Source organism: Dufourea novaeangliae, unplaced genomic scaffold (assembly GCF_001272555.1).
Source record: "Dufourea novaeangliae isolate 0120121106 unplaced genomic scaffold, ASM127255v1 scaffold299, whole genome shotgun sequence".
Taxonomy (NCBI): Eukaryota; Metazoa; Arthropoda; class Insecta; order Hymenoptera; family Halictidae; genus Dufourea; species Dufourea novaeangliae.
In genome coordinates, this window is record NW_015374192.1 from 1,540,439 (window position 1) to 1,666,011 (window position 125,573).

General features: G+C 43.6%; 5 protein-coding genes and 1 long non-coding RNA gene across 7 annotated transcripts; 2 read left to right on the forward strand and 4 right to left on the reverse strand.

Moving 5' to 3' along the window:
- Positions 1 to 67,496: 67,496 nt before the first annotated feature.
- LOC107192234 (CCAAT/enhancer-binding protein) lies at positions 67,497 to 68,857 on the reverse strand. The gene has a single exon (XM_015581445.1). The coding sequence runs from the start codon at positions 68,570 to 68,572 to the stop codon at positions 67,499 to 67,501; it is 1,074 nt and encodes a 357-aa protein (XP_015436931.1). The 5' UTR covers positions 68,573 to 68,857; the 3' UTR covers positions 67,497 to 67,498.
- A 1,924-nt stretch (positions 68,858 to 70,781) lies between these two features.
- LOC107192224 (longitudinals lacking protein-like) lies at positions 70,782 to 73,219 on the forward strand. 2 transcript variants are annotated; one of them, XM_015581434.1, is made up of 4 exons: positions 70,782 to 70,908; positions 71,462 to 71,694; positions 71,767 to 71,981; positions 72,077 to 73,219. In XM_015581434.1, exons 2-3 carry the CDS (start codon positions 71,506 to 71,508, stop codon positions 71,959 to 71,961), a joined length of 384 nt encoding a protein of 127 aa, XP_015436920.1. In that variant the 5' UTR covers positions 70,782 to 70,908; positions 71,462 to 71,505; the 3' UTR covers positions 71,962 to 71,981; positions 72,077 to 73,219. The 2 variants fall into 2 exon arrangements, with proteins under 2 accessions (XP_015436920.1, XP_015436921.1); XM_015581435.1 differs by lacking the exon at positions 70,782 to 70,908 and adding an exon at positions 71,255 to 71,286.
- Positions 73,220 to 75,386: 2,167 nt separating this feature from the next.
- LOC107192194 (arrestin domain-containing protein 2-like) lies at positions 75,387 to 77,627 on the reverse strand. Its single transcript, XM_015581401.1, has 7 exons — positions 77,510 to 77,627; positions 76,994 to 77,149; positions 76,714 to 76,928; positions 76,450 to 76,638; positions 76,186 to 76,385; positions 75,703 to 75,953; positions 75,387 to 75,550 (listed from the first exon to the last, which is right to left on the reverse strand). The coding sequence occupies exons 1-7, from the start codon at positions 77,625 to 77,627 to the stop codon at positions 75,387 to 75,389; spliced, it is 1,293 nt and encodes a 430-aa protein (XP_015436887.1).
- An 881-nt stretch (positions 77,628 to 78,508) lies between these two features.
- Positions 78,509 to 81,731, reverse strand: LOC107192195 (arrestin domain-containing protein 3-like). The gene is made up of 8 exons (XM_015581402.1): positions 81,611 to 81,731; positions 80,297 to 80,452; positions 79,953 to 80,167; positions 79,690 to 79,878; positions 79,427 to 79,626; positions 78,901 to 79,151; positions 78,637 to 78,765; positions 78,509 to 78,556 (listed from the first exon to the last, which is right to left on the reverse strand). The coding sequence occupies exons 1-8, from the start codon at positions 81,729 to 81,731 to the stop codon at positions 78,537 to 78,539; spliced, it is 1,281 nt and encodes a 426-aa protein (XP_015436888.1). The 3' UTR covers positions 78,509 to 78,536.
- A 6,092-nt stretch (positions 81,732 to 87,823) lies between these two features.
- Positions 87,824 to 120,272, forward strand: LOC107192219. The gene is made up of 7 exons (XM_015581429.1): positions 87,824 to 88,712; positions 91,561 to 91,704; positions 97,588 to 97,765; positions 114,610 to 114,818; positions 118,573 to 118,664; positions 119,708 to 119,900; positions 119,992 to 120,272. The coding sequence occupies exons 1-7, from the start codon at positions 87,824 to 87,826 to the stop codon at positions 120,270 to 120,272; spliced, it is 1,986 nt and encodes a 661-aa protein (XP_015436915.1).
- Positions 103,313 to 105,186, reverse strand: LOC107192220. The gene is made up of 2 exons (XR_001516291.1): positions 105,057 to 105,186; positions 103,313 to 104,272 (listed from the first exon to the last, which is right to left on the reverse strand). It is a non-coding gene; the product is annotated as an uncharacterized LOC107192220 (long non-coding RNA).
- Positions 120,273 to 125,573: the final 5,301 nt, after the last annotated feature.

Below are 125,573 nucleotides of genomic sequence, written 5' to 3' on the forward strand. Positions count from 1 at the left end.
CGAGCAATACCAGTGTCCCCTGTAACTGTCATTTCAAATATTAACACCAGACCTACCGGACCCTTCAAAAAGGTAGAAATTCGAACGGCAAAGCCGGTCATTTGACCGGTCGTGGTACCTGGGTTTAGGGTTAAAGTTGTTCTTGTATACTTTAACAATGAATTTGGTACAATTGATACAGATGAAATAGTAAAATTACGGCCCTTTCTTTAGGTATGATTTATTAATTTTTAAATACCAGGAAATATTCACTCTTCTTAAAAGGTGATTCGAAAAAACAAAGGGAAAACGATCGGTTTCTTACCTCTTGTTTCTGTAGTTTCATTCATGGTAGTACTTACTTATAATACGCCTTCCATTCACAACGAACGGTGGGACCACATCCCGAGCTTCGATGGATAATCACCGGGAGCGATTGACCTCGCCGATTAAACTAATTACCATCGAATGAACGATAACACGCGTGGCATTTCCTTCCTAGATTCAAACGATTTCTGTGACTGTGTACGAGGCAGAGGGGCGGGGGTAAAGTCCAACGAGAATCGTTGCCCAATCTTAAAAATCGTCGTCTTGGATTCGCAACGGTAGTAATTGATGTCTCTTCTTGTTCTTGCGGCCGATGAAGATTGCGCACGCCGGAGGGTTTGTCAATGATAATTCAGGTGTATCCGTGCGCCCAGTAGTATAATTGGTTTTTTATCTCGGCGAAGATCGGCACGGTTGTTTGAAAAATAAAGAACGGAATTAGTAAATAATAGAGACGTTCGTCGAGACGAAATTGATGGAGCATTCTCGAGGCTTCCAATGGTATTAATTTTGGCGCAATTCCGGGCTAAATATAGTGGGGTCTGCAACAACGAACTATGTAATTGGTTCTAAAATCTTATTCGTTATAGCATTTACATTAGTATTCGTTCGTTGTAGCATATCCCATTGTACTAGAATCGATGAAAAAGGATCACTTTAGAAACGTCGTTCGATGGAATGGAATTTCGAGGCGAGGATTTCAGACACAGCGACACGATTGGACTGTGGCACGAGCGTCATTTTTGAGGACGCTTAACGTTCTTAATTATCTTTTAATGACACCTTCCGCGGAGCAATTTAAGTGTTGAGATAATCGTCCGTCGAGAGTCCGCCTTCTCCTTGTAATTCGCGTTAATTACAATATCTCTGCCGCCTAGCAGTTTCGTTTCACCGCGACGATATTGTTTCCGGTTGTTGCTGGCGCGTTAAATTCCGCGCGACGGTTGATCGTAGGGCGGTTTCTATTAGGTTCGATTATTGTGGAGACTTATTGACCACTTTAAAGCATTCCACGGTGTAAGAAATCCATGTGTTTAGAAATAATCTTTCTTCAGGAAAGTTTAGATTATATGCCCTACAAAAAAGGGGTTGGATTTTATTTTAAACCAGAATACGCAAAGATTGAAAAAATGTTCAGGTGGTTTTATAGGTACGCCATGTAGTGTATTGTTCACAACATACCTTGAGGATTCATCAGGCAACATTTTGATGCCTCTAACAGAGAAGTTTTTCATTAAAAAGTCGTCATGTCGATGCAATAAAACGTTACAGGACATTAAATGGTTACTGATTGCTGAATAACAATTGCAAAATCCTGAAGATGCACACCGTTTTAATTTCTACGATAGGAGGGAAAGGTTCGACCAAAAGGGTCAATTACACTCGATGGAATCAATCTCAAAGAGGTAACAATCTCTAGTTTCGCCAGCGGCGAGGTATATTCAAGCGGCCGTAAAAATATAGGCTAAGTGCGCGCGCTTGTACACACGCGTATATATAAGTATGTTGCTATGAAGGAACGAGAGTGAATGAGCGTAAGCGAAGCGCTCCTTTGGCCTCGTAATGAAAGTGAAATCGAGGGCGCCAGAGTGCTTGCTCGGCTGCTCGGCTCTTCGCTTCACCGCTGCCGCGCCGCGGTACCCCACCAGCTCGCGCAGCTTCGGCAATGAGTTACTTTCGATTAGGGCTGTTACGAATAATCGAATATTCGAATAATTCGACACTCGAATATTCGAATAGCAGTGGAATTCGAATGTGATATTCGAATAATTCGACACTCGAATATTCGAATAGCAGTGGAATTCGAATGTGATATTCGAATATTTCGAAATATTCGGATTATTCGGAGTATTCGAATATTCGAGTTCTTCGAATAAATTATTGGTATTTGAAATAATTCGAGTTATTCGAATAATGCGAATGTCCGAATACTTACAGCTCTACTTTCGATGTTCGTTGATTCGGTTCTACCGCCGGAATAAAATCCGAACGCCATTCGAACGGAGGAAAAAGAATGATTGATCGTCGACCACGGAACTTTGAGCTCATCCCTGACCAAATTCCATCATCGAATTCAAATTCCACGGATTTTAAATCACGCGGTGAACAGAGTCGACCTCCGGGAATCGATCGAGAAACATCTCCAGGAACGCGGAGAACGTTCGACGGCAAAGGTTTCGGACTTCGAGACGAGTGGACAGGGATGGACGGTCAGAGGTGGTGCGGAGTTGGGGGAGGGGGATAAAAAGATTGAAGAAGGGCTGGAATCGCGGTGCGGAAGGGTACACAAGGTGTTGGCTATCTCGTAGCGTTGGCGCGAACTTTCACTTTTTTCGTCTCTTCGCCCCCCTTCCCTTTGGCACGGGTTCGTAAAAAACACCATGGCGCGGTACCACGTAGCCATTGGTCGATTTTGGTTGGATCTCTTCGTTCATTGGGCTTCCCCTCCTTCGGCGCACGACTCACAATCTTTCTCTTTCTGTGCTTCTCCACCGTTACTCTTCGCCTCTGTCTTTGTCTTTCTCCCTCTTTCTTTCCCTGGTCTGTCCTCTTCTTTCCCTTTCACTCTCCACAAATCCTCTCTCTCTCTCTTCGTTCCTCTGGCTCCTCGACGCCACCCTTCCTCCCTCCACTATCGACGGATATCTCACCATGATCCCCCCTCCCTCACTCCAAAAACCCTCGACACTTCTGGGCACGGCAGGAGTCCTTATGTAACTGACACCATTCCGCTAGAGTAACCGGGACAAAATGCTTCTGATATGGCCCGGTAGCTGGAAAACCAACAAAAGCACCACTGGTGAAACATTGTATAAAAGCCCCGTCGAATTTCGTATATAGGGGGAACCTGTCGATTTTTAATTAATTCTTCCGATAGTTCGGTGGAGGCGGTAGCGTCGTGAAGCTCAACCTTTCTTAAAGTATAGAAACACGAAAATCTTTAACCTTTTTTCAATATTAATGACGACTATAGTCGTCCAGCGTTCAACGTTCGCTGTGTACTAATAACGACTATAGTCGTCCGGGTCATTCCACGCCAAGCGTATCACTTTTGTACACGATGTCTGAGAGTTTGATCAAATTGAAATATGTTATACTTCGTGTGGAAAATATGGGGCGGTTAAGTCATCATTTTGTTGGTTTCGAAATTGTCCCGTACAGTGTCAGCGTATTCATGATTCGACTGTTCGTACGATGGAAGGATAATGACGAAACATAAAGCCGTATCAAAGGGGTTAATTTTGTTTACTTTTAAAATTGCAATACGATAGATATCTACTATGAGTATATAGATTTCGTGTAGTTACGCGAAAGGGCAAAAGAGCCAAAATGGGGGTAGGCCAATTGTAATGCAACGAGACAGAGACGACCGCGGATCGGCTCGTCCCGGCGAATCTGGAGCGGATTCGACGGCCGTTCCGTTCCATTGTAGTCGCCCCGTAAGAATTCCGCTTTTGCAATCTTCCCAGGCCTCGGTTCTCTAGTTGCGTCGCGCCGCGGCGATCGACGCTTCAGAAGGGACGCCCCGACAAATGTTCGCGAAAACAATGAACGACGTTGCGAATCCGGTACAACAAAGATCCCTTGCGAAATGGTTCCAGCATATTTCTTATAATCATATTCTAACGGAGCACCGTGGGACACGAGCCCGGCTTCCCTACGTTATTATAATTAATGTTCCTTTTTGCGTTTGGGACCGCGAAGAGTTGGAAACTGTAATGATATCTATCGATATAGATTCTTGAAACAGTTACGAGGAACCTTTATACCGAATAACTCTTACGGAGAACCTAGATTTTAGACTATATGAGTTTCAGTTACGGTTTCTATGTTAGCTCCCATATCAGTTCTATAACCCTTATCTCTTAGGTTCTATAGAAATTCCAAAACGGTTATAGAACCGATTCTGGTAACGATTTTACAGAATTCTAAAGAAAATTACAAGTTTCAATCAGAACCTTTATATGTAGTACAGTTTGAAACAGTTATTTTCAGAACCGATTCAGGTCCTGGACACCAAAATGGTTGGCTGGATCGACAAAAGATTCATTTTACACGCGACAACCGATGATGGTGAAAAAACCGATTGATCCACGCGAATGATCGCGATCGACGACGACTCACCGTCGGCTTAACTCGGGGGACGAATCTTCATTATCGTTTCGTGTTATCAATTGGACTGCGTCGGACATCGGTGTTATCGTGCCGATTCTACGCCGCGCGAAAATATGCGGGCACGCTTACTTCTATTTAATCCCCCGTGGCTCTATCGTCTGCACTCGCGCGACCACGATCGCCGGTTGTTCCCATTGTGCCCCGATAATGCGCGATGAATATTTACACGGAAAAAGGTTAATCGTATTACTATTAATTGCGCATCGCGAATCTTCGTTGGCGGCGATTGAATTGAAATGACGGCATTGCCCCGCTGGCTATCGTCACCCTGATGCGTATATTATTCTATGATTAACGAAATTTTTTTCTTTCCTTCTGTAAGCAAGTACAAGTATTAACCCTTTTGTTCTCTACCCGGGTCTATGACTCAAAATGGTATTTCAATAGGTATTATGTTTTTAAATACTTGCTTTCAGTATACAACGTGTATTTAAATTTTACGTCTACTTTTCCTGTATTTCCCATTTCTTAAGAACAAATTATTTCAAAGTTTGAAAAAATAATGTAAAGTTCGATGGACAACGTTTATATTACTGTAGAGTAATAATAGTGGCCTGAAATATATCATTTTTATGAAACATCAGATTTTCTTCGTACCAGACAAGGTGTCCTAATGTTTACGAGCGGTTAGCGTAGAGTTGTGCGCAATTTCGAGTCACTGAACGATCCGCACGCGTCTCGCAATCGTCGGTCAGATAAATCCTCGGATAAATTTCGCAAAAACGAACGTCGGGAAATCGCAGTATCGTCAATCCCTCCTCTTGCAAACGTCGCGCATTCAGCGATTTTGTAATTAATCGATATCGAAAAAATATATATGTATATAAATAAAACATTTACGCATAATCGGGCGAGTGTGACGATGACGATGACGACGACCGCGAACGACGGGACTTAGCGAGAAAATCCGGTGGGGGTACAAAGTGAAAGTGAGCCAAGTATTGTTTAGGAAGCCTCGCCGTTTCAGTGATTCTCAGCGGCGAGATTTTCGTCGGTTGCACGCCCGGAAAGCCACGCCGAAAACACCGTGAAAAAAGCGGTCGAAAACCTCGTAAATATATCCGTCGTGTGCCACCTGCTCTTTCATCCCTTTGTTCCGACGCTTTCTCGTTGGATAATTTCCTTGTCCATAATCCGTAACACGTGACACTCTTCCTGCCTCTAAGAAAACACTTTTAAGAAACTTCTCCCAAATGCATAGGTAATTAACCGTTTCTATCAAATAATCATTTTGGTCCCCGATTTAAGTCTCAGCAATACAGTAAATCATCGATGAGTGTTCGAAGGTTCCACGAGGCACTGAACATGAAATATTTCATAAACTAATGGTCATATGCGGTTGAAACAAATATCATGTAGTAAACGAGAGTAAAAAATTTCAGACAGTTTTATTTCAAACCTACTAGAACCCTTAACAGGGTGAATAAAGTTTTCGTAGCGTGGAGTTTCGCGAAATTAATCCATAAAATTTTTAATTTGCATAAACACCCGCAGTCCTACTAATTAGGCTAACATACGTACCTACGCTTGGACCGAAGCGTATCTGTCGATAATAATTTTCCAGAACCGAAGTATAGCATACGGCGGATCTAGGTTCTGGCATTTGAATGGTGTGTGTTCGGTCCGTGTTACCGGTATATCTAGCCGCGAATGAGTCGCTTACATAACTTACGATGCACTCCCAGGTTCACAATGAGATTCGCTTTTGGCGATACAACTTTCCTTTCGATGGATCGGTTCGCACGACGGCGACGCGTGCTGCTCACCTCGAACGTGCTTCATCGACATCGTGTTGGTGTTCTCGCGGCTTGGCCACCGCCCAGTTAGAACACATTGTTCGTGGATGCATGAAAGAATATTCACGTTAGACCCTCTGTACACTGTCTGACAATAATTTCTGCCGTTACTGGTGGAGATTTGTAAGTAGGTACATATCAGGTGTACCGATAAAGTAAATTGATTATTGTTCCGATATCGTGGCGATGTATTTTAGATTTGGAATATCATTTCAATTTTCTCTTTAGTCTAAACGAGAATGCTGGGAACGAATAATGAATATTGATAAAATAAGATTGCTATTTCAATTATTTCGGAAGGAATAACACATAAAAGTGGTCCCCTATTTTTTGTGAAACTCTGTATTCCATTCGAAATATTTGAAATACCTGTTCTATTTTAACAATATTTATTATTATTCGTACATCATTGACAAATTTCAATATAAATTACGATAGTTTGTTACGGTAATAATGTATGTAATCTGAATTCTCTTTTCGGATAACATCACAGTTACAGTCGCGAATCGGTCGCGTCAGTACTAATAATCGCCAAATAATTGCCTTCCACTACACAAATTTCAATATAAATTACGATAGTTTGTTGCGGTAATAATGTATGTAATCTGAATTCTGTTTTCCGATAAATTTCACAGTTACAGTCGCGAATCGGTCGCGTCAGTACTAATAATCGCCAAATAATTGCCTTCCACTTCCGATCGGTAAAAATACGAGGACACCACAGTTCGCGATGAATAACTTACGTTCGATACGCTACACAATGTCCCCTCCGATGAATCCATAATCATGAGAACATCGGTTAATTGATGCAAATGGTGTTCGACAGGAACTGCTATTCTCCTAATCTAATTGTCCCTTGGATCGATTAACGTTACGATATTTCACACGATCACACCGTGCCACGTTATAATTCCGGTTACAGGAAATAAAAATTTTTTAAATTATTCCTTTTGAATGATAAATGTTAAAACCCATGTGTACATATGCATAGGAACAGCCCTGTTAATAAAATAAGGATTTTTTATTCTAAAAGTATCGATACCTTGACGGTATCGTTTTATCCCTACATAGTTACGAGATATAGTTACAGGCGACGCATCTCGATCAAAAGACTCGATCCCACTCGTGTATAACTGCTCGTCCAAGGAACTATGTTCTCAGTGAGTTGCTCGAGTGATCCGATCGAGTGACTTCGCACAATATGAAATTCAAAATAATAACTCCCCCCTCGGTTACGTGCGCCTCCCGATAACTTTCTTGCGCACGTGGGATTTCCTTCGAGCGTAACTCGCTCGTGACCTTCGCCGGGGTCCATTGTCATTAATTATGCAACGGTGTTCGCGTGACATCAGCAAGGATTCACCGGGGGATTCCTGTTAATTTTCCTCAAGAATTTCCATGAACGATTCCCATCCCAGGTTCGTGTTGCTCTGTCGGCCTCTCGATAAGCTACACACAGCGTATTTTTCTCCTCGTCTCTGTCCCTCCCCGAGACCGTGTGCATCATAGTTTGATGACGTACCGACGACCGGTTTCTACCGCTCGACGTGAAAAAGAAAAACGAAACGACTGGGGACCGGATGCTCGACGAGGACTTTTTTCCGTTTTAGGCAGCCGTTTGGGGTGTGTTTCGCGATGGACACTCGTCAAAGTCCGCAGTTTCTCGAGACATAGAGGCGATTTCGAAGGGAAGTGTCGGCCATCTTTGACCGTTGGTGTTACCACGTTTTAGGGTACGATTTCTCTTTCTTTTGTAGACTTCTGTGTGAAGTAGAAGTCTAGATTTTCCGATGAGTATTCGATAAGATAAATCGTTACACTAGGTTTCCGATGTGTGCGTGTGAATAAAACTTGAGACATTTGATTAGGAAGTGAAATGTGTGGCCGTCAGTCCTCGTTAGTCTTCTGTATTCGTAACACATCAAAAAATTTCGTTGTTCATCCTACTACATTGTAGATCGCATCGTTTAACCCGTAGTAAAGATCTGCTAAGTAAGCAACGAATTTACTCGAACGACGGGGGACAATACTACATAAAACCGAACAAAATAGAACGCGTGTACATACAAAGCATCTACAAACACGAGGAAAATATTGAAGCAATATGTGTACACAGATGTACCACCAACACTGTAGATACGAAAAACCTGTCGTTCAAACATTTCCGTTACCCACCGTACATAGCTTAAACGTGTGTGTGCGCGTGTTCAAAGAGTCTTTGAAACTTTTTCGTGTCTCATTGTCACGAAACAGGTCTACAGACTGTATAGAGGAATCCACAATAAGAATCCATTATTACTTTTACTCCAAAACGATGTAACGTTAGATTAACTCTGCTTTCACAGAATTTACGAACGACGAGTGTGAACGAAGTTCCAAACGAAAAAGGGTATATACATTCCGTCCCGTAATGTCTTATTCGTACAGTACCAATGCATCTGCGAGCAAAGAATGGGAAAAACTCGTTGTTGAAGTACTTTGGCAGAACGAGCGTACTCGACAATCGATATCGAAGCGCCAAAAGGCAGTTCGAAAGCGTTGAAGCTCGATTATACCTGGACGTTACCTGGCCGGACGATATCTCGTTTCTTCTGGCATATAGCGCACGGGGGGATCGAGTACCTCGCGTGTTCCTCCACGATAGGGGTCAACGACCGGGCTCGGCTAGCTAGGAATTTGGTGCAGGTGAGGCCCAATGAGGAACGCCTCTTCTCGCTCTGTCGGCGGGACCTGCAGGGGGATCATGTCTGCTTGTTTGCTTGTCTTGCTGTATGCTCTTGCAGGCCAACGACCCGTCACACACGCCACCGTGGCGGCGGCGGCGGACCTTCCACTAAAATAGTTGCTGCTTCCGTGATTTTAATCGCTCGGGCTATTCACACCGATTATTTTTCCACTGAAATCGTCTTTGATGACTTTAGCTCTTCTTGCTGTTCCGGGGGCAATAGTCGCGGGACGATCACGTTTAAGTATATTTATAAGTGAATTATAGCAGATGGACAACGTTTGGCTCGTAACTCCACCCGAGGCCAAAACGTAACATTTGTTTCGCGAGAAATTATAAAAAAACAGATATTAAGAGACCACCCGTGTGATTTCCAAATTATTTTATATACCTATACCGATTCCGTAAATTTTACTATATCGTTACAAAATAAGCAGTTACAGTTTCATCGCCCATGAACTCTGGTCCTATACTTCTTCCGGAGAGCCGCCGAACACTCATCGTTGATTTACTGTATTCAATTTCAATTCAACAAGCATCGCGTCGATAAACGTTTTAACCGCGGAATTAAAGTTGAAAAAACTTCCGCGAACTAACGCCACAGACGGCTTATAACAGCCCGATAAACAATTTAATACCAGGATTATCGGAATCGTATTTTCTCCCGCTTTAAAGGCTAACAATCGAATTAACCTTATCCACCGTGAAGAATCCAGGCACGGTTCGGCGGTGTGCTCGTGCACACGTGCTCGGTGGGAGTAGGAAGAAGAATCTAACCGGAGTGATCTTCACGAACCCTTTTTTTTTTTCATTCCGTAAATCCTTTGTTTGAGGCGGTCGTCAAACACGCGCGCCGCTCCGGAGGTCTCCGTTGCGGAGCGTGTGTGTGGAAGGTCGACGGCCCGGTCGTGTCCAGGTCTTCGAGGCTCGCGCTTCGGAATCGCCTTCAAAAACACGGGGGGCCCTAGAGCTGTCTTCTGGCCAGGTTTCCTGGAAAATAGGAAAGGAGTCTGGCAGCGTTTCGTTCCCCATTCGAGCGGAATAACAGGCCAGGAGGAGAAGGTGGCTCGTCGTACCTCTAATCACCGACAGAAACGGCTGCCAGCTAGAGTTTTTCGTACACATCTATCCGTGGGCTTGGCCACCGGCCAGCTTGCCTGTGCGCATAAATAAACGGGGCCGTGCGCTGGTAAACATTCGTGTATTCTCTCGGCGCGCGGGAGTTTCGATTTTCCGCCCGTGTACTGGGCCGACAGGTATGATCGATGTGTTTCGTGTCTTCTATGAGCTGTTGAAAGAGGATTTGGTACTTGGAAGGTGGACAGAATCGCTGAGTTTTTGGAAAAATGTGTAGAAGCATCAACTTTATCTGGAGTCGGTCAATCATTGTGCTCTTTACGTTCGTATTGCTCGATTTCTGAACTAAAAATTCGCAAGGCTGTGTTTCGATACTTTGAGAAGTTCGTCTTCCTAGTGTATTTTATACCACTAGAATGGAGATTTTATGCATTTATTTTTCATAGATTTTCCAGACACTGAATACTATTTAGAGTTTCTTCTACAATGAACAAAATGAATATTAAATCGTTGATTTTATAAGTTAAGTAACTTTCGAACTCTAACCCTTTTTATTCTCTGTTTAGTAGCTTAGGCGACTTAAGGACGGATATGTATGTTGATCTGACAATTTTTCCATAATCGATAAGCATCTGGGTATAATAATTACAGATGAATAGCAATGATCTGGTGCAGTTCGATCTCCAATTATCGTAGACACGACGCAATATCTACTAGATCCATTAAAAATACCATCATAAATAAATTACAAGTCTCCAGTTAAATAACCGAAAAATCATCGAATGCAGACCAATACAACCATAGAATTAGTATATCTTTCTCGTTCAACGGGTTAATTAACCAATTTTTCACTCGAATTATCGAACATCTGCCACGATCGATCGCGCTTCGTTTCGCTGAACGCGTGTCGAACAAGGATAGAAGCGAGCGTTAGACGTGGACAGACGCGATTTCTTCCGCGATTGATAGCCGGATCACGCAAAAGCTGACGTTTCTGCCAGTCGCGGTCACGTTTTCGTACATGTGCGTTCGCTCGTTTACGAGGAACACCGTTCGGCTTCGCTCGATGTACTCGTCTGCGATTCGTCGAGCAATGCGCTTACGCTTGGCTCAGATATTTTTCCGCGTAGCCGTAGTTTCGTTTTTCTTCCGAGTTGTCGAAGCGGCGTTTTGGGTCGGAGAACTCGTGGACATTGCGCCGATAATGATACAGGTGTGAATCGGTACATATAACGTCGGAAAAAATACCTCACGCAATTGTTGATTTGTTGATCTATATTCGGTTGATATATAAAAATTTTGTCTGGTTGGAAATATGAAATAACGATGGTACTGCAATCCATGAAAGTTGGCCACCTCGAAAAGAATTGCTCTATTGGTTGCCATAAAAAGAAAGAAAAAAGATTTGGGTTGACATGATACAAATGTTAAGAATGGCTACAAGATGAAAATTAAGTGTCGATTTTTTCGACTGTTTTTCGTCTTTATTGTGCTGCAAAATTAAAAAAAAAAATATATTTTGGCTTGATTCTGGTAGGGACGTGACAACCGTCATTCCAAACCACGGTTTTGAGAAAAATGTATTTAAAGTTTGCCTGCGGTATGGGCGCGCAGAATGCGCGCCGTCCTTTATTCTCCTATAGGTTTGATAATTTTATGAATTTCGCCATAATGCTTCAGGAACACATTTCCAGGACCCCAAGCTATAAGAAAATGCAATAAAAAGATAATCGAATTTTGTTGACCGGTTACAGTAGAATATTCCCTTGATCGACGATTAATAGTCCGTTCCTGTGAGAACTGTCCTTGTCGACGATCGAAATACGAATCGAACAAATGTCTCCACGCTGGACGAGATCCTGTTTCGCGCGTTGTATCCGTCGTCAGTTATTTTTACTCGGTTTCCCGACCTACGATAACGCCTGCGAGCGTTCCCCGTTTCGTTGCGAAAAAGGAGGAAACAAAAGCGCTGGAGTCTGTACTGGGCGCACGGTTTTTTTCTCTCTTTCGATCAAGCATATACTTGATTCTGTACAGAGACGGACAATTTCTTAATTTCATCCGCGTAATGATTGAAAGATAAACTGTACGCGCCACTTTTGATCGCACGAACTTGAAAACTTTTATTTCGTCACTTAAGTATGGGTGATCTGTATATTGTAAGGAGGTTCGATTATTTATATACGGTTACAAATTTTTTGCGTAAAGTTAATATTACGGTATAATTTAAACCAAGACCAACAGCCTCCGTTGACTACATATATAGATTTCTGGCGACTTATGACTTCAAAAGCGAAGTAAAGTATGTCTGGCTACGTACGGCCTTTTTCACTGTGGCAGTCAATGTGTTAATCGAATGGATATTTTGAATGACAGGATTGCACTCTTGGTTATTGTTTCTTATCTCTCTGTATTATTCAGATGATATTATGCCCAAATCTGGTGATTCTGAGAATGTTCACTAAATTTTCCAAGTTCTCTCTCCAAATTAAATTCGTGTACCTCTTTTTTTAATCTTCCCTACAATGTGTATCGAATGTTCGCAGCCCATTCAGTCTCGTCCGTGTATCGGAGGCCGCCGGGGATAATTTTAGCTAAAAATGCGAGCATAACTCACGGGGGCCCCGTGACGCAATTGTGCGGATTCAAAGAGCATCGACACCGCCGTTATTGTAAGAGGAAACGGTGCTCGAGGCACGAGAGCAAACGGAGGCATTGTTTCGGCCCGTAGGACGTAACCGTAAGTCCGTAGGTCAGTAACGCCGATTGCGAAAATCCGTTAGCTCGCCCAACCGCCACGCTGACTGACTGACTGACTGACTGACTGACTGACTAACTGGCTGGTTGATTAGCCGTGGCTGACTGGCCTCTCCGTTTGGCGTAGGCCGCCACATATACATGTATATACGTTACAGCGGCGCGAGCCAAAGCAAGGTCAGGGTTTCGCGAAACAGCTGTTAGGCCTAACCCAACCCACATCCAAGCGCGAAATGTTGCGTTACGTACTTTCAGCCCGCAAATATATGTATATATACAGTGAGAATCAAAATTGAAGTGTACACCTTACAAAGCTGAGACACCTGACAAATTTGGATGTTTGAAATATTTTAAAATCAAATTCAGCTGCAAATACATTTATGGGTCTTTTAGTGAGATCGTGATCCAAAGGTGGTTAAAAATGATTTGTTGGGAAACACTTTTAATCAGTCAAGTCGTCTTTTATAGTCACCAGATCTCAATATAGTAGAGCATCTATGCGAAATTCTAAATCGAAAGAAATAAATATGAATGAGTCCCATACTTTGAAAGTGTACACTCACTTTTGACTCTCACTGTACATAATATACCCCCGCCTCGTTCCACACCCAGGTGCTTCGTGTCCGTCGGGTCAATCTTTGCGCTGTGTTTTACATCACTCTCGGATCGCCGCGAACCGTTTGCTCGCAATATCCTTTCGCCTGGGATGTGCCGAGCAGAAACCGCCGCTCATGGAACACGCCGTCATTTCGCCTTTCGTTTTCACTGGGATCGATCGTCCCCGATTCGGAATTCGCTTACGAGGGAAGAACCCCAACTCTCCGACTTCGATTGTTAACGGGGTTTTGTAAGATGATAGTATAGAGGTTCCTAATGATACATGTGAAATATTCTTTGGGATTTGGAGACGTTTATAGTGCTTTGTAGTTTGATTTTTTTGGGGGGATCTCAAGCGTTGATAATTTGAGTCCTTTGTGATTGATTGAGGTTTTCTTCATTCTTCAAGGTATGGGAGGATTCATTCGAGAGGGAGGGAGATGCGGAAGGATTCTTCGTGATTGACGTTTTCTTCAAGATATGGAAGGGTTCATAATTCGGGATCACTTTGGAATATGGAAACGGTTAGAATTCTTTCTACCGTCTCGAATTCAGGATTGAACACAGTTGAGCCTTCACTCTAAATTTGGAAACACTTCGGTGCACAAGGAAAGGAAAGGGAAAAGTCGATCATTGGAGGCTCTCCTTGCGTCACGAGGAAATTCCATTATTGTGGGAATCAAGATATAATAGCTGTCCCAATGTTGCTTTAATACTACCCAAATTTGTATTCTATGTGCCATCAAGATTCCACTCTAATCAAATTTCAAGGAGACCCAAAGATGATCGACTATTCTCTAGACGTTGACTAATGAAATCACCTCAATTTCCACCTACAATATAAAGCTGTCATACCCAAATTTTCTCTCACATTTGCCGTCAAGATTCCACAATATGTAATCGAGTTTCCGTGTGACGCACGTAGATCCAAGGATGATCGACTTTCCTCTCGACGCGGTCACCGGCGAATCGGATCGTCGATGGAATCGCTTCGTGACCCGGAGATCTTTTCGTATAGGTCACGTACGGTTCTTTCCTCCTACAAGATCTCGACACACGCTGCGACGGCGGCGGCCTTGGTGACTCGGGGGAGAAAAAGCGCGCTTGATCGTGACCTTTGGCGCGCGAGCCGCTACCGTTCAAACGAGCGAGCGAGCGCAAGCGTGCACACGCGTGCTGCGTGCGCTCGGCTTGCTACACGAGCCCAAAGCGGTTGCGTGTGTCCCACGGAGAGCGAATTCGATTGCGTAATCGCCGCAGCGCGGGTTACGTAGCGGTAAACGCGGGACGGTTACGCGGTGGACGTGTGTAACAACCTGCCTCGCTGGGTTTCACGCAGGTACAAAGAGGCGCAGAGCAACATCATCAGCATCCCCGACTGGCTATATCGTCGCGGAAATTTACGGGAAGATCGTGACGATCGGCACACCGCTCCACTGATACGGATCCCCGACGAATGTATTCCGAACGAATCGAGCAGCAACAGAGAGGGAGGGGAAGAGAGCAACGCTGTTATCAGTCTATCCGCTCTGGAATTGTAAATTGCCCATTTCCGACGTTGAATTCGTGAAAACTCGATGCTTTCACGGTCGATCGTTCGGGAAAAGCTAGAGCCGGACACGACAATAAGTACCAGGTTGTTCTTTGTACAAGATGTCTAGTCATATACAGGGTGTTCGTGTGAACAGTATGCAGTCCGTAGTTTCGGATACTATTTGAAATACGTGGAAACTGTTTACATAAAATTGAACGGCATGAGGGGGCTAATTAACGAGCTATTACGAATTTTTTTTACAGTATTATTTTAAGAGATATGAAAGACAAGTTTGGGTTTTTATATCGAGTAAGATATTTTATGGTCCAACGACTATTGAGTTTGTGTTCAAACCGAATATGGTTTCTAATGCATTTTCATCGAAGCGAGAAGTTTTTTAAGAAACACCTTGTATAACGGTTGAAGACGGTCTACTTTGCTTCCCTGTCGAATTCACACAGCTGGAATCGGGCCAAACTTCGGATCCAAAGTCTGTTCCACTTAAGAGGGGTGGTGAGGGGAAGGTACCATCGAAGGGTCTACAGGTTTGGGGTCACCATCCCCCTGCGGTGCGAATTTCTCAGGTGTAATTTCGTGTCGGGTCACGTTCTCTGGTATTAGGAAGTGGAGTATACTTAACAAAAAATAGCAGGCCTCGGTCCTGTCGGGTAGGCGTGAGGTGTTCTCGGTAGGAAACAGGAGATAAAAGCAGTCTCGAACCTAGAATTATTGGGAGTAGCTTCGATATAAACATAGCCGAAAGTACACGTGGTCGAGTGTTACATAATGTTGTTAAAAAAACGGTACGCGGACCGTCTTGTTTGTATTCTTTTCCGTAGCTCTTTTTCGTTTCGATCCACAACGAATCGATAGCCATGGACTTTCTCCGTCATCGCACGGATCGGATGATCCGTACGATCACGAATGATCCAAGGACATTTCGAATTCCGTCGTACTGTCGGTAGGACGCGTCGTAGGATCGAGTGGAGATTAGCAATAGGAATAACATAAGGGAGAGGTGTCAGGTGTTCTCATGAATAAAAGTCTACATTATTTAAATCCGGAGAATCTGCAGGTTGGAATCGAGCCTCGTCTACCGATCCGTTCGGTCATCGCGAATGTACATTCTGTCAAGATCTCCAATCTACCTTCGCTCGAGTCCAGCACCCAGATACCTTGAGTATCTTCGCAAATAATTACGGTTTCCTGAATAATTGGCCACAGAACATTGACGGTAGAATCATTTCTTCGAGTGTTTTAAGATCTTGTCCACTGAATAAACCCAATATCTAACGTTTTATTCCCGAGCTCTCCTAATCCAATATTGAACATTATTTACATATACAACTATCTTACAGTCGGTCTGGGTTAGGTCGTCCAGCCGGGGACCAGCCAGATGGGAGATCTGTCTGCCGCGCGAAAAATGTCTGAAGGGTGCTACGTCAAGTGTCATGTGATTCGAATGTCTCGAGTTATTCGCGATCGCCTCGGATCGCCTCGGAATTGCAGATCTTCGCCTCGAAGCCGGGAATCGTTTGAATGCCCGATTCTTCACGCCGCGTGACTTCCGATGAAACCAATCTTTCCATGCCGTGGGAAGGACGCACGGGAAATGCCACGGGGACCGATCGTAAGGTATTTTAAGAACGGAATATTCAGCCGAATTTCCATACGAACTTTCCCTGTGTTACCAGGCGTAGGCGATGATTCGTCGTGTGCGTAAAGTCATCGCCGGAATGGAATTCGCGTTAGACTAATCTCGATGTATATCCGGTGGTGATGTTCTCGAGACATTAGGCGAGTTCCGAGAACGTGTGTGTCCGTTCGATTTTACACTACCTCGTAAAATCGAGATTATTACTACACTGGGGATTTTCTGCATTTATAGGGTTCTGTGAAATACAATAAAAAATTAAACTTTCATCGGATATCCAACGAGATCTCTGTTTTATTGTGAACCCAATAAGAAAGACAGAAATTTCCTGATAGAACGTTATTCTGATCGTGATATCTTAATCAGCCGTCGGTATTTTATTTATTTATTTATTCAATGTAAATAAACAGGCACTCCCTTTTGTGCAAAAAAGTTATAATAAGATGAAGATGAGCAGGGAACTTTTTCGCGATTATATGACATGAGGGAGATGGAATGAAGTATACTTACGCTATGGTCGGTAAATATATACATATATTATGTATTTTCCGTTTGCGATGATTGCGAGACCTGATCCACACATTGGACCAGTAATATACACTGTAGTTAATAAGTATCCGCTTTATTAAAAATTCTGCCGACACTTTTAAGAGAATCCCAGTTCTCCCCCTGTGACAGGGCCACGAAAGAAGCAAAGCTCATGAATCGTTTACCGAATCTTTCCGAAGTTCAATTTGAAATTAAACAAATATATTATTCGATGGAGGAATAATACTAGCAAGTAGAATCTATGTAGAGAACGCACGCTGATCTACCCCGTCGATAAATTCTAGATCGGATATGATCATTCGGTTCGAGACAATTTTTCCGGATGCATAAAACCAGCGTCTCCGTGATTGGATCGAGGTCGCGAAAAGGCGTATCGACCGCTTAAATCGCGGCCGGTCTTTGTCATATCGATGGAAAGGGAAAAATGCGTAGGAAACCGAGGCGTGGTACACACAATCGTATGGTAAATTCTCACGCCGAATGACCGCCTCGTAGCGCTCGAGAGCGCGAGCGCGCACACGTATGGTGCCAGATACGTTGGAAGGAGCTCGATGTAGGCGTTGTTAGGTGTGGAACGGGGGCGGGAAGAAGGTCTGCGCCGTTAGATCGTGTCTCGAAAGTAAAATTGAATCTTTTCATTCCTGGTACCCGCTATCGTTCCCAATCGATCGGATGACCATCCCGTGCGGTGGGTACTTTTTCATTCGAGATAACCATTGGGAGATTCAGGTCGAAATTTATTAACTGGGGTTACTTATTTGGATTGATTACCGTTCAAATTATTCTAAATTATGTTTCGTTGTAGAAGACTTCAGTATCTACGTGCAACAATTTCTTCTATTAGCTAGGAAAGGACTTTGATTTCAGAGCCAATTTTTGATCTGACAAGACACCATGAGAATTGCATTTTTTAATTTCGTCCGATTAGAAAAATCGTGGCGCAGACTGTGTGCGCAGTTAGGCTAGATTGCGACATCGTCTAGCGGTCCAGCCTCGTCCAAACTAGCTGGAACCGAGAGAAAGGTGGTATACAGCGGAGATAGGATTAACCGAACGTTACGGCCGGTAGAATGACATCCGACGCTGTGACTCCTGGGTTGGTCGTACGGTTCTGCGGCTGGGCACCGCGGTTTTCTTGCTTTGTAAGCCGATACAAAAGGCAAGTTACGTTTGTCCGGCTGGACGGTCGCTCGTTAATATCCTCGGTACGATCTGTTATTCGTAATTGAATTTCAATGGGAACTTTCGGGTAACGTAACCAGGTAACGACCATCCTGTGTGTGTGTCGAGTAACTTTCGCGAATTCGAACGGCCATAAGTGAACACACAGGAGCAGAGCCGTCTAATCTTGCGTTCCGCGCTCGTCGTCACACCATCGTCACCGTCGTCGATCGTCGTCTAAGCGGCCGGCCTTGATCCTTGGCGCTGGAGTCGCCCGAAGTCGGCCGAGCTCGCTGCTGCTCGCTACTTTCACTAAGTACTCTATCCTGCCTTGTCCTGTCCTGGTCCTATCCCCCCAAGCCCCCAGGTCCGCTCGTGTACGTACCTCCGTGCATTATGCTCGCCTAGCTAGACCAAGCTTAGGAAACGGGTTCTCAACTGGTTCACTCGAACTCTTCCATTTCTTTCTTCCTTTTTCACCTGATGTCACCGTTATCGAGCTAGATCTGGCTAGATAACCAAGCGACGAATTTACCTTTCTATCTTACCTTTTTTATTCGGTACTTTCTTTTATGTGCTCTGGTTTTCCTCTTCGTGAGCTGACCCAGCCCCCTCCGGCTTCATCGTGAAACTACTTTGGGATTTCGTTCGAGAGTACACAGAACCTGTCTGCCTTTATTATTACCTTCCAGGAAAGGAACTGTATTCTTCGTAGGAAAAAAAGTATACTCGTTGTTATTAGGAAGAAAGACTATGTGGTCGTTAAATCGAAATTATTAAGGGGACAGCGAGACACGCAAGTGAAATAGGTCGCCTTCTTCCACGCAGGGGAATAGTTACGTTCCGGTCAGACGGTTTGCGAAGTTACAGTAAATCATCGAGGAATGTTCGAATGCACTGAACATTAAACATTTCATAAATTAACGTGGCTGAGACAAATATCATTAGCTTCAGAATTCCATGCTCTGTCACTGCTAAACCTCATTAAGAAGTCTGCATTACACCTGGGAACATCTTGCCAGGAGCCTTCGGACACTCATCGACGATTTACTGTACTTCCTCGATGGTAATTCGTAATCATCACCTCTTCCCAACTCAACAAGCTTCAGGAAACACGTTTCGTTGACAGGGAAAACTCGGTTTCGATTCGACCCACAATAGATCCAGATAACACGAGTCGATTAAATCGGTCCGGGCCAATTCGTTCGTAGATGTACGGGCGCCCGCAGAGTTGAGCACCGCTTGGTCGTTTCTAGGTTACACGCGCAGCGAGCCGAGTTTCACTTTTTCAGCGTTCGACGCCACGCTCCGCGATCATCGGGAGGTTGATCGGCGGCTCGTCTAGCGTCGTCCCCGAGCTGCTCGTACGCGCGCGCGCGTACACACACGCGAGAGTGGTATAACCCGCTCGCCTCGGAATGTATTCCGGTAGGATAATACAGAGGGAATCGTTCCCAGATTTTGGCTCCTCCCCCGTCCAATTATCTCTCCGTCGAGCCTCCATCCGCGATGGAGGAGAACATTAGGCTGTGTGGCCGATACACGATCCCCGTCCAAGAATCCTTTTCAACTATGAATTCCTCCTGGTCTACCTTTTTTATTTTTCAGCGTTCTCAATTTAAAATGATCGAGTCTTTCGGGTAGTTCTGTATTTCGATGAATGGTTACGAACTACAGTAAATCATCTATGAGTGTTCAAAGGCTCCATGGTACTGAAAATTTAATATTTCATAAACTAATGACCATTCACGACTGAAACAGATATTATTGGCTTCCGAATGTCAAGCTCTATCACTGTGTTAAATCTCATTGAAAAGTCAGCGTTATATCTGGGGACCTTTCTTTGTCTGTGCCGGGGAGCCTTCGAACAATCATCGAGGATTTACTGTATAGTTGTTTCGGATATTTACTCTCCGATTCTTGATGAAATTGCTTAATTATTCAATGCATACTATATACTGCCGGTGTTAAGTACCGATTCAACGAGTTTTTCGACGACCACTTCCACTTCCTTCACGACCGCCCGATTCGCGCTCGTCGTAATGTCAAACGCTTATCCTTTCTCTCCTTCTCCCCTCTCTCTCCGTGCGATTCTTTTCTCTCTCGTTCTCTCTCCTTCCTTGTTCCACGACTACGTGACTTTTGGATTCTCTTCGTGGATGCCCGCTAAACGCACGCGCGTACCGCACGCATACAGAGCGGAATACGTTCGGTGAAACTCTCGCGCGCGGTGCGACACGAGCTTGGAATACGGGAAGAGGCGGGACTTTCGTTTTTTTGAAAGAGTTCGGTTCTGCTGCTCGCTCTGGAGCTCGCCGCGGCCTCGAACGCTCTTTTAAATGCCTGCGGTCTCTGGACAGTCGAATTTTCACGTGTCAAAGGGTTAATCGTGACAGTTCGCGACCACGAACCCAAAATTATTGTTCCATGATTACCTGACGAGGCCAAACAAGATGGATTTTGCTTATCGCAGCGTTCCGTCACGCCGTGAAATTTATAATCGCGAGAAAACACCCGGTCGTTCTTGTCGTAAATCATTATTGTAATTCACGTCGTGTTATGTAATCCCCGTAGATACGTATACACATAGTTGCAGCTTTCAGCATGTCTCGTGGGATCGCGAAAAGGCTCACGGCGCGTTCGATCCTGGATTACAAGCGTCTTAATACCTTTCCTTTTTGTAACTTAGTTTCTGTGGCCCCGGCCGCCTTATCCGTCGTATCGTCGCCCGCGTTCTTAACTGTTATGACTCCATTATTCAAAAAAATTTAAATCCTCAATCTACGTGCGTCTCATTGGTCTGGGTTAGGTTGTTTCTCTAATTCTTCCACCGTGCTAGCACGAAATCGTGTTATTCAAGGGCTAAACTAATCTGAACCATATTTCCGCATACAGATTGCATCTGAAAGTAATTTCTCGAAATAAATACATGAATCTCTGAGCGTTCTATCAGGAGTTCCGGCGCGACTCCGCAATTCGAACCACCTGTTGCTCGCGCTCGATAGTCCCGCGGAAAGCGTCGCGGAGAGTCACATGGCGGTTTCTGTCCCAGGCATGGTACTTCTTGGGCCCTTTTCACCCATTCAGACGCTTCGACAGCACACGTGTCCCTCCTGCCCAAGAGCGTTCCCTTGTCCGTGGTGATCCACCGCGGAACGCCATTACCGTGTGTCCGTGGCATTCGTGCTCGCGAGCCCTCGAAATTTTGGGGAACTTTCTCCGCGTAGCACGACACAGCTCTGGCCTTTCTGTTGGCCACACGATCGACGGTACGAAAATAACCGGGCGGAAGCAAGCCAACGAGAAGGAAAGTGAAACTTCGTTTCGTGCAGGTACATACATACATACGAATTCACCGCTAATTGCACACGCGGCTCATTAGGTATGGATCCGGCCACGACGTTTTATTTTTCGGCTTCCGTTCTCAGTTACTTTTGTCTTCCCCAGTTTAGTTTTGTTCTATTTCCCGGTGGTCACGAGCGTGAAGTACGCCTCGCGAATGCTTTGAATAATATTGGACGGGGGCGTGTTGATGAATGAATCATTGCTGATGGAGGACAGAATTAATTCCTACTGTTAAAAGAAATCAACATTAGGGATACATTGATGTCCTTCGTAAAAGGATCTTTACTTTTGTTGAAGAGGTCAGAATACCTTTTAAAGCTTTCCTGCGATGTCTTTGGACAGGGATACGTTTGGAACTATCTTCCTTCATGTCTACCCGATCTCTGGTGTATTCAATTCCCAATTATGTACTGTATAACCAACTGACCTATGAACCGACAGATCCTTAGATATTTCGAATGGTTATCTATGGTCCCTTCTCGATCTTCCTTGGATTCAATTCCCAGTTATTTTCAGTATAACCAACTGACCTATTAACTGATAGATCCTGAAATACTTCCGTCCTGAGACACTTTCGTTTTATCCCCCTCCCCTTCCCCGTTTTTTTGTTCTTTTTCCCGGTGCCCACGAGCGTGAAGTAATCCAGCTCGAGCATGGGAATAATTGCCAGCTTGTTTCTCATCCGCGGAATCCCGACTCCGTGACGGAAGCGAATCTTCTCTCGCTGATGTAACGCTGCTAAGCACGAGGGAGAAAGAAAGAGAAAGAAAGAGAAAAAGAGAGACCCACTGACACGCATTCGAGGAGATTTCTTCTCGCGAAGAGACCAGACGAACTTTCGATTTCAGCTCCGGAAAGGAACCGGGGGAATTCCTCGTCCCCCGGCCGCCGCTCACCCGTTGCACGACATTTTCGACCGATGATTCTGTTCCTTCGTTCTTTTTTTCCATTTCTTTCGTCTTTTTTTTAAAGGTCAGTGATGGCGGAGCGCTGATAACGACCCGGTGTTTGAATAAAGCATTAGCGACTATCCTTCTACTCGACGATCTCTGGACTTGTGCTCTGGAAAGTGTGTGCCTGTTCTCTTACTTTGAATAATTCCCCCTTTATTTTGGATCTCGTTTCCCCTACCTTGTAAAAGTTCTTCCGATTTGTGAATTCGACACTTTCAGCCGTGGGTACTGGAAGTTCCAACGTGCATCAACGAATATAATTATGTAGAACTATTAAGTTCAGTTTATCTAACTGGAAACTTTATACCTGAGGTGGGCGAAATTCACTTGTCTACATAAGGAGCTTCGAATAACGAATAAAAGATAAAAAAATTATTTCGTCATTTTTAATTGTTCAAACGTGGAAATTTCACTTTTTATAATAAAATAATACTTCTTTATGAATAGATCGACATTTGTCCAACAATTATTTCATCTCATGAACTGTTTAAACCTCAGAACGACACCCTTGGATACTATTGCTTTTTACGGTGTATTATTCGAATAAAATTCTGCCCAACTCTGCTTTCCGTCGATCGTTACTCTGGAACACATACCCCAGGGATCGTCATCTGGGCGTCATGTCCGCGGCCGGGGCGCATCATCGTTGTCCACGTAACCGCGGTTACGATCGGCTGGACACGATGCTGTCACTTTCCCCGCCAGCAACACGCTTCCCGGAGAACGCGCGCGGTTACAAAGTGTGTCACCGGGTCTCCGCGAGCGCGAATAAAATGCGATCGTGTCGGTGCACCGACCGACTCTCGTCATTCCCCGTTGCTCGTCCGCAATGTCTTTTGCTCTCGTCGCGGCGACCACGACGTTTTTATTGCGTAACGTCGATTCTACGCTCGCGGAGCAAGAATTTTCGGGTAAGTAGGTCGTGTCGAGGCGACTCCCGAATCCGCGAAAAGACCTCAGGGATCGAGGATCATTTGTTCTTTTTCTAATTTTTTTGTGCCTCGAATTGAAATCGTCGATCCGTTCCCGGACCGGATAGACGGCTGGAGAAAATTTGATCCCGTCGACTTTGCGTAACGGCCACCGGTACGTCATGCACCGGTGTGCACACCGATCTTTCGTGAGATCGATGAAAAACTTGGGTGGATCGAACGCAATTTTCCCTGCGGGTAAACTGGCCACAAAGAAATCCGTTCCTCGATGCTTCGAGGTGTTCTTTTTTTTTTCTGCCGATTTTACGGTGGATATAAAGAAACGATCTCGCGTGTCTCTTGGGAAATCTTGCTTCGCGAACGCTTTGAATAATCGACGGGGGCATGTAGATGAATGAATCATTGCCGATCTCTATCACAGAATTAATTCAAACTGTTTAAAGAAATCGATACTAAGAATACTGGTTCGTGTCGCTTTTCCCCCGCGGATCACGAAACTGAGGATCGCCGTGGAATAATCGTCGTTAGGTAATCCACCGGGTAGGGGAAGGGTGGGGAAGGGAGCCTATCGATAAGCCCGATCGTGGCGGAATCGTAAATGATGGATGTTTACGTGGCGTGCGAGCGGCAACGATTCGCTGCACACCCGGGATCTTTGGCAATAACATTTATTTCAGGGATCTGGGGGCTCGCGAAAGAAATTAGCAAGTGAAGTAATCGTCTGTCTACCCGCGTGGAAACGAACGAAATCCTGCGTCGGTTTCGAGGGAGAGAAAAAACACTGGACGCGCGTCGACGCACACCCTGAACGGTACAGACGTGGAAAAATGCTTCTTCTTGGACGTAGGAAATCGATTCGTTCGCACGTTGATGTGGCTAGCTTGAGAAAAATAGGAGAAACGTGAATTTTTATTACTTTATTATTAGCCTTTAGAGGACTAGCAAGTTTTCGTATATCTTTTTATATTTTTAAGATAGAACTTTTATATATTCGTTAAAAGTGTTATACTACGAAAGATAAGCGAGCCCTCTGCGGTCTAAAAAGAGGCTTCAAATCGAGGCTCTCTGTCCAAACTTTCTTTCTTCCAAGTGTCTAATCGACCCGCGATCCCATCAGCGCGAGAGCCACGATCAACCGGAAAGCAGGACGGGCTGGGAGGGTATGGCGGGTTCATTTGAACGCGGGCCACGGACCACCGGTAGTAAAGCGTTCTCAGGTCGCCCCAGCGGCGTGGCAAGTTAATGGGTCTGGCTTTCAGGTGAAAACTTAGCCCCTTTCCACCAAGTAAAGGGGGAAAGGGTCCGGTGTGTGCACGTGTCAACCGGGTCGTATCCGAGAGAGATTCCCCCTGTTCTCCATGAACGCGAAGTCAGGCCCCCAGCCCCCCCCCTTGAAGTGTCTGCGGTCTCTCTCTCTTGCGCCTCGGTGAAGGCAATCACTGTGACTGGCTTGGCAGCGTTCACGATCCGTGACGCTCCGTGACTCGGGATCTAGGCCGATTGTATAATGCCGCGAACGTTTCACTAAAATCGTTAAATAACAGCCTACTTTAGTCGGATCGCCTCGGCTCTCTGCTCGCTTGCCTTGCTTCGCCTTGCCTTGCCTAGTCGGCAACTCTCTCGCTCGTTCACTCTCTCACTCTCTCTTTTCCTCTTGTCTTATTTCTCTTTCCCCCGAGTGTACGACAAGGTATACCGTACGTTCGCCGTGGCGCTTAGTCATCGTCCATCGGGGCCCCGCTCTCTCGTCCTCGCGACGTTGGGCTACGTCGAATAAATCGATTTTCGCTTACGGTATGCACGGCCCGTCACGTTCTTAGTCGGTGGGCCTGTTATGGGGTGGGAGGAGGAGGAACGGTGTGCGCCCGTCGTGAGTTTCGCGTCGTCGTCCACGATACCCCACCCCTTCACCCTGGGGACGAACGATTTTCAACTGTTTGAAGACCTCTTGGTACCTCTGTCGCGCAGCGGTCACGTTATTTCCTTCCAAAAACCGAACCGTATAACGGGGCGACTTTATGCATGCGCATAACTCCGCGTCTAAAAAAAGCCGGTCGGCCTTCCTAAAATAGCGACGACCGCAGAGCAAAAAAAAAAGAGAAAGAAGGTGTTTTAAGCGCATCGCGGGGATATTATGTAATGTACCGTGAATTTCGAGACGATCGCGGACACGAGAGACGAGAGTCTCGTTCGGATTTATCGTTGCAGTTGGACCAGGGGCATTCACCGGCTGCTCTGCGCGCGATTCGACCGCGAGCCTGACGATGTACGCGTTACTGGAACTGTAACTTCCTTCGAGTTTCCTTCACATGGAATTGTAAACGATCTAAAAGAAGTATAACATAAATTGAAAGCACACTCCAAATAATCGAAGACAGATCGTTTAATGGAAACATTACAGAGAAGTGGTATGTCCGAGTTGTCGTCCTTCGGGAACCACCGACCGAGCTAAAAACGGCGCCAGCAGAGCGCGCAGTGGGGGGGGGGGGCGAGCGAAACGAAAATCCAAATCTTTTTCATTGCGAAATAATCAGCACGATGTAGCGATACCGCGAGGAGAAAACACCGTGTTCGAGTCGCACGAAACGCCCAGGGTTGCGGTGTGGGGTAAAATTCTAGTAGCCTAGCGGCATGCCGGATTGAGCAATTCCGGCAATTACGTTTATTGCCGATCCGCGTAAGCGCGTACGTACATACGTACGTGCCGCGTCCCTTTCCACCGATCGACGATCCTGGCCGATATTCACGTTAATTATGGCCGGACTCCACTCAATTAAACATTATATATACCTTCTGGTAGCCTGTAATTATATCGGGTGCGCGCGAGCGAGCGGTTATGATATCCGTCGCGCGGACGTCGATCGAGGTGAACCGTCGGCGATTCGAAATATCGATCGACGATATATACATATATACAGTTAGGGAGGAGAATGATCTCTTGTACGCGAGAACGGCATCGGCTCCGATCCCTCGTCCTTGCGCGAAGGATACCAGCAGGATCCGTAACACAAAACGATGAATTATTCCATCGGGTAAACGGCACACGGAGTGTGTGTATACGCCTCTTGCGAAACAAGTTTCCGCGGAATGAAAAAAATTCTGATCGTTGGAGAAAAGGGAAAAAAAATTCTCGCCGACCGGATTACCCGACCGAGTTTGCCCGTATAAACTTCCCGTGCGCAACGATTCAACCGATATACCACAGCGGACGTAACGCGGCGGGTAAATAAAAAATTTCATTATTAACGGGGCACGCCACCCTTCATGGGACTTGCATAAAGCTTAAATTCGAAAAACTTTTTACATGATACTACTTTTCGGAATCGATTCATTTTTTTACGATTATATTATTTAAACATGTTGATTCTGAAAAGTATTGACTAAACATCTTGATTATGAAAAGTAGTTTCCTGTAAAATGTTTTCCGAATGTAGGCTTTATTTAAATCCTATCAAGGCGGTCTGCCCCCGTACGGCTCTCTATCGATGGATAAACACCGTTGTTAGATCAGCTCGAGGCGTTTTGCGGTTACACATGATCAGTTACTCCGAATTCACGCACGTATACCGTCTCCGCAGGAAGTGACGAGTTCGCGAGAGGATACGGTGGCGAGAGACTTCCCGTAAACAGAGAAGTTCCTCCCTCCGCCTGGCTCGTAAATCCGCATGAGTCAATTACACATCGTGACACCCACACGTAGGTTCGCCCGTCGATTTCTCGGGGAATTTCTGCGAATTCCCCTACGATAGGCGGAGGATATGACGAACTGTTTGTTAATTGTATTCAGCAAACCGTGATGCATCCTGTCGAGCAGTTTCAATTCGCCCTGATCAACATACGAAGGTGTATACACGATCGATGACTCTGAGAAACTCACGTCACAAATAATTGCACGAACGAATGTAATCGTGACGAGATACGAAATCATACCCAGATAACGAAAGCATATAGAGTGATAAGAAATGGCTCGTAGAGCTTTTGTTGATACACTAGAAATCGAGTACTATAATTCTTTCTTCGTAGATACCCAGTCGAAGAAAAGGACTCGAGATCTTTTTGTTCGTTGGAAGATCCTATCCAAAGAGATTAGATCGGAGGAGGATTAGAGTCACTTGTGCAGAAGATGGTATGGAATTTCAAAAATCTATTCATATGGTTTCATTGGAAGATTCGTTATCCTTTAGCACTTTGACTGCTATCTCATTATCATTATAAGTTTTTAATTGTTGTTAGTATTTGGAGATACAACCATTAGGAAAAGAAATTTCAAAGTTTCGAAGTTAGGAGTTAAAAGAACATTTGTTGTTTTCTAGGTTGAATTTGTATTCTTTAGTCCAATAAGACGCACGTAGATCAACTAATTTTTTTGTAAAAATAAAGTTACAACAGTTAAGAACTCGGGCGACGATGTATTTCCGACGATCAATGACTTTAAAAACGAAATAAAGCGTGTCTGGCTACGTACGACCTTTTTCACTGTGGGATAGAAAACGTGTTAAATGGAATGATTCGAAACTTTGCAAGTAGATAGCGGTCGTCGTCAGAGGCTCGTGCACCAAAGATCTATTTTTCCCAGGTTTTAGTAGTTCCACAATGTCTGTCGGGGTCGCAAAGGGTTAAACGGCGAACGGGCATCGAAACCGTCGTTATATAGCCTGGCGTTACTTCCGGCAACTTCGGCAAAAGGTTCGAGAGCGAAAAGGGGGAGCAAAAAAAAAAAAGAACGCGAGAGGCCCCTTGCGCAAGAAGCCTCTCGACTGCGGTTAGCGTTGCTTCGTGGAGAGCCGCGGCGGCGCGGTGGTCTCTTCTAAGCTTCGTAAGCCGCTGCCTGCACGCCTAGTTCGAGGCGCGAGGTTCGAAAGTAAGTGCCCCCATCGAGACAATGCCTCGTGAAAATGGGGCAGAGTAATTAAGCCGTTATATAACCGGTTGAAACGGAGTTCATAGGCCGTGGTGTCTCGACACGGCGCCGCTTGCCACGACGCTTGCCTGCTAGCTACGAAATGAACGGGGTGTGTGATCGTGGCCACCACCCTTCCTCCCCCTTGCGCGGATTCGCTCGAATCGTACTATCATATAATTACGTAGAAGTATCGTGGACATAAAGAGGATGATTCCTATATATTTATCACCAGAATAATATATTTAACAGTTCACGAACCTATACGAATTGGTCTCTGTCAAATTCATCTGTCCGCGTACTGTTCCCGACGTGTTCGAAGTATCTACTTATCCAAAATATTTGGTGGTTACAAAAACTTCACGAACCTCTTACAAGCATTATTTGCGACAAGTGTTCACTAACTGTTTACCTAGTGGGCAAGCATATTTATAGACTTTACAATCTTCCTTCGCCCCGAGGGCTTCCGTTTTTCCTTCCGATCGTATTAATTAAAAGGACAATCTGGACACGGTAATCAATGAGACGTCCTTCGCGTAAAACACAATCGACCTTTACCACTCGACGCAAAACTCGGTTCGTTTATAATTGTTGCGGCACAACCGCTATCGCAACCGGTTCCACGGTAACCGTCGATGGAACGATTATGTTAAGCGCGCAGCTTCTAACATAACATACCGCCGTCTATTACAGATAAGCATCTTATTGATAGATAATAAATATCGGTATATTGCCGACCTCGCAGACGGTCGGGATTATCGATGCTCCGTTTCGCTGTTCCCCTCCGGTGAAACGACCAGCGTCCGACCTGTTCAGGCATTCCAGAACGGTTAGTAATCCTTCCTGGTAACGATTTGTCGCGGATCTTCCCCGATGTAGTGATCCCTGCCTTGTCGATTCTTTCGTAGGATGGGTTCGTGTTTCAGGATCGAAAGCAACACTGACGGCGAACCACAGTCCCTAACCATATTAATGTGAACACTTGAAAATTTCATAGAAAAACAAACTTTTCTTTTTCAGTGTTACCAGAGCAAAAGAAACTATTGCCTTTACTTTCTCAAAACACGTTGCCATAATAGGAAACCATTTTGGCATCAAAGAATAACAATTATGTGCTTCAGAAATCTGGTGTTAGTTAGATATTTGTTTAATGTAGACAAGTGGTCAAATAAATATGTCCAGGGACTGTAGATGTCCGACACGGTTCTCCTGGGATCGGTATAATGCATATCTAATCGTGTGATCGCCCTTTCCCTTTTTCTTGCGTTCTCGCGACAAAACAAGCGAATTCCTTTCGCTCTCGCGAGTACGCTCGGCGCGGTAGGTAGCGGCTAGGTGTGCGTCTATCTCGATGGCCGATCGAGCCGCGGACAGAGAGAGACAGTGAAGGACCGGCTGAGAGAAACACATTACGCCACTGTCTGTTTACACTGGAGGTTGACTATATGGTCGCGACCACGAAACGTTTTTCTGCCTCGAGCGGGAATGCAAAGACGTGTTTGTTGTTGCACATTGCACTCCGCTGCGCTGGTCCACTTTACGCGTCCAGGCAGCTTCCACTCGATCCTTGCGAGACGATCGTGGATAGGTAAGGATGGGGCCTCGAGACGTACCTATAGTAAATCATCGATGAATGTTGGAAGACTTCCCGGCACTGACAAGGACAGATCCCCGGGCCAAAATAGGTCTGATAACTAAAGAAAGAGGAAAATATTATTCTACAAACAGTTAACGAAGGGTAACGTGTTGAAACTGATGGGAAGTCAATTTGTAGATGTACCGATTCCGTAGCTTTTATTTTATCGTAACAGAATAATAAGTTACTTTTGCATTGAACTGTGGTCCCATACTTTTGGTAGTTAATGTATATGTGTTATACATGACAGTGACATGTTACCCAAGGGAATCGATCTTTTGACGAATCGAATTGGAAGTCGAACATCCCTAATTCTAGGGTTCACTTGTAGAAGATCTACTTCACGGACTCATTTGTATCGTTTCCACTGATTGCAACAAACAAATCGGGAATTTCTATGAGAGAATAGAGGGCCTGGTGATTTACGTTTTCTGTGGTGTCGTTGTTGCAGGATAGTTCACGTGTCTCTGACTCGTACGAATTTTGTTGGTATAAAGTCTCCGGGGATTCCTAGGCGGATTGATCCTAGCGGTAATATACGTATCGTTAAGAGATACCGTTCAAGTACACCCAACATTAAGAATCTCTGTATTTGTACATAGTTCCAATAATAGTACTGTTGGACGTAAGTTCACTTAATCAGAGAGATTAAAAATAATCGGTATCGTAATTATAAGGAATTTATAGTCGAGCTAGATTAAAGAGTTCACTTTCGTTTCCGGAAGGCATCTAGAGCAAGAGGCGAGAAAGATAACGAAGTAATAGACAGTTTAGAGGAACAAACGGTTCTACGGTTTATCGGGATCTACGTGGGCGATAATGACTCCGTCGCCCGATTGATACTTTCACGGCCTCGTTGGAGGATAACACGTCGATCGGCCGGAGAGGTGGAGGGGAAAAAAGTCTTCATTGTGTCCAATGATAAACAATAGACACGACGATAGTAACTAGTATCGTGTTCGCTCCTCGGCTGGTAGCGAACAGGCGACGACGCTTTGTTTTTGCTCCTCCGGTAATCCACCGAGAACCTGATTTTCCCGTTCTTCTAAGCGTTCTCCTTTCGGATTTACCTGCGAGGAACGAACCACCGCGGGTGAAAAAAAAAAGAACGTTCGCCTTCGACGGATCCGTATTAGGCGATCGCGTTCCCAGAGGATTTTCTGGGGGGGGCACAGAGAATTGACTGACGGTAAAAATAATACAAGACGTCTATCGTGGATCGTTTTCCATACCATCTATATGCGTATAGATAATTGCACTAACAATATTATATTTGTTGAAAAAATTCAAGTGGGCTGGTACATTACTCGATGATTGACGGGACGCTCGAAGGCGTGAAGGTACAACCGTTAGGGATTTGACGTAATTTAATAATGTCTTTATCACACCCAACAAGAATAATAATAATAGGTAGGTTCCGTTGCTATTAAATCTACCTTATTTATAGTACACGGCAAACAATAAATAAAGTTTAATATATTGCCAGTAGATACTGCAGGGAATATCTTCAGAGATGCATCGGCGAGAAATAGGATAGGGAATTATGATTGATCGGAGGTGGATAGACGGTGGAATATTCTTCGTGAACGTCGCGTAACGAGTGGTATAAGGTTTCGACTGGTAGATAGAGGAAGATTTCATCGATAATCCCGTTGAAATTAAACGATTCAGTTTCAACTATGTTAACAGTTCTAACGCGGACGTAATCGCGGGAAACAGCTAATGATGAATAATTTCAATCGACGTGAACGAATGGAAGTCAGCAAAAAATAGACTCCACGGTGAACGTGTCAACGATACGGTCGTTTCCGAGGTTCACACGAACGTAAAAGCGAGTAAATCGCCGACGACTTAGTCGCATCGAATAGCTGAAGTATCTAGAACAATTGTAAAATATTAGTTGTATCCACAAATATAATTGCTTCTTGTTGCTTGAAATAAACATACTTATATTATTACAATACAAATTTGTAGGGTCTACTTCACGTAATATTTTTACCTACATTGATGCCCTGTATCTTGGCTAAATCAAAAAAATAAAAATCCTGGTTGCACAGAATTTTTTTTAATATGAAAAAAATGATATGAAAATAAAATATTAGACAGCATGACTATGAGTAACTTCAACTTTTCGAGGTGTGTTAAAATATATCCCACCATGCATAAAAAACTAAGCAAATGGTAGGACAGTTTTTAACCCGCCTAACCCTAAAGAGTTAATAAGGGCGGGGAACTACAAAACGCACACAAGATTTTTCATTTACCGATGTAATAGTAGAAACCGTTCCCTTGTCAGTGGAACAGGATCGGTATCTGGTCGGATGGGTGCCTATGGTAGGTTTAGCAGGCAGCAGAGGCGGACGGTGGATGGTGGTTGTTCGCGCGAGTCGACGCCGATGCCGATGTCAGTCCTCTCTCGGTGTGCGCGAGCGCGCGGCTCGGTGCTTGTGCCACTTTCACTTGGTTACATAACCCGTGTACGTTGGTGCGCGCGCGAGCACGAGGGGAACTGGGTAAATGGGAGAACCACAATCTGCGCCTGCACCACCGGCGTGACGGCTTAGAGCCGTTGTTGTGTCCGTGTGTCCTATGCGCTGTGTCTCTCCTTTTCTCTCTCTCTATCTCTCTTTTTCCTCGAGCTGAAACTAGCTAGGCTCCTACCGAGAGCACGCAGAGGTAGGCTCACGAATTCGTAAAAGGTTCGCCAGCCACGAGCCGTTCTTCGCCTCTCTGTACGTTGTCGTCGTCTCGACGATGCTTCTTGCCGGTTCGCGTATACGTGACTAAAAATCACAGCGATCCACGATTTTCGACGGGTCTCGTTTCCTCTCTTCTGACTTACCTGAAACTCAACCTAATCCAGACCACCTCTTCTGGAACATCCATAGCGGAACGATAGAGATCTATCGGTTCCACGGAATCTTGCATAGCGGAGAGTCGGTTAAAACTTGTGGAAACTATCCTTAATTGCTGAATATGATCTGAGTATTATCCTAACGATTCCGTTTTTTCTAGATCCTAGAGTCTAGAGTGTTCCAGCAGTAGTCAGCGTGACTGCTGCTCTGTCAGTATGTCTGCTTCGAAACGTGTCGCGTACAGAGCACTCACACTTGAACACGACGTTTCCTCACGAAGGTCGGACAATTACTGAAACGTTTACCCTCACATCGCCGTAGAGGAAGGGTCAGGCTACTCGAATTCACCGGAATTTCGTATAATAGCGACATCCAGGTAAAAATATTCCCGCACTTACTAGACAGACTGTACCCGACAGTAGAAACGCCAGCCCGGAAATGACGGGCGATCGGTTAAAGGTTAAGTAGAAAGGAAGAACAGTTTTGGTGTAGACTCTCGAGAGGATCGTAAACCAACGAAGGACGGAGGAGGTATAGGTAAAGACGACGTAGGTGGTAAACGGACCAGCTAACAACAACATAGCCGGTCGTCCCTTTCCAACCCCCTCGAGTGCCATAGCGAGTCGAGGGGAGGTGAGGAGCCGTTAAAGTGGATGCGATGACCCAAATACGAGGTAGTGAAAGTGGCACACTGGTCAGGCACGGCCTGCCTGCCGCCACCGTCGTTCACCCACACGCACAGAGTCACGCGGCTACGCATGTGTGTGTACGTGCGTGTATTATACGTCTGTCTGTTTGTGTTCGTGCATGCCTACGTGACGCGTGTGCGCGGGTTTGTACGCGGCGCGTTAACGCGCGCTGCGTATCCAAGCGAATAGTTCTCCTCCGCCCCGTGGCCAGAGGAGAGTTGGCGGCGACGGTGATGAGGTGAAGGCAATATAGGCGCAGCCACCGACTGATTACTAATTGGAAATTATGGAGATTCGATTGCGCGCCCGCGCGCAACTGTTCAGTTTATCGCGACCATGCCGTGTCGCACTCGTCTCCCTCAGGCTCTTCTACCCCGTCGATTCACGTTCGCGTCCAATCGACCCTGTCGCGGGTTTCTTTTAATTTTCCAGCAATTCCATCTAAGGGCACGGTGCCGTTTATTTCCGTGTGGACGACGGCTTCATCGTTTTCCCCCGTAGCCCGTCCTACCATCGAAGAACTGGCTTCCGCCCCCACGCCCCCCCCCACCCTTCGACGAAACGTTCTACTAATTGAAAATACTTGAATGGCATCCCTCGATCGGCCGAAATACCTCTAGGTGTTCGCGTGTAAATTTAGCGTCGCCGCGGGGCGGGCATACCCGGATTCCTCCTCGACCCACGGGAACCGACACGACTTCACGCGTCGGATCACGGCTTCCGGGATACGGGTGTTCGTTCTCGTGGACGAAAATTGAAGTGCTACACATAAAATTACGGATTCTTAACCGGCTAAAGAATTTTTTAAATGAATAATTGCACCTGTGCCGCACTGAGCGTCAAAGGGTTACAATAATTACCACCTGTTGCTTCCGTAGAAATAATTATCCGTTTCAGGGGTTAAGGGATTCATGATTAAACCAATCAAGAGGTGCCAAAATGAATAAAAAACTTTTCATTATTTGTGGTATAGACACTTGCACCGAGGCCCTGAATTGGTCACGGTAGGTCGTAGAAACCGGAGGAAATGGAATTTCCATGGGTGCGTCAATCATCTCTCGCGCGCTGCCTCGAAAAGGTACCTCAGCCCGTGACCCAACTGGGTCGTACGTATATGTATACGTAGGTATCGTCGAGTGATCTCCGAATCCACGACCCACTTTGGTTCCTCGTCCAAGTCCGTGGGGCCCTCACGAAATCCGCGTTCACCGGCAGCCGGAACTGAAACGTCTTTTGTGCCTTCCCGGGACGCGATCAAGGACGGGAAAGTGAATTATACGCTCGTTCCTTCTCGCGCCTGTATCCGCCTAACCCGAAAAACAGTCGCAGTTGGCTCTCCTGCGTTTTCCTGCGACGCACTTTGCTTCCAAAATGACACGATTTCTGAACGCGTTTCCGTTCGTTCGAAATGAATTTCTCCAGTCGTTCACGGTATAGTGACTTAGGTGTGACTAGGTTTGGTTCAAGATACAAACTACTAAACGTGTCCTTCGCTACTTCTTCAGGGTGCTACTTATTTGGTCCAATTTACTTTCTTTTACCACACATCTGACATAGTTTTTGCTCCCTGAAATATTTTTTCCTTTATAGTATGTAAAACTATTTAAGAAGATAAAACTTGCCACCGAAACACTTAAAGACGTGAAGGATTCAAACATTTGCTGTTTTTACGAAGTCACTATAGATTCAAAAGGCACAATAGGTGATCTTACAGCCAGTTTAGGTAATTTTGTTGATCGATTCGGTAAATTTTGCCGAGTCGATAATGAAGGAGCGTTCCTAGATTGCCGTATCTTTTCTGAAAATCCATCTCCAACGCGTATGGTTACTTCGTTACTTTCTTGTGCGTGTGAATGTTGCTTTCTGCTATTTACCGATTCGACTAAATCACCGAATCAGTCGATAAATCTGTATCGTCTCAACTGGCTGGTTTAAGTTTGACACGCGTTCAATTGGAAAGAAGCTGCTCCGCTCGATGGGAATAATAGTCGACGTGTATGCAACGCTCGGAACGAGGCTTCGGATCAAAGTCGCGACACCTTCGAATCTAGTTCTAGTACGACTATGAATAGACGACGAGGCCTCTTGGCCCAAGCGCGCGAAGCTCGTATCCCAATTAAATGGCCGTGCGATCGCCTTACAATTAACTCTAAAAAAGCACACGTAACTCGATGGGAAATCTGTGCTTCGAACAGGGTCCCTGGAGGAGTGGAGGCGTGAGACACTGGATCCCACGGTGTGTGCGTGTATTCGCTGATGTTAGGGCGCGAATACGACCAGCCGAGTGTCCCCTGATCGAAAGTCTCCATTGAAACCAATTCGAAAACTTAAATTACGTTCATGTGGTCGTGAAAATGGAAGAAGAAAAAGTAGACAATTTCAGGATATCTTTCAGGTTATTGACACTTTGACTACCAGGTCATCCAAATATGGGTGACGCGTGTATTGTATGTAAAATTAATATCACAGGATAATTTAAAACAAGACCAGCAGGGTCGGTTAAATGAACGCATATATTTTCGACGATTTATGACTTGAAGCAACGAAATAAACTGTGTCTGACTACGTACGACATTTTTCACTGTGGCAGTCAACCTATCAAATGAATTCATCCGCTGAGGTTGTTATTATTATTTATTTGTTTAACGGGGAATAAGTCCGTTGTATACATGTACAGGACGGTGAATCAGATTATAAAATTATATAATTATAATATGAAGGAGAAAAGGAAACGAGAGTAGTTAACTACAGAGTACTGAAGTAACATTACGCCTGAAGGTGTGGAGAAAACCTAAAGAGTCAAGTTAATCGCTATACAGATTATCATTGGTGATTTATCTATTTATGCAATTACATGTGCATTATTGTGTGCATAACGTGAAATAAGGATGCATTAAATGTAAAATAGTACACGTCTACCCATATACTTAAAATGCCACGTACTAACGTACGTGTGGTAAAATACACATATACATGCGTGTTTTTAATACACATTCAAAATTATGATCTCCAGTACAAACGCCAGGTCCTGCGATTTATCTCGGCTGATGTCGCGTGTTCCCTGAAAAGAAAAGAAAACGGAGCAACCCATTTTTCGTGACATGACGTTTCACGGGGGGGGGGGGGGGGCCCCCGAATGCATCGTAGTAGTCGCGCGCTCGGTTTATCTTATTTTCACCTCGTCTTGCCGTTATCTTATCGTTTGCCCGGATATCTCGCACGAATCAGTATAAATGGTGCAGACGCGACCGACGATTACCGGGTAAGACGGGATTGTACGAAATCATCCCGACGTCACGCCGATCGTAGCGGAAACCGCGTGTCCGTCGAGGATATATCGCTCCACGGGGATCTTTTCCTGACCCTTCATATCACGAAGAAGATGTTCTGAACCCAAAAAGAACGATTCCCAGCGATTGTGAACGACACACGCGAGACGTTTGAATTTTTCTTTTTGGGGCCACGCGTTATCGCGACGGATAGTCGCGTCAGATTGATAAAAAAAAAAAAAAGAAGCAGTAATTCTCTGGCGCCAAAGCGGTGCTGCATCGAAGAACGAAAGACACTCGATCGAGCGGACGAAATATGTATTAAGCGAAACCATCGCCATCATCGGTTTCTCTTCGTCAATAACGGTTCGCATGGCAATGGAAATTTATTTTTACGCTCCCGCGAAACGCCGTAATCTTTTGTTGACACGGTCACGGTGTGCACCGATAACGTACACACACTATCGCCCCGTATCTCGCGTTAATTATCGAATTAAATCACGGTCGAGGCGCGATTTCCTTCAACCGAACCTTCCGGCTCTCACCGTTCCGCGATCGCGACAATTTCTTGTTTTTTTGCTCGTTGTATTCTTTTTTTTCTTTCACGTTCTTATCGGACACCTTCTTTGGGGGTTACTCTCTCCCCATGTGCTGTGCTTTCGTACATGCGCGACGTAGAGAGACCCCAAAATCGAATTCTATCCTCGTGTAACCAGCCGGCGGACGGCATCAAGGGCTAAAAATTTTCTCGACTTCTATTATTAGGGTAGCTGCCCTCAATACCGGCATCTATATTCAGCGTGTGTGTACACGCACATCCGTAAGTGGCGGTGTGTGTGTGTGCATGCGCGTGGTACACACCTATGTATAGGCGTGGGGGGTCTAGGGGCAACGATGCACACGCGAGGAGGACCGGTCAGCCTGGCCTAAGCTGCCGAACAGGAGCATCATCAGGCTTTTTCGTCGTTCCTCTTGAACCAGGGACACGGGAACGGGTCCGAGCTTTCCGTGGTATATTTAGAAAATCGAGGCGGAATCGGAACGACACGGGATCAACCCTGACGGAAGTCGAGAACAGTCTCCTGTCCCCTCGAACGACTTTCGTCTTTCCTCTTTTAGCTGCCCGAGTGGCCCTTCCAGTCGCAGGTGTGGCTTGCCTCGTGCTTGGATGCGACCACTACGGATATATTCCGTGATCCGCAAGAGGATTCTCTGGGTTAGAATAGGTGTATATTATTAACAGTTACTAGGGGACAGATGACCGATGCTTTCTTGCAAGGTTGCCTGCAGGGATTGCTGTCCTAGAATAGGTGTAAGTAAATTCTTGATAATCCATTTGAATTTTCGAGGTCAATTAATTTCACTTTAAAACTCTATCAATGATAATCTAGGTAGCATCGCCTAAAAATTTGTAAAAAGTCAGTAAAATGTCCAGTACCAGAGACCAAACAGATCGACATCCTTCCTACCTATTCGACTGCCAGCCTCTCTTCCAAAAGTAACGATGCATTTCAGGTAAAAATTTCAAGCCATCGGTCGCAATCTATTCCCAGATGAAGTAACTTCGCTCGAGCGTTAATTGTCCGCCTGTAAGGGATCAAAGATCACCGTCGATGGCCTGGCCAGTGGAGGATCGGACGCGTCCCACCGCGCGCTGGCTATGCGGCCACGCCGCTAAGAAATCCGTTCACCGCGGGAATATCGGCTGAACGGATCGGACCAGTCAGGATGAGGTCCGTGTAGAGCAGGGATGCACAGACTTGTTAAGATCAAGGGCCGCATAGATTCACTGTGACTTATGGGAGGGCCGGCAAAAAAAGAAATTTGTTTTGTTTATATTTATCATACATTCTTACAAAAGAAAATAATAAAAAGTACGATTTTTGTAGTAGCCAAACGCAAATTGTGCCAAACGATAAAATGTCGCTGTAAAGTTGAGTAATCAACTAATCTTTTACCAGCTACTTTGTTGTACAAAAGTTGTTAAAATTTAAAATAACACATGGTCTGGCGGGCCGCTAGCAAATCAACGGAGGGTCGCGGTCTCTGCATCCCTGGTGTAGAGTCACCACCGCTGGCGTGTGTATCGAGACAGGACAGGATGGAATAGGATCGAATCCGCGCGGCGGCGACGACGGCGGCCGCTTGGGATAGTCAGGGCACGCCGCGGCAGCAGCGGTAGTGGTCCGGTCGGTCCGGCTTTCTCGAGAAGTGCACCTTGGCACACTTACCGGCGCGCAACCCCACGCCACTCCAACTCCACTCCACTCGACGACGGTCGGCTCTCGTTCCTCGAGTCGAGCTCCACCGGCACTCAACTCCACTCCACTCGACTACGCTCCGTACACGGTTCCGCGCGCTTGGCCCGATCCACACACACACACACACACAAACACAGACACATAAGCCCGACGAACGATTCACCTCCTCGCCCGCCCGCTCGCTCGATCCTCCTCGTCCTCCGCCTCTGAAAAGCTTCACCCCCAGCTTTTACGAAGTCGTCGCGATAGGATAGATTGATCGAGCACAGGGGTAATTAGTTCGACTGTGATGCAACTGCAGGACAATGATAAATGTCAATCGTACCTTCGACAAAGAAGATTTCCTCCCGGACACCTCGAGCCGACATTAAAACACCCAGGCTCCACGTGACCGTCCTCACGCAATGCTGTGTGCCCTCACGCACGCGGCATATACACCATATTGCGCTGCGTAATTCACATAAGTACCAATAACCGTCCTCTTCTCACGGCAATGACTTTCCCTTACGGTCCTCACCTTCTTCTTCGTCGTTCATTCTCACGCGTTCGATTTCGACTCGTAACAGCGAGCTCGCACGCGGAAATCCACGATAACAATCTAATCCACTCACGTCAATGGAAAAATGGGAAAAAAAGCTGTTCCGAACCTGATCGGAATTCCGCAGCAGGCACGATTCACCGTCTGATTTTTTTTTCCTTTCATTTCAATGGTCTCTGGCCTTTTCTTCGGTGAACACGCGTGTGAGTGAGCCAGCGTCCGATGAGCTCCGCGCAAATTGACCTCACTTCTGGCTCCTAGAATCGTTCGGTTACATAACCGCGGAGGCAGAAGTGCCTCCTTCTTCTCTACGGGCTCCTTACTTTTCCTGGCTTCGTTGGTGCGCTTCGATTCACTTTTGCCTCGAGTTCGCTCTTGTCTGGCCTACAGGACGATCCGAATCACGAGAACAGACGATAAACTTTCGATGAATCGAGATCTTCTCGGCTGGCGAAACGGTTTCATTGCAAGTATCGATACCGATAATATCTATATTTTATCCCCGAAATACGTATGTATCAATATTCTGGGTATCATGACGTATCGATACCAAATATCGATATAATTCAAATGTATCCCCATCACTAGTTGGAAAGTTTGACAGCGTTATCGGAATGTCTATAATCCGTTCCGGTGAATTATCGTGGCCCTATAAAGGAATAAACAATAATCCCGGGTTATTTATTAATTTGGGATCGGCCATGGACGGGCCCATATTACGGGCGATGATTCATTTTACTTATTCTCGGAAAAATTCGAGTATGTTTACATGTTCGGTGTAACAATAATAAGAAATAGTCTTTATTGCATCCTGTTTGCAAGGATAAATGGGCGAGCAGTCCAGTGTCACTACCGTTCTTAACATAACATCGAGAACACGCGATAAAAGCTAAAATGTTGAAGTGTTACCTTTTTTTTAACCCGCTCACTAGCATCTTTTTCGTACCTCGCAAATAAATATTTTTTTAATAAAATAAAGAACCAACAGACACTCTAGGGCTATTTAAAACATTTTTTTTTATAAATGACGTGTTCACTCACGATAAATAATGAACTAGTAGTCACAGTAACACCGTTCTTCAATTCAGGGGCCGCTACAAATCTATAAACATCAGCAATCTGCTGTTGAAGTAGGCGTTCACTGTAGTGAACAAATGCATTAGAGAGTTAAGATGTCGATGCAGGTGAAGGACCATAAAAATTGTACAAACAATGGGTAACATAGTTAGGTTTCACGAATCTTCGATCGAAATTCTGGTCCAGTTTAACCCTGTATTCGTGACCGAGCTAGACCGATCGATCCGATTATGATCTCGACTTCTTCAAAGTTTTAGTCCTCCACAATCCGTTGACTTTCCTTTCGTATATCTGTCAAGGAAAATTCGTAGTCGCTGCCACGTCGAGACAAAGACCGTTAAAACCGCCGCTTCTAGCCCACCGACGGTCGAGGAACGCGAAGAGAAAGTACGGGGCTCCGTTCGTCGTTAACGATATTTTAATTGCCATCGCTGGCGATACGGGGTATTCTTGCCGCAATATAATCGTTCGCTAACGCGCGAGCCGCAGCGGTCGCGATCGTCATGGTTCCGATCGTGTTCGACGACGATCGGCTCGTCCGTTGTGCCCTAATGACGCAGTGGTGCAAAATCTCCAAAACGCGGCTAAAATTCCAACGATATTTTTGTAGTAGAAATTTTGATTTGTTATATAAAATAAAATATATGAATGGAACAAACTTTAATGGCAGGGAAGGCAGAAATAATTTAAGAAATTACTTTTTTCAATAGATTACATTATTTTATTATTATTTCGTTGATCATCCGTTGATTTATAAGTTACTTTGGAAATTTACTGTTTACACAAAAGCGTTCATCGCCGTCGCAAAGAAGTCCCGGCTCAGACGGTCACGCCACGGTCGAATGAAACGAAGAAACCTGGAGGGAAAAAAATGGGGAACGCACATGCCGATCGTCACGCTCCTCTCGTTCGATCCATTGGCGCGAGCAGGTGGAAAAGGACCACGGCGATCGATCGAGATCATTCCCGTGAATCAAATTCAGTGAAAGTGAGAACATGCGCGCGGTCGTTTTGTCAATTTTGCCTGTTTTTATTTTGTTTTTTTATCATTGACGATCATGGACAATGCGGTGAGAAATTTCGGGCTGAAATCGTTTTTAGGGGATTGCTAGACCGACACGGTTTCACCGAGATTTCACCGGGTGTCTGTTCACGCAGCCTTTTTTTCGGCCCATTCGTCTTATCATTATGCAACCGATTGAGCAACGAATTAAGTGGATCTGGCAATTCTCTTATCCGTGCACGAATCTCGATCTAATTAAGTTCGGTTGTCCGCGGTTTTGGCGTATTGGATCGACGCACCGAACACGAGTATAGTTAGTTTATTCGAGGTTGGTGTTGGCTTGACGCGAATTTAAGAGATTTGTCTTGGATCGTGTAGCATGTATGTACTTTCTGTTAGGGAACTTACCTCGTTAACCGCGATATTGTAATATAAAAATTAATTAGAGTCTTGGTCAACATAATTCCCATTTCATTAGAGAAAACACATTAAGCATTCCAGTGTTTCCCAACTTTTTGTGGATCATGCTCCACCTTACGTCCTCGAAGCCATCCCAGCATAAGAGTAAACCAAGTTCTGAAAAAGTTTAACATTCATAACTGCTATAAATAGAATAAAAAAAGCACACAAGTAAAACTAATCTGCCCTATACAAAATGATACCTAGCAAAGTATTCCCAATAATATTATAACTCCAACTGTTCAAATCTCTTCGTTGTCTATACTCTTCTTCCATGATCTATGATTCCAAATGTTTATATTCTTTCAACATATCTATCATTCGATAATAGAAACAACCAGCGTCGTGAACAAACACAGGCAAACAAAAAATAAACGCAGGCAAGTACGAATTCGGTTGTACCGTTTCATTCTTTCGCGAAAAGAACGCGTCATTAGGAACGGAACACCCTCGCCGCCGTGGAAAGCCTTTGTGTTTTCTCTTAGTCACTGAACACCGTGTCGGGCATGCGCATTGCCATCGACAAACTCAAGCCACGGTGTATCGCACCTCGAATCACTGATAATTGTCTGCGTTCCACTTAAAAATAGCTGCTGCCGATTACGCGCGCATCCTACCCGTACACTGGGCACTCTCTCTCTCTCGCGTTTTCCTGGTCTCTTGCGTTCATTCATGAGTTCACGGCACTTCATGGTAGCGACACGTGCGCGCGACGCATCGGTCCGACCGCGTCCAGCATCGCGACGTATCGGTTCCACTAGGGGAAAAAGTAACGAATTAAGGAAGAGTACTCCTACCACTTGGTATTGGGAATTATTAAAATTTATGCCAAATTATCACTGAATTTAACATTTATCTCAGTATCTGGAATAAATTTACCAAGTGGTAGGAGACTTTTCTTCTACGCCGCATTTTTCCCTAGTGGAAGTCGAATTTGTTCGTGTGGGTACACCCGCGAGCAAACTCGGCTTCCACTAGAGGAAAAACTGACGTAGGAGAAGGAACTCCTACCACTTAGTAAATTTACAGTTCTGACTTCAAAAATGACGCTCGTATAATAAATACGACTTGATAATGGGCCACCATTAGCACGCGCGCACGTGCGGGTAAAACCGGGACGGCTGGAAGTCGGTTACAAGGCGCGATAACGAATTTTCCTCAATCCGAGCGGAGAAGCCGCGGAAAGTCGGGAATTGCGTATACACGGGAATTTTCCTTAGACGCACAGTGGTCAGATTCGCTGAAATTCTAATTTTGAAAGTAACCGTTTGATTTAATATCGAACTAAACTATTTTTTTCAATGTGTTAACTATCTAACATGCTGTAAATTAATATACATGTATTCTGGTTTAATGGTTTTATGTCACTTTTTAGAGTTGTTATGAAGGAGAATACAAGACCTATATATTTTATCTCCTCTCTTAAGAAAGTTCCTGAAGGAAGGTCCCCTGAATTTTTCTGCGATAATTCACGACATTTCGAGTTATTGTCATTCGTTTATCGCTCGCACCATTTATGTCATAGAATCGGAATATTTATTCCTACAATTTACCTCCGATTTAAAAATTGACCAGGATTTCGATGAAACCGGCTACTCTGAGGGACGCTTCGACAAATCGACAGTTCGTTATCGACTCCCTCCCCTCTCCTACATTTATCCACGATCGTCATCGATCTCTGAACCAACAATAAACACCGAAAACAATTCGTCTAAGTGTGTCAGAGTCACCTGCTCGGGACAGTCGCGGACGATAAGCGGGAAATCGTATCGCACCACGGTGTACCTACGCCTTCGCGTTTATCGGCCGGTGGTGTACAGAGAGGAACAGCACACCGAAACGCCGACGCTTGTGACGCAATCGCGTCAAATATGAAACGCCTCGTTAGCTGGTTGTACCAATATTTGCGATTGCAAATAGATCGCGGCGTCAGGAATGCACTGTAATTAAGCTTGGCTGCCGGTAAATCGGAGCACGTGGTCGCGGATAAACACAATGCTCGGTGTGTCCTTGATCTTTAGGCATCAAAATGGAGTTACTTTCTGATCGTATTCGAGCAACCGTCGTGTCGTGGACAGCTATTAGCTGGCACCAATAGGCAGCCATTATGCTTTTAATTTTGTCTTCTCGATTCTTCGTTAAGGAAAAATGCTGTGTAGGATGCTGGAAAATCGTTAGGAATACCAATAAAATAGTATGGTAATATATAACATCTTAAAATGTTCAATCCTTAGATATTGTGAGTAAAATAAAAACGAACCATTTTTTTGTAGGGAATGTAATCTATGCTTTTCTGGAGAAACGTTATTTCTCAACACGATTTCAGACATGGCATACTTGGTTCGTTTTCATTTTAACCACAATATATAAGAATTGCAAAATTTTAGGGTGGTTTTATGGTTATGCCACGCAGTGTATTTTGGGTGTTACTGCAGGTATTGCCTTTGTCAGCCTAATTAAAGCTTGACCCAAGAGCTCTTTCGTACGACTATCTAGTGATTCACTGTCTAATGACTCATCCTCGGATAATGTTTATAGATTTTTCATCCTTTGTGTATTAATTGTCGATACTACCATCGGAAAATAGGTGACCACAGTCTGGAAATGAATCACCGAATACTCGACTATCGTAATGTCAAGGCGAAAGATGATCCAAGCTTTACCCCCCCCCCCCCTAATCGTCGAACACGGGCAACTTTCTTTAACAATCTCTTATTGGTCAGCGAATGTTCCACTTTCGATCTCGTCGGATGCGATCGTTCGCGGACGGTACGGAAAAGATTATCGAAGCTGTCGAAAGCACGCCGTGAGTGTTGACAGGTGAATTCTTGGAACAGGATGAGTCGTCGTCCGGCTCCCCGTAATCTCTTGGAACGGGTTTAGGTTATACCCCCTGTGCAACGGTTGTTCGGCCGTTATGTGCAACTACATATCGGTGCATCGTGTCTCGGGAATGCAACGGAGAGTGTCACACACATACACCGTGCCACTCGTCGTCTCGTCGATAAAAATAATCCCACATCTGCGTTTTTCTCTTTCGATTGATGGTCGAATGTCGCGCAACACGGGGTAGAATCCCGAGGATGGCGACAGATAGAGAAAGAGAGAAAAAAAGAGAGAGATAGCGGGAGTTTGACGACCTCATTTATGATATCATCGAACGATTGTGATTTTCGCTGCTTGAGAGTGCACGTCAGGTAATTAGCGTTGGATGGGACGGCTGAATTAAAAGCACGAATGGGAAAGATGCACGTGGGCCAGGTACGTGGGTCGAACGTGGTTCCACCCACGCGATCTCCTCTGTCGATTAATTTATCCACGGTGGATTCCCGTGCGATGTTGTCCGCTGGAAACGTTCCTGGTTCCGCGACGACGATGAAAAGAAAAAGATTAAAAAAAGGGATTGATACCAGAGCTACAAGTATTCGGGTATTCTAACTATTTGAATAATTCTACTAATTTCAAATACGAATAATTCGACTGGAACGAAGTATTCAAATATTTTAATATTCGTATAGTTTGAAGTATTCGATCATTTCGAATACTTTGAACACTTCGAATATTTCGAATTATTCGAATACCAAATTCGAATTCTACTGCTATTCGAATATTCGAATTATTCGTATCAGCCCTAATTGATACCCTGATCGACGTGACTCGCGGCGACTTTCTTTCTTATCGTATAGTTCCCAGCAAGACGTGTCCTCGCGCGTGTTTCTCAATCCGATTGATCGTTTTATCTATCCTTTCTCTTTTACCCGGTGTTGTCGATCTGCGTATCAATTTTTCAATGGGATTCGATCGGATGGAATATATGTATATAGTTGGAAAAAGCGTTTATCGCGAAATGGTACGTTATACGTATCCGAGCGGTCAATTAACAACGAGCCAACGGTCTCGATGCTGTTACCTTTCGACGAATAGAAATTATATCGTTATCATTTTTATAAGCATTGCTAATCGAGTTGAAAATATTCTAAATTGTGGGCTCCTTGTGTTCATAATTTGTTAGACTACCCACGTTTTGTTTGGACGGGGTTGGCTTAACGATCCGTGTTGCCGATCGCTTTGATCTGTACCCCACGCGACGTGTCGGCCTACGAAACAATGGCATCTACCTAGCCGCGTATCTGGTTTTCCGATCTGTGCCTCTCGCGAAAGGTCTTCTCCCATTAGCGAAATGATTAATTTGCAGGAATTATCAGCTAGGTACCGAGAGTTGCTCTCACCTCATTCGTACATGTGGGGAATAATATTAATGACGTGTTTACGATTCGCTGAATTCCCTCAATACTGCATTAATACAATGTTTGGATGCATTTCACATTTAGGACCTAGTCACTGTACTTGAATATGTCTTCTTCACTACAGATGGAAAATTCGTAACATGGAATAGTGTTTGTAGATAGAAACAAAGTATACATAATATCTTCATCTTTTTGCTCCGAATAAATTTATGTTTCCCAAAAACAGAGTTTCCTCTTTCCCCACTAGTATTAGGGATAACAATCGTTCGAACGTCCAAGTACTCCGATCGCGACTCTATAGGTTATGGTTCTATAACCGCAGTCGCAGCAATCACCTGTTCATTACCGCAACAAGTCCGCTCGTACGACACGGTGGGTGTATATCAGCGACCACCGGGAGCAAGTTCCCTTCAATGAAATACCGTAGTGTCCCGTCGTCGACGGTGACGTTTCGACTCGTCTCCACCGACGCCTCCGTTCTAACAACTATAAATACCACGGCCCCGTAACCACGACATAACCGAGGGTCACTTTGCGTCATCTTGACGGGGCCGTTCACGCCTCCCGGCCACGGACCGCATCGAAGTTCTATATATCGCGGAAGATGTCGGCCGAAGAGGGAAAAGAAAACGGGGAAAGGAGCGGAAAGAAAGGGAACTGGCCGAGTCCCCGATTCTGTAACGCGAGATGTGTATGTATACGAGCTTTTACGTACACTAACCGTCTATAAGTGACCAGACACACAGTACATTCTACTGGGGTCATTGTAATTCAGTGAATAGCAACAGAAATGATATTTTCGCAGGTTTATTTATTAAAAAATAATGATATTTTCTTTGGTCATTTTTACAATAGTACCAAAATTCGATATCGTTATTTTTTTATTTCGGATAGGAATTCGAAGTCTCTTGCATTGTTAAACATTGAAATTACAGTAATGTCTCGATGAGTGTGACGTACTTGTTGCTCGTGTCACATTCATCGAGGAATCACTGCAATTCTAATCCATCGTCTGCATCGTCTTACTTACATGTCCTTTATTTTACATAACTCATATTCGTCTGAACGCATGAAAGTGCCACAGAAGTTAGAAAAATGCAGCTAAAACTTGTTATCTCTGTATACTATTGTATATTATTTCTACAACCATTAAAAATGCAAAGAAATATTTCGTATAAAAGTTGTCTGATTTTATGGAGCAAACTTAACAAATTCTTGTATAAATTACAGTCTCAATTGAATAATAAAATCTTTCCTACACAATTCTTTCCACGTACCATGTTTTTATTAAGTAAAACAAATGAAGTGGCAGTAATTGGGACATTTACCCTATTTATAAACATTCGTAGAATGTTTCACTGAGTCGCATCAGCATACTAGTGTACGGATACCTCTGGACGGTAGTGTGTACGTGTACGTAATGCTCACCAAGATGCAGTCTTGCACGATGCACACATTCCATCGACCTTGCACACGCGCGCGCGCGAATAACGGCCTCAGAAAGAGCGCGGGGGTGCGTCCTAGTGAGAGCGCATGTGCGTGCGTGCGTGCGTGCGTTCTCCGCGCCTCCTCGTTCCTTCCTCTCTCGGGGAATCCGGCAAGAATTACTCCCGCCGCGGCATAATTAGATCTCGTAACACATTGGCCCTGGCCGCCTCGTTCGCAATTTATGTATTCGCTTGCGCCGAGCCGATCGAGCCGAGTTTTCGAGTGCAACGTTCGTCGCTTGCCACGCGGGAATCGGTGAAAGGATCGGACCGTGATTCGATGGTTCGAGGGCCTCTCCGCAGAGATTGTCGAGGAATTGTTGTGAATGCTTTGGTATTTAAGACATATTTTTATATTTAAACCATTATAAAAAATTTGTCAAAAGTTTCGGAGTTAGAACTTGAAAGAATTGATGCTTTCTAGGTAGAATTTTCTTTATATTCTGGTGAATTTGTATTATTTGGAGCAACTAGGCGCACATAGATTGATTAATTAAATTTTGTTGAAAAATGGACTTAGAACAGTTAAGAACACTGGCGACGATATACTGTACCTTAAACTCCATATTCGTTCAAGGCCAGTTTCGAAATAATAATTATCCTCGATATCTTCAATGGCATATCGTTCTGACTTGTAATATATATAACATCGGATACTTTGTATGTTATTTAGTCGGATAAACGCGATAGTTTGCCATGAACGAATTTGTGAGTCATTGTAAAACGTAGCCGTCCATTCTATACTGAAAGGATAGAAGTCGAGACAACGTGCATCGAGAGAGAACATACACACACCACTGCTCGGTGAGCTCGTCGATACACACCCATAGATGTTGAAGTGTTAAACAGTAGCGGTATTACATAACGTTGCTCTAGCCGGTGACAGAGCGTGCATTATTTTCGTCTCTAATATCTTCTGGTAGCCGTTCCTCGCGATCGATCGGCCGTATTTTACGCCCCGTATCAAAGGGACCCACGGATTCTTCGCTATCGGGCCCGCGGAAAAGTGTTTCGAGCAATTTGCGATCGATCAGACATGTACACCGTGTCTCCGGTTATTGTATAAACATGAATCATCGCGGCCAACGGGTGACACGAAAAATGACAGAAACTTAACGATTAGGCCCTTGATCAATCGAAGGTTATATCTACACGCGTTCGATAAGATCACAAAAAAAATGATATTCCACCCGTTGATGATACTCCGAAAATGACGACGTTAAACGAATCTGGTAATTAAGCCGTGATAGCCGTAGAGTGCGAAGAACCCTCTCGGGATCTTGGAGTTTAGGAAGTTGGCCTATGTTAATGAAATGGCATATTAAAATAATGTAAATAACTGTAACTGATACCATTGAGTCGCAACAAAATTAGCCTAGGTGCATTGTTTATTACAAAAAAAATGTAGCATAAAGTTGGCATTATTAAAAGTATTATTTGCTTTTTTCTCAAAACAACATTTCTGTAGATACGTCGATTAGCCTTAGGAGGACAGTATAGGCTATCAATACATAACATCCGCAGTCTAGGATATGGACGTCTCATCGTAAACCCAGTAATCATCGATACGCGTCTTACGGGAAGAACCACGGAAAGAAATACGCCATAGCCGGTGGAACGGTAATGATCGGTAAATACGTTTATCTGGCCCGTGGGGAAAACAGACATCGCCACGGTGTGTAAATAAACGCTCGTCGCGGCAGACTGCACGTTCGTCTCGCTATCTCTGCTAAATCAATCGGAATTATCGATTTGTCAAAGGCGCTTTCGATACATCGTTTCCGGATCTACAAAATAACGCGCGTCACCGACGAGTGTCTCGCCATGAATCGTTGCGTCGGTGCCCACGATATATGTGACGTTTTATGGCACCTACAGTGAGCGTAAAAAGTGAGGATACACTTTAAAAGTATAGGATTCGTTCATATTTATTTCTCTCAATTTAAAATCTAATATTTCGCATAGATGTTCGGTGGAGGAGGACTAAACCGATTGAAAGTGTTTTCCAGCAAACAATTTTTAACAACCTTTGTGTACACTTTGGATCACGATCTCACTAAAACACCCATAAATGCACTTGCAGCTGAATTCGATTTTAAAATATTTAAACATCCAAATTTGTCCATGGTACTATTAATAAAAACCTACTGTCCTACACCAAAGGTGCCATGCTACTCCAAACCATAATAGTACATTCGCCATATTTAACGATATTTACGCAATTTTGTGGTTATAGCTTCGAATTTATTCGGCTGCCTATTCATCTCGAAAATAATAATAAAATCATATTCAACCATGATCTTACAGGCAATAATACAGTTGGATATGATTTTCTTAAATCAAGATGCTACAGAAGTATTACACGAACGTCACCTTCGTAAGGTGTAGAGTTAATTTTGACTGTTACTGTATATACTCGGAGTGTATCAAATATGTACCACGCTTTTTACGTCGTTGTAAACTCTAAACGGAGGGGAGGGGCAAGAATAAGCGTCCTGATAACAACGCTCACGTCGCGCGACAGACCAACATTCTCTGACCCCGGTCAGACACGTGAATCTTTCGAGGACGGAACGGAATCGATTCGCCATCTGAACGCTTTACCAGTGGAATTATTTCGTCGAAAGGCGCGTAAATAGCTCACGGATAGACCAGAAATAGTACACGGGTCATGGTGATCCGCCGACCGTTTCCCTCCGATAAAGAGGAGCCACGCGAGTTCTTATCATTTTTATTTCTCCCACTCGTTATCACTATCGTTGCTTCTTTTACTCACCTATCTATGGCTCTCATTTTTTTCCTGTTTTTCGTTTCTTCTCCCCCATCGTCTAATCGCTCCGATCCATCAACATTTACGCAGTTCTGAAATTCATGCCCGCGGATATATGACGAAATGGTGTGTCTCTCTGGTCTTCATGATTCGCGTGTCTAGTTATCGAGATTAAAGCAGTCTAGGAACGTGTCCACTGAAGGGAAACAAATTCTTTGAAGTGTACGACAATAACTCCCAAAGGACATGGTTCTCTAAAAAGGTGCTCGTGACTTTATGGTTACAATCAATCAATTAACAGTCCTGCACCATCCCTACGCTAGGGTGGGTTTAATAAGAAGCTGTAAATACGAATGTCAAGAGGAAGGACCAAGACCAATATCTAAACCACTTATATATATTCAACTACTTTAAACAATGTAACGAATCCGTACGAAATGATACGTACCATGTAACCTATATAATGTATATTAAATGTACAGCAGAAATAAGCTTCGTTAGAAGCTTGAAATGCTTTAAATAATAATAAAAAAGAAGTAATTGAGGCGCGAGTGTACAGTGGAATCAGTACGGATAGAACAGCGGGAAAAGTATCCGAAGAATGCGGCATCGTCGTGCATATTTCCATCGTGATCTCATTCCTCGTACCTTTTTACCTGATCGGTAGTTCTTCACCAGGAAGAAAGTTAATTCGCAACTGTTGATACAGGATATTTCGACGAAAACTCACGCGACAATTCCAGCAACAAATCTGGGTTCCAATTTATTTCTTCCCCCTCCATCAAAGAGATCGCCTTGATCTACCTATAGAATATGTAGTCCGATGAACATATAAAATATGTAGTCCCATTTAAAAAACCAGCGATGACCTAGAAAATTAAAAAAATATGACCTTCAGAAAAATGTTTTGATTATCACAGTATTTGCCACTTCAAATTGCCATTGTCCCCTAACATTTTTTTGTATCTTCAATAACAAGATATATTCACATTCTTTTTTTTTCTTTCTTTTTTCTTCTGTTTAGTTTTAATCTTAATTATGATTAAATTTGATTCTATTATAATATGTTCTCTCTGTTATTTGAATGTATATTGGGTGAATTTACGTCCCTCGCACTAAATTAATATAATTATTACTTCTAATTATACACGTGTATCCACACTCCGGGTATCTAAATACGTATCGATACCAAATATCGATAAAATTTAAATGTAACGCCATCGCTACCTTGGTCTCTCGACCGCTGCACACCTGTTGCCTCCTCCTGAAAGGTTTACTATATACCGTGGAACGTGCACCGGTATCGTCCTATCCGGATGAAGTCGTTATACAGGGGGAGAACGAACGGGATGCTCGAGGAATGGTTATAAACTCTCGAAAGTTTCCCCCGGTTTTGTTCACCGACGTTCCTCTCCTACGCTTCTTCGTCGTATCTCTGGCTGACCCACTTCCCGAGGAGCTACGTACAAGAGACCACGCGGTGCTAGGGAAAGGATCGAGCGCGACGTTTACCTCCACGGAATTATACACGTTGGTGTAGTTCCCTACCTGGGCCACCGTCGACATTTTTCAGGAAGACGTACGGTTGTACCGCGCGGCGATCCGTGTGATTTATGCATTCCTCCTGTAAGCTCGATCACATCATCGTCGTGGCTCCGTTTCCCTCCTACGTCGTGTTCTCCCGCGGCAAACGGAATTGTTTGCCGATTAAACAAGACGGAATAACCTAAATAAGCCAGCGCGATGCGGATCGGAGGCCCAAGGCCGTGCCTCGTGTGTTTTTTAAATCGCGATCGTTATTTTTTAATGCAACACCGCTAGGCACCGTGTCGGATTCCGCTGATCCTCGCAAGAATTCTCCGTCGATCGGGATCGTTAACGATTGCCCCCTCCTCCCCACTCCCCTTGCTCCTCGCCTTCCCCTCCTTTCAAGCGAAAGTCATTAGTCACTGCGCACGGATTATGAGTTACAGTTACCGGTGCTTGTTGTTCCTTTCCGATGACTCGCGATAATTCCACGGGACGACGTCCTCCCGCTCTTAAGACTCCCAACTTTCCGCGCGCACAAACTCTTCGGATGATTGTTGCATACAGTGTGCTGTCGTAAATTAATTAACCCTTTTGGTACTGACGATGCGAGTTTAGAAAATCGCACCCGTTGGACGCACGTGTTGTATGTGTTGCTTTTGTTTCACCTTTTTTTTCAACGTGTCCTTGTTCATATTTATACTATCTTTCTATCAAAGGATTCTTCCCGTTAAAATAAATATTATAATTATTAATATACCACAGATGGAAACGTCTGCTCCATCTGAAGAATAACAGAGGTAGGAAGTATGTACAGAGGAGCCCGTTGGGACAGATTTGGAGGCCTACTTTCCGAGAGAAAACCTTTTTGTCCAAACGATTTTTCATTGTATCGACGTGACCGGAAGCTGTCGGTTTCGGGAGCCACTGCTAGAACGGCCGCAGTTTGCATTAGTATTCACCACGGAGCCACAACCAGCATAAAAGGTTTACATATACACCGACACCAGACACGTACGAGCCACGCAGGGCTACGTATATGTAGCTCCATGGACACGTGGGCCGGACAAGCGCGAAGTGGATGCACGAAGTGTGGATTCACGATGTCACACGATCCTCTCGAGATCCATTCGATAGGTGCAGGCTTCCTCGCGTACACGTGGAAACAGCCACCTGCGGCTGCTGACCGGTACGCGCAGTTTTCACGATCTCGTGGAAACCGTACGATGGCTCCTCGAGCCTTCGAGGTTTTACGATCCTTCGGGGTCTTCGTCGGGGCGAAGGTATTTCTCAGGGATTCAGATATTAAGCATTAGCGTTACGGGAGTTGGCTGTCAGTATACTGCCATTGCATGGAACATCTGTTCCGACAGCTTTATGGTCGACTTTAGGATATATGAAGCGCTCAACGGTAGGTGACTGCAGTTAGAATTAGTAACGAAAGGGTTAACTGGACGAAAGATCCAGAAGGATATTCGCTTTCAGGAAACCTCCTAGTTCAGTCGAAATTGTCGATTAAACGATAAATTCTCTATTACCCCCGATCTGTTACATAATTCAGCAACAGGAGAGTCAGTTGCGAGCGGTGAAACGATAGCGATCGTCGAGCCAAGAGAAGCAGATAGGATGATCCAGGCCACTGAAAAAGGAAAGTGACTGCTACCGCGTTCACCGGCAGTCAGCCTCGCCGTGTCGTCATTATGCAATAATTATTATGATCGCGTTGTCGTCGCAGTCGCCATCATACACCGCGATTCTCGATCGTGAGCCCTCCTCCCCTCGTCGGAGGGATATCTATCGTAATCCGTGCTGTTCGTTCGATCGCGACTAATTATACGAGCAATTTTCTATCTAACGTCACGAATCGACCCGATATTATTATAAACAATAACGGACATTGGCCAACGTACTTACAAGTTCTTAGACAGATTATAAATCTATCAGTGAAACGTGTGAAAAATAACGCGTCTTTGTGTTTCGTAGCTCTTGAGAAAAAATTGGAACTGCCCGGTGGGTATTTACTGACGAGTCGCGCAGGATCGAGCGAAAAAATGTGGCGGATAACCGAGGCTCTCGAGCGATCGCGTGCTGGAACAAAGAAAATCTCGCGGCATCGGTGTGACTTGAGCAACCGCGATGCGAGGTTGAAGATCTAGAAGTCTCTCGAAGGATGCGATCCGTTCGTCCTTGCGAATGGAATCCGGGAAGTCGCTCCGGGGAATTTCTCGTGGAAAATTAGAAACGTCAGCGTGCATGTGCGTCAAAACCGGTCCCCCGTTTTCGTGGCGTTTTTTTACACGAGCCAACCAACGTTCTTTTATGCAATCGTGCGACAGAATTAACGTCGACGCTAACAGGAACCGTTGATCGTTGTTTCGATCGTGCAAAAAAAAAAAATGAATCGGTAACGTGATTTTACAAGGCGCGTGGTGGACAGCCACACGTTTTTGGTTAAAAGGATTGCGGCGGACAGTTCGATGAACCAACGAAGACGCACGCGATCGTATACCCTGTACGGCCGTCCGATTTTTTTGCCGACGCGACGTTATCGATCCTTTGTTCCGCGAGCAAAATCGCGAGCTTGCGAAATAGGGACGTGACGTCGACGACGAATTAATTGCATTTGCGATATATCGCCTCGTGTATGGGATCGATTATGTAGCTCACCGCGAACCGTGAAAACGGGCCGTTCTTGGTCAGACGATTCGTCGCGTGAACATTTTCTACTGTCGAAGAAGTCGAATAATATGAATATAATAGAGTGGGGACAGCACAAGACGAAATATCATGTAACTTGGATCCTTATCATTAGAGGGTTCAATCATGGAATTATGATTAATTTACTCATATTGAGTAGTATAGATTAATTTATTGCTAGTTTCGAGCACTTTTCCTAATCACCCAAGGCTATTATTATTTATCCCCTATATTTGGTCATTATTTGGCAAATATGACTAACTTTGGCCATCCTTCGAGGTTATCTTTGGCCATTCTTTTCTCTAACCCTCTAGTGAAAATCGGTTATCCTTTTCGTCCATCTTCTTCGATGATTCTTAAAAATCCTTGGTCCTCCAAGTGGATTCCTGACCCAATAGTCCTCTGAGGTCAACCAGGGCGTTTAAACGACATTAATTAAAACGTAAGCGGTGATAAGTCGATTACACACACGGTATAAAGTTCGCGAAAGTCGTGTCGCGGCGGAAGGATGTAATTGCCTCGCTTCTCTAATTAATTATAGCGTTCACGCACTGCGCCGGGGAGCACGAACTTCGTTATTGCGCGGTTGCAACCGACCAGTTGCATTACGCTCACCTAGCCTCCACCCGATACGATCCTGTTTCGTAATCGTGTGAACTTTAAATAGACGGTCTCTCATAAGTTTGGGGTCACCCGGTGAATCCGTGGCTCGATCGTTCTTCATTAACGGGAAAATGAATGCCGCGGAAGGATATCTCTTTCATTTCTCATTAAAGTCTCTTCTGTATGTTCTCGCGGCTTGTGTGTCGTCGTATGTACACACTGCGACATTGAACTACGATCGAATGATCCAACTTCCAAGATTTTTTCTGTGTCCAGAAGATGCTTTGTAATAACACTACCATTGTGTTGTGGAAACATTGTCTAATGTATATTACACACAAAGAAAGTAGGAAAAGGAACAAGAATCATCCAATTCATTAGGAGGAGAGTCCATGAGATGTATCCACCAGAAATTTTCTATTTAATAATTAACATAGGCACAACAATAGAATAATTACAAACAAGACTGATTCGACAACATTTAGGTGAAAACCGATAGAAATTTAATTAGAAATGTTAATACGAAAAGTCCAATGCAATTTATTGAATTTTTTGTAGCACTGACTCATAAATGATCGTGAATATGATAAATGTACTTTATATAAAAAGGATCAACAGTCTTCCCCGCAGATTCCAATTGTCACCCTGGTGAACCTAATTCATCCGGGTGCGAAGAACCAGCATCGTTCTCTCGAAACATATGCTCGTGGAGACCGTCGTCCGCGTGGCCAATGCTCGACCGTACACACATGCACACATACGTGCGCACGCGAAAGTTCTGTCGAAACGCGACGCCTTAGTCATCGTCCTTTTCCGGAGGATATAGGCATACTATATGTACACACGTATCTATATACATATATATGTATATATATTCGATAATACTAATCCGCGGGGCTCGTAGCACCGCTTTTGCTTTCTTGCAGCGCAGTGACCTGATTCCTTGCGTGCAACGGGTAAGAGTGTTTCCAGAGACTGGTCGGAGGGAGATGGAAAGAGAGAGTCGAGAGCCACGAGAGTCGAGGGACCGAGACGGATAGAAGCCGATGCCGTACCGCGAGCAACGCGCGGAAAAGAGAGAGGACGGATACGAGAGGGGAGAGCGAGCGAGCGAGCGCGCCTCGTGACACGTAATACCCGTCACGGTAATAGCGGTACGATATTATAGCACCGCTAATGTCATTCATTTGTGATTTAATGGGAGAAGTCTCGAGACCGCAGCCCATAGGAGGGCAACGACTGTTCACCGGGCCCCAGCCCCCTCCCCCCACCCTTAGGCTGTCAAATCGCTCGAACGCGATGTCCTAGAGTCCCCGTTGCGTTTCAGGGAACACAATCATGTTTAGAAAAAGTATATCCATACACCAGTTTCGCGATTCCTGTATGCCCTCCTCGCGAATTACATAATTGTGTGCAAATCCTCTCAGTATCTCGAGCATTTCGTACCACTTTCTTCTCACCGACTCCGTTACTTAGTCTCTGTCACTACAGTAAGTTAACGATGAGTGTTCCACGGCATTGAGTATTAAATACTTCATAAACTAATGGCCATATGCGGCTGAAACAAATATCATTAGCTCCAGAATTCCAAGCTCTATCGCTGTGCTGAACCTCATTAAACAGTAAGCATACATTACATCATGGAGACCTCTCCCTGCCTGAGGCGCCTTCGAACACTCATCGATGATTTACTGTAGGCAATTTTTCCATACAGTACCTTTGATCGTAGATCGTTCGTCCTCAATATTTAACTCGCGATTAGGAAGCCTCGAAGTGTTCGGAGTAACAGTGGTCGATCGTATCATCGCTGGCGGACGATCTTCAAGAAACTGATCCTCATGACGGCCTTAAAGCGTCACGGGATCTCTGGCATCGCTATACGCCGGACGTTTCATTCAGTTTTTTCCACGTGTCGGGTGGGTAACGCGGTAGGAATTCCTCGACATTCGCCGTGCACATGTTGTGTGTAGGTACAGCTAGTCACTGTGCGCGGATTCGTTCGTCCATTCCGCTTGGCTACGCGAGAGCCGCTCCAGTGCACGGTATCTCTCCTCAGCTTCCACTTGTATGTAGGTTATCCCGGTTATGCTAGTTACGACGGGGCTCTTAGAATTTAGGTTGACCATATGGCGAACGGAATCGTCGCGTTTCTTTCTCGCTGGTAGCGGTTATTAATATCGCGCTGAATGCGCGCGCGCTCGCTTGCTCGCGGCCAGGCCCGAATCGTCCGCGTCTGCAATGCTCGCGGATTGCTGATCGGGACCGATCGACGTTGATCGACGATATCACGGCTTCGAACCATCGATCTTTTCCCTCCATTCTCCTGGACGCTGTTCACGAATTTTTGTGTTGTCAGCCCGTCACCGAGCACGTTTTTTTTTTCCTTATCCTGCATACGGTTCTCTGAAAAGGATTTGGCCGCCCTGAACCATTGCAATTGTCTGAAATATTGGTTTGAACGAGTCTAGTAGACACACTGTCTTTCTTTTATTTACAGGATGAGAAAAAATAAATGCATATATTTAGTCTTCGTTGTAACTTTAATAAAACAGGATATAATAAGTAATAATAAATAGCAATGATATTAGGCTAAGAGTATGATATATATTCGAAATGGATATCGTTTGATTCGATGCCTAGCATGAAAGGCTTGACAAAATGGCATCCGTCGCATACAAACAAAAGTGATGCGACTCTAACATATGGCGCGAAAATTTAAATATTAAAATTAAAAAATTTAAATTATAATGCATTTACTTTTCTGTCACCGTGTATCGTAGATAAGTATCCGTTGAAGAGTGCTTTCAACGCGTCGAGGTGCGATCGTGACTTATCGATTGTTGTCCCGATAAATATTGAAGATTCGTCGGAGGGGAATGGTGTCGCGACTCGCGATCCCCCGCGATTGTTTTAGATTTCCGCGGGCTTCGCGGTGGCGCCTGCCCGCGAACGGAGCGCAATCTTTCTATGTTTGATCATCTGTATTTGCGCCGTGAATAACGCCGGCAAACGCGAGCACTTCTTCTTATTTGTACACGATAGAAGCATAGTGCTAGAGCCGTTTCGTTGGCGTCATTGGAGTGTAATTTACATTCGATGGAAGAACGGGTGTCACGTTCACGCGTGACCCCATCGATCGACCCGGAGGGAACCGTTTTTCGCCGTACGGAAGAACCGTGATAAAAATATATATTCTTGACTTCCTCGTGGCGCGTGGGTGCGTAAACCAACACGCACGGGAGCAGCGCGGAGTATGCGGGCCTCGGACGGATGAATCGTTAGACGGTGCTTTGGCCGCTGTTCAAAGTCGCTGGTGCATCAGCTTCACGTTTTTGTGAATAATAGCTCATTTTTATTTTTTTCGCCGTGTCTCGAGTCCCTTTGACCCTATCACAATCATACGTTTCAAAGAACAAATATCTGGAAACTTGATAGAGTCGTAAAAAATCGGAATTATGAAATAATGAACGTATACAGGATGTCCGAGTATTCATGGTACATCCAGGGAGGGGATAATTCTAGATGAGAAAATAAGTCAAAAATGTGGAATAACTTTTTTTCATTTGAGGCTTTGTTTTCGAGATAAACGACTTTGAATATTAATCCGAAACGCGCGTATTCGCCATGGTAGTAAGTAGAAACGGAATGCCATGGACAGACGCGCTAGCCAAGTCCTATTCAATTGCACGTTGCACGCGTATCCAGCAGATTCTCAGTCGATTCTCTAGAAAACGAAACCTCGAAGAAAAGATTTTATTCCATATTTTCGACTTATTTTCTCACGTAGAGTGACCTCCTCTTATTAGATAAATCTTTTTTATAGCCCTGCAACCAAATGACGGACTTTGTACCTTCTGAAAGCCATATTCGTAATTGTGTACTTTTTCATTTTCACGCCGGATTTAGTGCAACAGAAACAACAAGGAAAATTTGTGATACATATGGAGATGTGTTGAAAGTGAACAAATGTTAACATTGGTTCAGAAGATTTTTTTATTTTTTTTTGAGTCACGTCCGCCAGACGTTTACAAAAGGGGGATTGAACTTTTGCAGAAACGATGGCAAGAAGTTATCGATAATGACGGTGATTATATATTCGATTAAAAAATAAAAATGTCATTTAAAAAAGAAATTTTGTGTATGAATGCAAAATAATTGATTACTTATGGGTACCCCTAATATTTGCCCGCTGGGGAAAGGTGTCGTATCGAGGGAACAACGGACTGATTCGCCGAATTATTCCGTGAATTCGTGTTTGATTGGCGTTCAGGTGAGGCGGGGGAACCGCCGCGTTCAGCCGCGTCCCTGATGCGTCGCGCGCGTCTAATATAGCAATGCAGGCGTGGAATATAGGTCGCACGCTAGAACGCTCTTTTATATATGCCGCCACACGCTCTCAGAACGATCGTGGCGAAGGTGGGCGCACGCGCGCGCGCGCAAACCGACGACGGACTACGGAGCCCCGTTCGCGACACGCGAGCGCGTGCATTACGCGTCGCCACGCGTTATGAATTCGTTAATACCATCATTGTGTACCATGGAATATTTGCGTGAATGCATCGGAACCCAGCCTAGTGGTTAATTAAAACCATCTTAGCTAGAACATATAACAGAGTTAATGCGTTCCATAGTGCACCGTTCGGAAGATTCAGGTTAAAGGAAGAGAATGAATTTCTTAATAGAATACTTTACCCGAAATGTATACAGAGATGGGTAAACTAAAAACAAATATCATTGGCTTCAGAATTCCAAGCTCTATCATTATGCCAAACCTTAGTGAAAAGTCAGTTTTACACCTGGGGACCTCTCGTCAGTGTCGAGGGGCCTTCGAGCACTCATCGAGGATTTACTTGTACAATTGAAGACGTTAAAACACCGGAATAGAATGCTATGATCGTGATCTCAAAGCGATTTTTCTTAGCTACAAACACAGAGAAAAATAGTGAGGGCTCAGCGAAGAGATCGAACAACTGCCGGAACGCTTCACCGACTGTATCCGGCTTCTCGTTCTTTTTTTTTCTTTTTTGTGACTCACCAGCGCACGGCCGAACACAGGTCCGACGTGTATCGGTTGATCAGGCGAAACAGAAGGAATGTTCGTCTAGCCTAGAGCGAAACTGTTCGGGCTTCGCTTATTTTAATTCCCGCGGAGTTCCGCGCGTACACGTCTACGACCCGTTACGGCCGGCATAACAATGCATGACGTAACACGGTTGGGGTCGGATCCTCCTTACCTCCTCCGTGCAACGATGTTACAGGAAAGTGAAACTCTCGGAAACCAGGTCACACCCACATCGTGCTCGCGGCACTGAACCGCGATGCCGATCCACGGAGGCCTCCCCTTTTAAACTCCGGGGCCCCAGATACTTTTCAATCTCCCGATCCCAAGCGAGAACCAGGGAAACCCGAGGCAGGATGATCGAGAACGAGCAGAGAGCCTTGTGTTCCGTTTGGTCTGAGTTCTTTCGACTGGCTCGTGGAAACGAAACTGTATCCCCTCTCCCTCTTCGTCCTCCTGCAATAGGCTACGAATTTACCTTCGCTCGGTGATTAGCGAACATTCGTATTCAATTACTAATTAATCACTCGGGATCGTTCGACTCTGTTCAGATTCAATCTTAGAGTGGGTAATGAAGAGTAAGATAAGATTGCTGGAGCACCGGAGTCGTTGTTCCTTTAGAAGATAATGTTGCTTCTATGAAAGTTAACGCTCCTTTCGTTTTTATTAGTACGACAGGTGATACGGGTATATCGCGTATTTACTGATATTCCCGAAGGTATGTCACTGCCAGTGACTCTGACGACAAAAATATTCGCGTGTTTACTACTACTGTTCGTCGTAGGATGGACTAATTATGTTATAGTGGTGCTTCATACGGTCCCGCAAAGATATTGAACAAAATGTCATGTTCAGTTAACATAAACATTCAATTCACGTAGAGCACAAGATCCTCAGATTTTTAATATTCTATCCATGGACAAAGGTATACAGATGTAGTTCATCTTCCATAATTTTCAAGAAGAAAGGGAAGGAAAGTAAGGAGATTTATGGGGTCACAAGAATCTTTTCTCCAATATTCTCGAATTATACGTCGATTGAGATTAAGCACGGAACAGAGAGACCCGCTCGTGTCTACGCGACAATACACGTTCCTCTTCGAGCGAGGAAAAAGAAGCGGGCGCGGTCGCGTGGGTGCGAAGCAGTGTTGGTATAGAGCCTGGCCCTAACCCATATACCGTTCGAGCCAGAATAGAGACGAATAATAGGAGGGTGGTACACACATACATATATATAACACCGTTTGCCAGTGTGTCGCTAATAACGACACTGTCCGAACCTACCGAATCTCTATCGGAAGAAAATCACTCTCGACAAAGAGGGGTGGTGTCCCGTGGGCTGTGAAATAACGTCCCACCTTTTCTTCAAACCCTATCCTCTCTCTTCAAGCTATTAATCGACTCCAAGAAGATCGAACGCCAAAATACATACCTTCGACATCCGAATACTTCGCATACCATCATCCTGTTCGAGTTTCTGAAGCTTATTCTCGGTTAATCTACCGAGTCCGTTCGGAGGGATACCTATACACATCGTGCGTTCACGGGGACGAGAAACGGCGGCTGTGTGCCGTTGGCAGAGATCTAACAGGCGTCTAAAACTAGCGACGACCGGTAGGCATCGTCCCCGCACGCAGACACACCGGCGTCAAAACTCGTTGCATTATGTCATCAGTTTTAACACACGGCCCCCCTCCCTCCCCCACCCTTGTTGTTGTTCCGAGCCCCGACAATTCACATTCGTCGTCCTTCTACCTCCTAACGCGGAGCGGAAGAACCACTGCCCGTTTACGCATCTCCTCTGTGCTGTATCGTCATCGGTGATCAGGCCAGACTGTTTGGTAGCGACTTATCTAGGCGCTGGCAAGACTCGAAACGTACCTCGGTCCCCACGGAACATCAGCCACGCGATTACGTAACGCCACCAGGAGCGGGAGTAATTAAAGTATCGATTAGTCCGTCGCAGCAGGTGTGTCAACATTCCCGCTGGTCGTCGTCGTGGAACTGGTCGATTCTCGTTCTCCCATTAGACGAATCGAACAAGTGCTCGATTGTCTACGTTTTGTTACGTCTACCGAGTTCAGTCGAGAGGGAAAAGCCGGCTTCTGGAAAGTGGAAGATCGAAGCAACCCGGAAACTGTTTTCGCGGCGACGACGACGGCGGCACATATTTATAACCTGGGGCGGTCTTCAGCCCTGAGACAGGTTGACGTAAGCTGACGACTAATTATGTTACCCCTCTTTAACAGTGGACCACGATACGAGTGCCAAGTGAACCGTAAACTTTCGCGGACTTCACCCTCGTGGCCCTAAAGTCTTTCGAGTCCTATGTTTGGAGACCCCTGACGGAATCCCGAAATTTTTCGACGGTCTATGTTTAGCGGCTCGTAAACTCCCGTAGAATCTTCTTGCATTCCTCGAGACTGTTCAGTGTAGATGTTCCTAGGTTAGGAGGATTTCAGTCTATCTCTCGAGCATTCGAAGTTCGAAAGACACCCACGATGGAGGGGGATTGATAAGCTTTCTGGTGGTCCATGTTCGAAGTCTCCTAACTCTTTGAGGATTTCGAACGCGGAAACGTTAAATCTAGGGACACACTCCCCCAAATTTGTCGTTGGAGAATTTACGAAAGCTCGAAGATCGTGTTATGTACCGTAACTCAACGTGACTAAGGAATGTGTTTTGTGAATGGTTTCGTCGTGGTACGTTACGTTCCTGATCGAAACATTCGGGAAAGCAACGCGTTGTCCAACCGTAACCGTTGCCCATCGACGAATTTATCGAAGTCAGATATAGACACCATGTGTCTCGTCACTTTCACTCGCTCGATGAGATACCATCCGCAGAAATTGTTCTTCAACCCTAAGACGAACTTTTTACCGTGCAGAGGTCTGACGACTCTCTCGAATGCGCGAAGGTGTCCACGAGATAACAGTAGCCGCAGCGGCGTTTATCACGGATATTTGCATATTTATCTGGCTGTGTGTCTACGCGGTAATATTCATACGCATAAATAACGGATTTTTCTCTCTTCTGGATCGGTGTAATGTCCGCGCGGAAACACGGTTAATCGGTTATAAACAATACTATTTCTCGCGGGTGTTCGACCCGTATCTGGCGTTGCCAGAGACCGAACACGCATGCGTGAAAGCACGACATTGTCCTCCAAGTTGGAGAACCTGTTGATCGAAGTGGTAGGCCACGTGGGTCGACTGGTCCACCCAACGAACTGTTTTCAAGCTCTAACATTCCCATATATATATATATATAAGTGTAGCGATAATTGACCTTTACAATTATTTGTTTTTCTAATTCCTATTCGGTACAATCTGAAATTCGAATCAATTCTATTTATCATTTCTATAATTCGTATTCGGAATTATTCGAATTATTTGAATTGTTCAAATATCCAAATACTTACAGCTCTAGGACAGATATCTAAGAAAGAAAATCTATGCATCGATCAAAGTCACAGTTTCTTCCACTTCTCCTCGCCAGCAATGGGCAGGATCGTCGAGCGAGCAGACCTCCGTATCCGGTTCCCCCCGTAAGTGCAGAACGAGCGCCACGATCGTCACAATGGTGTTAATCTATTTATCTGAGTAACAACAAACTTATCTCGTGACTCATTGCTGGACGGGATTCGCGCGGGCAACAGGGCCGATCGTTTTCCGCGCGATTGCGTGTACACACGTGTATTTACACGAGGGAATTTTTGCCGTTCGATCAACAGTCAACAATTTTATTTACACGATCCCTGTTGGTCAATGGAGAGAGCTTTGCACCGATCCAATTCCTTCGTTCCGTTGCAATTTAACCGTTTCGCGTCGCCTGTTTACCCCTGAATCGCTGTACAAAAGGGGAACAATCGTTTCGGAACCGTGTGTGGCCTTATCATTGTCGAGGAAACGTGGAAAACTTTGGATCGATCGTTTTGTTTTTACGCCGGTCTCGCGAGCGGATGTAAACATTCTCCTCGGATAGATTGGAAAAGCAGAAACGACGAGACACGCAGGCTTTCTGTCCGCCTTGCGATTTCTGAATCTACTTACTACTCGCTTCGAGAGTGAAAAGGCTCAGAATGCACCGATTTGGCGGATCTTTAGGTAAATTCTGGAAAATCGGGCTAACAGATGCTTTCTAAGGGAATTGATATCAGGCCACTGTTCGATTAGTCACGTCTACCGAGTCGAAGAAGTCAATTTTTATAAAGAAAAAATAAAGTATAGCCGGTTTTTGACGCTGTATTGAAACTGATTCAAATTCGACTAAGCTGCATTTGTTCCTATTTTATCCTCTTTAGTCTTTTTTCTCTCATTTTCGCGTTAGATGATTATTCATCGAGTCATAGCTGAAAGTAACAAGTGTACACATGTGTAAAAAAGGGAGGACCGAGGATCGAAAAAATAATCGTGTAGTTTAATTCCTTTTTTTTTATATCAAAATATATTTGTGCATAGACAAGAAGACAACCGTGACAGGTAATCTCGTACCTAACATACATCAGTCATACGCCAAGGAACGCGTGCACGCCAGTGCACACGCAGCGGTACTCGACGGGGACATGCGTGTCTGTGTGTGTGTCGATGATGCACAGGCGTGCACGCGCCGTTCATTTTTTTTTTTTTCGTTTTTTGAGTCGTGCTTCACCGAGAGACCCGACAAACGTCTTAGAAAAGAAAAGACAAAAAAAAATAGAAGAAAAATTAAATGAAGAAAAGAAAATGTATTAAACTTGTCGCACAAGTACGTATATAAGGTAGTAACAAATATCGTTCTATCGCACGCGATCGAATCTACGAACGAAGGACGAACAAAAAAAAAAAGTAGAAGAAGAAGAAGTAGAATTAATGAAATGAAGCCCGCTTCACGCGATTTTACGGTAACTCAAGGTGTGGGGGACTCGGTTGGACCGAATCCCAGGTAACGTCGGCGAAACATAGATACTTCCCTGTATCTACCTCTGCTCTCTCACTCTCTCTCTTTCTCGCCGTAATCTCCATCATGCGTTTTGCATTAAAATGTACAACTAATAACGTTCGTTTGTTGGACATACGCGCGCACGTATAATTAACATACATATAATTTCTTCGGTTCCTCTTTCGTTCTGGTCACACTAACTCTCTCGCTCTCTGTCTGTTCCTCTCTCTTTCTTTCACACATTCTCTCTCGCATCTGACTCGCAAAACACGAACACTTCGTTTCGTTTCTCTAACAAAATATATTAGCTTTTTTTTATGTACATACATCTCTCGAATATAATAAAATTAAAATATATAGAGCTATAATACAAGGGCGTGTTGTGGTAAGAGTGATCATATGTATATATATTTTTTTGTCCTGCCTTTTGTTTTTCCTTCGGATGGTCGCGCGTTTCCTCACCCCCGTTACGGGGGTGGGGGTGGGTGGAGGGAGGGAAAAAAATACAATATACGGAACATGCTTATCGCGTTCGGTACTTATGATTTCTCGTTTTCCTTTTCTTTTTCTTTTAGGTACTTGGTATTCAGAACGATAATCTAATTGAATCGATCGACATCTAAGAACGAATCTGAACGGGGCGAGAGACGTTTCACGCGGGCTCGGTCGTTCGTCGCAATTTCATCCGTTGTACGAGATCTGTTGTACGTGTATTATATGTGTGTAAGCGCGCGCGCTCGTTCGTCTTGGAACGTTTCTGTGGAAGGTGCATAAAAAAAAATTGTATACCGCCTGAGAGAATCGAAGATTTATGCGGACGAACTTACGTATGCGCGTCGCATATTCGCGCGCGGTCGCGAGCACGATCGTTCGCAACTATGTACGCGCGCGCGCACACACATGGTGTGTATGTGTACGAATATGGTCCGGCGGTTGTCCGTGAGTGTGATTGATGCGCTTGTACACACATCGACGCGTGATTTGTTCAGTAATCGCGACCGTGTTACGAATTACGCGCGCTGATCGAACGAGGTGGCGAAACCCCATGCGAAAACGAAACACACGCGCGGTAACCAGCCACCCACAGTCTTTTCGTGTGGTCTCGAAATACGGACAGACAACGAAAGAAGGGAGAAAGTATTCGAAGAAACAAAGAAAATCGATCGGAAAACACGCTCAGTCTACCGCGATCCTGTATACTTTGTTCCATGATCCAACAGGATGATCGTCAGACATGGGGCAACCATTCTTTTTCTCCGTTCTCTTGTTTCGATTTGTACAGACAGAAAATGGGGGGGTGAAGGGGGAAGTGTCCGGTGCACTTGATGTAAAAAAAAGTTCGCCATAAGCGTGTAGGCACTTTTCTTCCACACGTGGTGTTGTCGACTGAGCTACCGAAAAGCCCTCCCCTAGATGAAACCAAGGAGAGTCTCTTCTTCGAGCGAGTCACGCCTCTTCTTTTCCCTCTGCTTCGCTCCTTCTCTCTTTCTCGTTCTGTCTCTAGTCTCCATTCCCTCCGTGTCCTTTTCTAGTCTCCACGAACGTGCGTGTGTGTAGCTCTCTCTCCCTTTCTCGAGCCACGCACGTGCACCACGCGCGCGTTCTCCACGTCCGTGGAATTAGACAAAGACGCAGTCACACAATCTACCAGTCCGGAACCACCACGACATTCTCTACGTGGTATATCCCTGGTGGTTTTTATTCCTTACTTTTGCTTGATCCGGTGTGAAAGGGATCGAGAAGCGTGTTTGTCCCCGAGGGACCATCGTATCGTGGGCTCCGTAAAACGGGAGTCCCATCCGGTAAGAGGACCAATGGACTCTCCTCCTTCACAATCGTAACGGGCCGAAAGGCAAGGGACGAAGGTCGACGTCGTTGGACGAGAGAAAGGCGTAACAGCGCGATGCCACCGCGCCGTTGCTCGAGGACGACTTTGTGCGCTACATGGGTCCCACCGCGTGTTGCTGGAACTGATCGAGGTGCCTTGAGATCTCACGGTGTAGCTGTTCCGGTACCACGCCGACGCTGCTGAACAACGATCTTAACACGTTCAGTTCCTCGGTCAACAGTTCGATCCTCTTTTTGAGCAGGTCGTTGTCCTTCACCAGCAGCTTCACCTTCTCCTCCGTTTCCCGTGATCGTACCTTCGCCTTCTCCCGGCTCTTTCGCACCGCGATGTTGTTTCTCTCGCGTCGTCTTCTGTACTCGTCGCTCGCCTTGTCGATGGCCTTGGTCTGTTTCCTGGCAGCGGCCGCGGCGGCCGAGTTCGCGTGATGCTGATGCGCCATCACCGGTTTCATTGGTCCGCCTCGGGGCGGCGGTTGGTGTACCGGCGCGCCCGGATGTCCACCGGGCACCGTGGACGGTGTCAAGGTGGTGAAGGTCGGCGCACCGTTCGCGAACGGTCCATTGGTGATCGGGCTGTATCCACCGGGTGGATATTGGGGGCAGTGACGACGATAATCGGCCGGGTCCAGGGGTTCCTCTTTGATGCTCGGCGACTCGGAGCTCGAGCTGTTGCTGTCGCTACAACTGTTGCTCCCTTGGTGGTAACTCGCCCCGCTGTGCACCGGTTGCGGCATATAGGCGAGCGTGGTACGCGGATAACCGGGCGTACGGACGTGTTTCACCGCCGTCCCGTTGTTTGCGCCCAACATGTCCAACAAGCCGTCGTTGAAGTGGCTATCGTCGATCAGGTGTTGCAGATCCAACGATATCTCCGGCGTGTTCAGATCGGTCAGCTCGCCGGCCGCGGCGCAGTGTTCCGCGTACTGTTGGTGAAGGCTAGCCTTGCTGGCTGAGACCTTGCTCACCACCGCGCTGGTCTGCTGTTGGCTGTGATTATGATTCACCTGCAGGGCAGAATTGTTGTTGTTCGCCGCGTTGTTGTTATTGTTATTGGTGCTCGGATGATTGTTGTTGTTGTTGTTCAGTACTTGTGTCTTCTTGAGATCGGCCGCGCCATGGGCCTGGGCCTGATGGGCCGCTGAATCGTACATGACTGGTGACTCCATTGCTCACACGCACATCACAAGACACGCGATACCCGTCTTTCCGTAATTTCTCTGTTATCACCCTCTCTATCGAGATACAGGACGCGTTGTCCCTTTTTCACCCCAACAAAAAAGAGAATCAACTCCGTGACACGTTGTTCAATGGAAAACAGAGAGCCGTGTACGCGGCTGACGAACTTCACCGCGAGGAAACAGCCTCGAACGGCGGGATAAACCGGGGATAGTCTCTTCCCGGATGACGATAATGATCAGGCACGCTTATCTGACACTGGTCCAAGAGTAGCAAAGTCGCGACCCTCGACTAATTCCAATTTTTCGAGGACTACACGTCGGAGGAGGCGCGCCGCGCTCGTTACACGAGTCCCGCCGAATCACACGGCGGACGCGCAGATTTAAACGTACGGTTTACTTATGGTCCGCGTGAATGTTCACATACCACGCCTACGCGGGCTTTTTTCGTGTTCGCCACGGTACACCACAGGGAGAACGCCGAGAAAACGTGAGAAACGATACCACCCGCACGAAAGCTGGCGCGCGACTGAGCCGCTTTGCGGCATGTCGCAAGCTTTCAATGTGGCGCGCGTTCAGACCCAACTCCATGCCTCATTGCGCTTGCGCTCGCGCTACGCGCTTCCCTCCCGGCTCCCGTCTCTCACCCTCGCCTAGCCTCTTTCCTCTCGGGTGTGCGATCCGCGCTACGAGCGCGCGCTATCCGCGCGCGTCCACCCTCCTTCCCTCCCCGCCAAGTTCCCTCGCCCCGACGAGCTCGATTCACTCGTTCCATCTTGTTTCCTCTCGTTTATATCTTCTCTGACGTCCTCTCTCAGTTCGTTCTCCCTCTCTCTGACCCATCGATCTCTCTTTGTCTGTCTCACGGGATTGACACGCTGTCGTCCCGTCGCGGCATCGCGCGACAGGAAAAGTTTTCCGGTGCTCGCCTTTCTCGGTTCTATTTATAAGAACTCATATACGCGAACGCAGTCCCTTTCGAACGAATGGATTTTCCACGGAAATCGGCTCTCCGCTAGTCGACGTCGTTGCCCCCTCTCCCCAAGGTTCGTCCCTAAGAAGCGTTCTCCAGTGGATGTGATACGGTAAACTACTTAGAAATGTACCCGAGTTGCATATTAAGTTTGATACCCTTCTGGGTCAACCCGTAGAGGTCTTCTTTGTACAGTCTTTTGTAGCGCCATACTTGCCATACTTTTTCTATCACTATTATCGAATGATATTAGCCGCCTGAAATGATGCTAATACTCCAACCATTGCTGAGTTTCTTCAATCCGTTAGGACATTGTTTGCAGGACTGAGAAGCCATTCTCGACTCCTTGAAATTTAGGGTACGTTGAAATTCTGTCTCTTTTTGAAAGTTTCTAAAACCAATGTTAAATATCATTAAAGCACGTATGAGTGTTTATAATTATTACTGTAGGAAATGTAGATAAGACCAACGGGTGACTACCTATTGCGCACTGTCCACCTGACCAATGTACTGTCTAAATTCATCCATAACGAGAGTGTACATGATCGCCATTCAATTAATCGAAGATATAATATTGTTTCCGTTGTATTTACACGGACCTCGCGTCGCATCGACGATGCGATCTACACGACAAGACGTCAACCAATAATTATCGTTACCGTAATCGTTGGTCACTCGATCGGAACCGATTTCTGTGTACCTGCGGTACGTTGGATTTGTCAGTTAGCGCATATACTGATATCTGTCCAATTGCTTGCGTGAGATTGCGCAATTAGCCGCAACAAAGTGAGAGAGGATATTATCGGCATTAGATGTTAGATCCTTGCGCGGAATTTCCCGCGGCGGAACTGTTAATGGCCCACGGACATTATATTCAAATTTCACCGCAACATATCGCGAGTAATCGAATCGAAAGTCGAAGAAGAGCGTGCCAGGTGCCAGGATAGCGTTCAAACAGGAAAATTAAGCGTCAAAATATAGATCTCCTATTTTCGTGCGTGTATTCATTCCGAGAGTCTTTTAATAATATACCTAGGAATGCAAGTATGTACAGTGACGTCGATATACAATTTTGGATTGACATTTATGAAGCGAGAATTTTGAATGTTTCCCGAAACGACGCCCGGGGCGACATCTCGCGTGGAGAATCGAATCCATTTGCAGTCGGTACAGTGTTTCCGAGCCGACCTGCAACGGAAAGATCCGAATTCGACCGAATTTCTTCGGCGTGATATTAGCCACAACAAAAAATTCGTAACATTCGCGTAAAAACTTTTCGGTGGTGTATATATTTTTCGCGTTCCTTTTGAGATTCACCGTCGCCTCCGAGGATTCGGTGGTCCATCAGCCCGTGGTAAGTGAAAAAACTCATAAGGTTATTTTTCTCCATGCGTTTTGCGTTTTCTGGCCCGTGTTGGTTCCTTGCGAGTGCCTTTGACGGTACGGTCTCGTCGGATGTACGCGTATTGTTATGACAAAATGCGAATAACACGTCCCCCGAGGTTTTCCCACGTTTTTGGACAAAACAGGTTCCCGTTATGTTACGATACTTTTCCCTTTAATTGCCCATTTGGTTCAACAAATGCTCTCCAACACGTCCGATTTAAGTTGTTGAATGTTTATTGGGCTTAACCTAGACGAAATCTGGTACGCAAGAATTACGCGCGATTTTGCAACATTCTGTACCGTGAACATTCTAGATACTTTAGCTTTTGAAACGATTCTCGATGATGTAAGGTTCTTTTTTCACTCGGAAAGGAAAGAGTGTACTTAACGTTTGTTTTTCTGTTTCTACGTATTAATGCGTCTTTCGCTTCCTCGTGCCACCCTTATGTTGATAATGTTTGTGCTATATTCTGCTTAGTACGATATAGGATTGTGCGTGTTACGAATAGGTATATTTTCAGCTTACAATTTCAAGGGAAGACTGTCAGGATATTGGGTATCAATAATGGCAGATGAACAGCAACAGTTTTTTCTTAAGTGGAATGATTTCCAATCTAATATGGTATCATCGTTTAAACACTTACGAGATGAGAAAAGCTTCACAGATGTGACATTAGCTTGTGATGGTCAGACGTGTAAAGCACATAAAATGGTGTTGTCCGCTTGTAGTCCTTACTTTAAGTCATTATTAGAGGTATGTTATTATAGTCTTAAGGTGAATGAAGTTCTGTTTAGGATAAGGTAGTTAACTATCGATGTGTTCTAGGAAAATCCGTCCAAACATCCCATTATAATTCTAAAAGATGTCGCATACAGTCACCTTCAAGCTATTTTGGAATTCATGTACGCAGGCGAAGTTAATGTATCTCAAGATCAGCTGCCTGCATTTCTTAAAACAGCTGACCGATTGAAAGTTAAAGGGTTAGCAGAAGCACCTGGTGCCATTAAGAGGGAAGGTTAAGAATTACACTTATAGTTATGGTAAGGATTTACATTTTATCGGTAACATTATGATTTGGTTGTGTAGTAAAAAGAATCATGAAGTTCAGATAGGGAATTTGTCCTTCCTCTTGCAGGATTTTGGGAAGCGTGCGGACTGAAAGAGAAAAAAAAAGTGTAATAATGTAAAGTGATCGCGTAAAGACATACCACACACTATAAAAAGAAACACACTCAATGTGTGCACAACTCAGTGTCCTCTGGTTCATGACTTGGATCAACACACGGCGACAATGTAAATTATGCCTTTTCTTAATCTCAGTTAATGTTAATGTTGTATTGAATGTATGTATACAGATAATGGTAGAGATGAAATGTTGATGTTTGTCTTGAACCCATTGCGCCATACCGCAATGGCGGCAATAACATTAATTATTTTTTTAAAACAAAGTGCTGCAAAAAAGAAACTAATAAGTGGGTCATGATAGTTTACAATACATGCTGACCGAGGCAGTTTTGTGGATCGAACGGAAATGTTAAAAGACAACTTTGCAACTACCTGTTTTTTAAAATAGATCTACTGACTCACTATACTTTCCTATGGGTGTCTTCGTCGCAGATCTATTTGCGTGGTATTCAAATTTCTCCAGTTTGTGTATCAAATACTAACAAAGCAAAAACTTTCTATGCACATACTTATTATTGAATATTCAACAATGTTACACGCTAATTTTCGACGGACGAAGAAATATTCAATGATCATTATTCTATGCCGTTTCGCTGGTACATCGTTTCAGTGGATGATCGTTACACCCTCGTGTTTTGTCGATACGTGTGCACGAAATTTGAATCGTATCGCGAGTAGATCTGTCGTCACTCCCGGTAATCCCATTGAAGAATGTTAAATCAAGTTTACTGGAAGTTGTAACATGTGTGTCTTGCATCTGCCCGTTTTCGTTTGTCTATGTGGGCTGATAAATCGAGTCGTTTCTCACCGCTGAATACTTCGCGATCGAAGCACAAAAAAAAAAGAAGAAAAGATTAAATGAAAGAAAAACCGATGTTTTTTGTTTCACACGTTTCGAGATCCCGTTCGGTACCAGTTACCTCTTCTAGTGATCATGATTTTTTACTTAACCAAATACTGCCAGTATATTTGTTACCGGCGTATTCACAATATTACCGATAGACCAAATTTATTTATGATAATAATATATTAAGGGTTGAATGTCTTAAATCGAGGAAAGGTTATTGTAATATAAGCGAAGCAAATTTTTGTAAAGTCGGAGCGCACAGTTCCTTTCCCCTCCCGATGAGTCAGGATAATCAGAGAGATATAAAAAGAGACGAAGAAAAGTCAAGGAAACATTATCGAGTCAAGAACGCGTGTACATTAAAACAACACGCCGCGATCTACGCAACATTTAAATGTCCAAGCGCTTTAACCGTTCTCATTTTAATGTATATTAATTTTTAAATCGTTTTTGCCTTTCGCCTTATAATTTCTCTTTCTCGTTTTCTCAAGCATCGAGTTCTGTCGGGATCAAATTCATGGTATACTTTTGTTTTCTTTTTTCTTTCAATTTTATTTTTCACTTATTTTTTTTTTTTTTTCGTTTTTTTCGCAGTATTTTCGTCGAGCCTAAATTTATTATATTTAGCGCAACCTACGATACCCGTAAAAAAAAAGAATACGGAATACATATATAAGTTTTGTTTTTACCACGTGTGTTTACGGTTTCCGAAATTCGTAATAATGAGCACGAGTACCTCTGCGACACCGAATGCCAATTATTCAGGATCAACGGAATCGTGTCCTAGACTTGGAGCACGCTCGTTGAACGAAGCAACAACGGTGTGTACGGGAATTCGTTCGTGTGGCTTAGCTTCTACTTTTTTAATCGTTGCGTGTCGGATGTTCTTGCGAGTATCCGTTCGCGATTAGCCAGAGAGCAACGAAAGCAGGCTAAAAGCGTACCGAAATCCTTGTCGCGATAGCGGCTCGTGGCTTCGACGAGCGTGATAACCGTTTGTCGCGACTACGTTTCGGCGGAATAGTACGAAATGGGACCAGCAGCAGCAGCAACTAAAACAAAACACGTCATTGGAATTGACTTATTATCAAATCTTCGTTAGATAGCCACGTGTACGCGTTTATCCCCCGGGCGAGAAAACGTGTGTGTCCCAGCCATCGCGTGTTGTCAATTTCTTACCTCGTTTACTTTGTCCAAGTGAAAGTAACCGATCGAAAGTAAAAAGAAAAAGTAACAGAAAAGAAATAATAGAAGAAAGCAAACAGGAAAACGTCTTCACAGTCATCCAGATAGCAAGTCACCAAAAGAACAGAAAAAAAAAAACGTTGGAAAGAAATGACGATCCGTGTCTATTCTCAGTATTTAAGACAGCCTTTAACGTTAAGACGGTTGGGTTCAGTTCCTACAATGACACGTTTATCGGGCATTTGGTGGTTGAAATGGCGATTCGTACCGTGTGTGTATTTGCTGAACTTGCAAAGTTGAGGGTGTATTAACATTTATTAGAGTAGAAAGAAAAATGTTATACGAGTGATCGATTCGAGATACGCTCGCGACTTGTTAAGCCTCTTCCCTCCCCTTACACTTCTGTCCTGGTTTCGTTTTAGCCGCGACGCTTCCGTCTATGTGCTTCTTCGTAATCGCATTATATTTTTTTTTGCTGTTTTTTTGTTTGTTTTTTTTTTACCCTCTTTTATTCGGACTTGTTTCGAAAACGACCAATTTTGCGATCTACTAGTTTTCGCCGATGTTGTTTGGCGACGAATCTCTCATTCCTTTTGTACTCTTATTCTTTCGTGGAATTGTATCAATGTTTTTTTCTGCCCTATCTATCACACACACACACCCACCTCTCCCTTCCTATTTTTCGAACGATTATGCATCGTTACTTTTTTTTTTCTAATTATATGACTCGATGATGATTATGATTACAATAAGACGATGTTGAGATATAAAATAAATTGTGTAAATATACCATTTTCGTAAAACCGTTGCTTTTCCCTTATGCCCTCTAACTATAACTGAGAATGGTGAACACTCATCAGGCAGCAATATAAGCCACATGTGTACAAATAATTGTATATGTAATTAAAAAAAACGTAGGTGCAAATGTGATCGGTGATTCATATCGAAGTACAATAGACGAAGTAGATTTAAGAATTGTCGTGTTACTTTCTGTTTAGCGTTGTTCCTACAAATGCATCACAGCGATAAATACGTTTGGCTGCTGTTAGGGTCGAATAAAAGCGGCAATCTTTTTATATTATAAATAATAATAACACTTGAGCCAAGCTTTCTTCATCAACCATTGTCACAGTGATGGTAGAAAATTTCGTCAATTCCAGTGATTCATCGTTATTTTTGATAACCTACGAAATAATCATCGATTGAAGGGAAAGTTTACAAAGTAATGCTATGTAAGCTTTATAGAATTAATCACGATCATACTTGGGGCTGGATAGTTGAACACAGGATACTTAGGCGCGAAAGGACTATCCGCTCCGAGCACGTAATCCGATTCATCATGATCTCTGATGTGTTGAGCGCCAGACATGCATTCTTCGTAGGATGGAGGTGCTGAAATATTAAGAGAAAGGTAAAGACTCGAAACAAATGGTTAAATTAAAAAAGGTACTGTTAAAGAAAGCTCTTACTACCACTCATTTGATCAAAGAGTTATTTCGACAGCACGTTTCAAGAGTACAGAATTTTCGTTATTAACTCCTTACGTATGTTGCAGCTGGTAGGGGTAGCAGATGGGTCCGGGAGGTTGAAACCAGGGGGTGGAGGTTGTCTGCCAGAAGTACCGCTTTCTGATGGTATGTCGTATGACGTACGAGGTGCTGCAAGCAATGGCATCGGAATCGACGTTGCTGGCCCCGTCAAGGTATCAGGTACGATATTTCGTTGTTCGTATGGTGCCCAGTACAGTGGTACCGATCCGATTAAAAGTAGGTAACTCTTCTGAAGTTTGACGTGCCTGATCGTTACACGAAGAAAGCTTTCAGCGTCGAGAATGAGTACCATGTGAATAAATCAACATAATTTTTTGTGTCTGAGAAATAAGCTTACGTTTAAGTTGTGGATGATAAGAAATAATCGATGGAGAAGTTCAATTTTCCGATACACTGGAAATGGGAATTTGGACTTTTGTCGAACTAGTACCGGATAATTTTGTCCATTCGAGATATCTTATTCAGACTGCTACTTACGGCCCAGAAACGTGGACGACGACCTTCAACTTGTAGTTCAAGTCTATGATCTTGCAATGAAACAGGTTGGACGGCGGGACCGGCGGTACCCTAATTTCCAAAACGGTCTCTCCTGTTGAGGCAAATGGTCCTGAGTATGTGCTGGCCATGATGTTGGTAACTTCAGTCTTCGTCTTGCTGGTCGCGTGGAACTTGATTTCCTTGAAGGGAAAATTAAAGAAGAATGATGAATTCGGACGTTGAAGTCTAAACTGTTTCACTTACTCGTTCTAACTCCGTACTGATCTTCATTATCCGAACACTGGACGCGGAATTGTTGTATTCTAGCGACGTGAGGATCATCTGTCCTGGAACGTATCCGGAAGATGGTACTTTGACGGTTACATTCAACGAACCGTTCAAGATGCAGCAACAACAGCAGAAGGTTTTCTCGAGTTCGTCGTAGATTCCCAGCTGCACGAAAGAGACGATGACTTATTTCGTTTCCAGAAGCGGCCGATATTTGTTAAGAAGAAAGTGATTACATACGCATTTTTCTGGATACTTATTTAAATCCAGAACGGAGACCACAGTGAACGCTACCTTACATGTGTGATCGAACTTCCACGGCCTGTCGATCACTCCGTTCACCGTATACCTGACGTGTCCATATGTGTGTTCGAAGCTGCTGGGAATGTTTTGGGGTAGCTGAAATTCGAAATGGTACTGATGGTACCCCCGTGGAATATGTATCCTCGAATCCCCTAGACAACGTTTCACAAAATTTGACAAATGTTACAGTATTCAAAAGAAAGCTGATCAAATTTACCTTCACTGGTGCCCAATAGATTGATTTTTAGTTTGAAGTATTCTTGGGAATTCGAGTATGTTTCGCTGGTGCTGGTACTACTTCCATCGCTTTCGGTTTTGCTGCCCGATTCCGTCCAGTGTACGGAAGCCGCTCCTCTGGCAGATAAATACAGTCCTACGAATCGTCGGTCAGATTACGATTACGTTACTTAAGAACTGTCTCGTTCTTTGATACAACTACGATAGATTTAATTATTGTCGTACATACCGTGCCACTGATGAACATTATATAATGATAACATTAATCGCATAGTCTTTTTCATTTAATAGATATCCGGCATAAAAAGATCCTTCAACGTCAGTTTTGATATAAATACACATTTATATTCTTCCCGAAAACGTCAAACTATTTTTAATCATTATTGATTGTCGATGTCTATTCAGTGAGCCACGATAAAATTACAAAGTGACTGGTGCAAGTGTCGACGAGCGCATGCTGTGCGCTGCAACGTTGTCTTTGTTCTTCGAAACTCACCTCTGACATTCTTGTTCTTCGTCGTTTCCAAAATAATGTTGCCTTTCACAATTTCACCGGGAGAATAAGTGGCGCTCGGCCGTTCGAACTCCAGACGAAAAATTTCCAACGACGGCATCGTGACGGAATATCATACGCAACTGACATCCGTGTTGGATCTATCTTATCGAGCGAGCCCACACACAGTCCGCTGCATGTTCCAGGTAGGGGCGACAGAAAGAAGATAACACGTCGATTTGCGGACGATATCCACGAATTTCGAAGACTTAATTCTCGATCGAATCGCCTCCACCGTCTTCTAATGCGTTCTTTCATTATCTCAATCTATTTAACAGTGCTGTATACTCACTTCTGGTCATGACGAATCAGTCGATCGCTGCAGGAAGCAAGAATGACTAACATAGTTGAAGTAAGAGCTCGTTCGAGTAACCGATGCTATTTTTAGAGTAACTTTGATTAATGTTGAGTGATCCTGTATAATAATATAAGAATGTTATACGGATAGATTATCAAAAACCATTTTAGTGTAGATAGTTATACATTTGAACAGAGTATTGAATACATTGTGTTGTTTGGATCATGTAGGGTATCTCAAAATGGCGGAGCTTGGATGACTTGTAGATCTTTTGTCATTTTGTGGTATATAGCTTTATTATATTATAGATACTATATCGATATTACAGATTGTACGGCCGTTTCTCGTCCGGCTTTCGCGGCAACCCTCAACTCGAAAGTCTCTGTAGCGCTCCTTCGCGAACCGGCTTACAAAGATAACACTTCGATGTCAATATGAACAAGGAATCTTCTTATAAAAACAAACAGAAAATTTGGTACGTTTACACTTCCGTTTCTTATAATCAACTTTATGTTCAGCGTTGTTCTTCGAACGCACCGATGAACATATTTGTCGTCGTTAGAATTGCGTGAGAGCGTCCATCTTCTTACATGATAGTAATACTTGAACCAGGTTTTCTTCGTCGATCTTCATCACAGTAGTGGTAGGAATTTTCGTTATCTTCCCAGTGATTCATTCAAATCGTTGAGAACCTATGAAAGAATCATCAGTAGAAAAGAAAGTTCACCAAGTAACAGTATCTAGGTTGTAAAAAAATTAATTACGAGCATACTTGGTGCGGGATAGTTGAACACAGGATACCTAGGCACAAAAGGACTATCCGCTCCGTGCACGTAATCCGATTCATCATGATCTCTGATGTGTTGAGCGCCTGACACGCATTCTTCGTAGGATGGAGGTGCTGAGTATAAAAAAAAATATAAAGAGTTAGAAGAAATATAAGATCTTTGTGTCTTATCACGACACATTTAATTAAAGAGTTACTTTTGACAGCACGATTAGAAAAATTGCATAATTTTTGTTATCAGTTACTTACGTATGTCCATGTTAGCAGTGGTAGCAGCTGGATACGGTAGAATGAATCCAAGCGGTGGAGGTTGTCTGCTAGAAGGACCGCTGTCCGATGGTATATCCTCTGACATGTGAGGTGCATCAGACAATGCCACAGGAATCGATGTTGCTGGTCCCTTGAATACACCAGATACGACGTTTGGTTGCTCGTATGGTTCCCAGTAGAGTGGTACCGATCCAATTAAAAGTGGGTAGCTCTTCTCAAGTTTACAGTACCTAATCATCAAAAAAGTTTTGAATGTTGAGAATGAATTGGTACAATTTTCTGTGTTTTATAAACACAGCTTATAGGACCTTCGAGTCAGAATATCTAAGTCTGTCTTTGATGTCTGAACGATAAGAAATAATCGACGCAGAAGTACACAGTTTCCTCTACACTGGAAATAGGAATTTAAACTTTCGTCTGACTAGTCGCCTGTAATTGTGTCCATCTCACATTTTACTCGAAATTATCAACATTTTCCTGATATCTTCTTCACGGTGCTACTTACAGTCCCGAGACGTGAATGGCGACCTTCAATTTGTAATTCAAGTCTATGATCTTGCAATGGAACAGGTTTGACGGCGGGATCGGCGGTACCTTTATGTCCAGAACGGTCTCCCCTTTCGATTCAAATGGTCCTGAGTACTTGGTGGACATGAAGTTCGAGAATACAGTCTTCGTCTTGCTAGTCGCGTGGAACTTGATTTCCTTGAAGGGTAGACGAAAGAATAACGATAGTTCGGACTCGAAGATTTAAACAGTCTCACTTACTCGTTGTAACTTCGCATTGATCTTTGTTATCCGGATACTGGACGTGGAATTGTTGTATTCTAACGACGTGACGATTGTTTGTCCTGGAACGTATCCAGATGTTGGCACTTTAACGAATGCATCCAACGAACCCTTCATGGTGCAGCAACAACAGCAGAAGGTTTTCTCGAGTTCGTCGTAGATTGGTTGCTGTTCGAAAATGATAATAATGTACTCCAGAACTGGCGATGCTTTTTTTTTTTTAAAAGAAAGTGATTACATACGCATTTTTCTCGACGCCCGTTTAAATCCAGAATGGAGACCACGGTGAACGCGGCCTTACATTCGTGATCGAACTTCCATGGCCTGTCGATCACTGCTTTCACTGTGTACCTGACGTGTCCATATTCGTGTTCGAAGCTGCTGGGAATGTTATAGGGTAGCTGAAATTCGTAACAGTACTGGGTGTACCCTGCTGGAATATGTACACTCGATTCCGCTGTGGAAGTTTTTCGGAAAATGTTACGAATGATATAGTATTTAAGGATATTTCACTGAATACGTATAAACGAAAGCACATAGGCACATATGGACAAGAATAATTAGAAATATTCGTGACTAAATTTACCTTCATTCGTACTCAGTACATTGATTTTGAGCTTGAAATATTCTTGCGTATTTGTATATGATCGCCTGTGAGAACTACTTCTTCCAGCACGTCCCCCTGAGCTCCTCCTTTCTGTCCAATGTACAGAAGCGAACCCTCTGACAGAGAAATACAGTCCTACGATACGGTTGTAAGATTACAGGTAAATTATTTATTGAATGTTTCGTTATCATTTATCCGATCAAGACACGGCAGATTTAATAGCATCATATATTCCGTGCAATTGTACTATTTGCTATTTGCTACTTGTGTCATTTCTTCGAGTGTATACACTAATATATGTACTATAATCGTAGCACTGACAACACTCAGAAACAACTTGATACGATAATTTGGTAATATTGACTGCTCGATAATGCATTCAGGTTGATAAGAGAGAGTCGGCAGTTTGCGAATAAATCAACGATCAAGGAGAATTATGTAACTATAGGATGTAATCGCGTTCTTTTTTTTTCCATTTAATAAATATCCGACATAAAAAGAGTCTCTGAACATACACGTGTGTGATAATCACGATGTTCTATAATGCAATATCGAATTCATTGTTATCTTTCATCAAGATACGAAGGTCACGTTTAATCAATAACATTAAACATATGTTTTATCTGGGAAACGTGGAAAATGTGTACACAATTCTATGAGAAAACGGTAACTCGGCGTGCAATGTTTAAAGCTACTTTTGCGTTGATACGCATTGTCGAGCACAACACGTGTTTCAACTGGATCGTCCTCATTAGTAATGTAATTAGAGGACAACCGGTGCTTTGCATTTCCAGTAAAACATGGGCACGATAATTCATACAACAGACAAATAGAAACAACACATACGATTTTCATTCTAAGGTTTATGAAATTAAATACTTATTAAGCTATCTGTTTCCACATTCAAAATAAATGCGAATTCTACTTCTCATGCGATTGGAAATAAGGACCGTCTTTTCTATTCCTTATTAACCCTCTAATGGTAAGGATCGGGTTGTGTTCGATCCAAGTCATAATTTCTCTTTCCATTTTATTGTTTATACTTTTTTTATTATCCTCCTTTTAAAATATTTGTTATTATTTACTGAACGTTTAATACTTATATTATTATATGTTATATAATTCAATTATTATTTCTTATTATATAAATAAATAAAAATACGTACAAGTTCAGGATAATAACTTTTTTGTGAGCCGCGATCGAATATGTAATTACCGCGTGGCGTTACAAAAGAAAGTCTCGATCAGCGCCTCCTGCTCGCTCCAATCTTGTCTCTGTTCCCCGAAACTCACCTCTGACGTTCTTGTCCTTTGTTGTTTCCAGGATGATTTTACCTCTTACAATTTCACCGGGAAAGTACGTGGCGCCCTGGCGCTCGAAATCCAGACGGAAATTTCTCAGCGACGACGACATCGTGACGGAATATCGCACGAAACTGACGTCCACGTCGGATCTTTGTTATCGAGCGAGTCCTCCCGACGACTCATTGGATCTACACGTGGTAGGGGAAGCAGGAAGAAGATATCTCGTCTGTGGAGCGCAACGGCGCCATTTGTGAACCTTGTTCGGTAATTCTAAGAATTTCACTATCAAACAAATCGATTCTACCATCTTCGTGTGTACTTTTCATTATCTCAGCTCACTGGACAGTGTCTTGAACTCGCTTCTGGACATGATAAATCATTCGATCATCGCCACAGAAAGTAGGAATGACTAATGCAGTTCGAGTGGCTCCTTATCGATACGATTTTTTGAGGGAATTTCGATTGTGTAAGAATATTAACAGGGATGGATTTTTATAGGCAATTTTAGTATAGAAATTCGTATATTTGATTGGAAAGTTGAATAGATGTTTGCAGTTTGGATTGGAAAGGGAGTCTCAAAATAGCGGGGCTCGGGTGTCTTGGAAAAGTCTGTAAATCTTCTGACATATTGTGGTGTATAGGTTTGATTGTTGATATTTAATATATTATGAGTTCTATTATTTATTGTTAGTAGAAAGCAATCGAGTATACGTTTTCGTGGCGTAACAATCGATATTGTAGGGTGTACGGCTGTTTCGGCTACCTTTCGCGCCAGCGCACAACTATGTTTTATTATTCGTCTCCGTCGTTCTCTAACGAACCGGTTCACGAAGTAAACACCTCAATGTCAATGCGCACAAAGAAAGTTGTGACAAGAAAAGACAGTTTTACACATTTTTCCACAGACATCGTTTTTCATGATATTCAATATTATAATAATCTAATACTGCATTAGAGTATGCTTCAACCATTTGGTCTCCACAATTCTCAAAATATAAGCTAATGTTAGAGAGAGTACAACATAAAATCAAATACATTGCTTTTAGGTTGAACTAATGAATGATCAGATCTCATATCCCCAATTGCTGCAGCTTGTTCATTTGTTTGTTCCCACAAAGGTGTGTTAGGAAAAGTAATAAGTAAAAATTAAATATGGTTCAAGTGGCCCAATTTATCGAATGCTGAAATCAGCCAATAAATTTATGGATATGATTGACTTTTTCAATGGCTTTATTGATTACATTAACAAATCCTTACATAGGGTACTAAAAACTGTTTAATTTAAGTTAATGTGGTATTAAAAATTCTTTTTTACGATTAGTTTCTCACTGTATATGTATTATTTAGTTATTATACCCGTGTAATAACTAAATAAATAAATATTATTAAGAATTTTCAAAAAAAGTACTTCAATCATTTTTAAGGAATTTAATTATCCACTTTTTAATATAAAATTGAAGGTTTGCTCGATGCTTCAAAGTCCATTTAAACCTGCAACTCCCGGCTAATAGACAATAGTGCTCGATGTCAACAGCTACGTACATGCAGTTATGTATCTTATATTTAACGCACGTGTTCCACATTACTGGATCAATCAGTCCGCGTGTTTCTGTGCTTCACGTGCAGAGCCTACCAAGATCAATGAGATTCAGTTATTAGTAGACTGTGGATTTTATGCAATCATAACTTACAGCCTATAGGGCTCTGTGCGATACAATAAAACGCAAAACATTCGTCAGAACCAAATGAGTTTTCTATTTCAGTTCGAACCCAATAAATACTTAAGATAGAAATTTCTAAATTTGTTCCTGTCTTTACAAATTATTTAAAAAAAACATAATTTTGCATGAAAATCCACAGTTTAAGTATTATCAACGGACACCTAATTAAGTTCCTTCCGAATGATCAAATTTATTAAACATACAAGACATAGATACTTTCAATTTCTTTTTTCTGTATTCAATAAAAATTGTACTTCGGATCGTGACATAAAATGAATATTTTTTCAACAGAATCAACATATTATAAAATTCCTATCTTTCACTCGCAAAAGTCGTGAGTATCAACATTCTCTTAACATCAAAAGCCGGCGGAATTCGTTAGAACGACGGGGTAGCTTCAATTTTCCACTTTCATAATAGTCGTGTCGCGGTTGGATCTGGGTCAGGTATAGATTCACGGCGGGACTTGGTCTGAACCCATTTACCTGTTGGACATGTTTGCCAAAGTTCGACCGCAAGACCCCCAACGTGTCGCGATAGTTCGCAGCGGTGCAAATTCGAGCGCAATCTCCGTCAACGTTTACGGTGATGTCGTAAACCATCGATTACTCTGGCAGGGAGCTACGCCATTGTAGTAACTGTCTGTGGTTTTGCATGGGAATCCAATTTCCCTTGGGGTGACTTCGAACCGGTGGCGTCTTTCCGTTCGCCATTGGATAGATTTCGTAAATATCCCTCAAAGGACATTTCAGCGTACAGGAAAATCGTGATACTTTTGTGAATGACTAGAAAATGGTCGTTTACTGCTATATGAAAAAATATTTTATCAAAATGATCACGAACGGTTTTCTTTCAAATTCTTGTAGGTCTTCGTTTGGACTTCACTGTTACCATATGACTATATATCTACTCTAAATTACGACACAAAATGTTAGTCATCATGTATTTTTTTCATATCTGTGAGTATATAATAATTTCTTCTAGTCCTGTATAGACGGTATAGCACAAATTTGCATGTGTATTTAAAAGTTTATCGGTAAAATAAGACATTATTGGTCCTTTGTCTCATTCATTTGATGGAATTCAAGTGTTGCTACAAATACAATAGAAATTACAAAACTCTAATTTCATTCAAATAATTCAATAGGGTTTATCGATTAAAGGTAAGAAAAATTGCGGTAATAAATGTAGAAAAAGTTGTCAAATGGCAACGAATAAAAAATGGCATTAGACGGTTTGAAAATGTTAAAATGTTCGTGTGAATCATTTATATGTCATCTAATATACACAAAAATACAACAACATAGTTCTTTGGTAATTTTTCGACAATTTCGGAACGAAGGGGTTAACGATCAAAGAGTATACTACCAAGTGTAGTTTGTTCGAGATTTCATCATCTTTAGTGTCACCACTGATGTCTGTCGGTCTTCAGCCACGGCTCCCAATTAACCAACAGGTTACTGTAGGAACTTGGACCAGAAAACCTCAAGATCCATCAGGATCAAGTTTAATTCGTGCAAGTACACGGGCTGCATCTAAATTAACCAATTCATGATGGTCGTCCTTCCCTTAATATAAGCACTCCCTCAGTAGAGTGAAATCACATCGAGACATTCGAGATTCTATTAAATATTTCCACGATCACCCAATGAAACCTTCACTCCGTTTCGCATCGCTGTAAACCAAAAAGAAATAGGACAACTTTATCAGGTGTATTCCGAAAGGTTGAATCCAATACGACACAGGCTAAGCAATCGTCGGCGTATTTATTCCATAAAAATTGGAATTGGAAATATTTTTCTTTTTTTTTTTTTCCTGAAGGGTGAAGAAGGTCCAGCCTCAGGTGGGTGTCGCCGGACGGCCGAAAGAGATCCAACGGAATCACGGGAGCGAAATGGATCGAATTGATAAAGAGGCACGTGCGAAGAGAAAGAAAGCCCCGGGGAACGGGTAGCGAAAAGTGGGAGGAGGTCGAGCAGGGTGAATATCGTGGCGGGGGTTGGATTGACGGCGGTCCGTGCGTTCCAACCCCGCAGTAACGCGCCAGCCTCCGCCGAGGAAGCAACCCTCCTACCGGTCTCCCTCCTGTCCGTTGTCCGATGTAAATATCGCCGCTGCGTCATCGAAATTCTCGTCGGTGTTACCATTCTCTCGTGTCATCGAACTTAATTACTTCGACCATTCGTCACTCCCAAAATTGTCTTGCCGACGAAGGAAACACAAGGATCCAGGAGACAAAGCAACGGCCCTTCTCGGACGGTCGCGATCAACAGGTTAATTCTTCGAAGGCGAACGGTGAGTACAGAATCTTCCGTTCTTGTTTCCGAACAGTCAATTCATTTTTGAAATCTGTTTTAGAAGAAATTTTTCGATCGACTCTTTCACTGAATACTAATCGGGAAAATTAACGCATGTGTACAGATATACTTTGGTCAACGAACTCTGATCCGTGTACATTTGTGGATAGATCTGATCCTCGGCGAAGTATAATATTGTTTGAACTCTTATTTTTGTTTATTCATTTGAAAACTGTTCTTGTCGTATTTTCACTAGTTCGTTTAAGTCAAGTGTTCCGTTGTAATTATATTCAGACAGCGAAAATTCTGTTTAGTGGAGTTGCCTTACGGTAGATATTTGGTTCAACGAATAAACTCATAGGGATCGCCTCGGTCCATTGAGACTTCACTGTTCTGCCTGTAAGGGTACACTTTCGGTTGTTCGCACAGGCGAGTAAATTACGTCCCATCGCGACCGAACGAAATTAAATTCCTGCAGGACAGTGTATTCTTCTGCTCGCACATGCTACCTCCGTGGCGATCGTTTTTCAAAAAGAGGGATTGCCGTCTATCTCCACGAACGACCGACGAAGAGCGAGTGGATCGCTCGATCGATGAGGAACTGTGACTTTATTGGCCAGACCGATGCGCTACAAAGTCAAGAATTTTTAATCTCCTTTTTTTCGCGTACACTCTTCGTAAACCCGAACGGTGCACTGAAAAGTTACGAGCACGCTTTTGTCGACGACTACGACGTTTTATCGGGATTTGTACAATATAAAATCCTTCTTTTACAGTGTCGTTCGTAAAGTCTATTGTAATCTGGTTATACAAATTATTCTGGTTCTGAACATCTTGTCATTAATCGTCATGAAAAGAAGCTTTTGTACACGATACTATTGAAAGATTTATGACTCTTCTGTCGATGAACGTGACGAACATTTGAAAATGTAGAAATTTATAAGTTAACCGATTTCTTCACTTTCATATCGTAATAAAAGTTACAAAAGATCTGAGAAAATGTATCGTCATAATATTTTAATCGTCGTTATAAGACTGTACTGACAAGTCTTTCAAGAAAATACAGGTAACCCCCGTATAACATGTTTAGAAAATTAGAGAAACCCCTAACAACACGGTATTTCTGTAAGAGGGCTGTTTTTTTTTGTATGTATCTACACTACCGCCCATAAGTGTCCGAACATAGTACTTTGTCAACATTAGAATGTTACTATTATTAATAGTATTATCTTTATTAAAGTTTGGTAGATCTATTATTAATAGATCTCTTAATTCAATGAATCGAATATTAAAATGTACTAGTCTATACGCTGACAGCATAGATTTCTTCTCAGGTAGTATATCATCATTTAGATATAAACTATTTCAATTAGTTCAATAATGTACATAATAGCGTAACATAGAATATACCTTGCCCGTCAATTCTAAATAAATAATAAATAAATATATCACTTACATTTTTCTATAACAATTCAATCTATTCACTTTCGATGAGACAAGGACATTTCGTATAAAAAATATTCACAAATATTTGAAAAATATTTCGCAGATTTGAAACATCATACAAGTGTCCGGACACTTCTGAACGGTATAGTGTACATACTAGTTCCTAGTTTCGCATAACACGATCATTTTTAGAAACTTAAACCCACCCTGTTACACGGTGGTCACCTGTCGTCCATTTCACCATCAAATTGATTTCTTCAAACGCGTTTCAAGATTAATCCAGACGGAAAATCACACTCAACCGGTCGCAATTTTTCCAGTTTCGTCAGATCCGAAGAGAGCAACGCGTGCAGTTGTTTCGTCGGCTTTGATGGTCGGGGGATCCGACTCCGGAAGACACACCCCCGTTACACATCCATCCCCGTCGCCATTACGTAAAAGCGCCGTCGGCAACAGGGGGCCGTTGAGGAGGCATGGAGGCGAGAGAAGTAACGCGGCCAGAGCTGAAATGAGAATCGAATCCGTCTGCGACGGCGAGAACGGTTCGCGCGTCGTGTCCCTAGAGTGCACGAGCACCAGCCGTTCCGGAAATCTTGCGTTTCATCGTCGTGACGGAAGCAGAATGAGCCGGCTGTCTGGTCCCCTAGCTCTGTAGGATTGAAACGATTGCCGGAAGCGTGTGAACGATCAAAGAACCGCCGACGAATAAGTATCGTTCAACGAAATCTCGGTCGAGAATGGCGACCAGCAGTCCCGGACAATCGATACACCTGAAGTCCCCACGTAGTCCCCGTCAACTGCCGCAGCTACCGCAGATACCGATTGGCGGCCAGAGAAGCCCCACGCAGCTGTCCGTTACTAAAACACCAGGTACACCGTTGGTATTCGAGTTTCCGCCTGAATACTATCCCGAGACGCCCAACACGAACTTCGATTTCGAAGAATTCGGTCGAACGAACGAGACCGACCGATCACCTCGAAGTCCGGGTTATTATACACGTCAAGGATCCAGAAGCCCGAAGAGCCCAAATAGGGACCTGTTGCACTCATCCGGTAGGAAGTCCCCTGTGTTCCAGTTCGTCGACACGCGAAAATGTCTCGGAAAGACGATGAGCTATCCACCCAAGAGTCCTGTCTCTGGGCCACGAATGATCCCGGCTAGATCGTCCAGTTCGTCCAGCTTCGGTTCAAAAAGCCCGAAATCGTTCGATCCTAGGAGGAATTCGTGTTTCGGGGTGAGTGGTTCGAAGACACCTATGTCCCCCACGATCGTCACACCGACGTCCCATGGACTACCGAGTCCGAAGTACTCGGAGCTGAATCTGGATCAGCAGAACAGCACGAATTATAAGAGTAGCTCGAGGACTTCGTCCGTGGAGGGATCGTTGAAGGAGAAGAACGACAGCCCTAAGGACAAGAAGGGTAACAAGAAGAATAGTCATTTTAATCGAAGCCAAGGGTACCTGGACGAGGCTGGAAAAGGGCACAGCAACGGGGATAGCGTGACCCTTGGTAAAAACATTTCGAGGAAATCGACCAGCGACTTGACGGAGATTGAGGACGCGGACACGGAAGTGACGCTGCTGTCCAGTCCGAGGAGGAGAGGCTCGATGAAAGGTGGACTCGGTAAGCGAACTTTCCGTATCAGTTTTTGTTTCGTAGGTTTTGTCCGCAGTTTCGCGCGGGTGGTTGCCCTCGTTAGATGGGCCATTGTGGGGGATCACTGTAGCGCCCTACTTCACGCATTCCCCCCCAGCAAGTCGTATTATGCCGGGACGGTTTTAAATGTGAACTCTGTCTAGAAGTTTTGACGTGTTGTACGCCTGTCTGCCCCTGTTTCCGAGTTGCGGGGAATTTTTCGTGTTCCGATAGTCGTTCTGTTAGCTCGAACCGGTCTATTGTATATTTCCTGACATTGTTTCGTCGACGATGAAATGCATTTTTCCGGGGTGACATTATACACTGCGTGGCATAACTAGTTTTTATATTTAAAAGAAAGATATTTGTTTATGAAGTATGCAGCAATATTCACTCGTTATTTCTATTGTTTGTCGATTTGAAATTCACAAATTGAATTCACAATCCACTGGACTTGCCCGAGCCAAACTCGTCAAAAGCTCGCTTATCGACAAGAACTCTAGAAACGAATAAATTCCCTGGATTCGTTCGCGATGTGCAACCGATCGAAAAAAAAAATTAATTACCAAATGCAGCCCGTCGAGAGAGGAAGTTAATTATCGATTTCTTTTTGCTGGGTCGTGTGGGGACCCGTCGCGTACCGGTGAAATCGTACGCCGCGCTGCTTCATCCTCGCGGAGAGCACATCTAATTATCGGGACATTACAACGAGACAATGCCCAGGCAATTAACGAGCTCTGATCGGCTTAAAATCGTGCGCTGGGTTATGCAACCGCGTTACATACTTTAAATCCTTCTAATCCGTCCGAAGATCGTTGTTTTTAATTAATATCGCAGGCGTGCAATGTGGTCGAAAGAGAGTTGAACAATGACACTTTTACGTGAACATTAACTACTTGGTATTAGAAGACAGATATCAAAAGAGTAACACAAATTTTTAGTGGAACCTATTTTGGCAGAAAACATTACCTATTCTATAATGATTATTATAGTAATTCTATATTTCGCAGTGCGTGGATTTCGATATGAAACAGTGTTACGGTGATTGAAACAATGCGAATTATGCACGAGCTTGTCGGCCGGACACCAGGGAAATTTGCATAAAATCGTTTAGAACAAGCGACGCCGTTAAACGGAGCCCCGGCACCGATCGAAATAATCCTGCGACGAGGTAAAAATCTCCTTTGCATCCGTATAGCGCGATAACGAGACGTCTTCCTTTTTCATTCTTTTTTTGGAACTTCGTCGGAATATCGTCACGTCCCGCCGGCCCGCGTCGCATCTTGCAATCAACGCGAATTGTCGGGTGGAACCGCGGAATACGAACAAGGACACGTACACGGCTTAAATAATGGTCTCGCTGGTCACAGTTGCCGAGGAGTTAGGGGAAAAAAGAGCAAAATGTTGTACTTTTATCGTGCCACCCCCCCCCCCCCCACAAGGGGGCAAATACTTTATTCGCGAGTGTATTCGATTGTACCGTGTGAAGTTGTCGATAATCGAATGGTTAGTAATCAATCGAGGGTTAATAAATTAAATATGATCTACATTGTTCGGTGAGTTAGTCGGAAAATGTATAACATCGCTGTGCTTCTCTATCTCATTCTTTAAAAATACATTCGTGTCATCTTTTTTTCCAGTCGCTTAAGGGGAAAGGGGCCTTAATCGAATCCCATTCGAATTCTATCCTATATTTCCGTAAACACTCTACGCCTCGAGCCTGAAACGAATCTGTCAAACAGTTGTCAGTGTCCTCGGGCAGGTAGATCGATAATGGTTCATCTAATTACGCGCAATGTCGTAACGTCGAGAGAGAAAGAGAGAGGGGCAGCATCGTAACGCGAAGGACAAAGGGGGCATTGAAAATCGGGGTCGGTGACGGCTCTGGATGTAATCATTTTTCCGGGGGCTGGCCCCGTTGCTCGACCTGATGGGATTCTCATTTAAAGGTCGACGAATAAAACGAACGTACGAGCGAGCTAACCTCCACCGTCATTTCCCATTCCTTTCTCGTCCCTCTTTACCATCCCTCTCCGGACCAGACAGCCTGCTCCTGCGTCGTCGGGCTGAAAGCCGCGTAGGGCCTGGCCGTATTTCGAGAGCCTAATCCCCGTAATCCTCTTCGACCTTTAATCCGCTCGCGAACTTGAGCCCCGCATTTACGGATCGAGAATTGAACCGTTCACCGGTCGAGCGCGATCTTTCACGATCGGGTCGATTAATCATCATTTAACCCTTTCATTGACGCCTATGGGGAGGTTTGTAAAAATTCGATTAGCACTTGAACTATCAGCACTGAACGTACTACATATTCTTTTCTTTTGCATCGCGTGGCTCATGGAAAAATGCATTCAGTTACTCGATAAAAAAACACCGATGACCTTGAAAACGTCGAGAGAAAAACAACTTCCTCGGGATACCGATAACTTAATACCATATTACGTATAAAACATTTCTTGCCGTTTCACAATTAAAAAAACTATTCGGTCGATCACAATTACATGAGACACCCTGTATACTTTCTACTTATTTTTTCACATAGAATCACCCTTTACCCAGTTGCACGACCAGTTTTACAGGACATCCTGTATACGCCTCTAGTAGCGAAAGAGTTGAAATTTGCACCAGCCCAAAGCGTTAACGGCGGTCCAGCGGAATTTCGAGGGATATGTCACGCGGCCGCAATCTCGAAATGATCAGCGCGCCCATTGTGTCTCGTCGCCGGTACACGTATATCCGCGGCGTGCGATCCCTTTGTGGCGGCCCACGCGTTTTCGTTCGATGAGAATCCCTCCCCATCCGACGCATCATTCCGTTCGTTTCATTGTGGTTACAGCGTACCTGGCGTCCAGACGTGGCTCCCGTGACAGTCAGTGCTCCAATTTGTCGAACGTCAGTAACGAGGACGTGGGCCCGTTGAATTTCACCGCGCATCCACGGGGCAGACAGCGCAGGACCTCGAACTTCCTCGAGCTACCAGGTAAGGGACATTTTTCTTCGGTTTGTTTCCTCTAGGGCTCTGCACACCCCTCCCCTGGGGGACGATTTTTCTTCGGTCGAAACGTGTGTGCGGAACGATATAATACTAGGGTAAGGGAAGGAATCGGTTTGATGGATCGGACCCGTGGCCTAGAAGATTGATACGTTTGTTGTACGAATTGAGACGTTTCTCGGATTACGTTCAGGAACGATTTGCCTCGTGTCGCAGGACCAATTGACCGATGCCACGATTTTCATGGAAATGCAGTCGAGAAGGGAAATTCGATATTAATATCTTTCTTATCCCGAGACTAGCTCGTGAATACACGAGTTTAGGGTAACGTGAGTAACTGTCAGAGGGTGACGGAAAGGTTCGACTAAATCCTAATTAAAACGTTGGTATAAATCTGAAAAATATGAGGGGTAGTCACGTTCCCGTCGTAAAGCCCGAATCTTGTCACTGTCTCGTATACACACAGCCGGCCATAAGGCGAAATCGATTCTCTTTTTACGAGCGGGGCGATTTTGCTGTTTAGTATTCCGTGGGTTTTATAAGATTATTTAAATCGTGGCGGATCGGTACGGGCCGGTAAAGTTTTAAATAACACGTCTCTTTTATTATAAGGCGTTCCGAGACACGATGAAAAACGAATTTACTCGGAGGTTCAAGACTTGCGCCTTGATTGCAAGGTAGGCGGGCTGTATGTCGTAGATTCTCTGGCGTGAACGATGAACGTGTTCGATCCTCAATGGATCAGCCCGAGTATGAGATTTTTTTTTTTAGTAAAGTGTCTCCAATACTGCCACTTCATTCATTTTACTTAATGAAAACGTAACGTATAAGGAATTGTGTAGATCATTCTTTTATTATTAATTTGGAATTCTGATTTACATGAAAACAAAGAAATACATGTACTTGTGTGTACACCTAGTGTTTAAAAATTGATGTTGAAAAAGGAAAGTGCAATTTGTGTAAGTATGCGTTATGATTATTAATTAATACCTGGTGTGATCTATTCGATGTATACCAGGTAGAACTATACGTATGTATCTCAAAAGTCAGAGGCACACTAAAGTCACAGAACAATTGAACGAGAGGAGCTTCTTAATCGTATCTTCTCTGCATTCTTTAAAAAATATTCCTAAGTATCACTATTTTTTTTCCGGCCACTAAAGGGGAAAAGGGATCTTTAATACACTGAATCCATGATCCCGAATGGGAAGCGAGGTCTTCGCTAACGAAATAAATGTGCTCACCTATCCGGTATAACTCATTATTCCCGGGTCTTCGTGACGGGGAACCCGGCAATACGACGAATTCCCATCGGTATCCGGGGAACTTCGTAATTATTTCACGAGCGATTACCCGCCAGGAAACTCTTGCAAATTTCCTTATCCCGGCTCGGTTGCGAATTAACGCTGAATCCTGTCGCATCGATCATAGGCGACGAGACGGCTTGCGGAAGTATTCCTGTCCACGTTGATCAAGAAAAATTCACTTTTGAATGAAATTAGCCTGAGATCGTGTATCAAAATTTGTAAGATCAATTATTATGTCGGTGAAATGTCCAGATTAAGTAGACAGCTTTCTGGATCGATAACAGTCTTCTTACTTTGAAGAACACTTCGAATCAGAATCCTCTTTTAGTCAGCATCAATTCAACCTGAGCTTATTACGTACCTACACTGATAAAGTAGCAATTTCCTAAATCCTGTTACCATTTCCTCGAGAATACTTGTACATCACACTCGCGAGAATTGATCGATGTTTATGAACTTCTTGACGGTATAAACACCTCTTCGTAAGGTCTAGGAAAGATTTGGAATACTCTCAACCTCTCAATGATCTAGAAACAAATCATCTTTGTTTCATTCTCGTCTCTATGAAGCAGCAGATCGAAATTCACTATACTAAAAATTCCCCCAAAAAATATGTTACATCAATTTAACTTTTATCTCAAACATTTTTTAATATCGTCATCAGTTTCAGAGTTATTCAAGTGTGTTGATTTAAATGGGACATCCTCTATACGTAAGCTATTGGCATGAAATTATGTTACAAATCTGCGTAATAAAAAAAAATCTAATTAAGAATTAAATTCAATCGAGCAGTCCACGAGGGTGAAATAAATTTGTGAATTCTAACTATTCAACAAAAATAACGCTTCCACTTATATTCACAGTAACCATTTAATCGGATCAATTTCGTAAATGTCAGAACGAATCTCTGAAATACCACTTCAACTCGCTGTACATTATTCAAAAAATATCGCGTCCATCCCCGGTAATCCAGGCAGCTCCAATCCCCACAAAAAACGTTTTTCGATTGGCGATTACCCCGAAAAAGGTGTTCATCGCGTATATGAGCCTCGTCGCGAACGCGGTGGGGGCGAATGTCCCAGACGAAATCGTTAAAATAATTTCCGCAATTTTCCGGCGACCTCTGTCCCCGGCGGATCTTCTGGCTCAGAATAGCTTGGTATCACGCTGGATTACCGTCGTCGAGTACAAACCCGAGACAGTTGTATCTCTGCACACGCCGGAAATTAATTACGCGGCTGACGTCCGTTGGGTAAATACTTTCCGTAAACAGAAGAGGCCCTTCCCCAAGCCACTGGAAACGGGTCGAATATTATGTTTAGGCGAGTATTAGAAGGGCAAAAGGCGCAGAGGGGTGATTTCCGAATTGGGGTTGTTCGGTTTTAGTCGAATGTTATATCGCGCGTTATTCGGCCATGAAACGTTAGCAACCGATTATCGCCTCGGGAGGGGTGCCAATACGACGGGGTTGACGATGCGTAGATGACGAATCTTGTTTAGTCTTGTGACGTATTACGTATATTGTGTTGCAAATGCTGAAAGATGATTCCTTTTGGTGATGGGGAATAGAACGTGTTTTGGTAAATATTTACGATAAGGTAGTCACCTCCGGTTCCGATGATTTTTCAATATGTTGATAAGCTTATCGCCCTGAGTAATGTTGTAAAGGTTTTATTTGGGGGCGCCGTTTGTAAAAAAGTTATCGGAAAAACGTCTTGAGGTAGATAATTATTTAAAAGTTTGGCCTCTTCGCTGATTTCGATACGCCGAAGTCAAAAACTCGATATGTTTTCTTCAATATTACTAACAATGGCCAAGTATCATCCCCCGGAACAGTAGACGAGCTTCTCAGTTTACTTCAACGAGTAGAAACTCGTCTATTGTTTCGGGGGAGTTATTACCGAAAAAAGTTACTTTTGTTTCTTGAGTTGTTTCTAACCAACTCCGATCAGAAGAATGCTTCGTAACTGGTTAGGCAGAGTCTAAGAATAAAAAAGTCATTCAGAGTTGGTTAGAGACAGTACAAGAGAAAGGTATCATTGTTCTCTTAATAACTTTTTAATAAACAGTATTTCATAACTGAAACATGCTGAATTACGGTTGCTTAGAAAATTTAGCAATTTTCTTGTGAATCTTGTCTCCGAAGTCATTAGCCGTAGGTATTTTTAGAGATCGATTCAGCTAAATGCGATTCTGTCCGTGTAAATAATCGCGATGATTCTCGCTGATAACGGATATCTCTTCCACCCGAAGCCCGTAGATTGTGATCAGCAATCGCGGTTAACGGATAAGAATAGAAAATCGATGAGAAACGAAAATTATCGCTTCCTCGACCGATAATGTGGACGGTATTTATTCGAATTGATATCTCGAAAATGTCTCTGGTTGCGCACATGTACATATGATGTGAGTTTTACACAGAGGATCTAAAGAGACCTCGGAGGGAAATATTTTTCTCGAGAAAAACTGGTACGCATAGTAACGGTAAATACAATATAAGGGAAATATGTCAATAAACGTGAGAAGACGCGTCGTCTGGGAAACATGCTATTACCAACAAAGCATTCAGCGCGATTGTGTCGTACCCGCAAGGGAAAATGATCGACCACGTCGTGCAGTAGCTAGAAAGTTACCCGAATTGGCCAGCCTCCTTTGCCTATTTGATACACGAACCCTTTCAACGTCTTCGACCCGCGAAATTCTTTAAGCTTGTGTAATATTACGAATTTTCTCGGAGAAAGTGTGTTATATCCAGTCTTTCGTAAGCAATTCGTCGCTCTAGTCCTTACGAGCAGAATAACTTCTAACATATTTTTACTTTCGTAAATTTCAAAAATTGTCTTTTCTGTTTTCACTTAGTTAGATTAGGTCTAGGTATACAAATACTGAAGTATATATCCGTGTTCTTTCTACTACAAAAATTTGTTTGTCGAATAAGCGATCCGAAAGTTTCGCGCGATAGCGTATACCACAGACGTAAGTAGAACAGGTCAACCAAGACCAGACGCGGAATGCTCCGTTTCTGGAACTCCTCGGGACTTCTGCCAGTTCCTCGTTAAATCTCTTCCTGTGTGCCTGGTTCAATTATCCTGCTCCTTTTCCGCCTCTTTCCACAGCGGTTTTTTCGTGTGCACCATGATTTTCGACTAATTTCCAATTAAATTTTTCGTATGAATAAACAACAGAACACGGAACTGTTGGTAGAATTTCCACCATTCCTCCTTCCATGGTCCTGTGGTTCCCGTTTTCTGCGCCGTGATCCAACGAAAGATGATCCTAAAGATCGAATTTAATTGGCGACTAAGTAATTGAAACGTCAGACGGCCGAGGGTGCTCAAGCCCGGAGCGTACGTGGCATTGAAATTTCCCCGTGATATAGGTACCTACCCCGGCGAAAACTCCTCCGCTAATTTCAGGGCTAGAGAAGTTCCAGCGGAACGTCGTTGGTCGTAATTAGATAGCCTGTCGGGGAGAGACGAACTTCTTGAGTGCCTCGTCGACAGTAACCGCATTACACACGCCGAACCGTACACTTTGTCGGTCGATGTAGTCGAAACCGCGGCTCTCGATTCCCATCGAAAACGTGCGTATCGTGCCCTCTTTTTGTTAATAAAAGTGATTAGAATTATGAAAGACATTATAATATATGTAATTGCCTGCTTCCCATAGACGATCATATATTCTAATGCTCGTGTACCGTATGCAGGGTCCGTCTTCGGTCAGGTTGTCAAGTCAAGGAATCGCGCTATCCCTTTAGCCAGGCTCAAACACATCTAACAGACTCCCCTTTGAATGGCCGTCACGTAAGGGTTTTGAATTAAATTTCGATCCCGTTTGTACGTTTCCGTGGCGTAATTCGAACGCATCTATAACGTTAACACACGCTTTCTAACAAGCAACGTTCCAGTTAATAGTAGTTGTATAACAAAATCGTTATCCCCGTGTACCAACACCCAGGAAAATGGCCGATTAACATTTTACCTCGATCGACCTAACACCTTCAAAGTCACGCCTGTCGAATATTCTCTGTACTGGTCGCTGGCAAGTAAGCACTGATCAAAATTGGCTAGTGAACAGCCCCCTAAAGAAAAAACGTATTTTCGACATGTCGAGCGTTTTTCCATCGGGGAAAATTCAGGTGCACCGAAAGCCAAAGGTCGCGTCTCTTTAATCGTGGAATTCGTTTGGCGATTGGGTCACCTGAAAAAGTGAAAAAGGAGAAAGATTTTGGTTTAGCATGAAATTTGAGCGACCGAATTTTCTGATGACAAATACAACATGGAAGATTTGTGGTCTTTAGTCAGGGACTAAATTGTAAATTCTCAGATCGTTTTATTGTTTTTTCACATCATTGCGAATGTAATAGTTTATTTTTTGATATCGTCGCTGTGTACACGAACTCTACAATTCCACGATATGAATAATCGATTTCGAAGCTCGATGGATGATAAGTAGCGTTACCAGCGATGATATTGGCTAACGAAAAGCAATACCCGCTTAATGGAATGTGTCCACTCGTTCAATCGCCGGATTCTTGATTAACTTGTCCATATGTGTGTTGCAGTGCCAGATCACATCAGGCCACGTGTACACAGTTTACCGGAGAAGGCATACAACCCGCGAGCCGGGGACGATCTTTATCGGTTACGTGCATTCAGCATCACCCATAGAGGGATCGTTAATCGCGGGGATTCGATCATTTCGAGGCGCAGCCGAAGCAACACGTCCGTCAACAGTAGCAGGTAATCCGTACGCATGGAAAAGCTCTTTTGATTTCGATTATACACATTTAGATATGACGCTTAGGCGATCGTGATTAAAGTGTACTCGGCACATTTATAATCGACGAAGGGTTAAAAATTCAAAATTCTGAATTTCTGAAACCTATGGATTTATTTTGAATCGTAGATTCTTACAGTCGCGGTTACGTAATTGCTATGAACAGTAAAAATCAGTTGTTGAGAATTTAAAGTTGATAGATACCATGATGTTTGATGTTAACAACCAAAAAGTTAAGATTTGAAGTTGCAACTTGAGAGTTGATCGGTGATTGTTAAAAATTGCAGGTTAAAATCTAATTCGGAGTTCAGAGTTGAACATCAATAGTTGAAATTGAAAGTTTAAGGCTCGAAGTTGAACATTGACAGTTGATATATAAAGTTCGAGGTTGAAAGCTTTGAATATCCTCTCGACTCGTTACACTTTCCATACGAAGTTCTTGTCCGCGTGACTGAATGTTCCACAATTCGGAAATTTCGAGGTCGATAATAGAACGCGTTCCTAGCGCACTGGCCCAATGACGGGCTTTCCCATATTTTCCAGGATTAGTATTCCAGGCTTCCTTTCGTTTCCATTAAATTGCGTTCAATCCGACCCAGAACGGGAACAATGACAAGCGAAATGCACGACATTACTCGTTCGTCGATCACACACGTCGCGTTATTCCCTTCACTCTATGGGGGGAGGGGAGGGGGTAGATGGACAATATTTAATTCCCATGGCATGTGTGTCCATCGTTCGATATATAATTAATTAGATTTCGTCGCATTACCACCGATTTCCCGACTGTTTACTGGTATTCGTTAATTGAAAGGGTTCGATGATGTTTCATCTCCGTAATACGATTTCCGATCGAAAAATCGAGGCAATTCCAATTGCATCGCGACCAGGGGTAATCTAATCACGCTCGGGCGCTTTGGTACCACTCGTTCGTCAATTCGTATTCCTCTTGCCACGCTCATTTTTCGTACTTGCTCGTTCGCCTGCGTAAGCCCCCGGAGGGAACGAAATTAATGGAGCATGCTCGCGGACCTTACACGACCAGACTCTAAACGAAATCAATTGACCACGGTGTCCGTCCTATTTCACGTTGCCGTTGAAATTTCGAAAGGACGAGTCTCTGGCTAAGAGAAAAAATAGAGCGAAAATAAACCTCGAAGATGTTGGGGCTATCTATCCGCACGTTTTCATTTCCTATTTCATGGTGACTAGGAATATCGATTTAAAGTTTGATAATTTGCTTCCCTTGAAGTCTCGGTATTCTCTTCTCCATAAGAATAAAAGCGACTATCAGAATAGATGGGGTAGACACCTGTATAACACGGATGCGTATATCACGATGGAGACATTGTGTCAGTGCTCGTACAAACACGGTAAAACAAGCTCATAAAGAACTCTATAACGTCTAATAACTTTTATTCACTCCACCGAACATTGCAAAGTAGGTGAAAATGAAAAAAAAAAGCATTGGAACATTCCGCGTAAATCCAGCGTACGTAGTATAAATGGAATTCAACGCAGTGTAGCCGACTCGTTACAACATACCGGCAATTAACATCGCCGTTTTACAAATCGCCCGCTTTTAATTGAACCTCATTCTCGTGGCACGAAATTAAACACTCCTCCCCTGTTCTGTTCGCCTCCTAATATACCACGAGTCGAGACCGAGTTCCTTCCGACATGGTCTGGGCCGTATCGCGACGCCTCGCGCGATCGTTACGTTCGATTCCCGGCGACTTTCGTTACGGGAGCCCATAAGTCTTCGCCTCTACTTGACAGTGAAGAATCGTTTTATACCCACGGGAACGATGTTTGTACACCGCCCCCCTGCCCCGAATGGAAACTGATTCCAGCGATAAAAATTTACGAGGAATCCAGGAACCGTCGTCGAAAATTTAATCCGTTCGCGATACCACCGATAAGGGGAGTTCGCCGATCGGTGGAGGGTTTTGTTTATTTCGAAATCGCGTTTCGATAAGGAATCGAGTTTGTCGCGCGCGGACAACCACGACAGATCGGTCGAAAGAGGAACCGTAAATCACGCTCCAACCCCTACCTGGTGTTCCGGCCAATTAGCGTAAACGTTTCCTTGAATTTCCAAAGTCTTCGGTAGTTTCTAAGAGATTTTTCTTTCCCCCCTTGGATTCTCTCCGTTTCCTTTCATCTATGTTGTCGAGGCCACATCAGAGAGAATTTGGTACGATGGTTTGCGTAACCTTGCGCAGGTGGAAGGAAAAACAGGGAATGGAAAATGGAGAAGGAAACGGGGCAGCGTCGAATGAAAGAACCCATAGAAGAGAGGTAATAACTTCGCTCACCCGAAATGTCTTCGTTATTATAACAAATATGGAAAAAAGTGGCTTGTATGAAGGTTGCTTCGCGTTGGGAAGTCTTGCACCAGCGAAATGAAAAATTGTTTTCCTGGGGATGAAGACATGGCGTGGGAATGCCACGATTACCTGGAGATCGCATCTACTTGTAACAAGTAAGTAAGGACCAGGGACAAACGTACCAGTTTCATAATATAAACTTTCCAAATTTAGAAAAATGCAATAATGATACGTAGTATTAACAGTTATTTCTTTCCGAGAGTCAAGAATAGATTTTTCATATTTTACTGCTAGCTCGTAAGCCAACTTTATTTCTTTTCTTGTCTTACCGTAATTGATAGTGAATACGTACAACAAATTATCTCGCTAAACTATTTCCTGTTCGTTTGAAAGCACCCTTTTTGTCGATGTACAGTAAAAACTCTATGAGGATTGGATAAGAAGTTCCTCGTGAGAGTTTCTACTTCATCCCCACCTCCGGGGAGGCCGTAGAATGTGCCAAGCGCTTTATTTTTCGGGAAAGCAATAGATTTTTTAGATGGACCTGAATTTCAAACTCTCATGGAGTCTTTACTGTACAACCAACGAACTGGTAGGCAGATTCTTTTTTTACTGTAATAATATCCAAATTATAAGATTTTATCCTTGACATCCCGATTTTGCGACGGTCTCCCCTGCATTCGGTTAAATGGATCAGGGAACGAAATGAACAGGTGCCTCAATCGATCCAGGTCCAGGTATACCACGTAATCTCGTTAAAGGAAAAATGCGTGTACCCTACCAGCCCTGCCGTCATCAAAATGGTTCGTTCTGCTCCCTCTCTCGTGTTTACCACAAAACCTCTTTCTTTTCGGCCATTCCTCTTTCAATCCACGCTTTGTTCATTTCCCCGTAAAGTTTACGGAGTGTTCGTCCCGTGCTTATTTACCATATTCACCGGAGAAGATATTGAAATTCTCCGGGCATGCGGCGGGAGGGGGGAGAGTGGCTCGCTACTCCGCCGCGCAGGAAGTCGTAAAACGCGAATACCCAACCCACAACCTCCACGGAAACTTTGTGGCCTGTAAAACTTTCAGCGACATTCTCCGCCGGTCCCACGAGTCCACTCGCCCAGGACCGACGAATTTCAGAGAGGGACCACTCTTATCCCTTGACTTACCGGTTTACCCTCGGCTTCGCGCCGTGATGAACCTTCCCTCGGGCGATCTCGTTACGGACGATACGGACGCTCGTTTCGGGGTAGGACCGTCGGGAGAACCACGGTCGCTATCGTTTTTCGTGGGTCCTGATGACGTCTGGAAACCTTCAAATCCGAAAGAAATTGCTCGTCGGTCGAATTGTATGTAAACGTAAGGTTTCCCCTTTTCAACTTTAAGTCGGTTGCAAAATATTCAATGTTTGACTAAGCTGTTCGCCATTTTTTTTTTAATTGATGTACAGTATCGTTCAAAATTATTCGAACGAGATGACTTTTGGAGTTTATGATAATTGTTTAGAATCAGGTATACACATATCCCATTTATATCGATCTACTCGAATATGTAAAAAAATGTTTCAGACAAAAGTTTCTCATGTAACTTTTTTCTATATGGATGCATAGAGGTCATATGAAGGTCAACTTTTTTTTTTTTAAATGGAATAGTATATTTTTTGATACACTAATTCGCCATAAGTGACTTAGTACTTTATTTGGGGAATAACGAGTAGCATCGAGAAATACATTAAAAGAATATACGATTCCTCCTAATAAAACAAAGTTGACCTTGAGTATACTTGTCATTAAACAAAAAAAAATGTTTTCGATGTCTTCAACAGTAGTCTTTTGGGTCACAATTTAATAATGGCACAGGGACTTTGGGGGTTGAGCTTTTCATTAACCGGGCTGATTAGCAACATGAAAGGCAAACCGGGGGTTGGGGTTTCTGTTACATAAAAGAATGAAACACGTTTCGTAATGTGACATACCGCGTCAGGGATAGACAATACATCATTCGAATGGCAGATAACGATTAAGGACAGTCTATAGGGTTTAATTTGCTAGACGCACATAATAAAATATCATATGTATCGAACAAAGAACGATGAAGTAGTCTCTATTTTCAATTCGTTATATGAAGTTCCTTTTTTTTTCAGACCATTGTCCACCGTAGTTTCACGTGAAAACGGTTATATCCGAGCAATTTGAAAACAATCGCGATCCTGCCCATTCTCTCTCGTTTTATTGACGACGAACGTGCACGTACACGTAAACGTAATGTATTTCTACCTGATCGTTCCATCGTTCGCGAGAATGGATCGGCTTCGAGTCGAAACGGTACTTCCTGTTGTCCTTTCCGACGCGTATAAACGACGCAGCGGCAGCTTTCAGTCGGAGAAGATTGGAGACCCAGAGCTCCCGGATGCTCTTTGTCGATCGCAGAGAAAGCAGACTGTAATCTCACTTTTGTCGGACCGACATCCACGTTCGGTGTTCGACTTTTCCTTTAATTTAAAGATGTACCACCCCGCCCCCTTGCCCCTTCGCCACCCTAACTGTGGATATTGACTGATCGTAAACGGAGGAAACGTCGGTTTGACCTTTTTCACGGGTCTCGTTCGCGTCAGTTAATTGGATCTCGAAAACTGCATCTATCCAGGACGAATTATCTCGCGTCCCTAGCTCCCAACGATGATATTTTCTTCCCCATCTTTGCCCAGTGATATCGACGACCAATGTAAAGGTTAAGGGTGAGAGGCGAATATTGCGCGACGATCATCGAAATCGGTATCGTTTCGCTGTTGAACCATGTCACTGATATATATGTTGTATCTTGTTATTTTGAAGGCAAAAAACATCGATATTAAACAGACTTATTTTTTCTTTTTTTTTTTTTTTTACATATTTTTACTTACTCTTGGTAGGAATACTTGAATTTCTCAACTGAGAACGTTTAGATCAACTGCACATCAGTGAAAACTAGATATCCGTGCTGACGAACGTTATTTATTTATCGAACTATTAACTTATCGATCATCGAACGCCCTCTAATCTCAGCCTCCGTGAACCCCTTCACAATACCCCGTTGCACCTGTTGAAATTCGACATTATCGCGAAAACCGCCTCGTCTACTTTCCATCCACGAAAGGAAGTAGTGGGTTTAGGGGAAGGGGGGAGGTCAAGATTACTCGTCAAACGAACAATAAGAACCCAACATCTTAGAAAGTTTATTGTACAAAGATTATCATCGAACGGTCTCGACGATGAAGTCTGGGGGGGAACGGAACGTGACAATGACGGAGAGGGTTATTCAAAAGGAGAGAGGATCGGCTAGACGACCGTGGAGTGGATCCTGGGTTAGAAAAGTAAAGGGGGGAGTCGGTATTTGGCGGTGAACCACGCCGAGATTGGAGGAGAGCCAGCTCGCAGGCTTCCAAAACGTTCCCCCTCGTTTTCTTCTTCTTCTTCTTCTTTTTTTCCATTAACACGGGGCGCACAGAACGCGGATGGTTATTTCTGTATAGCAGCCCGACTATACTATGGTCGCCTTGACCTCCGTCGATCGTCACCGGTCGTTCGACTCGACTTATTGGTGCACCTTTCATCCTGGTCCCCAAGTGCATCCCCGTTGCGTCTTCTCGGTCGAATCATCGTTCGTAACATTCCTAGCACGTTCTTTTCACCCGTCTGGATCTCGAATGAAAATGCAGAACGTGAAAGGACACATTCCCCGTGGATCGAGGCTGAATTTCCATTGGTTTTCAAAGGGACACGCGACTAAACCGTCCCCGTGTGTCTGATTCCTTTGGTGAATCCTCGTACGAGGAGAAAAAAAAACGGGATTGAAGTGGTCGTGGTTCCTATGGTGGAGTCGAGTCAGAGATACCGTGACCAATCCTCCCCCGGCGTGGAACGAAGTCGAATAAAAGGGGTTGTCTGGGATGGTGGATACGTCTTCGCCTAGTCACTGTACTCGACCGTCTCCTCGTATTCCACCGACTGATGCGACTTGGTCGACGACGAGGACACGGACTTGACCGACGTCGACGACTCGATCACTGATTTCGTTTGCACGCTCTGCACCGATTTCATCGACTCGACCGACAGGGACTCCGACGTGACGTTCAGCGACTGCGCGACCAGGCTGTCGACGGCTTCGTTTACTGTACAGAACAGACGAAATTGTTAGATCGTGCTTGTGTCAAATGAGTAGTTTGGTAAAGTTATTGACTGTGGAGCATTGTAACCAATCGCTTTTATCGTTGATTGTTTCAACCTCCTTGACAATCGGGTCACCCACAATCTAGGCGACACAGTTCGTCGCTTTAGTTCTTAATTGTTCTATCTCCACTAGTTCCTGAACTGAGAAAACTGAGTGTAAAGTTTAATATTATAGAAACAGGAAAATAGTGAAATAATTAAACACACTATAATATCATCTCTACTGAATAGATATTTATTACAATATTTAATAAAATTATATCTTACTGTCAATGTGAATTTTTAATTGTTATTAGTATTTAGAGATGCAACCATTAAGAGAAAAAAATTATTGCCTTTTGTGCATCCACGTTTGTAAAAAATGCATACAGATCCGCCAGTCTACTAATTAGTAATTTTGATTTAATAATACTACCAACTACTATTACCTATTACATATTTATATTTCAATCACTGCTTATTGTTTATATTTCACTTAACATCATTCATTGCAGAATATACATTTACCGGACCATTTTCTACGTCAACTAAGCATTCCCTATCAACAACCCCAAGTCGTCCGTTTTTTTTTCCCAACCCCACCCCCGTACAAAATGTACGAACGCAATTCAAATCCAATCTCTCCCAGCTTTCTATTACGGCCTGTGGCGACAAATCCAGTTAGGGGGTGGAGCACGAAAAGGTCTCTCGATCCATGGGGCCCCGAATTGAATTTGTTTCACGCACCTTTAGCGACTTCCATCATCGAATGAAAGTTCCACGCGGTCTCGTGGTCTCTCCTGTAGCTCTCGAGCAAACGGTCCTCTAAAAGGCGCAAAGAAACCAGGAACACGAACGAACACAACTCGGGAACGTGTACTCGCGAATGGCCTGAAATCTCTCTCCGAGCTTCGGGTTATTCTAAACCGGAATCTGGTCGCGGGAGAGGGAAAGTCCGCGGTCACGTGTTCAGAGAAGACGCACATATACATACGTACATCGTGGACCAGGGGAAATGGAGGAGGAGGAGGAGACGAAAAATGTTCGACGTGTTTGGCGGCTTTTACGACGCGGCGAAGGAATATTCGTGGAATCCCGAATGGCTCGCGACGTATGCGTCTCCGACGGTGAGTCAACGTTCTTACGACGACGGCGCGATGCGTCGCGGGAGCGACCCTCTCCAGACGGTGCCCAGCTTTTCTGGTCATCGTTCCAACCCCTTGAAACGGCTGGTGAAGTGGAATGATAGCCATGTTCGAGTGAATGCCGTGGACATGTCCGATTTCAGTCTTCCTTTGGTCTCTCGATGGATATTGATCAGATAATGATAGAAATTAACCCTTATGGTAACCTAAGTTTCTCGAGTACCGTCCAAAAAATACCTTGGAAAATACTCGATTTTTGAGGTATCTGTTAAAATAAACATAACGTCGATGTAATTCTTAATTGTTCTATCTCCACTAGTTTCGAAACTGAGAAAACTTGAGTTTAAAGTTTACGAAGCTGAATGTTATAGAAGCAGAAAAGTAGTGAAATATAATCAAACACACTATATACAAACATGTTTCATGAAGTTTGAGAGTGTTTCGCCGGCGGTCTAGCTTAACGGTAGCACGTTATCCTGATTCATCGTTAAATATAAACAGAAACTGTTTTCTCAGACAACAATCGCCAGAAGGAATAACGTCACTCGGATCCGTACTTTTCATGGTATTATAGACACAGAGGTGGATTCTTTTCCTATGAGACCGGTGCTCGATAATATGCTTCTACGGACGATCTTATATTATATCCCCGACTCGAGAGTGTCACGGCGTCGAACGATAGGATGATCCCGCGGTAGTCGGGGTGAGTAACTCGACTTCAATGAAGAGAAGTCCCCCAGGAGAGTGGCTCGAGAAAAGGAACTCATCTTCCCAGGGAATTAGGATCGACGTTTGTTAGGTTACAGTTAAATGGAGGTGGGAGGGGCGAGGACGAGAGCGAAGTGATCAAATGTTTCTAGATTAACTGGATCTTTCCGTTTCTCTTGTAACAGCACTCTCATTTAACGTTCCAATAGCTGCTACATCAGGTTTAATCGACGACTTCTGCAAAGACGACATTCTCGATTTTACTGAACACCGTTCTGTTCGATCGAGTACCATAATTATTGTAATTTTCTGACCGTCTGAAATCAACTCCATAATTGAAGGGTTTAGTGAGAAGGAAGCACATGCCACATCTACGTTGATTTTCAGTTTCTTGTACCTCAAACATAAATCACTAATCATCTAGTGTCCATTCCATGAACTTCAAGGACCATGACAGATACCCTTTCGTAAACAGAAGCATATTAAAATTCCTTGATATTGAAAGCAACGAAATTCTTAGCAGGTATGAGGCCCATGTTACTTTCTCTCCTTGGAGAACTTGCAACAAAAGAGAAGCTTAGTGGAAAACAGGCACACGCAACAATACTATAAGTAAATTTACACAAGTACTTTTCGAAAAAATAACTATAATTCAAGAAATTCGGTATTAACTCGTAGTTAACAAGTAGATGATACTATTGATTACTATAACTAAATTCATATCATATAACACGTTCATAACAATCTAAAGAAAAGATTACGGTTATTCGGAGAAACAAGTTTTTGTATAGACATTATGATTCTCTTTTATTCGATCCGATTTGGGATGTAGAAAATCATTTTTAGATTATTAAAGAAAATGTCATATAATATGAATATTCAAGTCATGATTTGACACTAATTACCATTTACCATTTACTTCGATTACCAACGAAAATACTTACCAATTAGTACTGAATTTCCTAAGAAAATTATTTCCCCTAAAAGTAGTTGTGTAAATTTATACTATTATGGCGTGCGCTCCTTTTCCATTAAGCCCCTAAATTTCACAGAGATTTCGAATCGAAGGAAAATCGCTCGAGCCCCAGAAGTGGAGTTTGAATCGAATTCCAGTGGAGGAGAACGAAACCCGATGGAAAAATTGTAGCTGCAACTGAAAACGCAATACTGAATGGGCCCTTTTATCCATTTGACGCAGGGGGTGAAAGAGAGAAACAGTCACAGGAAACGTGTTTGAATTAACGAGTGGAGAGCGTGGAGGGACCAGTTCTCGAGTTTTGGGACGAATTAAACTGTTTTGAACCGCACACGTCAACTCTCGACTTCGCGATTGTCCACTCGAATAAACTATCGTTTCTTTATCCGAAAAGCGATTCGAGGAACAGTGAAAAATCACGGCGAAGGCACCCGGAACCTTGCGTTCACCTTCGTTCGCGAAAATTATGCTCGATTTTCGACCGAACGATTTATGCTCTGGCAATCATCCGCGATGGCACACACGTCGACTCGTATGTCTGTATATATTCGCACGTGGTAAAGCTCGTTGAATGTCTGCCAGACGAATCTATAGAGCTTCCTTTGTACGCGCTCTTTTTTTCTCCCCAAGTCCAAGCGCATGTTCCTAATTCCGAACTACATCTTCGTGACTAAATATAAAAGATGATTTTTCCTGGAGGATGAATACGTGATTAATTAAATTAGTCCGTGACTAATAATCGATGATTCACGCTGATCCAAGATCAGCTTTCGTGGCCATCGTCCCAAGGCTTCTCCGTTGATTTTGGGAACGATAAATATCGAACTCGGGCCACTTGTCAGCCGAACACGTCGAATTCGTACCAATTAATTTCACGGATATCTCCACCTGGGCGGGATGAGAACTGATAATTGGTGCACGGGATGACATTCGCGACAGACTCGACATTCTTGCCAGAAGGGTGGCCCAGCCGTCGCCGCAAGAATAGTACTTTTATTTATATTTGTCGGTAGAAAATGATGACTAACGCTGTGCGCTATTTCTACGCGACGTAACGAGCTCGTCCAAGGTGATTTTCACCGCATAAATTTCGGCGGAAAATTGAAATCACCGAACTATACGTACCCCACCCCTCGAACGCCGAAGATTACAACAAATCCTCGATGAGTATTCGAATGATCCATGGCATTGATACCGAGAGGTCCCCAGATGTAACGGTGACTTTTTAATCAGGTTTAGCACAGTGACAGAGCTTGGAATTCTGAAGACAATGATATTTGTTTCAGCCGCATATATTACTTTATGAAATATTTAATGTTCAGTAAGATATTCTTTTTTCTCCCTCCTTCTGCCCCTGCTGTGTGCGTTCATCGGGCTACCCCGTAACACACCATCGCGGACCTGCTCCCGAAAATAGTCACGGCCTCGCCTTCGTGGTTCTTGGGTTAGGCCGACGAGAAGAGCGATCCCGCAGGGAACGTGCTCAGGAAAATAAGTTTTCACGCGGGGAGGCCCTGGTATCCCTGGGTTCACCGTGAAAGGTTTTCGTCGTCCCGTTTCTCCGTTCCTCATCAACCTTTTACGAAAGGGAACAACCACTATAAATTCACGTTTTACGCGCGACCTAGCTTGGATTAACGAGATTCCTCGGAAAGCGTTCCGGTATTCGACGATTCCGGGTGAACAATTAAACCAGGGAATCCGGGGAAACTTTGTTTCCGATTATATTCTCTCTCTCTCTCTCTGTATTATGTATGTATGTACAAACTGGTATACATTCGCTGGAAACCTTATAACACCGACAGTTTGTTGACTGTACAGATAGGGTAAAAGGTAATGGCAGTTCCTTGATAATATTATTGAAAGTGATTGTTTACAAATTTTCGAATAACAGAAATAATCACATTTGTAATACTGAGCTTCATTAATTTAAATAGAGATCAAGAAAATGTACAGTTCATGGATCCTATCGTAAGACGACGATACCCAGCCGCTGTGATACAACTCGACGACAGTCAATCAGGGATACAATGTTTCCAGCGATTGTATTCCGGTCCGTACGCCACTCTAGAAACTCGACCGTGCTGTTATTAAACAGATACATCCGCAAGTTCCTCGTTCCGTGTACTTTCCGTGTGATATTGCAGAATATCGGAAGCCAACTGAACTCGTAGACATTCGTTCATTTGTTGACATTTCTCGAGAAGTTGAAATAAACTCTCGATCGCTCGATACACGATTTTCTTCATAGTAATGTTTCATTCGAATTGTTACGATCTTAAAGGGTTAATCTCCTCTAATCCGTTCCAATGGACAAGTAAATTCCCAAAAACGCTTCAGATCTCCGTAAAGCTGCGTTAGACCTCGCGAAATACGACTGTTACCGTTTCCCATTGGCCGAGAAGCGATTTCGAGAGATATCTCCCAGAGCAGTGTTTCCCAACCTTTTCTGGATCATGCCTCATCTCAACGTTTTCGAAATCTTGATACCCCCCTAGAATAATAATAAATCATTTTCTGAAGAAGTGTAACATTAACAGCTGCTTCAAATTAAAAAAGCACCTAGATAAAACTGTTCTCTATGAGGTGACGAATGTCCATGATTTGCTAATTGGCCCCTAAAATACGGTAAATCATCGGTGTTCGAAGGCTCCTTGGCACTGACAATGAGAGGTCTCCAGGTATAATGGTGACTTTTTAATGAGATTTAGCACATTGAAATAACTTGGAAATTTGAAGCCAATGATATTTGTTTCAGCTGCATATGTCCATTAGATTATGAAATATTTAATGTTAAGTGCCGAGTAGCCTTCGAACATTCGTCGAGAATTTACTGTATTCAAATTGCCCCTCGGTAGAACATGCGTACCACGTTGAGAAACACTGTTTTAGAACTCGTGCGTCGTCGAGATCGTAATCGTCGTCGATTATTACGCGAATTATTACGTCGTATCCGCAGAAGAGACGAGGCCGTCCCCCAGTCCCGATGCGTTCAGCCGCTACTCTCCAAATAGACGGTGTAAATATTTGCACAGTTTCTTTTTTTTGTTTTTTTTTTTTTTTGTTTTCCTACTGGGATCCCCATTTATATATAACTCTTCCCGGCACCTTCAGCGCCATCTTGGTGCGCTTGGTTTACGCACGTGCCAAGCCGGAGGAATGCTCGAAGCATTGTTCTTGGCTGGGATACGGCACGTTCGCGACTACACAATGAGCCAGCCAAGGGAACAGTCTGGGATAATCGTCGGATAACGATCGTGATCGAGTGAATCTCAATCGAATATTAAATCCTTGATCGAAGACGTTCGCTATACGACGGTTACGATGTCCCTCGGATAGGGGATGTTCCCGCGATTTATCCATGTGTACCGATGTTCCCCTGATGATTCACTCGAGCGAACAATAGACACCTAATCTGTTCGATCATGCTTATTCGTCGGCGATGATATTACAGATCCCGTGGGTTGGGATTGGTGTACTTATTTTCGAAGGAGATTCGAAATAGAATAGTCGATGGTAATCACGTCGATGAATTAAATTCTTGGTTGATCCGTCTAATTAATACAGTCTATATGTATATAAATGGCACGAATATATTTATTCCCGTCAAACGAGTCATTACGAAGTCTAAATATTGCCGCGAGGGGAGAATCGAATACTCAAGTTTAGTCCTCCGAACGATCTGAACCATTCGCTTTCTCAGTTTAATATCTGAAAAATATCTTCACAAAATTTCATTAAAATTTCATTTAAAGTTTATTACGGGCTAAAACATTAAGTGCTATTTTCTCGAAACAGTTTTTTTGCGGGTGGTGTGTATATTTCTGTAACCACTGAATCGATTACCTTCAAATTTGGTCTGTATATTCAGCAAACATTACTTTATCGTTTAACGGACCAGAATACCGATAAAATATATATTTTTTTCGTTACATAGAACAATTGGCGAACTTTGATAGCAAAAAGTTTTTATTTGGAATATTTTTACTACGCACATCGTGGGTCGTAAATCGTGCTCCTTAAATGCAGACGGGTTGGAAAAAGGTTTTCACGCTCAGATTCGCATCTGATCGTATCGAACCACCCACCAAGGCTTACGTTGATTTCCCAACAAGCTCGACCTAATGCTGCGTCGTTCGCTCCTTTCCACACGTTCGCTTTGTCTCCGACGTCGTACACGTAAATTCGTTTAGTTTCGACGATCGATAAGCTGTGTACTCGTGTCGATCGGTAGTCGAACTCCATCCACCGTACTCGGGGAAATTCGGTGGCAGTGGCCCTCTTTTCCACAACGCCCTCCTTCTTCGATTGTTTTCATTGAACGTTCCATGGTATTCGAGCCAACGACCACGTTCCTCCGTTCCCTTTCACGACAGATTTACTTCCGACACGACAAATTTAATTCCGATCTGGACCATTAGCTTACAACCCCTTCGGTTCAGTTTCTTGTTAATACCAAGTTAAAGGTAAAACATAGATTTATTTGAATAACAAGAATTCTTTTGGATTTTGTTAATTTTTTACGTACAAGTTAAACATTTTTTTTAAGTAATCAGGATTGGGTCCGTATCGGTACCAATAAGTAATCCACTATTTCGTCTCGAAATCTATGAGAGTCAAGGATCTATATGATGATACCTGTATTCCTACCGATTTTCCAGCATACATCCTATACTCTATTTTTCCACAGCACACAGTCGAGTACATATTTTCGATTTGAAATACATCGTGTCAGAATTAAAAACACAGCTGAGTGCTTATTGGTATTGAATTTCGAAATTGATGTGTAATCGACACGTGATACGCACCGGCGTAATAAAATCTCGCCGTAGATTGGAACGACCACGATCGACGGCGTGCTCGAGGCCCGTTGTTCGCGAACGAAATTGCGACAAAATGATTCCCCGTCAAAGAACGACACACTTTTCCAATTTATAGGACAGGGTGAGTAGTCGATGGGAAATACATCGCAGTTCCCCATCGGAATTGCTTCCGTTCCGTCGATCTCGCGATTGAGGCGGGCCAGTCGACCTGAAAAACAGGTGGGAAAGACGAGAGGAATCCGAGGCCGTCGTCGTCAGGTACGGGTGATGCGGTTAAAATGGAAATACGACCCCGTTTTCTCGATCCCCCGGCGACATATGTTCCCGGAGCATCGGCGAGATATGTTCGCGATAAAATACACTTCCATAAATAATTTCGAATTCCACGAGTCGAGGAGACTCGGCTTCGCGTATCACCGCGACAATTATCGGATTTTCAACGTCGCGCCATTATCAATTCATGTGGCCAATTCGCGAATCCTGTTGCATAGCAACTACTAGGAGCACGAGATACTGACGAGTCTGATACCCTTGTCTTCTTTTAGGAATATAATATATTTATTTATAAACAGGTTATTAGCCCTTCGGTGCAATATAAAAGTAGGGTAAATATCCTACTAACTGCCAGTGTCCCTATAAAATGTAAGATATAAAGAATTGTGTACAGCCAAATTTTATTATTAATTTAAAACTCTGATTCATATCAAAACAAGGAAATACATGTACTTGTATGTACCTGGTATTTAAAAATTAATGTTAAAAAATGAAAGTGCAATTTGAGCATCAGTGAAGTATGGGATTCGAGCGTCAGCAGTAGCGTGTAGTATCTCTAGAATAACTATCTGTAATCGTAGACATAGTGTATCATTTTAGATTCACTTAAAGTTCTATTTTAAATTACACTGCCATCCTCTGAACTAACGAATCCAGCACCTTCAATTAAGACCAGTTGTCTTGGACAAAACTCAGTGAACGTTTTGGCGTCTTGAGCAATTTGCAAAACTAAGATGGGACAATATGACTTAGTTCCGTTATTCCATTTACGAATGGCGCACCGTTTCTGTAAGTTACTCGAGTAATCCGTGCTGCGCGCGTCAGATTTCCCACGAATGAATAGACGTCTGATTCAGTCGTCGTGGGGATAGGCAAGCGTTCCACGCCGAATGCGATAGTTAATAATTCCGAAGTTGTTTAAACGTAAGTAACTTCCTGGAAAGTGGAAACAGGGCGTAGCTGGTGGAAGGCACGGTTCCTCGATCTCTGCACTTGGACCTGTTGCACTCTGGTCGCGCGACGTTGTCGAGTTCGAGAATCGGCCGCTCGTGGCTGAAAAGTGGATTAACGAGTGAATAGCAGGGAAAATTTATCGCGTTAGGAGATATGTTAATGCGACTGTGTCACGTTAGCGCTCACTTTTTAGTTCAGAATGTTACAAGTGACTCTTGGCTCGAGGATTGATGGACGTTCATGCAAATTGAGATCTTTATTGACTTACGTGTTGCACGTGTCGAACAGAAATTTCTTCCTTCTAATTATCACCTTTATTAACCCCTTGCCTTACGACTTTTTTTGACGACTGTATTACTTAAGAATCACTTGTTCGTTAATGATAACATATAGATTTCAACTTGAAAAATTGGGGACAGGTAATTAATTAAATTGAAAAGAAAGAAATACAGATTTCACCATTGAATAAACAATATTACGTAAATAAACACTTCTAACCAATGGCGTGAAAATTGTTTGAATATGAAGCAAGGAATTGCAAAAAAATCAATATTTAATCATTTGCTTGTTTTTATATGATTTTATTATACTTTAGGTGCAAGTGCAATAAGATTCAAGATCTCCTTTTAATGTTCGTGAAATTTAATTTATTTTTCAATCTAATTGCCTATCTTCTGCAGAACACAAGGCGACAATTAATATTTACAACGGACACTATCGCCTCGCCCACGATTGGCCGTTTCCCACGTGGCAAACTGGGACATTCGAGGTTCATTGGGCACACGCGATGGGCGTGCCCTCGCAACTTGTCAGCGTTTATGATCTATTGTACGATCCTATCGGAAACCCCCTCGGTTGAACTCAGATAAGTGTGATGTATAGCACTCTGTCTATTTCCCAGTCTTCAGAGGGACTTAGCTTGTTGACGAGGGGGTGAGGGAGCCTCGTGATCTCGAGAATTTCAATTTCCCTTAGCCGTTGCGTAGCTTTCAACGGCTTAGGATTACAACGTGGTCCATAACCCCAGGCTGAATAAGCTTGTCTGAGCTTGATTCTCTCTCGGTACCAAGGGCTCTTTTGCCGTTTGAGATCTACTTTACTTTATACTTACAGAAATTACAAAAAGAACGAATAATTGAGATACCTCAACAACATAACAGGTTTGCTAGATCCAAGGATTAACAACCGGGGAAATATTACTGAACAGTTCAATCACACTAGCAAATTGTAGTCATGGAAAACTAACGGCGATTCCCAACTAAAACCTTCGCAATACTACTCAGGGTGGATGTGACCTTTACAACATATTCAAAAATCATCGAAATCGGTCGATCCCTTATTGTAAAGATTTACCCTTTCAGCTTTTAATGTATATCGAATCTTTCGAATTTCTTCGACTTTGCTGTTAATTTTGTTCGCAGAAACAGTAACGTCTCGGGCGAGAGATCGCCGTTCGACGGTTCCTGCTGCAGCGGACAGGGTGTCGCCGCGGACAGCACCGAAAGCGACGAGATCGACGAGATCCCCAAGTATCGTGTCGTCTTGCTCGGTGACTCTGGTGTCGGGAAAACTGCCCTGGTCTCGCAGTTCATGACCAGCGAGTACATGAACACCTACGACGCCAGTTTAGGTAAACATTTCGATCTTGTTCCCGTCGCCAATTCCCAATCCGATCAGTGTCTCGGTTCGCTATAACGACACTCTAACCTTGAATATGAATCCCCGTGTACGGGCAAATGTTTGACGAAAGTTTCCAAATGGCATCAAACTCAATTTCAAGTTACTGTTCCGTGTCGAGTAACTCGCGTCACTTCTACGATAATATATCTTGCCGGGGAGTTTGATATGGCTGTGCTTGATCGAAGATCTTTGGATTCACGGTTCACGATTCTCTATCCTTTGTTCCCGAGGCCCTGTCGACCCAATCGAACAAAAACCATCCCACATTCTACGTCACTTCGATCCCATTTTCTGCGCATAATCATAATTTTCCCGTTGAAACGATATCGTTGATGAAATTCCACCGACGAGCAGCCGCGAAGCATAAAGAAATTTCGTAGTTAATAATAGAGCGAGGCGGAAAGAGCATTTTTTTTTTCTTTTTTTATAACGAACCCAAACGGCTCTGCGAGCACGGTTAAAACCGGGTAACGAGGTTCTCAGTAGCGAGTCACAACGCCGCCACAGTCGTCCACATTGCAGATGACATTTGTGTAAAAAAATATCCCTGTCTTAATGATGTTGTACTGTAATATATCTTATGTTTGTTTAATCGTTTCTTTCTCAATTTTTTAATTATCCTGAACAATTTTGAAAAAGAGTTTATTTCACACTTTATTTAATATATGAATTATGAATGAGATCATCAGGACACCTCGAAGAATGAAAACAGTTTTATCGGATGAAAACCACCATTCTTAAAACGTTCGATTTCAAGCGTTTCCATTAAAATATGCATTAAGTTTTTATAACATTTTCATTTTCGGGACTAATGGATATTTCGGAAATAGTATACGTTCAATGGATATCGATATGAGAAAGTCGACTTTTTTGGAATAACAGCACTAGGAATCTTCAATCCCGGACCACTGCGGGCGTATTCACGCACCGTTTTTCCGTTGCTCGTCGACTTTTCGGCTCGATGACTTCGTTCTTCTCGTCCTTTTTTCTTTCGCCTACCTATCCCCCAGTAATTCCCACGCGTTTGGTCCACCGTTGTTGCCGGAAATGCAGAAAACACGACCGAAAGCTGTGCGAGCTAGCGATTCATGTTCTGCGAACGGACTCGGTCATGGATGGATATTCGGAATAGAACGACCGAGAGAAGTTGTGTCTCGGTTGTTCTTTTTTTTTTCTATATATATTCCATAGGATTCTGTGATAATTCGGTTTGTACCGCCGATGTTGGAAACGAAAAGGTGCATTCGTGGGTATAAAATCTACGAAGGCTTCGCGAAATGGGTTCCTCAAAAATCGGCTGGATCGTTCGATACGAATTTTTTGATGCATTAAGTGCAGCCGTAAACGTAGACCAAAAGTTTATCTTCAATTAACACTTTAACTGGCACGTCACTCGAATATGGGTGGACATAGTTTAAAACAAAATTAACGGCCTCTGTTAACTAACCGCATATATTTTCGATTATTTATGACTAGGGAATACAATCCCGGTTGTTTTTTGGATTTCAAAAATCACAAGTTTTAATATGTTTAACTAATCCCGGGAATTTCGGAATTTTTAAAAAATGTGAAATACTTTATAAGTAATTTAAAAATGTAAAAAGTAACAGATTAAATAGTATACATAGCCGTTTTATAATATTGCATTGGAATCCATAGAGATTCTGGATCGGAGGGTCATGGGGATTCTATTATTATGACTTGAAAAAACGAAATAAAGTGTGTCTGGCTACATACGGCCTATTTCACTGTGGCAGTCAACGTGTTAAAAAGAAAGTTTCCGTTTTCCTTCGGAAAACTGAAATCTTTCTCTCGTTTCTCTCTCTTTCTCTCTCTCCCTTTCTCTGTACCATTCTCTACCGAAAGTGTAATTTCGTTTCAAGTTTGAGAAACGCGAATGAGAACTTTCCTCGTCGCGGTGGTTTCACAACCGACAATATTAATTATAAACGCACGCGTGAGTTCACGGCAAAGGTTTCAAATTATAACGAAGTGTTCCGTCGCTGGCGGCCCACTTTCCGTGCTATCTGGAACGGGCCAGGCCACTCTTAATGAATTTCTTTCAGGTTCGCGTCTCTTCTGCGAGTTCGTCTCTCAATCATCTGTAATTAACGGGCTACGCAGAATTTCATTTTATCCCGTTTAACCCTTTCATTTCCAAGTAATTAAAAAACTTTCCATATTTTCTTGTATGCTTGTGTATGTTACATGACATATAAATGATTCACCAGAACATTTTAACACTTTCAAACTGGTCTAATACCATTTTTCATTCGTTGTCATTTGACAATATTTTTACTTTTATCACAGTTATATATTATAATTCCCATTATAATGTTATTATAATAAAACCCAATTTTTTGTACCTTTGACCGATGAATCGATTTTCGAGTTTTGTACGTTTGTATTGTATTTGTAATAATCCTCAACACTTGAGATCCATTAAATGAAAGAGACAAAAACGACTGTGGTGCCGTTATATATTTATGTATATATTACCCAAAAGAAATTTTTTTACAGTTCATAGTATTAATACACGTTGCCCGAACGTGTAGTAGTTACAATTTGGATTCATTTCCAAAGAAAAGGTAGATCTTTACCAAATCTGACTGCCTAGTCCCCTTAATTAACGTCTTCGCATCCCCGCCAGAAAAATTGTCGCGGTCGTTTTGATAGATCCTCGCGAATTATGTGGGTGACATTTCGGTTTCTAATGTCTTTCTTGCGTGGTGAGACCACCAGAATTTCCGTCATAGCGGTCCTCTACCGAAATATGGTCGGTAGGACGTTTTCTTTTTTGTCCAAAGGTGAATTGATGGCGTTCGATTAATAACGAAGCTCGTTAAGCGCTGTAACAGGCCACTATTACAGAAGCAACCGCTGGAACCGCAGAATTATCGATATACAGGGTGTTCCATTTAAATCGACCCAAAAAATGTTTCAGACTAAAGTTAAATGGTATCAGCTATGGATTAGTTATACATATTAAAACTTGTGATGTCTGAAAACATTTTTGAATATCGATGACAGTTTCGGAGATACTCGAGTGGATCGATTTAAATAGGACACCCTGTAGTTCTGGGCGTTCACTGACCTCAGAAAGCAGTTAAGATTTCATTTAACGCGTTGCTCGTTTCAGCGACATTAAAAGTCGCTTATTCGAGTCGCTCGTAAAGTATAGAACGTTGAAATGAAAAGATGTTCGTCCATTCTATCGAAGCTCGAAAGATTCACTGGTACATTAGATTTATTCTTATGACGTGAACCACTGACACGAGGAATTAATTTCACTTATGATATTGTCTTAGCAGAGACCGAACAGTAGATTCTAAAACGATTTCTGTGATTTAGTATGTTATCTGATTTTTACTTAAACATTAATATTTTCATCTTCCGATAATCATGTAAGTGGTAGTAAACTAGATAGGGATAATTCTACGTGAGAAAATAAACCGAATGTCAATGATTTGCTAATTGGCCCTTAAAATATTCAATTATAATTAGAATAAGCACTGTATGAGTGAATCCTTGTAGCAGTTGTTATCTTACCAAACCACTCGAGGTTCATAGAGGCTGTAACTTGATTTATTTCATTGAATATATTCCTGTGATCGTTCTTCTTTAGCTCCAAAGGAAAAAAACGTGTAGTGCATCGATGACACGCCAGTCGAAACGTTAACGAAGTTCCATTAAATGTGTTACAGACGACGAGTTCGGCGAGAAGACTGTCTCGATTCTACTGGACGGTGAGGAATCGGAAATGGTCTTCATCGATCATCCCCACGTGGAGATGAGCGTAAGTGGCGTTCTCAATTTGTAACACAGTCGAAACGTGTGTGTCGGGGGTTCACCTGAAATTTCAGCGCGCAAAAGCCTTCCCCTTTCGCAACTGAATACTCTATCTCGCAGGCCCAATTGTGCCTGGCGTAGCCAGCGGTCGATCGAAAGGCGAAAGGTCATGAAACAAATAGCGCAATAAAACCGAGATGAAATCTGGCGAGCGCGTATGAGAAAAAAAATCCCGTATACACTGAAAATAAACAATTTCAAATCAAGCGACCGCTTCGGGTCGATACAATCAACGAAACCCTTGAATCCGTGTCAACGGTACCATGTACAAGTATCATTTGTCGCGATGAATACAGTTTCGACGCGTAAAAATCATTGCACCCGGGTACTTGACTTCTCGTTCGACACATTAAATTTCTCGATATTCGTCTTTTAAAACGTTGACTGACCTAGTGGAAAAGGCCGTATGTAACCAGACATACTTTATTTCGTTCTTTAAAGGGATATTCTACTGTTTCACGCGATTGTATGTAACTTTTTTCAGGAATTGTACATTCATTATATCTTAAGTTATAAATACAAATAATGTTTGATTGGAAATATTACATAAAGATGGCGCTGCAGCCCATGAAAGCCGATCACCTGGAAGAAAATCTCTCGATTGATTGCAATGATTCTGATCATTCTATTCATCTGAAATAGAAAAACTGAAATGACTGAAATATTCTTTCTTCGTAAGAAGTAACAAAAGATACATTTCTTTTCGCTTAGGATCACCCATATTCGCGTGACATGACAGTCAAAGTGTTACACAAGAACGAATACGAGTTTCACAACGACGAACAGCGAAACGTTCACGGTTTTCACGGTAATTGCTTCCGCGAAAAAGTTCCTCGAATCCCTAGAAATTGACCAACGAACCGAACTTAATCAGAAAGTTTACCTATTTTGCTGTTCTTCCCTTCCCGAATTACTTGTAGTTGTGCCAGTTTGGTAACGGTGGCTTGCGCGTGGCACACGGTAAATCGACACTGTAACAATTTCGCACAGGTGGAGAACTCGTTGTCGACGTACGAACCGCACGCGTGCATCGTCGTCTACTCCATCGTGTCACGCACCAGCTTCCAGATCGCCGAGGAGATATTGAATTACCTGTGGAGGGAGCACTACACTCAGGAACGATCCGTGATCGTCGTCGGCAATAAGTCCGACCTCGTGAGAAGTCGCGTAATCACGTCGAACGGTAAGAGTCCTTGCGTCGACGCGCGAAGACCCATCGATGATTTACCGTATACAATTTCCATGATCGCGTACCCTTCTGTTTTCTGTCGCAGAGGGAAAGCAACTCGCGACGTCGCGGGAATGCAAGTTCATCGAGACGTCTAGCGGTATACAGCACAACGTGGACGAACTTCTGGTGGGCGTGCTTAAGCAGATCCGACTACGAGAGACACGTGACAAGAAGCTGAGACGACAGGGCAGCAAGGGGAAAATCTTCTCGAAGCTTCACGGTAGCAAGACCGCCCTCAGCCTGAATCTCGCCAGGGAAATACTCAGCAAGATGTGCTTGAACGACAGCAAAAGCAAGAGCTGCGAGAATCTGCATGTGCTCTAAGGGACTGTCGCACGCCAATGCACAGTGTGGTATTTTCTGTTACGGATATTTGACTATCCGAATAGCAGTATAATTCGAAATTCATATTCGAAGTATTCGCGGTACTTGCAGTATTCGAAATATTGAAATTATTCGGATTATTGAAAGTATTCGAATATTCTAAGTGATCGAATTTTGGATTGTACTGAACAGGAATCTAAACATAATATATTTTTTCACACTTTAACGTGAAATTCTTTTCACATTGGCCTTTACAATTATTTGTTTTTCAAATTCCTGTTCTGTACAATCCGAAATTCAATCACTTCTATTAATTGAATATTCAAATAATACAAATACTTCGGTGAAATACTCGAATTTTTCGAATACTTCGTACTATTCGAATTCTTGGAATCAAGGATTCATGAAAGTGGAAACGATTGTGGAAAATGTCGATCTTAAAGTTCAACGAACGATTATGATTCCGCCAAATTGCAGTTCGGCGGTGATACTCGATGCGATTTATCGATCCTCGCGTTCCTCCTTCGGCACTTAACGAATTCACAGTTAGGCGGAGTGGTCCGTCCAGGAAACTCGACGGACTCGCAAACAAGGAAACTTTCACCCTTCCAATCATGTGCCCCTCATCCCCGTTCGTCGAATAATATTTGCTCTGCCTTCGGTTGGTTCGCCAGTGTTAAGTAAACACCGTTCACAATCATAGGAAACAGGTGGCAACAGGTTGATCGCGAGCATTCTGACGCGTGTATGGCTTCCGACGGATTAGTGGATAAGGATTATGAAACTCAGTTCCTGGACAGGGCTTAAGTGACATGTATAGATACTCGACGGACAATCGTCCTCGATGAACAAAAATACTACAGTAAATCCGCGATGAGTGTTCGAAGGGTCCTCGGCACTGACAAGGACAGTTCCTTAAGTATAACTCTGGATTTTTAACGAGGTTTAGCACAGTGATAGATCTAGGAATTCTCAAGCAAAATATTTGTTTCAGCCGCATATGGCCATTAGTTTATGAAATACTTACTGTTCAGTGTCGAAAAGCCTTCGAACACTCATCGAAGATTCACTGTATTCGACCGAATACAGTTCACACCTCTAACTTCGACGCTTGATTTCATCCCGTCAACGTGGACAAGAGCAGCTAAAAAAAAAAAATACGTGTCGAATATTTTTATGAAAATTGCAATTTCACAGAGTTGCAATAAAAATCGGCGATTGTGAATTCGGGATGTTGCCTTGTTAAGAATCGATTCCAGAGCGGTATGTGTCGCGTCGCCGGGCATCGACGCGCGCGCCAACCGCTCGAGATTAGAATCAAACGACGAATGAGACAAGGAATCCGCCGCTAGTAAATTTGGCGGCTTGTACGCGAACGGTTCGATTATTTATTAGGATCTAATGGGTAACACGTGTCCCTCGCCGCTCGTGTGTTGCAACGCGTGCACACAGATTCCTGTACAGGGTGGGATCCGTGTCCGGGTTGAAATGAATTACGAAGTTCTCGGAAATGGACCGGTACCATTTATATCAGATTGCTGCATCAGAAATATCGTCCAATTAAAAGTTTTCCCAGTAGTGACTCCTCTACTTTCTTGTTATTTTCTTCAATTGTAACTTCAAGTGCATTAATGTTGTTTTCACGGGTTTCTTTTTAAATGTTTGAAAGAGATGAAGTAGCTCTGCAAATTCTTAAATTTAGTGGATTTTTTCGTGAAACGATATGTAACGTAAAAAAAAAAAATACTCACAGAAAATGATCATTTCTTGGCTCCAAGAGAAATTTACCCCCGAGTCAAAGAATCTGTATAAACATGTGTTTCGTTTCGTGACAGGCACGTCGAATCCGAGTCACCCTGTAGATTTATCCATGGTGACTGTGTCGGGCTTCGCCACGTGCACGAGGAAGAGTTTTTCCGATAATCACGGGTACGCGTTATGCCACGGCCTCGGTCGAACGTGTCCAATTAATTGAGACAAAATGATACGTGTCAAAATAAACCCCGATTCTCCGCGAGTGGCTCGATTTTCGAAGTGTCCCGTCCGTGAAGATCGTCTTTCGTTAATCTGCTCGACGATCGTTTCCTTAAAGCCTTCCCCTTCAGCGGCCGGAAAAAAAGGTGACACTTTTACAGAATTTATTTTGAAAGAAAGCAAACAACATATTGTAAAACAGCTTCCTGGTATTTATTTATTATACATTCAGGTAAATAAATAAAAGTTTTTTTTTGCTCTTCGAATTGTCGCCTCGAAAATCGAGTCAACGAATATCGAAAGTCGCTCTTTCATTCCGCTGGACGCTGGTTTCGTCCAATCACGCGACGCTGGTCGTCCCCACTCAATTTTCGTACGACACGGAGCGATATCGTTATTATGTATAAATATGTAGCGTATACTTTGGCGATTAAGAGAGGATATACATTGGGTGACGTTTTGAAGATGCGTTCAGACCGTCGCACAATGGTCCAGAATGAAAATTTAGCTTATTAGCTGAAGGAATGCAAAAATGACTTATAATGTTTATTCGAATAGAAGTAGGTACGTGAACGCATTCTTACCAATTTTAAGAATCCTCTTCGATGACGTACTCATTCACCAATAGTATGTTCTCAACATCTTCTAAAGGTTTAAAGTTTTGGGGAATCTTTATTCTATTTCTGATTGAGACCATCAATAATTCGTATCATCATACGAAAAGATCTGAGGAATATAATAACAAATCTTCCAGGGTTAATAATAAGTCGATTTGAGTTTCTTTTGGAAGATAAAATAAATTTGTTTTCACAATTGCACACATATACATAGATTGGAAGATAAAAGAAAATTGTTTTCACACTTCACTCATCACTTGAGCTGCTAAATTTTTATTCTGTACCACTGTGCGTCGTTCTCGTGGAAGTCTCGATCTCTCTCGTCGCTTCTGATCAATTACGGGTGAGTGGTTACCGAGTAGGTACTTCAAATTTCGAATGGGTTTGAAGCTCTGAACTTCGAATCGAATCGAGCTCGATTACATTCCAATATGTCCAGACATCTGGCTATTAGCGCATCAATAGTAGATAGCTCGAGTATTTAACGAAATATCGGTTTAATCTATTATTGCGGTTCGTTGTTTCTTTTCTACTATATTCTCTCGGTGAAACGTGATTTGGCCGCACACTGGAGTCTCGTTCGCGAGAGTATCGATAAGATTGTTGAACGGATAACGTTCAGTCGAGTAGGGACGGCCTAAAAACGTACAAGACGGGAGGATGGTCCCTCTCCGTCGGTATATGTGTGCATGTGTGTGTGTGTGTGTGTGTGTGTGTGTGTGTGTGTGTGTGTGTGTGTGTGTGTGTGTGTGTGAATGCGTGTGTATAGACTTACTATATCATTGTTCGTTACTTTCGACGAGACCTGGAGATGATCGATAACGATTGGAAACGTTGCAGCCGTGATACACGGGCCAAGTACAGTGGTGCCCGCATAAACATCCAGAGTTTCATTCCCAAATTACCGAACAATTACGAACAAATATTTCTTTTTGCATTGTTGTTTATATTACACGACATATAAATGATTCACATGAACATGTGCACCACTGTACTTATGTATATTGCAAATTAAACGAGCGCTTCACATATCGAGCAACGGCTTCTAAGTATGTAAAAACTATCATCGATTGTTCGCCGATTCTGTTTAACCGTAAAAATTGTGTCGGTCGCGTCGCACGAATCACCATCGTCGTCTTGTCTTCTGGGGTGTCGATTTGACCGCAGACGATTCGCTACCCCCGTAAAATATTCATTGACGATCACACACAATTACCCGAGAGAAGATTTTCGGATAAGCTAATCGTCGATGGATATCGATACGGATATAAATGCAACGCAACCAAACAGATTATTTATTGTTAATCCTCCCACTGGTGATCGCGAGAACTCGTACCAGAGCCATCATGGACAACCCCCGAAAGGCTGGTCTATTTTTATATGCGCAACACACGTTCCATCACGGTCTCTCATCCGCATGATTGACGTTTTTCTACTTTGTAAGAGCGATACCTCGAGCCCGAGAAACTCGTGCAGGGAGTGAGAGTACATTTTTTGTCTTAAACGACGTATTCTTAGTCCCGTGACTGTTGACCAAGGAGAGGCGAAATTTATTCGGAAACAAAGAGACAGGAGAATAAAATGAAATTGTGAATTTTCCAGAAGAGCAACTCGAAGTCGTCGTCGTCGTCGTCGTCGTTCCATCGTTTCGCGGTTCTTTCCGCAAGCTATCCCTGCACGCCCACACGACAATCAATTTATTTTGTTAAGTATCGTACTGTACTGGATCTCTGTGGTAGGAGGTAGACATTAGATGTTCATGTCGAAATAAAAGCAATATTCGCGAAAAAGAGCTTCATGTTTTCTTTCCTTTACAATAACATCGTGGCAGAAGGAGATTAGATTATCGCAATAGGTTGACTACACGATGAAATTGAAGGAAAAAGAAAAAGATGGTTCTATTGAAACTCATTACACTTCTCAATCGCCTGTACCTTCATTTTTCCTTTTTCCACACAGAAAAACGTATCGACTAAGAAGGAAATACAACATTCGCTGTATGAGACGAGAAAAAAAAATCGAAAACGATTATTAGAGCGATCAAAATAGAATTGACTACCTCTGTTCTCACCCCAAGTAAAATAAGAAATTGCACAGATTTCAAAGAGATACAGTTCCCAAGTAGTTTGCCCGTCTTTGACAAATTCAGAACAGAAGTGAAATAAGTTTATTCATGTGACGCGTGCATTTTCAAAATTACAGTGCGCCCCGATTGCACGATGCAGCAAGTGTAAAGTTGTCGATGGCGCCATCTCACGGCTGAAATAACCCTAAACTTATTGTACAGTCACATTTGTATATTTGTAACAGAAAAATTCAGAATAGATGTAGTTTCATAGATAGTTTATCAAAGCTACCTTTTGGCCGGGCGGTTTACAATTTCCCTTGCATGAATGCCTTACCGTAGTGAGCCATCTCGAGGCCGCGGAATTCCGGGAATCGGGTGACGTCACGGCGTGCGAGAGAGAGCGGTAGAGCGAGCCGCGGTATCGGTGCTCTCCGTCGGTGTTGACGCGTGCCGAGGAATTTCGGTGGTCTATGGGAGGGAGGTGTGCGAGCGAGAGAGTACGGTAGAGCGTGCCGAGTATCGGTGCTCTCCGTCGATCCAACGCGCTAGTGAGTTGCGTCACCCAGTTTATTGACTTAGCCGTGTACGCCGTGTACCAAGGTCGTACCATCCCGTGCAGGTCTGTGCTTGCTTCCTCACTTT

Excerpts from the sequence above, each read along its gene's own strand:
- LOC107192234 (XM_015581445.1), bottom strand. The coding sequence starts at position 68,572 with ATGGAGTCACCAGTCATGTACGATTCAGCGGCCCATCAGGCCCAGGCC.
- LOC107192224 (XM_015581434.1), top strand. The coding sequence starts at position 71,506 with ATGGCAGATGAACAGCAACAGTTTTTTCTTAAGTGGAATGATTTCCAA. Across the intron at positions 71,695-71,766 it reads ACTTTAAGTCATTATTAGAG|GAAAATCCGTCCAAACATCC; the intron begins GTATGTTATTAT and ends GATGTGTTCTAG.
- LOC107192194 (XM_015581401.1), bottom strand. The coding sequence starts at position 77,627 with ATGCCGTCGTTGGAAATTTTTCGTCTGGAGTTCGAACGGCCGAGCGCC. Across the intron at positions 77,150-77,509 it reads GAAGAACAAGAATGTCAGAG|GACTGTATTTATCTGCCAGA; the intron begins GTGAGTTTCGAA and ends GACGATTCGTAG. Across the intron at positions 75,551-75,702 it reads CCCTACCAGCTGCAACATAC|CACCTCCATCCTACGAAGAA; the intron begins GTAAGGAGTTAA and ends TTAATATTTCAG.
- LOC107192195 (XM_015581402.1), bottom strand. The coding sequence starts at position 81,731 with ATGTCGTCGTCGCTGAGAAATTTCCGTCTGGATTTCGAGCGCCAGGGC. Across the intron at positions 80,168-80,296 it reads TGTACTGAGTACGAATGAAG|CGGAATCGAGTGTACATATT; the intron begins GTAAATTTAGTC and ends AAACTTCCACAG. Across the intron at positions 78,557-78,636 it reads GTTCAACTATCCCGCACCAA|GTTCTCAACGATTTGAATGA; the intron begins GTATGCTCGTAA and ends ATTCTTTCATAG.
- LOC107192219 (XM_015581429.1), top strand. The coding sequence starts at position 87,824 with ATGGCGACCAGCAGTCCCGGACAATCGATACACCTGAAGTCCCCACGT. Across the intron at positions 91,705-97,587 it reads GAACTTCCTCGAGCTACCAG|TGCCAGATCACATCAGGCCA; the intron begins GTAAGGGACATT and ends TGTGTGTTGCAG. Across the intron at positions 118,665-119,707 it reads ATCCCCACGTGGAGATGAGC|GTGGAGAACTCGTTGTCGAC; the intron begins GTAAGTGGCGTT and ends AATTTCGCACAG.